At 36.4% G+C, this 144,179-nt stretch overlaps 2 protein-coding genes across 2 annotated transcripts; both read left to right on the plus strand.

Annotated features, from left to right (window-relative positions):
- The first annotated feature begins 29,497 nt into the window (after window positions 1–29,497).
- On the plus strand, window positions 29,498–35,077 carry LOC131875737 (replication protein A 70 kDa DNA-binding subunit E-like). Its single transcript, XM_059220376.1, has 5 exons — window positions 29,498–29,570; window positions 29,659–29,739; window positions 29,849–29,925; window positions 33,281–33,451; window positions 33,800–35,077. The coding sequence occupies exons 1-5, from the start codon at window positions 29,498–29,500 to the stop codon at window positions 35,075–35,077; spliced, it is 1,680 nt and encodes a 559-aa protein (XP_059076359.1).
- An 8,636-nt stretch (window positions 35,078–43,713) lies between these two features.
- LOC131067393 (uncharacterized protein At5g49945) lies at window positions 43,714–100,507 on the plus strand. The gene is made up of 4 exons (XM_058002374.2): window positions 43,714–44,708; window positions 54,736–55,047; window positions 99,541–99,747; window positions 99,867–100,507. Exons 1-4 carry the CDS (start codon window positions 43,932–43,934, stop codon window positions 100,095–100,097), a joined length of 1,527 nt encoding a protein of 508 aa, XP_057858357.2. The 5' UTR covers window positions 43,714–43,931; the 3' UTR covers window positions 100,098–100,507.
- The last annotated feature ends 43,672 nt before the right edge of the window (window positions 100,508–144,179 follow it).

Raw genomic sequence — 144,179 nt, forward strand, 5'->3', positions numbered from 1 at the left:
TAGTGCTTCGAAGGGTGCCATCTTAATCGATGATTGGTAGGAATTGTTATAGGCAAATCCAACCAATGGAAGGTATTCCTCCCATTTGTACTGTTGATCCATGCAATACATTCTCAAGAGGTCTTCTAAAACCTGGTTAACTCTTTCCGTCTGACCATCGATTTTAGGGTGATAGGTTGAGTTTATATTCAACTGAGTTCCCAAGGCTGAAAATAGAGTTTGCCAAAACTTGGATGTCATTCTGGCATCCCTATCTGAGATTATTTTATCTGGTATACCATGCAACCGAAATATCTCATGCAAGAATTTGTAAGCTATAGTATGTGCCCCATCAGATAAGTTGCCTTGTATAAAATGAGCCACCTTGGTTAGTCTATCTACCACCACTAGAATGGCATTATGCTTATTTTTGGACATAGGCAATCCCTAGATGAAGTCCATGCTGATTATCTGCCGTTTCCAGTTGGGTACTGTGTTAGGTTGCAACAAACCTGCTAGGTGTTGATGTTCAACCTTAACTCACTGGCACTCAAAACAGCTAGCCACAAACCTTGCGACGTCATTTTTCATTCCTTTCCAGAAATATAAGGGTCTAATGTCAGCAAGCAATTTAGTTACTCTTGGATGTCCAGAGTAAGGTGTTGAGTGCACTTCTTTCAACACCAATTTTCTCAACTCGGAGGACTTAGGTATATACATCCTACCTTGGTATCTTAAGAGTCCGTCTGATTCAATTTTGAAACCGTCATATCTTGGATCTTGGAAATCTATTTGTAAAGCCTCTTTTACCTGTTGGCAAAATCTATCCCCTCCTAGCAATTGTAGGACATGATTCCAGAAATCTGTGTGCATTGCAGTGATGACATTAATATGGTGTCTACGACTCAGCGCGTCTGCCACTCGGTTTTCCTTACCCTTGATGTAGTTGATCTCAAAATCATAACCTGAGATTAATTCTAACCATCGTCTCTATCGTGCGTTAAGGTTAGGTTGAGTGAAAATATATTTCAATCCTTGGTGATCCGACCGAAGCTCAAAGGGCTTGCCTAGCAAATAGTGACACCACATTTGTAGAGCATGTACTATTGTTGCGAGCTCAAGGTCATGTGGTGCATAATTTTTGAGCTTCCTGGACTCATAGGCAATTACTTGTCCTCTTTCCATCAAAACTCCACCTAATCCTTCCCTTGAAGCATCAGTTACTACTAAGTATTGGTCATCTGGATCTGGCACTTTTAGAATTGGTGTCGTGGTCAATTTTTCTTTAAGGAGTTCAAACGCCACCTGGCATTTTTCTGACCATTCAAATCTTTTGCCCTTCCTCTGCAATGATGTGATGGGGTGTGTGATGTGTGAGAAGTTCATTATGAACTTTCTGTAGTATCCTGCTAATCTCATGAAGCTTCTAACTTCATGCACATTCCTGGGAGTTGGCCATTCAGAAATGGTTTTAATCTTTGTCAGGTCCATAGCTATCCCTTTGGCTGAAATTATATGCCCTAGGTACACTGCTATCCCTTTGGCTGAAATTATATGCCCTAGGTATTGTACTTATTTTTGGAAGAAGGTACACTTGGATAATTTGGCATATAATTTATTTTTTTGCAATCATTGTACAACAAATCGCAATTGTTGCAAATGTTCTTCATTCCTTGAGTATATCAAAATGTCATCTAAGAACACCAAGACGAACTTGTCGAGGCAGTCATGGAATACACCATTCATTAAATTCATGAAAGCAGTTGGTGCATTAGTAAGTCCAAATGGCAGAACCATGAACTCATAATGTCTGTAACAAGTTCTGAAGGCAGTCTTATGGATATCTTCATCCTTTAACCTCAACCAATGGTACCCTGATCACAAATCGATCTTGGAAAAGACTGCTGCTCCACGCATTTGATCAAATAAATCATCAATGCGGGGTAGAGGATATCTATTTTAGATGGTCAATTTATTCAGCATCCTGTAATCTATGCAAAGTCAGAGAGTCCCATCTTTATTTTTAACAAAGATTACTAATGCCCCCCAAGGCGACACACTAGGTCTTATCAATCCCTTATCCAAGAATTCTTGAAGTTGGGCTTTTAACTCCATCAACTTGACCGTTGTCATCCTATAAGGAGCTTTGGATACGGGTGCTGCTTCTGGTATTAATTCGATAGAAAAATCGAATATCCTTTTCGGTGGTAAGCCAGGCAATTCCTCTGGGAATACATCCTAAAAATCTTGGAGGTAAGGATATTTCACATCAAAAGGCTCTTTTGGTTCTTCAACTTCACCAAACTCCTTTTCATGACGATTACAGTTCTCATACATCATCATATCATCCTGATATAGGACATCCTTTACATCCCTGATTTCATCCATTTTAACTGCAAATATCTGACATCCTTTCTTTTCGCTTTGTCTCATCTGCATAGCAAAGAGTTGCTGCAATCTAATTTCCCGTTGCATGCCTCGTAAGAGTGCTTTGTTGCCAAAGTCATCCTGGCATTCTACAAACTTGTCGAAGCAATTTACCCTTGCCCTATGCTGACCCAACCACTTCATTCCTAAGATGACATCATACATGCCTAGTGGTGCTACAAACAAGTCAACTTCAGTAGTGAAGTTTGGAAATTCTACTCTTGCCCCAAACAGGCATTGCTCTACCTAAGCTCTTGACTGGTTGGCGTATTCTACTGTCCATGAATTAGCCATAAAACTAGCTCTCCTAGGAAATCTACTAAGCAGTTTTGGCGAAATGAAATTTTCAGTAGCACCTGTATCAATGAGTATATTAATGGGTATACCATATAAAGTACCTGGAGTTTCTACTAGCATGAACTGGTACTCATCTTGGTGGTTATCAACCACCGCATGGATTCTTTGCTGAAAAACTACCTGTTGAGATGGCAGTGGGTTCCTCTGATGTTGCCCTCCCGATGGTTTAGTTGGGCACTAGTTGGCGTAGTGATTACCACCACAATTAAAACAACCCCCTGGCGGTCCTTTCTTTTCTAGTTTGCTACCATTCCCACCATTGTCCCTCCTCAGTTTATCATAACTCTCACCCTCTCTATGGTTGTTTTGTTGTCCTCCTTGGTGCCTTTTATTGTTTTTATTGTTGACTCCATATCTGTCTCCCTTCTTGTTGAAGTTTCGTGACGACTGTCCCCAGTTACTCTTCTTTCTACTTCTATCTTTGATGGAATCGTCCTTACAGAGATTTTGTTCTTGCCTAACAGCTTTCTCATAGGCTTCATCCATAGTAGTCGGAGCTAAAACATCTATTGAACCACCTATTCGGTTGTTTAAGCCCATAATGAACTTTCTGATTTTATACCTTTCATCTACTTGGAAGTGAGGTACATTCTTCAGGAGACGTGTAAATTTTTCCCAGTAAGCATGCACAGAAAGTTGTCCTTATTTCAAATCCTGGAAATCTGTCAATTTTTGCTCAAAGAATAATTGAGGCAGCCATCTTTGTCCGAACACCTCCACAAATTTACTCCAGGTTATGTTGTCTGATCTCAGGCCAAGTTCGGTCTTTTTGTTCTCCCACCAACCGATAGCTTATCCAGTTAGTTGGTAGGCTCCCCAAACAACCTTCATGTTTTCAGTATAATCTCTAATCTCAATGTACTTCTCCATGCTCATAAGCCAGGCTTCAGCAACATCCCCTCCTTTAGCCCCATCATACTGCGGAGGTCTTACTTTCTTCATATCTTTCGATATTACCCCCATAAGCTGCTTTCCCTTAGGGTTCTAGTTACGGTTTTGGGTTTCTTGGAACTCACTCTGAAGAGTGTGCTCCCGCTCAGTAAACTGGTCCCTAAATTGAGACTCAAACTCCATGCTGGGTGCTTTTGTATGGCCACTTACTCCCTGCTCCAAGTCTTGGAGCCTGTTTTGCGTGTTTTGAATCATTTGGATGAGTTTATCTAGTTTATCATTTGATGTTTCCAGGCCTCCAGATTCTCCCCCACCTTCCAGGTGATGAAACATGTTATAGTTCTTGTGACACCTGATATTACAAAAATGCAGTTTTAGTTTTGTCTACCATTCAACATTAAGGGTAAGGGATGAAAACATAAATAAAATAAAATAAAAAAATAATTTTAACCATCTAACCATCCACATATATATCATGAAATGTTTCTAGAAACTGTTGTCAAAAGTAAGCGGGGGAGTTAAAGTTCATTATATACAATGTAACCCTATTAGGGTTACTCTCAAAAATAGTTCGGCTTGGGTTTTTCAATATATACACAAAAGCTCTCTATCTAAGAGCTACTCTCTGATCCTGTGATCTTGCCTCTCAAAGTCGGAAAAGGGTACCAATCGGAACCTAGGTTGAGGTATGCGAACTATTTTCGGTTCCTCAGGTTCAGGATGGATGACAACGGTGTTGTACTTCATTTCTTCAGTTGCAGGCTTAACCGGTTTCGGTGCTTTGTTTGCTAGTATTTTAGTTCGTACTGCTGCCTTGCTGGCAACAGTCCAGGGTCGTCTTTCCTTGACGATTCTTTTTAGGGCATCGGGTAGGGTTTCATCATCAGATGACATGGAGCAGTACGAGTAATCAAAATTGTGATTGATTACCTTCCACAACCGAAGGTAAACCGGGTCACATGCTTGTTTTCTTTTGGTTGTGCGGAACATCCTGGACAATGCCAAGTATTTTGTTTCAGTTTCATTTCAAGTTTTTTTGTTCTTCTTGTGGTGAGCCCAAGGTTCAATGTTGAACCTGGCGCTCTGATACCATGCGTAACATGCTGAAAATTTGAAAGAAATTTAAATTCAAATAATCTAACCGTTGCAAAAATAGTCGTTAACATAAGCATAGCAAGATGGATATATATATATATATATATATATATATATATATATATATATATATATATATATATATATATATATATATATATATATATATATATATATATATATATATATATATATATATATATATATATATATATATATATATATATATATATATATATATATATATTCAAACAGGAAAATGAATAACGATAACTAAAAGATTAAGTGCATAAAAACTAAAAATTAAGCATACACGTAATATTTGAACTAATTAACTTTCATGAAATGAAAGAAAGATAGGGTTTAGAGAGTACTTTTAAACTGATGCTAAATTCTGAACTTCAAACTCTGTCATGATACTGGTGAGGAGGGAAAGTATCATTAGGGCGCTTTTCCGCCCAACCACGGACTATCTAGTCCCCCGTGCCATATCCTTCTGGACTGGCCCGACCCTTCGCAGGAAGGTAAAGGAATACGAGAACTCAATGCCATCTGAGACTTGGTGTTAGGACCTACGCACTTAGTCAGCCATACACTAAGGGTAACTCCCTACTAGTATGACGCTCTGACTAAGGTTGTATCTGGTGCTAAAGATCAGACTAGTGCATGCATTATGCAACACCACCTTGGCCAACGTTTTACACTGTAAGCACAAGTCTTCGCGTTGTCAATGATCTCACCTTTCTCGACAATAAGTCTAGGTTTAGGGAGTTCAACTGAAATAAAAAAGGGAAACTAGGACCCGATGATTCCAATTGAATAGTGTAATTAACATTGTTGGTCAATGGTTCGGGTTTAAGTAAAACTGAGTAAGCTTGATTAAGGTTTCCGCATTCTTCTAGAACATGAGATTATGCAAGTTTCCGACTCTATACTGAGGGGCCTTGTGGTTATAATTTCTTTCAATTAATTTTGCATTTTAAGGATTCAGTCTATATATCATACATATATTGGTAAGTAGTATTACACCATCATGCTTCCGTACACACACAACCTAGTATGCAAGTACTTATACATATTGTATATGTATGCAAGTAATTATATACACTACATACACCTTATTCGTTAGATGGGAAAAGAATAAAAGTACCAATGAATAAATCCCTTTCTTTCCATAATGGAAATAGAATGGATTGTTCCTATAAGAGACTGATACATTAACTCAGTATTAATATAAAAGAAGATCCATTAGTTCCGTATAAGCAACCCAGATATTTATAGTTTGCCAAAATATGTAATGGGGAAAGCAGGGTTTTGCTGTTCAAGAAGCTATAACATAGTTCCAGCAGAAGATAATGACTATAGCTCCTTAAAGTCTGCCAACTGTTCAAACCCTTGTCTAACATCGGTAGTTTAGATTCTTTTAAACCTTCACATTTTTACATCAAACTTAAGAAACCATAGAATAGGTTCTTATACACACATATTTATATATATTCTTAATGTATATACAAATATATATGCATAAGAAACTATGACCACTCCTCACCATAATGGGAATAAAATAAACAGATGCAGTCACAACTACGTAATTCCCCTTACTCTATATATGAAAATAAAAGGCAGCATGGAAGAATAATTACTTCCTAATAGATGTAAACAATACCCATTATGTTTCCTCATTAAAATTGGAGATTCATTAGGTGTCTCGTTTAATTGCATAAGGTTAACCCTCTCCTGAATTTCCAGAACATATTTATTACTGAAATATTAACAGAGTATTAACAGGAGAAATACATGTATGTACTTTCAATTTCAGACTATCGTTGGTCCCTTAGCATAATACATTACATTTCTTCATGTTGGTATCACATGTTTTAACTGAAATTACAGCTAAAATAAAACATAAAAGTGCAGAAGGGTTTCAAACCCATGTGATTGCCGTAAGAATTTTTCAGACTTTCAACATTTAACAACCACAAAGCATTTATGCAATTTCTTCTTTTCATTTTCCATAAGAGAAAATAATAGTTAGAAGAAGAGGAAAACGCAGATCTAAAGATAACATGACCTGAGATATGAAGTATCCATTTGAGAACTCCTTATAAAATATCAAATGGCAGAGTTGTGAATGAAAGCAAGCACCAAACAAACCCCTATTCCTATCGTTTTTCCTAGAAGCCAGCCGTAAAAATAATGGCTTCCTCTCTTATCGTTTTAGTTTTTATAAACCACACAGTCCCAAAACCCACGCCCTAATACCAGGCGGATTATCCAAAACCCCCAAGGAGTCATGCAGGGCATGCTTGCATTTCCCGTGACTACATTTCACTTTCATCGAAAGCCTTCCCAAAAAATGCAAAAATATCTTTCCACCTTGATATATAATGATGCGTAATGTCTTTAACCTCTTTCCTTTGTTTCCTTTCATGCCCGATAACTCCAAAATGATGGATGGCGATACAAGGTTTACCTTACATTATTCTTTTTGCTCTTATTAACTTTCCAACTAGCTCGATAAAATATTAAGGCTTGCTCATTAAATAGAAATTATGTAATGGCTTACATTGATAAGATTAAGTTTTATTTAAGTCTTATTTCTTTCAACACTATGAAAGAAAATAATGACATCTACTTAATTATTGAGTTGCCAATTAAAGTTGGCCAATAAAATAATTTATTTAATTAAAATAAAACTTGCCATGCAATTATAATTAAATTTAATAATACATGTTTATTTATATTTATATATACGCGACCTATACTTCCTACGAATATCTAACTGCGATAGTACATATATGATCAAGTATACGTGCTACCGTACCCAGGTACTCGTATACGATATATCAGTTACGTATATATACATATACATAAAAATATATATTAAAAAGTAATATTAGTCCAATCAACTTGATTAATAAATAACAAACTAATTTATTAATATTAATAATTAATAATTATTTCAGGAAGCGACAAACCTCAGATTCTATGCACTGACCTACCAGGTTAACTGACACACTGGCTAATCAAGGTCCGACAAGATCCACCTAGGTTTACCTGGCTTAGGCTAGGGTTCTCAAACGACATTGAGTTCTTCCATTCTTTGACCTCCCGGCCTGATGATACTTTCCCTCCTTTTGTAGAGGACGACGGTCTCTTGCATACACTTGGCCCACGAAAATCGATTAGATCAAATCTTGTCTAGTTCTGACAATTAATAAACTGCGATAAAAGTGAAACATGATATCACATTGCTAACTGAAATTCCTCAATTTACTAAATCAAAGTACATCAATTTTGTATAGAAAACATAATTATCATTATTCACACATGCATAATCATCTGAACAAATTCATCATTTAAAGCATAAAACTAGACACATCATACATCATACGAGTATATCAAAATGCACCAGGGTTAACATGTATCAGGATGAAAATACTGCACAAAATCACTAGGGCACAAGTGGGATGTAACAAATATATGAAACAAGTAATACTCAAGCTAGTGTAGGTCAACTGGTCAAGAGACGCTAAAGTTGTTTTGAATAACTCAATTCAACATTATTTCCTATTAATAACTAATTAAATTTCAAGTAAGAACAATCACACATTTATGTTGTTAAAATTCTAGATATAAATCACTTTCTAAAATATACAAATTGGCAACATATCCACAACCAATTAACTAGATAAATGTGACTTCATTCTACCAAATTTTAATGTTTCAACTTCAAGAATCAACACTTAAAGCAACCATTTCATTCGAAAAATAGATAGTTTAAATAAAAACAATGGAAGGCTACAACACACGGAAATGACATTTCTTAAACAACTAACAACTGTGTTTGAGGATATCAACAAAGCACAAAGTGCACTACTGATAATTCTTTTTTTTCCTATTTTAATGACAACACATTACAAATATCAACCAATCACATTGTGATCTAGTGGAAAACAATGCTCTCAATACATTAATGACTCGAATTTAAAACTTGGTCGGCATGATCCCATGTTAAGTAGATTTCATGTTAATGCAACATAATAATGAATGTGGTGGAAATTACTTTCAATAAGTTCTTGATACTAAGATTGTTATGAGGTTGATGGCTTGCCAATAATATAGAAACGTAGTATTGCATGACAAGGGTTGTAAGAAAAAGAAGCACTATATTGTAGCAAAGATTGTGAAGTGGCAAAGAAGTTGGCTCTCAAAGAATGTACTGCGAGGAAGATTTTAACGTGGCCTCTTAGTTGGAAGAGAAACATTGCAGCATAATAAAGAGTGCAAGTGATATAAAAGTTGGCTTTCAAAGGGTGTACACCGCTATGAAAAATTTGAAGTTGCTTCTCAACTAAAAGAGAAACATTGTACAATGACAAAGATTGTAAATTGGTGCAAAAGTTGACTTTCCAAGGGAAATATGCGAGGTGCCATCCTCCTCAGCTAAGAAATAAATAAAAAGGCAACAAAATATAATTATAAATATTTGAATAAACAAAATTAGGCATGAAGATGATCACTTTGCATCTATAATACAAGAACCATTTGCTACATCCAAGTGCGAGTTAGTATCCCATGGCATCAACATTAATATACACTAGTAGACCTACAAAAGAACATGCTTTTATTGATCTTATACAATAAGGACCTGAGTTTTAGAACTTGTGATAGTTGTTTACTAAAAGATCCCACATTGAAAACTAGCCTAGCCATTCCCCATATGAAAACCCAACAGGTTCATGTCCCATGTTCAAAACCCAGTAAGGTTGCAACACATGGCAAAAATTTCTCTCTTAACTCAGTTGGTTTTTGTACCATTGGATTTTGGTGAAGCCCTCAATTGAAGGCAACATGAAGAAATGACCGACTTCTCAACTAGAAAGGAATATTGTTATATACAACACTAGATCATGAACCTAAAGGTTGAGTCCATCAGCGATCTTGCATAAGTCAAGTACAAAAATGTACTAGGCTTCTCAGGTGAAGATATATATTAGTTTGTACCAATAAATTGTAATAAAGATAGTAAAGTTTTATGAGGAAGATAACTAGCTCCTAGATAATCAACAAGAAAAATTTACCTCAATTGCTTTTAAAGATTTTTAAGATTCTATTAATGGTTCTTGAACCACATATTTATCTAAAAATGACTGTTTGATATCTGCACCCTTTCTAACAAACTTAATTGCATCTTTAATAATTTGAATTTCCAACAAAAACCCACTTCAATATATACAACTTCAACTTCAAAAAATACAAATTTAAGCCAAATTTAGACTCAACGAAACTACCCATCAACAATTCAGTTCCCAGAAACCCCAAATTATTTTGAAAAGCACACAAAATATATGTCAGTATGTTTTTAATGTTAAACTTAGTTTTTAAAAAATCGAATTATTCTAAATAACACATAAGAATACAAGTTGGTGTTCTTATGATGACAGAACTAGTCAGGAAACATGCATGTGAATTAGTTCGCAGTATGAGAGAATCCAGTAAAGTAGAGGGGATGTGTGAGAATACTAGGATCACTGAGAGGGGGGGTGAATTAGTGATCAATGAAATAAACACTTTTGACAATTAAAACTTTAACACAATGATATTAACCTCTGCAACAGATCATAAGACAATATTGACAAGATTTAATAAAACAAACAAGAGATTCAAAACAAGGATTCAACCTAATGACACTAGTATTTTAGTGGAAAACCCCTAAGGGTGAAAAACCTTTATGAACAAGTCTTTTAGTAGGCCTCACTAGTAAAATTCAGAGCACCAACTCTAGGAGCACCAACCCCTTACAATTTTTTGGGAGCACCCACTCCAAGGAACACTAATCCCTTGCAAAGTTTTTGGAGCACCCACTCCAAGGAACACCAATCCCTTACAAAATAAACTTAGAGGAATACAATTCAAATGGTTACTCTATTTCAATACAAAGCAAACTGATGATATACTACATCAATTCATTGTTTTGCAATTTTCCACATTAACAGACTACTTTTCAAGATAACTCTCAAAGTCACTGTTTTGTCATGAATCTCCTCTTTTGAACAACACTGCAATCAATCCAATAGCATCTGACTGTTATAGAAAATCTTTGACACACAATTATTATCAAAACCTTCATAGTCAAACCCTCACTGTATCAAACAATGCAACAAAATCATCAATTCAATCCAACATCAACATCGCAACATTTTTTTTAGAAATTAATATCTATCTTCTACAAATTGGCTCGATTCAGTTTCCATGGCTTCCAACCACTTATGAAGTGTCACAGAGAATTCACAACAATCTCCCAAAGATCCAGCTTGGACCAACCATTTGCATCCAACTCGGTAGGTCAAAACAAGTCACATGTGGTCCCCACTAAGTCACAAAGATTATCGACAAGAGGTCCTTACTTTGCAATGTCTTGAAACTCTCTTGTCGAACTCTAATATCTCACCAAAATCCATAGTGTGTCACCAAGACAATTCCATGTCTTACCGATGTTAGCTTTTTGACATAGACTACATCTTTGGCTTTCTTCTTGGATTGTCTTACCGAATACTGCAGTCTTATCGAACTCTTAACTGATTGCCATGAATTAACATCTCGTCGAAATTAAATTTTTTGGTGAAGGATATGACTTTGATTAACAACTTAACATGTCTCATTGAACATCAAAGGTTACACCAAACTCCAATTATCGCCAAGACTAACCTTATGTTACATCGAACTGGTCTTATCGACAAAGGGATATAATGTCGACTAGCTGCTAGAAATTTCTTGTTGGACCCTTAAGTTACACCGAAATATCCTTTTTTGCCAAGATGCACCAATGTGACACCAAAATCACTTCTTGGCGTCAAGACAATAGTAAAGTCTCCTCAAAACCCTTATTGCGATGAGATGTGACTTCTGCTATGGGTTAGAAACGTCTCACCGAAAGCACATGTTACATCGAACTCCTTGATGTCACCAAGACCCATTGAATGTCTCATCGAAATCGGTAAGAGATATGACATCTGCAAACTGTTGAAGGGTCTCATCGAGCCAAGATACTATACCGAAACTCAACATCGCCATTACACTAGAAGATTCTTGTAGAACTATCAAAAACATACATGGCTATAGTATCATCGAACCTTTTGAAACATACTTTTCATGGTTGTTGTGCAGTATCACCTGGTAATATCAACCAAAAACCCATACATGGTCAAGAACACTTATTGACATCAATGACAGATATGCCAAAGCTAACAGGATGAGCCCTTTAAGCAAAGTCAAATAGGGGGGTTGAGGAATAAGAATGCTTGCAAACGACATACACTTGAACTTGTCACTACTACTACTTGTAACACCCAAGAGCTTAGTATCACTATTAATGTTATTATTCATATCATTCTAGTGCCATCTCACAATAATTTTTATATAATGTAGATTTGATAGAATTTTTTATAAGTGGAAAATGTGTTAGAAATGCTAATTGATTGTTGCAGTAGAGCCCTGTTTTTCGATGGTATGAGACATATTTAATGACGTGAGATAGGTTTGGTATTGAGATGTAAAATAACAAGTCTAATCAAAAAAAGCCTATTGACTAATAATATAATGAAAAATAGAACAATTATTAGTTTTTGCTAAGGCAAGATATTATTGCAGTCATTGAATGTTATTTTTCTATTAATTTAACCAATCACTAAATAGAATTAAATTTTTTGATAAAAAATTATAATGTTTTTGTTTAATTTTTATTTTAAATAATTTAAAAATATCATTTATTTTATTTTATTTTTATTGGTAGCAGTAAGTGCAAAATTTAACTTTTCATACCCAAAAAACATTTTATACATTCAACTCATTATTAAATAAAATGTTAGAAAATACAGGGAGGCCCGCCATTTGTACAAATGAGGCAGAGTGACAGGTATGGTGCGTAAAATGACATAAAATATTTGCTAATATACTTAGCATTTTCCATAAAGTAAGTATTGCAACGTATTTTATGATGTAAAAATGTCTCATCACTAGTATGCTAATTATTCCTCTTTATTGATTAAACAATTCTTTTGATTAGATTATCACTATTTTGTTGATTTCATTCTATTCTAATGTCATTTATGGAATTGCTTAATTATAATTGAATATTGGTGGTTTATTCATTTATTCTGATTAAACATGAGTAAAAATATTGTAATACATATGACACATGACATATACACAGCCTTTTAAGCCCATTTTGATTACGATTTATTTTATAAGATTTTTCACAAAGTTCGATAAAGCCATTCATTAAATTATTGACTTTTCAAGCTTAATTACTAATAAAAATAAATTATTGTGAAAGATAATGATAGATATTGAAGTACTATAAATGCTATACTATTAAGTAATTGGGTTTATTAAATATTTAATAAATGATATTTTATATATAAAATATTAATTTTAGCAATTAGTATAATATAAAATTTATAAATTACTCATGGATAATATATTATTAATATTAAATAATTGGGTGCTATAAAAATAACTTTTAAATGATAAAGTAATAATTAAATATTATTGAAAAAAAATTATAATTTTTTAATAACTAATATAATATGAAATTTATAAAATGAACATTAATATATTTATTAACTATTAATTTAAAATTTTCATATTATTTTAATATAAGTTTAATAAATTTGAAATATATAAAAATTACAACTTATTGGTTTATATATTGTTAACAATTTTTAAGTTAGTATAATTGATGTAATATTTTTAAATTTTTTATTAAATATAATTTTAGGTTTTTTTTTTTTTCCAAAACAAGGTGGCGATGCCACTTAATATATTTTATTATATAAAGATGATTCAAAGAGCTCCCGGAGAAAAGAACCAGTAAGAAAAATTCTGATCCTTGCTCTACAATACATAGAAAGGTTGTGAGATTTAAATCTCAAATATGCCAAGAAATACAATATCTTATAGTGTCTAGAATACCGAGTGCCATAAAACATCCCCCACTATTGAATATTTTCTGGAATGTATTGAACAAGATGCAGTCTAAACCAAAACATCACAAGAGCTGTGCACATTTACATAGCAATCCACAATCTGTCTCACTTATGAATTTATCAAACTTACAATCCAGCACACTTCTCAAATCGACATCCCTTCACAATATATAGATGCAGCAAAACCACAGGACCTTGCACTTATAATATCACACATACCAATTTATATCATTATGAAAAAGACCACTGTATAGCTATATGTAATATTATCCTATACCCATATCCTCCAAAATTTTTGCCTTAAGAATTGGATAAGAATCAAAATCACAATTCGGACCCATCATATTAAGTTCCTTGGAACTTTCCATATTTGCCAAATGATCTGCAACCCGGTTCCCTTCTCTATACACATGTGAAATGGTGAAGTTTATAAATGTATCAATTAGTGTCCATGCTTGTTCGAGTAAATATCTTATTTGCCAATTATCAATATTTCTCTTTATGCAAGCGTTGATAATAATAGCTCAATCGCCTTCAATGTGTATAGATGTGATGTTCAGTTTTTTTACTAGTAGAATACCTTCAAGTAAAGCATATGCCTCTGCAAAGTTGTTAGTACTCGGCGGAATAAAAGCAGCTTTCAAAGCTAAAACACATCCTGTGTGATCCCTTATGCATACTCCTATCCCTACATCACCTGGGTTCCCTTTAGAGGAGCCATCAAAATTTAGTTTGAAATGCATTGAATCTGGAGGACACCATTTCACTTTATTTCTATCAATTTTACTAGTTCTCACTCTCGGAAGACAAGGTGATACATGAATAGAGATGCCCTTCCAGCAGTTAATAACTTGACCATCCCAAGAAGTAAATTCCCTATTTGAATTGAATTGATTTGAAACTTGAGCATTAACCAATTCTGATACTGATTTTTCAATATAATTGAAAACTTCAGAAAGAGGAGATGTTTTCTTTCTAAAAATACGCTTATTTCTTTCCCACCAAAGTGACCATACTACTATGGATGGGATCACTTTCCAAATACATGCAAAAAGAAAGGATGAGTATAAGACTAGCCATGACTGGAACAAATCCCATACATTATCTAGAAGAGGTGTGTTAAAGGAAAGCTTATCAAGCACGAACATCCAACAATAGTGAGCAAAATCACATTGGAGGAGGAGATGATCTAACGTTTCACTGTGTTCACCACAAAGTACACAAGCAAATGGATGTGCAATATTCAATTTAACAAGTCTCTCACTGGTGAGTATTCTCTTATGTAGAGCAAGCCAAGCAAACATCCTTGCCTTGGGAAGAACACTATTATTCCAACATAAATTGTAGGCTCTTTGTGAATAGGATTGAATAGACATTTGATGAATTGCCTTATACCCTTCCTTGATAGAGTACTTTCCATTCTTCGCAGGGCACCATATCAATTTGTCCAAACCATTAGAGATAAAGATAATGCAGTTCTTGAGAATCAAAGAAAATTTTACCTTTTGACCCAGGGAGATTGGAAGTAGAGTTGGCTTCTTCCAAATGACACGATTTGAAAGCTTCTCAAGATCATCTATGTAATCATAAAGGTGTGAACCCCAATGAGCAGTAAATATAGGGATCACATCTACTAGGGACTCCTCCAGATTAAGAGGGGGGAGACCACTCCATGAATCATACCAAAATTTGACTTCTTTGCCATTATGTACTTACCATGATAAGTATCTAGTAATCACATTCCTAGAGTCCATCATGAAGTTCCAAACTTCAGATCTTGATGGAGGATCAAGGATAGTAAATATACGTGAAGGGGTAGGAGTATCTAAATACTTTGCTTACATAATTTGACACCATAAAGCATGTGGTTTTTCATACATATTCCAAACTAGCTTTCCCCCAAAGGCCTTATTCCTTTTTGAAAGATCGTGCAGACCCACCCGCCCGTAGATTTGCTTGGAGTCATTTTGTTGAGAGACACAAGCAGGATCTTTTTCTCTTTTGAAAGATTACCTTTCCAAATAAAATTCCGAATAATTTTCTCGATATGAGAGACAATAGATTTCGGGGCTTGAAGGACTGAAATGTAGTAGTTTGGAATTGTAGCCAAAACAGTTTTGACAAGAAGGATTCTGCCTGAGAGAGATAACCATCTAGCTTTCCACACAAAATTTTTTCTTTTTAATCTGTCAATCACAGAATTCCAAAAAGAAGGTTTCCTTACTCCCATAAAGAAAGGGATACCCAAGTACGATGATGGAAGAGAATCCACTGGGAAGCCCAATGTCTGGATAATGTTGTTAGACACCGTTTCAGAAGTATTGAATATGAATAGTTTAGATTTTTGTGCACTGATTTTCTGTCCAGATCCAGAAGTATATATGTCCAATATTTTCTTAATATGCCTTGCTTCTTGTATATTGGAACAACTGAATAAAAGTGTATCATCTGCAAATAAGGTGTGGGTGATAGAAATTGAGGTATTAGGGATGCATAACCCCTTTCAGAAACCCAGACTCAACTGCTTATTGACCAATCTACTAAAAGCTTCTGCCATGATAATGAATAGAAAAGGTGATAGTGGGTCACCTTGTCGAACCCCTTGGGTGGCTCGAAAAAAACCCGAAGGATTACCATTAACAATAACTGAAAAATGTGCCCTAGAGAGGCAATTTTTGATCCATTTGCACCACTTATCCGAAAAGCCAAACTTTTTAAGCACTCTCAAAAGAAAGGACCAACATACTTTATCATATGCTTTCAACATGTCTAATTTAGCTATAAAAGCAAGGGACTGTGAAGAGTTAATTGAGTGCAGAACTTCATGGGCCACAAGTGCACCTTCTGATGTTTCCCTGCCAAGAACAAAACCTCCTTGTTGAAGAGTTATTACTTTAGGTATCAAGGATTTTAACCGGAGATAGATAGCTTTTGTGAAAATCTTGTACACTGAATTACATAAGGAGATAGGCCTAAAATCTGCAAAAGATTGAGGGTTATTGGATTTGGGGATAAGAGCAAGATGGGTTAAATTGAATTTCTTGAGAATAAAAGCTTTTTGTCTTGACTCCTCCAAAGCCATTAAAAGATCAAAGCCTAAAACGTCCCAACACTTTTGAAAGAATAGTATGGTGAAACCATCAGGCCTTGGAGACTTGTCAGGAGCCATAAAAAATACCACCTCTTGTAATTCAGCAAGAGAGAAAGGTTGCATCAAATAATCATTATCACGTTATGAAATCAAACAAGGAATGGAGTCTAACAATATGTTGACACTGAACTCCTCAGAAACAAAAGGAGGGGAGGGAGCAAGAAGATTTTTATAGAAGAGTTCACCCTCTTCCCTAATTTCTTGTTCATTAGTTAATTTTTCCCCTGAAGAAGAGGCATTTATAGAAAAGATAGTAGATGTAGCTTGCTTAATCTTTGTAGAAGCCTGGAAGAATTTAGTATTTTTATCTCCTTCTTTTAGCCATAATTCCCTTGATTTTTGTCTCCAGTATTCCTCCTCTCTAGAGCACAGTTCTTCCCAGTAGCTTTGTAAATGCTTCTGCTTTAAGAAAATTTATGGATTAAATCCCAGTAGAAAAGATAAGTTCATTGACGTCCTTTAATTCCTTCTCTACCTTTGTTTTTTCTGCAAAGATATTTTTGAATACTTTCCTATTCCAAACTTTGATATTTGCTTTTACAAACTACATTTTCATATAAAGTTGAAACATTTTGTTCCCCCTGCAGAAGGGGGCACTCACCACCACTGACGAAGTAGAGCATGAAAATGTGGGTGTCAAAACCACATTCTTTCAAACTTAAAAGATCTATGATGAGAAACTTCATGTTTATCTAGACATAATTCGATAGGAAAATGGTCAAACCCGGATAACGATAGAATTTTAGAGCTGAAAGTATATTTCTGAAGGATCCATTCATATGAAGTGAAAAACCTATCCAATCTACTTGCAATTTGAAGGGAAGTTCTTCGGTTTGTCCATGTAAATTGACCATTAGAAGGTGAAATGTCAGAAAGGGCGTTATCAGACACAAAAGATCTAAAGTCTTAAATCACCTTAGGTGTTGTAGGATTGCCTCCCTGTTTCTCATTCTGAGACAAGATGGCATTAAAATCACCTCCTAAGATGATTTTCTGAACTCCCTGTTGTTGGATCTGACAAGTTATAGTATTCCAAAGAGCATGTTTCTCTTGAGGAGCTGGTGGGCCATAGATATTAAAGAGAACAAAGGATAAATCAAAATTTTCAATAAGAATAAGATGCCAATTTGTCCCTTGACTCAAAGTTTTTGCTTTGATTGTCCTGGTATTCCACGAGGTCAGAATACCACCTAAAGCCCCTACTGCACGAATATGTATGAAATCCCATAAATTCCTTTTTTTTAAAATCTTTTGAGTGGCTTCATCTGAAAGCTTTGTTTCTTATAGTAAAATGATGTTTGCTTGAGAGGAATCCAGCTACTGCTTGATCCGCCCCCTCTTGTCAGAGGCATTCAAACCTCTGACATTCCAAGATAAGATCCTCATTGCATCCGAGAAGAACAACATGTTCTTACTGGTCTTGTGTGGGGTGAAAACTTATCTACAATTGTGGTATGGATACCTGCTGCAATCTCTTCTTGGGTTTTAAGAATCTTTGGCTTCCGACCTCTTTTTTTAGGTGTTTTATATAACAGAGGAGATGAAGAAACCGTTTGAACAAGAGAGAGATGTTGAGCAAAATCAAAGTCAAGCTGTGTGGAAGGCTGAAAGGGCTGATTTGAATTATCTTCAACCACAAGGTGTTCAACATGACTAGATTCTAACAAGGATGAGGGAATGGGTGGTGAAGTATTGAGAGCAAGAGGCATAGCATCAACAACAGGGACACCCTGAATTTCTGGAAATTCCTCAAGAGCAATTTCATCTATCAAGTTCGATGCAACAAAGATAAGGATATCATGTGCCATTAATTCAATATTTGGAGAATCCGATGAGGATCCAAGAATGGGAGGACTGTGTTGAATCACATGGAAAGGTTGACAATTAAACATCAAGTTGTGAATCAGGTTGACCTTTGCATTCTGTGATATATAGAGTTCCTGGAGTTGAGTATCTGAGTTTCCCATAGAAGTTAAACTCAAAAAAGAAGAAGTGAGCTGCCTAAAGAGAGAGGAAGCAAATATTTTCTTGTACAACCAATCATCCAGGATTGAAGAGCAATGGATCTTAAAAGATACTTTCTTGTATCTCCCCCCAATTTTTTGCAGAGAACTTAAACTAGAAATAGCAATCTGATAGTGAGGAGATTTCTTCAAATTGGAGGGCTTTGTTCTTTTTTCTGCTGGAAGTAAAGCGTCAGTCATAGAGCCCAAAAAGGATTGAGAGAGAATCAGAGAGAGAGGAGAAACATCTTGAAACAACTGAGCACCTTGGAAAGTTCTTGCAATATTATCAACATTGTTTAGAGGCACCCTGGAAAGGTCTTGTAATATTATCAACATTGTTGATAATAGAGGCACCATCCAGCCTCCGGGAGCACCCATTTGCATGCTTTCCTAACTTCGATCTTGTCTTTGTTCCCCTTCCCAAAGAAAGGAGGGATTTTAATCCCGTTCCATTGATTTTTGATGCAGTTATCCTAGTTTGTAAATGTCTTGTCATGTTGGGGAATGGTCACATTCCTACTATTGGAGGTTTATGTGATGGAGGCTTCTATTTTTGCTATCAAATTCTCTACCTTCATTTCTGTTTCTTGGAAAATTCTCTCGTTCCTCTCCTTCCAAACCTCCCAAATTACTATTGTTGGGTTGCATATCCATAAATTGTGGAAGGTGCTATTCCTTTTGATAATTGGCCAACTTCTGAGCCAATCCTCTAGGTAAGGGACAAGGGCACCTGACCAACCTAGTTGTGCCATAAGCCAATACCAACATTTATGTGTGTAGTTATAGGTTGTGAATATGTGATCATTTGTTTCCTCGTCTTTTTTGCATAAGAAACTAATTGAGGGTCCTTCGTAGCCTCTAAGTTTAAATTTCTCCGCAGTTAGGACCTTCCCCTGAAATGCCACCCAGGCAAAGAATCCAGCTTTTGGGAGACATAATTTGTTCCCAACATATTGTTTTAGGGATATAGTCCTTGATATTGTTTGCCTCATCATATATGGTTTTGAAACCATCTTTGCAGTTGTATTGTCCATCCTTTGATCTCGACCATATAAGCTCATATGGCCCAGGTCTGAGTGTTATTATTCTACCCTCAAGAATTTGCAACAATTATTGGTCTTTGTTGTCCACCAAGAATGGGAGCATGTTTTTTCCATTTCCATCCCATTGTCGATTCTGGTGCCAATGTCGTATAATCCCTTACATGATTACCCCATAAAGATTTCATTTGGTCCTTTATACTGATTGTATTCATCAGATTGTCTATCGAGGGGTAACCCCCCCAGGAATCATCCCAGAACAAGGCGGTTTTACGATCGCGAATATCCTAGGATAGGTGGTTCGCTATGAGCGATCGACCTTCTTTTATAAAGTTCCAGATTCTAGATCCCTTGGGTGGGTTTGTTTCCCTAAATACTACCTCTCTTTGATTTTGTGATATGTATTTGCTCCTCAGGATTCTGGCCCATTTGGCTTCTGAGGATGTGTATATTCTCCATGCCAATTTTGCCCCTAAAGCCTTATTTTTCCATAGTAATTTTCTTATTCCCATGCCTCCATCACTCTTTTCTTGACATATCTTTTCCCATGATATCAATTTCATTTTGTTTTTATCCTCTACACCATTCCAATAGAAATCTCTAATTATTTGAGTTAGTTTCTTATAGGCCCATTTTGGAAGTGGTATACATGATACAAGGTAAATAGGCATTGTTGCTAATACTGTTTTTATGAGGGTTAATCTTCCTACCCCTGTCAGCCATAAGGCTTTCAAATATGACAACTTCTTCCTCACCCTTTCAATCAGGGGATCCCAGAATTTGTTGGTTCTGATACCTTTGTCCAGAGGCATCCCTAAATACGAGAATGGTAGATGACCTATTTTGTACCCTAGATTCGAAGTTATCCTGTATTCCTCTTGTGCCTCCATATTAAAGAAGAATATTTTAGATTTCTCCTTGTTTACCATCTCTCCAGAAGCCAGCTCATAAGATTGTAATATTTTCTTGATTTCCTTGGCTTCCTTTAGCTACCCTTTCCCCATAATCATTGTGTCATCAACAAACTGTTGACGAGTACATGGATCTACCCCTTTAGTGATCTGAATCTCCGTCAGTCTGCTAGACCTCCGTGATGCATCCAGGCTTCTACCTAAGGCTTCAGACATAATTATAAATAAGAATGGGGATAAGGGGTCACCCTGTCTGAGTCCCCTGGATACTTCAAAGAAGCCTTCCAGTTTCCCATTTAGTAAGATAGAGAACCTAGGGTTTGATATGCAGAAGTAAACCCAATTGATCCATTATTTGTTAAAGCCAAAGGCCTTCATGCAATTACAAAGAAAATGCCAATCCACTTTGTCATAAGCCTTTTTGATATCTAATTTTATCAGCATATTAGGTTGCCCTTGGAATTGACAAGAGTGGATGGCTTCCTGTACGATATTAATTCCATCCATTGAAATTGATCTATTGGGAACAAAGCCCGTTTGTTCTTCTGATATTATGGCAGATAGTAATTTTTTTAGTCTATTGGCCATGACTTTAAATAGTAGTTTATAAGTCATATTGCATAGAGAAATGGGTATGAGTTCTTCCCACTTTGAGGGATTATCCTTCTTTGGAATTAAGGCCAAAAATGTGTTATTGATCTCTTTTAGGAACTTCCCTACATTGCGGGCAGATTCCAAGGCATTAGTAACCTCATCCCCTAAGATGTGTCAGCATTTCTGAAAAAAACTAGCAGAGAAGCCATCTGGTCGAGGGGATTTGTCTCCTTGAAATTGTGCCAAAGTTGTTTTGACTTCTTCATGGGTGATTTTAGAGTTTAACATTTTATTATCACCCTCTGTTATCAGTTTGGGTATGTTATTTAATAAGATTCTACTGTTCAGGAGGTCTGAGTGTTCCCAGTTGTTGAGAATATTTTCGAAGTACTTGGTTGCATCTTTTGCAATCAGATCTTGATCCGTAATGATTTGATCCCTATCATTGGTGATTTGGGAAATCTTATGTGCTTCTCTTTTCATTTTGACATTGTTGTGAGAAAATTTGGTGTTTCTATCTCCATCTTCTAACCATGCCTCTCGAGATTTCTATTTCCAGTATATCTCTTCTCTGGCCATAATGCCTTCATATTTACATAAAAGCATTTTTTCAGCCTCTTATGTTTCAGAGGTCATCCCGTTTTGCATCACAACATTATTTATTGTCTCCAACTCTTTCTCAATTCTTGACTTCTCCTCAAAGATGTTTTTGAATTTCTTTTTGTTCCAATTTAGCAATTTATGCTTAATCTCTTTCAGCTCAAAGAAAAGACAATACATTTTAGATCCTACAAAGATACTATCCTTCCATCATTTATGTATGTTGGGGAGGGAGTCTTCATGTGTAAACCACATTGTTTCAAACTTGAAGGGACACCTAGTTTGCTTTGTTTCCCCCATAAGTTCTAAAAGCACCGGGTAATGATCAGATCTCGACCATGGTAATACTGTAGTTTTTAATTCTGTTTTGAGGTCGGTTAGATCTCCTTTGAAGAAAAATTGATCAAGTGTTTATGCAATGTTGGAGAAATCTTTTCTTCTGCTATTCCATGTGTGAAAACCTATCTTAGTCCTAATTTCTAGTAAGTTATTATTTTTTATCCAGTTTGCGAAGTCTCTTTGTGGTTGTCTAATAGTTTTTATACCACCACTTTTATCAGATGAGTACAAGATATCGTTGAAGTCACCACCTATGATGATGTGTTTTTCATCCTGAGTATTTAAGTAGTGTTCAATTTCCCACCACACTAATCTCTTTTTATCTGTTGGAATTGGGCCATATACATTAATGATAATAAACTTAAGATTTAGACTAGGGGCTCTTACTTTGCCAGCCATCCAATTTTGCATCTTGGTTTTACATGTGAATGCAGCTGCATTTTTTCTCCACATTATACCCAGTACACCCGATACCCCTGTAGACTCCACCGCTTCCATCTGCCATTGGGTGAATTTTCTACTAAAATTTTTCATATCCGTCTTACGTAGTTTTGTTTTTTGTATCGTAACTAGGTCCATAGTAGATTTAAGTATGCTTCGCTTAATCAGTCTTTGTTTGTTAAGGGCTCCCAAACCCCTAACTAGGTCCATAGTAGATTTAAGTATGCTTCGCTTAATCAGTCTTTATTTGTTAGGGGCTCCCAAACCCCTAACATTCCATGTAAGTATATTTATACCTCTACGAGGGGAAGGGGAGATTTTCCTTGCCCTAACAGTGTTGTGATTTTGGCCTGCCCCTCCGCATCCCCGTCCATCTTCCTTTTGTCTAAAAAAGACTTTTGATCTCTTTTGTTCCTCATGGATTTGCCACAGTCAAGAGTTAATTTCTCACCTCCCATCTGGAGGATACCTCTGCTTTGTGGGTTGATTGAGCTATTGTCTAATACTATGTTATTTTCCTTTTCCTGCATATTGATCAGTTCATTGATAATGAATTCTCTTTCCTCATTTGCATTCAATCCTTCCACAACAGGGGATTCCTCCAAAGTGGGAGAGGTTGTGGTTGTATCCTCTTGAGCCACCTCAATTGGGTTGGTGTTTAGTGGGGGGGTTTTGAGGGGGGTCTGAACCTATTCTATATTAGAGATGTTGACATTATCTACCCTATTTGTCAGAGTATCAATGAGTACCTCCTCTACAAATTCTTCAGCTAGTTTTCCCATTAAGTTTTCTATAACATTGTTTAGTTCTACTTGGATTCGGTCCTCATTATCATAAACCCGAGTTTCTTTGTTGTTATCGGCTCTGTCTGGACTATTACTCAAGACCGGGAAAGGAGGCGGGGTTGGGATATTATCATTCTATTGCTGACCGGTGTTTATAATGAAGCCGCCCCTATCATTATTAAATTAGATGTTTATTTTGTCTTTTGGAGCTCTATGGTTGTCACTTGTTATTTCTTGCGGCTTCTGCAGATTAGGGTTTGACCTTTTGCAGAAAGCTAAATCTTTTGCTACTGGGCCAATATACCATACCGGTTTTAAAATGTAGATACCATCTACTGTTTCTGGGATTATGTTTTTTAGGTCTTTCATGCCTCTGTTTACTTCTATTAGCAGTTTTATGTCAGATTTATCCGACCAATTTTTCTCTACGGCTATTAATTTGCCCAATTTATCCCCAATTTCTATAAGAATTCTAGCATGCATTAATTCAACAGGAACATTATGGATTTCTACCCATTTTGACACCATTTTGAATTCATATCCATTAGCATCGAATTTAGGTTGCCAATCAATGAAATTAAAATTTGCACCTTTGTAAAAAACATATTCCTCGTGCAATAGCTTGGCTTTCAAAGTTTTTTTGTAGCATTCAATGTACAAAAAATTATTTGCTAGGGTAGTGATACTTACCTGGCCGCGGAATGTTGTTTTCCACAATTCCACTATTCCGACGAGTAGTTGATTATTCCCTCCCCATTTTGCAAAGAGCCCATGCCCTCTGCAATATTTACTTAAATCCATGGCTTCCCTGGGGTTCAAAATTTTGATGAACTCCGGGTCGGGGTTTGTCACTGCTAGGGCATCCTCGCTCCTTGCAACATTCTTGCTTTTATGATGGAGTGAGCTCCCCAGCTTCGAAACCGGTATTGAATTGGCTAATTTGGGGCCATGATATGGCAATGCCCTTCCTCCATTCTTAGCGGGTCTTCTGTAACCCTCCGCTCTATAGGTATGTGGACGATATATTGTTGTGGCTTTCGAAGGGGATGTCTGGGGCCTGAAGAATTTGCTCGAAAACCCAGTGGTATGCTATTTACTTTGGTGGCGCATCTAGGGATTTGAGAGGTGATGGGGGTCACCCACATATTTGATTGTTCCAGAGAAACCCTAGCCTCCCTATTCTCTTCCCTAGCAGCTCTTTTGCCCATTACCAATTGCCACGGGTGGCTATGTGAAGATGCTTGCCTGCCGGATGGAGGCCTGCCAACCATGTCGCAGTTCCTGCCCTGGTGTGGAAGATGGTCTCCGAGGTGTGGGTGCTGATGTACAGAGCTCCTCATCATTCGCGTTTATATCCTTCCTTACTTGTCATTATGATTCAACTAAAACGTGAATTATTTTAAATCAAATACTTTATGGTGTTGTATTTAAGGACATGCCCTAGTTGATCATTTTCATGAGAGACCTAGATCCACAAGCACACGTGCACACACACACACACACACACACACACACACACACACACACACATATTGGTGATAATTGATAAATTTTATTAATATTTAAAACTAAAAGTATACAAAGAATAAACAAAAGACAAGCCCTATATATATCTACCACCCACCATAAACCTTACCCAAATCAAGTAGAAAAGCTATGAAACTCTTTCTGTAGATACCACATTTTAGCCCAAAAACAAAATAATAGACACACTAGGCCTTACAGGTCGACCCATTGGTTATATATTACTTCACTAAAATCATTACAAAATTGGGGAACCCCTCCCTAACCCATTGACACACAAAGTTTAGCTAGATTGTGGCTTCTTCCCTTTCCCTAGACCATTCACCCAATAATCATTTGGCCTAAAGCGCAAACCTTTCTCCTTCACTTGTTTTGTAGCCTCCCTAACCATGCATTGCTCCACCTTATGTTCATGAACATATTCCTTCAACGTCTCCCAACCTACTCGTGCCTCTTCTTTGCGAGCATCTCTGTCTACACCATCGTTCCAAAGAATAAAAGGCCAAAAATCAACATCATCTCCCTCCAAATAGATGCCCTCACCAAACCGACAATGGAGACCCTTTCCCGCCTCGACTTTGGCCAATATGGACGTGAGCCCATAAGTGTAATGCTTTGGCACACACACTTTCACCACCCATAATGAATCTTCTTTCAAACCCAACTCTATGCCCCAAGCAACAAACATCGATACCAAGTTGACATTAGTTCTGTAACGAAATTCACACATCATGTACTTCTCAGCAAACAACACATCTAAAATCTAGAGAAACATTGGATCATCAAACTTAAACACACCCCTCCAAGTCTCTTCTTCGAGACTCTCCTAAAGAATGCAAGTTGTTGTTTTGTGGAATGCAAAGAGAACTTTGCCTCCATTCTTCTCCCACCCACCTCCTTCTCTACACCACCACTTGTTTTGGCTATCAATAAAAAACAATAAATTTGACAAGAAAAAGTTACCTTAAATCATCCAACCGCTTCACCCATCTTGTCATCCTTAATTATACTCTTGCATGGGGGCGTACAACTCCCCTGACTCCTAAATCATACCTTAGTAATCTTTGTACAACCCTTCACCACCCACGTCTTCCAATGACACTCCCTTCCTTGAAAGAATATCAATTATTACATTCCCTTCTCACGGAATGTGTGAAATACATTTTTAAAAAAAAATTTGATAGCTCCATCTTAATGATTTGAACTACTTTATTTAATCTCTAAAAGGGGGCAACTCCTTTAGAAATGGCATTGATAATGATTTGCAAATCTCCTTCTAACTACACACAATCTATCGACATTGGTTTTTGCCATTCGAACCCCTCACAAAGCTACCCGCACCTCTGCTTCATTATTTGTACCATCAGCCGGTCTCTTTGCCCCAATCGCCACAATATCACCTTGCCAATCCTGAGCCATCCAACTAGCACCAAGGGGCCTGGGTTACCCTTTGATGCTTTGCCAAAGTTTATTTTGATCCAACCAACCTTTGATTTTTACCATTTAACCTTTTTTACCTCCTTAACATTGGACTAACTTGGATAGGATTCACATGAGATCTTATTGAGCATCTTAATTATATCATAATTTTCAGTATTAATGATTGGGTCATATTTTATAATTATCCTTAAACTAGAAAAAAAAATCGACAAATATAAATATTTGTTTATTTTAATAAATTTTCAATTTTAAAAGAATTAAGAATTCACTTTTTTCATTTTTAATGCGTTTTAATTTTATTTTTAACTTTTAATTTTGGTTTTATTTGTAACTTTTAGTGTAAGAGTTAAAATTTTTGCATTAATATTTTTAATATAGTTTAGTGTTTTTTTATTATTTTATTTCAAGTTCAACTTTCGATTATTTTTTATTTTTTAAAATTGAATTTATTTTTCAATTATTGACCAAATACTATAATTACATTCCTTGTTATATTATATAAATATTGTAATTGAAAAAATATTAAATAATATAATTATTCCTTTAATCTAATAAAATGAAACTAAATAAATGAATGATTAAGCCGATAGGCTTTTAGTGGGAGAAAACCGCCGGAAAATTGCAAGACATTCCGACAGCCGTTGGAATGTCTTGCCGACGGTGTTTTTCCTCCGATGCGTGCGTGGGGGTTGTTTTCTCCGGTGCGTGCGTGTCTTCTCCGTGCATGTGCTCTGTTTCCCAATGAATGTTGTGTTTAATGATGTCTTTAATGATTTTGTCCTCGAGGCTGTGCACGAATGTCGACGTTCTTTATGCGTGTTGGCAACCCTAAAATGTTGTTTGTTTTGTTGTTGTCGCCGATATTTCGCTCTGCAATTTACGCTCTGCAAATGTTCGCATAGATTGTTGCCTTTTGTTTGGATATTTTGCTCAGCAGTCTTCGCTCTGGCAATGTTGGCATAGATTGTTGGGCTTTGTTCGTGCTCTGCAAATGTTCGCATAGATTGTTGGGTATGGTTTGAATATCTCGTTCTGTTTTGTGACTACTTTACTGGGCTTCCTTCTCAGTTTGGCACCGTTAATGGTTTAAAGTTGCAAGGTAAGCTTCCGTTGTTTTTTAAATAGATTTTCCTTTTGTATTCCATTTTGTTTATAGCCTGTTTATTTTGTGGTTCTGTGTGTTGTGGGCAATATTTCACTCTGCAACTTTCGCTCTGGAAATGTTCGCATAGATTGTTGGGTTTTCTTCGAATATCTCATTCTGCAATTTTTGCTCTGAAAATGTTCGCATAGATTGTTGGGTTTTGTTTGAGTACTTCGCTGTGCAATTTTGGCTCTGCAAATGTTCGCATAGATTGTTGGGTTTTGTTCTCGTTCTGACTGTTTTTCCTTTTGTATTCCATTTTTTTATAGCTTGTTTATTTTGTGGTTTCGTGTGTTGTGGGCAATATTTCGCTCTGCAACTTTCGCTCTGGAAATGTTCGCATAGATTGATGGGTTTTCTTCAAATATCTCATTCTGCAATTTTCGCTCTGGAAATGTTCACATAGATTGTTGGGTTTTGTTCGAATACTTCACTGTGCAATTTTGGCTCTGCAAATGTTCGCATAGATTGTTGGGTTTTGTTCTCGCTCTGCAACTTTCGCTCTGAAAATGTTCGCATAGATTGTTGGGTTTTCTTTGAATATCCCATTCTGCAATTTTTGCTTTGAAAATGTTCGCATAGATTGTTGGGTTTTGTTTGAATACTTCGCTGTGCAATTTTGGCTCTGCAAATGTTCGCATAGATTATTGGGTTTTGTTCTCGTTCTGACTGTTTTGCTGGTTACTTGTGGTTCTCGTTGTGACTATTTTACTAGCCTTCCTTCTGAGGTTGACACCATAAATGGTTTGAAGTTGTAAGGTAAGGTTCTGGTTTTTTTAAAAATGTTTTTCTTTCGTATTCCATGTTGTTTATAGCCTATTTATTTTGTGTTTCTGTGTGCTTGCAGGGTTGCTCCTCTATTTATGTTGTTTAACTGTTTGTGGGCGTTGCTCCTTCCAGTTTGGAAGCAATTTTCAAGGTTGTTCTATGAGTTCCAAGCCGTGAAAGGTTTGAATTTGCAAGGTAGTTTTTTGTATTATTTTTTTTCTTTTTCTTTTTGTAATGCATTTTACTTATTTTTTCCTTCTGTGTGCTTGCAGAATTGTCGGTTTGTTTGTGTTCTTTAACTGTTTGTGGGCGTGGCTACTTGCACTTTGGAAGCCATTTTCAAGGCGGGTTTGTGACTTTCACACCGTGCATACTTTGAATTGGCAACGTAAGTTCCGTCGCTTACAACCGTAATATTTACTCTATTTTATTGTTGTAAGCCTTATTTCGCTCTGCAAATTTTCACATGGGTTTGTATATAGTGGTGTAGTTAGGTTTTGTTCTGGTTGTGCCTGTTTTATTCAGCTCCTTTATGAGGTTTATGCCTTGAATGGTTTGATGTGCTTGTAGGGTTGTTTGTTTGTTTATGTTATTTAACTGTTTGTGGCCATGACTATTGATATTGCACGGTAAGTTCTCATTTTATTTAGATTCTTTATGCGCCCTTGGAGCCCTAAAATCTAATTGGTTTTGTTGTTGTTGGCAATGTTTCGGTCTGCAAATATTCGCGTAAGGTTGCATATAGTTGTCAGTCGTGAATGGTTTGAATTAGGTTTTGTTGTCACTCTGGGTGAATGATTTGAATTTGCAAGGTAAGTTCTGATTTTGGTTAGATTCTTTTTTGTTTTGTTCTGCATTTTTCTATACTCTGGTTATTTCTCAGTTTGGTGTAGTTGCAAAGTTGCTACTTTGTGTCTTTTGTTGTAGGTCAAAAGGGTTTTAGTTTGGTTTTGTTATTTGCAGATATTTATTCATTTAAGTTTATTACTCTGTTTTAATCTTTTCGTGCTCGGTTATGTGCACCAATGCGGACTATTTTGTTGGGCTTGTTTCTGAGGTTGTCGGCGTTAATGGTTTTACATTGCCAGGTACTTGTCTATTTTGTTTTAAAAAAATTCAAAATTTGTAACGCATTATTTGATACCGTCCTTATTTTTGGGTATGCTGTGCTTGCAGGATTGTTACTTTTGTTATGTTATTTAAGTGTTTGTGGACGTGATTACTTTCAGCCTACATTGTCTCTGTTCACTTTGACAGGTACTTAGGTTTTGACCATTCTGTTACTAATGAAATTGTGGCTTATGTTAGAAGTCTTTTAGTTTGCTGGTTAGATCTGTAAAATCTAATTTCTTTTGCTGTTGTCAAGAATATTTTCCTATGGCCATCTCCATGCATGTGCTCTGTTTCTCAAACAATGTTGTCTTTAATGATTTTGTTCCCAAGGTTGTGCATGATTATTGATGTTCTTTTTGTGTGCAAATATTAAGAAATTGTTACAGTACCAATATATCATATACACATGTACGTATATATATATTTCTCGATACAAGACTACACTGTAGTCTGAATGTAGTCACGACCACAAACAGTTAAAAAATATAAACAAACTGTATATATATATATATATAGAACACATTGAAGTACTGATATATGTATATGTGCATACACATATGTACATATATATACATACATGTATGTGTAGGCATCTATACATGTATATCAATACACACATGTACCCATAAATATATGCATGTATGTACATATAGATATGTGAGTATGTATATGTACATAGAGTACTCTATGTTGTAGTCTGAAAGTAGTCACGTCCACAAATAGTTAAATAACATAAACAAAGTAGCAAGCCTTATGCGAAGATTTACACAGCAAAATATTATCTACAATAACCACAAACAACAACCCTTCAAGAACATCAAAGCATTCAAGTCGTGAAGCTCATAAAGGAGCCGAATCAAATAGGTTGCTGATTAGATCCCTAAAATCTAATTTCTTTTGCTCCATGCATGTGCTCTATTTCTCAAACAACACTGTCTTTAATGATTTTGTTCCCAAGGTTGTGCATGATTGTCAACGTTCTTTATGTGTGCAAAGATTAAGAAATTGTTAGAGTACCAATATATATATATATATATATATATATATATATATATATATATATATATATATATACACGTGTACGTATATATATACATGTGTATATAAGGTTTTATTAAATCTTTGTTTTAATGGCTCCATTGTAAAGTGTGTAAGATTTGTCGATACAAGACTACACTGTAGTCTGAATGTAGTCACGTCCACAAACAGTTAAAAAACATAAACAAATTGTATATATATATATATATATGCTTTTTAGAACAGATTGAAGTACTGATATATGTATATATACATACACATATGTACATATATATACATATATGCATGTGTATGCATCTATACATGTATATCAATACACATATGTACGCATATATATATATATGTGTGTGTGTATGTATGTATGTATGTATGTATGTATGTATAGACATGTGCGTATGTATATGTACATAGTGTACTCTATGTTGTAGTCTTAAAGTAGTCACGTCCACAAATAGTTGAATAACATAAACAAAGCAGCAACCCTGCAAGCACACGGAAGGAGAAAATAAACAAGCTATAAACAAAATGCAATACAAAACAAAAGTGTATTGAAAAAAAATGGAACCTTACCTTGCAACTTCAAACCATTAACGTTGTCAAGCTCACAAGGAAGGGCAGTAAAATAGTCACAACGAGAACAAAACCCAACAATCTATACGAACATTTCAAGAGCGAAAATTGCAGAGCGAAATATTTGCAAACCCCCATAAAGAACGCCCACATTCATGCACAACCTCGAGGACAAAATCATTAAAGGCATCATTAAAGACAACATCACTTGAGAAACACACCATAAAACAGTCACAACGAGAACAAAAGCTAATAACCTTTTGTGGAAATTTCTAGAGCAAAAAAAGCAGATCAAAATATTGTTGACAACAACAAAACAAATTAGATTTTAAGGTTGCAACCAACCATAGAGAATGTCGACTTTCATGCACAGCCTTTGGATGAAATCATTAAAGATACCATGGCTTTGCTAACAGAGCCCACACATAGAGATGACCATATATAGAACATTAATGTATTGTAATTGATGTCTATAATTCTGATTTTGTGACAGCTGTAAAATTGGATACTTACGTTGCATATTGAAAGTATTCATGCTCATACTTAAATATGTATCCATGTATACATATAGATATATATGTATATGTATACATCTATGTACTCTAATATGCACATATGCACATATATATATATATATATATATATATATATATATATATATATATATATATATATATATATATATATATATATATATATATATATATATATATATATATATATATATATATATATATATATCTGTGTGTGTGTGTGTGTGTGTGTGTGTGTGTGTGCAACTAAGCACTTCTCTTGCAAAGTGAAAGCTTTGTAAGTTGAGTCATTACACAGTTTACAAAACTTAATGTGTTGTCGTAATTATTACAAGTTTTTAGAGTTAGTTAATAGTAAATTCATTATGGTTGACAAAAAAAAAAGTGATCTACTTAAACATTTGCTCTATTATTCTTGTATGTTCACTTTTTGTAGTGATGCATTTCTACTCAGTCATTCAAACAGAAAACAGCCACACTAACACTATCAAATTTCAACAATGGATACGAGTTTGAAAGCAATAGAGGACATCAACATTGTAATTGAAAGAATGTTGCAAGAAAGCAACAAGTTAAAGAGTAACCTCAAAAAGATCATTGCCCACTACGAACATAAATCACCAAATCAAACAACAATCAACCTCTCTACATCTTCTAGTGTTGTAACAACCATAGATAGTATTGAAGTAGCACCTTTCCCAATAGCAAGTACTGAACAATTAGTTGATCCAATGGTTATTTTCACATTGGGAGACAAAGTATTTAAATGGAGTGATAACAACCTTGGATGGGTTGCTTGGGTTGATCCTATGTTGTTGTAATTATTCAATCTTTCAAAAGTTACATTCTTTTTTTGGTTAACATTCAAAACAGACAGAGCCATCCCATATTTTCAAAGATCTTTAATTAGATAAACTCATATTTTGTTAATATGATCTCAAATATATAAATCATTTTGTCATATTTAATGTTTTTGGAGCTTATTAGCATATGACCAATTATCGCTTTCAATGCATGTTTCAATCACATTATGATCAATTCATTATTATTTGAAACAAAAAAACAACTGTAACAATGTTACTCTATGCTCACTTAATTTTACACTGCTTGTTCATATATACCTTTGATAAGCTTACATCATGTTGTGATTGTATTCTGATATAAGAACTACAATTCATCATGCTTATAATTTACTTTTAATTCTCGAAAGGTATATATGCACAATGGCATCTTCAACAGCTACCTCTGAATCCATAGAGTAGTCCACTATTGATAATTTGGTAATCTAAATTATCAAAAGCTTTCAATATAGAAAGCTTTTATGCTCTTTTTTTGGACAGTTCATCGGTCTTTTCCATACCATCCTTTTCATTACCACATGCATACTTTTTTGATAGCATAGTACAAAAGTAGATGCATACTCTATACATAACATAGCTTGATTACATCATTTAGTAACACAAGCTTTACATTAACAAGTAAGGAAATATATGAGTTGGTTGCCATTAAAATTAAATCCTCTATATTCATATTATTTTTTGTAGGCAAAAAACCAAGAATATGTCCCTACCCCTTTTGCGATTCAATCTGTCAATGCTGGGGATGACCTTCCTTCAGCATTGCTACAAGTCTTGTCATTTCAGAAAATGCAGAACAACAAAGATGATAGTGACAGACATAAATTAGTCTTATCTGATGGCACATACATGCAGTTGGCAATCTTGCCTTCTAAATATGCTACTCTGATAGATTCAGATATTCTAAAAATAGGCACAATAGTCCAGTTATCGACCTATACATGCTGATACATATGGAACACAAGGTAGGAAATCAAATATGATTATTAAATACAATATGTTTCAACTTTTTTTAATTTCGTTTATGTTTAATTAGCAATAATTTAAGAAGAAGTCTTTTGTTTTCACAGGACTATTGTAATACTTAGTTTGGAAGTGAAACAAACTGATTGCCCGTTCTTTGGTAAACCAAAATATCTATTCAAAGAACAACAACCAGAAATTATGTCTGAGGACAGACCCTCAACATCTAAATGATCTCTTCAGTTTGCAACTGAATTGCCATCCCCACAAACAACAACTTCTGAAAATATAAGCCCTATCAAAACTTTGAATCCATACCAAAATAAATGGACTATCAAAGGGAGAGTTACTCATAAACGGCCTATTAAGGCATATAGCACAGCGACCAAAAATGGCCATGTGTTTAGCTTTGATATTGTTGATTGTGATGGTTCTGAAATTAGAATTACATGTTTTGATGAGATAGCTAAGTTACACTCTAACCGTGTGGACATAGGTTCACATTATATTATTTCAAAAGGATCTGTTAAGGAAGCAAATGCAAGGTACAACAAACTAAACAACCATTTAGAAATCACGTTGTCTGATACATCCATACTAAAACACTGCACCAACGAAGAACAACCAGATCAACAAAGTCCTCCTTTCACGCCTATTACTGAATTGTTTCATCTAACAAATAACACACTGGTTGACATAATTGGTCTTGTTCTATATGTTGGAGATATCATTCCTATACACAGGAAAGATGGCAGTCAAACACAAAAACGTTTGGTGAAAATTAATGATCTATTTGGTTCAAAAATTGACATCAACTTATGGGGTCCAATGGTAGAACAAAAGGGGCTGGAATTGAAAAATATGTTGACCAATGATAGTCTGCTTATCCTTGCTTTACTTAATGCTCGTGTTGGCTATTTCAATGGAAAGCTTATAAACATAACAGTTGAAACAACATTACATATCAACCCAAATTTTCTAGAAGTAGAGCTTCTAACATTAAGAGGAAAGGACCCTTTGCTAGCTGTACCCTTTGTTGCACATACTATCCACATAGATGGCAGATATACTAGAATGACAATTTCTTCAATCCGTGAGCAGATGAGCATCAAACTAGAAACAATTCAGACAACATTGCTAGTTGTTCTGTGCTTTGTGAACATCAATGACCAAAATTTCTATTACGCAACTTGCCCACTAATAGTCAATGGAAGGCCTTGCAAGAAAAAATGTACACAGCACGCTGATGGTTCTTGGTTCTGCTATAGATGTCAAATGAGTATGCAAGACTGTAATTATAGTTACCTCTTGCCTCTAAAGTTGCAAGATGCCACTGGTACTCTATGGGCCACTGCATTTGATGAGGGTGCAATTCACTTGCTACACAAAACTGAAAAACAACTCTATGCACTACAAAATGATGCAACAATAACAGAGACACCTTCTTTAGTGATCAAGAGACTACTATCATGTTACTATTCGTTCACAGTGTTGGTTTCTACTAAGACATATAATTCATAAACCAAGATGAAAGTGACAGTCAATAAAGTTGCTTCTGTTGACTTCAAAGCTGAGTGCCACGCATTACTTGCAGAAATTGGCTACCTAAGTACAGAGACTTAAAATTATAACACATCTTTTCTAATTATTAAACTTTGCAATTTACAATACAATTATACTATTAGCTAATTTTCATATTTAATACTTTTACATATACAAACAAGTACATTTTACAAAGACAAGGGTGCTTCTATAAATATCTATATGGACATTTCTTACATCTACCAATTATCTGTTTGAAAGTTTTTCCTCTTCACATTAGTTATTTTCAGTCATACTCATTACTTTTAAATGTGTTCACACTATGTTATTTGCAAATAAAATATACATATATGCACGTATATTGTTCTTTTTCTGGTCTTATACCTATCTGTATAACAATACAATACATAACTATATATAAGTATTCATAGTTATAGTATTTTCGATATATACATCTACTTATATATGTGCATATGTTCATATACAAAACCTTGAATTTTTAAATTATTTGTATATGTACATGTGTATATGTATACATACATATGTTTGTATTAGAATTTACTATAGTTGTGCATACCTATATTACAATCATGCTTTTAAAAACACAACACATAAAAAATTACTATACCTATACATACTTACATGACAATGCTACCTTTTGCAAAACCAACTTGCTAGCAGCACCATATTTACGCAATACAGCACTAGAAAGTCAATCTATGACTTCCATGACCCATATATTTCAAGTAAAGTTGTACATATAGGTTGAGCCAACGAGAGCAACAAAACAACAGAATAGATAATTATAGATACAAATAATCACAACAAAAGCAATTTACATACAGAACAAATCCTTTGAAATCACATAACCATATATGAAAGTTTTCCTCTTCACATTAGTTATTTTCAGTCATACTCATTACTTTCAAATGTGTTCACACTATGTTGTTTGCAAATAAAATATACACATATGCACGTATATTGTTCTTTTTCTGGTCTTATACCTATCTGTATAACAATACAATACATAACTATATATAAGTATTCATAGTTATAGTATTTTCGATATATACATGTACTTATATATGTGCATATGTTCATATACAAAACCTTGAATTTTTAAATTATTTGTATATGTACATGTGTATATGTACACATACATCTGTATGTATCAGAATTTACTATAGTTGTGCATACCTATATTACAATCATGCTTTTAAAAACACAAAACATAAAAAATTACTATACCTATACATACCTATATGACAATGCTACCTTTTGCAAAACCAACTTGCTAGCAGCAACATATTTACATAGTACAGCACTAGAAAGTCAATTTATGACTTTCCACGACCCATATATTTCAAGTAAAGTTGTACATATAAGTTGAGTGAATGAGAGCAACAAAACAATAGAACAGATAATTACAGATACAAATAATCACAACAAAAGCAATTTACATATAGAACAAATCCTCTGAAATCACATAACCATATATGAAGCAATTTTCAATTCTTATACATTCTTCATACATGCTTCGAAGTTAACTACCTTCAATTATGAAAATTCTGACATACCTCTGCTCTCTTTAAAATATTAGATATCTATCCAGCCTTGCCCTCAAGAAATTGATGCTATCAAATTGAGGAGAAGTCAGACCAATAGAACTTATTATGCAAAGAACAGAGTTGATATCTCCAAGAAACGACAACTGAATCGTCATGCACTTCATGCACCCTACAAAAACTCAAGACAGTTATTAGAAACAGTAAACAGTGATGTTGAGCAAATTAATCTCAATCAAACATTTTCTATTGCTCCTAAACTTGCTATGAAGGCTGCTTCGTTTCAAAATACGTTGTCTAATTTCTGCAAAAAGATTGATATGTTGGAGATCACACAGTCATGTTCTATTTGCAAAGAAATGTATGTGGGCATGAGTATTAAAAAACTCAATCATATAGTTGTGTGCATGAGATGTTATGGTGAAAAAGGCCTCCACCGCTTCTCATTATCAAACAATATGGACCCAGGTGAGCAACCTTCTATTTTAAAGTCTCTCTCTCAGGTAGAAGAAATGCTCATATCAAGAATTGCCCCTGTTTTACAAGTAATACATGCAAGGGGATGCCAATACAAATATTCTGGCCATAAAATAAACTTCCCACAAGATATTTCTCATATTGCAATAACATTACCTCGACATATTAACCAATTAGAAATTCTAATTGTCCGTAGAACAAATTTCTGAGGTTTAACTTATGACTGTTACGTGAATAGATTTCACGTCATGAATGCGTTGGCTTACAAAATGGAACATGATCAATACTACAAGGATGTAGTCATTGATCTAGATGCAGTGCTTCTATTGCCAGAGCAAACCACTGACATTACAGAACTACTGCATTCAGTACCCTGCAAGAAGATGTTGTTGAAGAGACCTCTACTGTGCCGGATATTGACAACGAAGAACAAATCAGGGAGAATAGTTCGTCATTTATCCCACAACTACCATCATCAATACCGGAACTTGATGCAATCAAAAATATCCTACATCTAAATAACAACATCAACAACGTTATTCCTTGGCCACAAATTAGTACATCGCCTATCAATGAGTACAATACTGAGGGCCTCCTTTCCATGGCATTCCCAACGCTTTTCCCTACTGGAATAGCTTTACCACTACAACAAAGAGCAAAGGAAGTGCATTTACATGAATATGCTTTGCACTTGATGAAATACTATGATCAAAGATTTGGGCAACATGTTCGCTTTAGATATTATATCTACAATCTCATGATGAGACATCGATCCCAGCAATCAACTTCTGTCTTCATTAAGACTAATCTACAAGATAATCTTCCACAAAATCTTTATAGCCTAAAGGAATACTTGCAAAACACACCGTCAAGTTAATTACCAAATCATATCATGCGATATGCAACCTCATTGCATGGTACACGGGCATTTTGGAGCAAGTCCCGACGTGACCTTACATCAATGATAGAACAGTTAGGTGCACCTACACTGTTCTTCACCTTAAGCTCAGGTGACACAAAATGGCCAGACTTGCATAAGTTATTGCCAAAGTCAAAGTCAGCTACTACACCTAACAACAGAAGACAATTAACTGAAAATTTAATCAATAATCCTCACATTATAGCTTTATACTTACACTTAAGATTTCAAATCTTTCATGATGAAGTCATTGTGAAAGAACTAAAAACTATTGACCACTGGTACAGATATGAATGGCAACACCGAGGCTCTGCCCATATACATGGCTTTCTTTGGTTGCCACAAGCACCAAATGTTGATAACCTTGACTAGTCAGATCATGCAAATATCCAATCAGTAAAACACTTCTTTGACCAGTACATCACAACATGGAATCCACGTCCTGAAGAGGCTTGCTTGAACAGGCAATATATGCCTGCAATTTCAGATCCATGCCTTGCAGATATAAAGATCATATCCAAATCAAATCCTTGTACTGATTACACTGAGTTACTCAATGCTATTCAACGACATACAAAGTGTTCAGAATATACCTGCTTGAGGAAAAAGAACTCAATCCTTCAATGCCGATACAAAGCTCCTTGGCCTGAACAACCCAAATCCTCACTAGTATTAGACCACAACAATAACCCATCATACAAACCAGCAAGGAACGATAGCCGCCTAAATGTACACAACCCTACAATACTCGCCATATGGAGAGCAAATGTCGACTGTCAGCCTGTCTACTCCAACAAAGCAGTTCTACAATATATTTCAAAGTACGCATAAAAAACTGAACAAAAGTCAGAAAGTTATATTCATATCTTGAAACGTATAGTTGAATCAACGAATTCAGATGATACAATCCTCTTGGCATACCAAAGGCTGCTCATGGGAATAGTTACTGATAGGGACATTAGCGCACAAGAAACTTGTCACATGCTGCTTAAACTCCCATTGATATCTTGCACATGCCAATTTGTAATACTAAATGTTGGTAAAAGAATCTTCCAATGCATAGCTAATTGTGATGAAGAATCTCAAACCTCAATATCTTATATCTCAAACTACATGAAACGACCATCGGAATTAGCAAACCTGACTCTGCTTCGTTCAGCCCAGCTATATACATACTCTGAGCACCGTCAATCATGTAAATGGATGAAAAGAAAGCTACCCACAATTGTAAATGTCTATCCACAACACAAATCATTACCTTTAGAAGATGACGACAGTTTTGAAAGTTTCTATTGGAGTGAATTGCTTCTTTACAAACCATTTCAAATTATTCCTCTACATATAGGCACCTCACCTGAAGAAATTATCATAAATTGGAAAGCTCTTCAAAGTACAGATTACATCTGATGGCATGTAAATGGTTTTAAAGAACACATTACCACAGAAAATGGTGAAGAGCTACAACCAGAAGATATTCATCAATCAACTCGGGAAGGACTGTACGAATGGGAGTTTTTGTCACAAATGGGAGCATCAAACAACTTCAACGTTGCTACCCTTCAACTACTTGGCAAACGTGATTTTGATCTACAGTTTGATTGGACTGCTTCTATACCTAATGAACCACTGCATTCAAAAGCATTTTACTTTATTTTAACAGAGAAAAGCCAAGCACCCCACAATCTTGCGAACCCGCATTTAAATCCACCTACTAACTATGAGCTTGCACAAAACCAAATGATTGCACTTGATATTATTAAAACTCATGTTGAACACAACCTGCATTCTTCACCATTACGATTAAATCATTCAAGGCACTGCAGGAACTGGAAAATCATTTCTTATTGACTACATATGCAGACAGTTAAACTCAAATACAGAACATGCACAATGCCCTTTGCTTGTACTAGCACCAACAAGTGTCTCTGCATATAATATCCAAGCAACCACAATCCATGCTGCCCTCCGTATACCCATTCAAGAATACAAACCCTTAACAAGCCATTCCCTATTAATGTTCCAAGAGCAATGCAAACACTTACATTACATTTTAATAGATGAACTGAGCTTTGTTGGCCCTCAATTACTCATTAAGATTGATAAAAGATTGCGAGAAGCTTTTCCCAGCAGACAACATGAATCATTTGCAGGTATCTCAGTCATTTTGGTTGGTGATCTTGCACAACTTCCACTAGTTATGGATAGGCCATTATATGCATCTCACTCAATGGCACACATTCAATACTATTGTCACCTTGGATATTCCATTTCGTTAACAAGGCACAAGTTCTTCACACATAAGATTCCGTGAAATATTGCTTAACATCCACAACTCAACACCATTGCAAATAGATTGGGAATCCCTCCAGTTGCGGTCAACCCATGCTTTGTCACTTGATGAAAATAATCACTTCAGCCAACAGAAGGATTTGTTTGCAACAAATGCAGCTTCAAGTGCACACAACATAAAAATGTTAACACAATTGCACTTGCCCATTGCACATGCAACAACAATCATTGCACATCAAAGAGATAAGCAGGCACATCAAGAAGAACAACTAGCATTTGAAATTCTTCTTTTTATAGACCAGGAAATTATGCTTAATGCAAATCTATGGATAGAAGTTGGCCTTGTAAATGGTGCTTTGGGCCAGATCAAACAAATTGTCTACACTCCAGGTTTGAAACCACCTGATTTGCCAAAATATGTTGTTGTTCTTTTCAAACATTATACTGGGCCTTCATGGGATCCACAAAATGCAAAACATGTCCCAATTCCACCAATTACTAGAGGAACCCAAACACAAATTCCACTAGCAATGACATGGGGCATTACAATTCACAAATCACAGGGCTTGACATTAGACTTTGCCACAGTTGACATCGGCAAAACAAAGAAACAAGGCCTGACATTCACAACCCTTTCAAGAGTAAAAGCAATTGAACATCTACGTATACAACCAGACTTCAGTTACCAAAGGTACTCCTAATTGAAAGGTGCAACATCAACAGTACTTCGAAAGGCAGAGGAAGCTCGGTTGCTGGAGCTTTCACACAACACAGAACAAGCATACCTACAGAACAAACAGAATCAGGTATGCAAATCAAATCTTCATTGTGTTTTCATGTATTGTATTTCTTCTTTTCACTGTATCATCACAAAACAATATTTCTACTTCCTAGGATCGACAACACAATGAATGACTGTAGAAGTAAAGAGCCCTTTTGCATGGACCAAGTTTGCAAGGAAAAAGGTACACACGTAACACCTACTCCCTATTCGAAAATTTCGTTCCTTTCATGTACTATTACAAGATTCTCTCTTCCACATCACTTGTTCAAAACATTTAATACTAACTAATGATGTACTGATACAAGATTCTTCACAGGCATTATACTTTAACAGGTATTACACATATAATGGTTTGTCATGCTACCAAGTTCAGTAATTTAAAGGTATGTAACAATCTTCAAATTTCCTGTCCTCTACTTTCACGTTTCTTACTTTGTTCATGTTCTCTAACTGTTCACAGTTTTCACCAATCACAAAACAATATTTCTACTTTCCAGGATCTACAACACAATGAATGACTATAGAAGTGAAGAGCCCTTTCGCATGCCCCAAGTCTCCAAGAAAAACAGTACAAACGTAACACTTACTCCCTATTCAACAATTTCGTTCCTTTCATGTACTATTACAAGATTCTGTATTCCATATCACCTGTTCGATACATTTGATATTAACTAATGATGTACTAATACAAGATTCTTCACAACGATTATTCTTTAACAGGTTTTAACAAATATAATGGTTTGTGATGCTATTTACTCACTGCAACACTATTTACAATTGGTAAGCATTATACTGAGTACTAATACAACACTCTCTCTACCATTTTACTTGTTCAATAGATTTAATATTAACTAATAATGTAAAAATGTAAGATTCTTCTTTAACTGCACCTCTTTCATTTCACAGGTTTTACAGTTTATGAACATTAACTTTCAAAAATAACAAGAACCAATACACCAAGTTCAGTAATTTGAAGGTATGTAACACTCTTCAAATTTTCTGTCCTCTACTTTCAGGTTCCTTGCTTTGTTCATGTTCTCTAACTGTTCACAGTTTTCACCACTTCCAGTTCCCAACAGACCTGTTCAATTTTACACATTTATTTGTTATTTTAGGGTATCGTGTGCCTGTAGGATTGTTACTTTGGGTATGATACTTTGATAGGTATTTAGATTTTGACCATTCTGTTGTTAATAAAATTATAGTTTAACTTATAAGTGTTTTTCGCTATGCTTCCCAACAGATTATGTCTTTAATGATGTCTTTAATGATTTTGTCCTCGAGGCTGTGCACGGATCACAACATCATTTATGCGTGTTTGCAACCTTACAATGTAATCTGTTGTGTTGTTCATGCCAATATTTCACGCTGCAATTTTCACTCTGCAAATGTTTCCATAGATTGGAGGATTTTGTTCTCGTTGTGACTCTTTTACTGGTTACGTTTGCTTCTCGTTATCACTATTTTACTTGGCTTCCTTATGAACTTAATGCCGCTAATGGTTTGAAGTTGCAAGGTAACATTCCATTTTATTTATAAAAGTTTTTGTTATGTATTACCTTTTGTTTATAAACTATTTATTTTCTCCTACCATGTGTTTGCAGGGTTCCTGCTTTGTTTCTGTTACTTAACTGTTTGTGGGTGTCACTACTTGCAGTTTGCAAGCAATTTTCAAGGCTATTCTGTCTGCTGCAAGCAGTGAAAGGTTTCAATTTGCAAGGTAGATTCTTGTACTTTTGGTTTTCAATCTATAAAGTACCTATTACTTTCTCAAGGTTTTGAATCTAACAACCAGTCCCACTTTCAGGTTCTCTTCACTGCAAAAAAAACCTTACATTGCCTCACAACAAAGAACTACTCACATGCAACATACAGGAAACTCCAATTCTGCAATTACACATTCATCAGGTATTACATTACTAAAAAATACTATCTTTCAAATTTTCAAGATTTTCAAAGTTTTTAACTTCACAAAATTTTTATATATTCCAAAACTAACATATATAAATGAAAAAATGATGCAGGTCTTTCATCATATACATCACATGCATTTCAACAAAAGGCTATATAACATGCTACTCTTACCAGCATGGGGGATGGAGGGTGGATAACAACAAGACTCTGGGTCCAACAAAAAAAATTGGTTGGAAATACTATAACCTACAAAAAAAAATACATAATTATATTCATAACATATTCTTCAAGTACATCATGTTGCATACACCAGCATGGGGGATGGTGGGTGGAAATTTTAAAATTTGGGAACAACCATTGGTTGGGATATGTACACAAATAATTAACTCCTTCACTTTAATAAAAATTTGTTATTCAGTTATTGAAGGCTTTTACACTTAACTAAACTGTATCATTCATTCATTCTCCTTAACAATCACACCTATTGACCTTCTGTTGAAGGCACTTCCCCTGCAACTGCTAGTTTTAGTGAGTTCTACCATATTGATCTCCTGCTATACATCTTGACTAAGAGTTGATTGATCTTGTCCTAGTCAAATAAACCATAAATGAAAAATAAATTCACAAAACACATTTAATTCTGTCCAACACTCCAAAGTCCAAACTACAAAATCATAGCTCCGAAGGGACCCACCTCAACTCCTTGTAGGCTTTTCGCCATTACAATCTCAAGATCATAACCAACAACAACCAGTTTGAAGTTCCCTACAACGATTCAGTGCGAACCACACAACAAAACATCTGTGTCATACATGCTATATATAACCCCAATATTTATTCGCAGGTAGTATTTTGTCAACAAAATTCACCTGTCTTTCTCATCTAATGGCGAAGCGCCGAGGACTTTTCACAGGTGGAAGCGGAGGAGTTTTCCCAGCTTTCATGGCGGCCTTGCTTCTGCGGCCTGACCCGCGGACCCTTTGGTGGTACATAGCCCTGCTGTCAGCACTGGCCTTGCTAGGCCAAGAAATTGCTCGCTCCTCCGCTTACGCCGCCGAGTTCGAAGGTTTTGAGGGCGAATCTGATGAGCTCGATGACGAAATTTCCGCTCCAGAATTCACTTCCAGAAAACCCACACCTCCCCCGATCAAGCTCACACAATCCGGGTTCGAAACCGACCGCGGTCCTCCTCAAGAAGAACAAAGCACCGACACCACCCAAAACCCTGAAGCCCCAGAAAGCATAAATCCCCCGCAGGCCGGCAAGCCTATGCCTTCTCGTTCTCCCTACGACTTCTGGGATGAGGATGAGTTCGAGGGCCTTCCTACAGACACGCAAACCCTAACTGCAAATCCTCACCCTAAGGCTGAGTCTAAACCAAGCCCTAAGGCTTCTCCTCGTCCTCCTGCGGGACCTCAGTCGTATTACATCGAGTTCTTCTGCGTAACTTTCTTGATCGCGTTCGCTGTCAATTTTTTTCTTGGGAGGCGGGAGAATGAAAAGATTGCGCTCGCCTGGGCGGCGCAGTTTGCCACGAAGGACGGGATTTTTGAGAAGAATTTTAGTCTGTTGGGCACAGGGGATGGCAATGATACACCTCTCTTACTTAAGGAGGGGCAGAATGTTTTCAAGTTCTATGCCAGCGGTCGCCGTTACTGCCAGGTAGGAAGAGTTCTGCAGAACTGTGTACTATCTATTAATTCTGAGATTTGGTTACCGGCAGGTGGTGAGAGTTATGCACTATCCTTTTAGTTTGAGATTTTGTTACTTCCAGGTAAGGGAGAGTTTAAAAACAATTATGCTTGCGGTTTCTTATAATTTTGAGGTTGTTAAGCCGCAGGTAGTGGAAATTTCGAAGAGTTAGGTGTTATATTTTAATTTTCATACTTTTTTACTAGCAGATAGGGAGAGCGTTAGAACATTATGCGCTCTTTCATATAAGATTTTTTTATTTCAGAAAGGTACAGTTTTAAAGAACACGTGCTATCTTTTAATTATGAGATTTTGCTTAAACTGTGGGTGTGTTTATGGATACTACTTTAGGTTACACTACTCCAAGGTAGAAAGAATTTGAAAGAATTATGCGAAAATCTTTTATTGTTGAGATTTGTCCTGCTTTTATGTACTTGATAAATCTTGGGTGAAAGTATATGAATCTCATTTTACGCTATGCTTCATTGCATATTACCGCAACTCAACAATTTCGGATTTGGAAACCCCACTTCGGTCAAGGCCTTAGCTTGGGTGATTATACGGATCCCATTGTAGGCCACACGTCATTTCATGGTATTGACACCCTGACTTGGTTAACATGGATCCAGAAAGCCAACTTTGGGCAAGGCTTTAGACTCAGCCTACAGAATTGACAGAAATTTGGCATATACTAGCAGTAAAAAATTTGATCTCAACGATTGATTAAATTGATCTAGATTGTCAAAAATGAATTGTCCATGCTGCAAATCCTATTTTATTTCCCTAATGGGTGTTGCAAAACAGAAATTGAGATGCTAAATGGAGTGAGGCAGCTTGCTGGATTCAAGGTTTTGTCTTTATTTTTGGGTGCTTTATGATTGAGTTAGTCTCGTATTGGTACAGCTTGATTGGGTAGGTCTTAGTTGCTTATGCACAGGGTGAGCTTCCCTAGGACTTGCTTAGTCTCAAAAATCTTGGCCTTTTTTCCTTTCTATATATGGGATGGGGCTATAAACCTTCTACAAAAAATGCGAGGTAAAGCTTGGGTCACATTGCAATGATTTGAAAACATTTGTCATTGATATTGTGCTATTTTTGAATGAATATTTACATAAGTAAAGCTTAATTTTATAGGCTAAAATCTCAATAAATCCTTTTGTCTTTCAACTGTCTACGTCCTTTAAGATCATTTCCATCGACTTTTTTGTCTTCACTCTCTCACTTGCCTATGTATTTGAATCTTGTTTAATTTCAGCTAAATATCCATAGTTATCATACTAATTATAATGGATGTCCCTTTCAGTAACACTTAAATATTTCTCATTGCCACATACATTTCTTGTAATGTCCCCTGTTAGGGCCTGCCTGTTTCCCAATATTTAAGCATACATTATTATGCCTTAAATCAGATTATTAAAACTAGGGAACAATTAGTATTCATAATATTACTATATTTAAGCTCCCAATCCTTTCCTAATTATCAACCCTAATGGAGGATGGGGAATTACTTGTTAGGGCACTAGGAAACCATTCTCTGCAAATAGGTCCAAGGGTTTCAGGAACACCCGTCCATACCACCTCTTGGACTCACCTATTTTGGGATGGAATCACTACCCTCCTAACAAAACCAACCTAGCCCCATGAGGGAAAATAAAGAATGATTGAGGATTAGGTCTTTATATGCTAATCTCTCATGCATTATGAATAACTATGTAAATAAATGAAACTAAGAATAATTGTCAAATAAGTTTGATTCTCCTATTGTTAACAAATATAAATCTTATTGGCATTATCACTGTTATACGTATATATAGGAATTAATGAAGCAGTCTATTTTATAGGCCATAAATCTGTCACTAATTCCCAGTAGAATTCAAATATAATATTCTGTAATAATCATTAAGTTTATAGAAGAGATACTGCATACCAATCTGCTGTCACAATAATGATTGCAATAATCTAGATGATCTGCCAGTAAATCAGTATTCTGTTTCTTCCATTCCTTCTACAATCCATGTCCTCTTATTCTTAAACCCCCCCCCTATCGCTGGGAGGTTGTGTCTTTTTGGGTGGACATCCCTTCTTGAAGGGTGGCATCTCTTCCTTGTGTGACCGCTGCTTAACCGCTGTCTCAATAAACTGTTTCATTAATTCAATCTAACTTTAACAACATATTCCATCTGCTCTTAACATGTTTCTTATACTTAATAAATAATATGATTACCAAGTGTGGGGATCGCTGTTACAATGAGAGGAGCGAACCATATCATATTCTCATTCCTTTGACCGGTTGTAATGATGAAGACTTTTTATGATTTGAAATTGTGAAGTCTTACAATACTGTAAGACAATTTCAATGATTGGTTTGCTGTTCACTACATATCAAATTGGGGGCATGACATTTCTATTATATGAAAAGTTTTTGCAATTCTTTTTGAAGCCTTATTTTTTGTTTAAATAAACCTTGATGGAGATCACAAGCCCAATTGAGATGATATGTGAGCTTGCACCACACTCTTTGTTATTGAGATTTCCTAAGCATGGGCTGCACACTATTGCACACTACAATCATTATACCTCAATATTATCACACAACTGCTGGAGTAACACCACAATAGAGGGAATATGAACTCTTGCTGCACTCTTCGGATTGCATCACACATCACTGTTGTATGGCTAGCCTTTGGATTTTTAAGCTTGTTAATATTAGAATAATGTATTGTTTCTTTAATGGTCATCTAGTCATCTTAGTTAGTTTAGGTAGTTTCTATTTTGGTTTCAGTTCACAATTGTTTCTTTTAGAAACATCATCTTTGTAAATCTATATAAGGAGACTTCGTCTCCATTGTTTAATACAACATTGAATATTTTAATATGGTATCAGAGCAGGTCGATGGGTTTCTTTAAGGTTTGGTTTCAATAAAAAATTGTGGTTTTCCTAAATAACTTTTAGAAGTTATTTGAGATGTTTTTTCTTTGTTTTTTTTAACAAGGAAAATCGATTTTGTTTTTTCTTGCAATTCGAGGGTTTTCCTCTGTTGTCTGTGGCTCTGTATGTTATTTGTGGCTCTGTAGCTTTTCTAGTGGAAGTTTTTTGGGTTGCGTTACTTTCCTGCAGATCATGGCGTTAAGTCTGTGATTCATTTTGGTTTTTTTGGTTTTTCTCATTGGTTTTTTTCACGTGGTTTTTTTGGGTGATGGTGGCGGATTGTTTTTGGCCTACGTGATGGATTTCAGATGGCCCATTTTTTTTCTGGTGACAATTTTCAGGCGGCAGCGGGGTTTATTTTTTGGTCGCGATTTTCTGGTGGCGGGGGGATTTTCTAACCCTGCGTCTTTTATCAACCGGATTCCTGCAGTTTTTCCTGCTCCTGACCCACGTTGGGATTTCTGGGCTGCGTTTTTTCTGTGCTGGCTGGCGATTTCTTTTTCATGACCCTGTGTTTTGTGTGTTGGGCTTCTCCAAATCTGCGAACGGATTTTAGCTTGTGCGACGATTTTTTGGCTGCAGTTTAAGTTGGTAAGGGTTTATTAATTTTTTTCCCATAAAAAAATATTTAGTGGGTTTATAATTTTGTCCCTTAAAAAATTATTTGGTGGGTTTTAATAATTTTTTTTCCACAAAAAATATTCATGGGTTTTAATATTTTTTTTGGAGGGTTTATAATTTTTGTCCATAAAAAACTATTGGGGGTTCTGTGCGATTTTTTGCCTTAAAAATCATTTTGTAAAAGGGTTTACCACTTTTCCTAAAACGAAGTTTTGTATTGTGGGTTTTGATCGATTTTTCTTTTTTCATCTAAAAAAATTGTGTTAGGTTTCGATTGATTTTTCTCCTCAAAATCATGGCTATAGGTGTTCCTATCTTAGGTTTTCTCCGTTTTTTTCCAAAAAATCGATGCTTTGTAATCTTCAGTTTTTGGGTTTGGCGATTTTTTTCTCAAAAGTCGTGGCTTCTTGCAGTCTGTTTTGGGGTGTTGTGCTCATTTGCAAAAGTTTGTTGCCGTATTTTTGACACAGTGGAGGGTTTGCTGATTTCTCCTCAAAATCATGGTTTTGGATTATGCGGCTGTTCTCAGCATCTTTGGCTGCAAGGAGGGACGACTTTGTTACCCAACGTAAGGTTGGATGATTTGTGGTGATATCCAGAAGTTTTGTAGATTCTGGGAGGATCAGTGCAAGGCTCTTGTCGCAAAGTGTTCTAAGAAGAAGGGAGCAGCCTTCTCTTTTTCTCTTAGTAGTTAGAACAATGATTGTTAAGGGAGTATTAGAATAATGTATTTTTTCTTTAATGGTCATCTAGTCATCTTAGTTAGTTTAGTTTATTTCTATTCTGGCTTCACTTCACGATTGTTTCTTTTATAAACATCGTCTTTGTAAATCTATATAAGGAGGCTTCGTCTCCATTGTTTAATACAACATCGAATATTTTAATAGTTAAAATATTTGATACATAGCTCTTTTTATAAAGTGACATCCATCCATGCAATTTCAATTGCTTCAAGTAGAGCTTCATGAGCATAGATACATATACAACTATTTTGCATGCGTCATATATGAGTACGACATTCATAAATATTAAAAACAAATATTATTATATATAACACTAATTTCGAATGCTCCTATAAGCTATAAGAGGATATTTAAATCACTTGAGAAGTAAGATAGACTCATTGGCAATTTCTACCATATTCCATAATATTTATACTTATAGATATAATTTTGTCGTCAAAATAATTACATCAAATCTCATGCTATAAAAAATGTTATTACTATTCTCTTGAATTTGGACTACCACATCATCACATCTTCAATATTCTTTTGAGAGTCGAGATGGTTGGATTGAGTACAATCTCCATCTACTCTCTTAGGAGTACTACATCATCTATATTCTTTGAAGAGTCGTAATGTCCCCATTTCCCACATGATCATTTAGGTTAGTTTCCTAGCGTATTTTTATTCTCGTTGGGCTATAATGAGAAATTATAAAGGAATAAATTAATTATTATAAAATTGTCTTAATAAATTAAACTATAAATATAACTTTATTTAATTAATTTAATTAAAGTGACAAATAAGAATAAATTAAATATTATAAAGTCACTTTATTAAATAAAGTTTCTTCTAGAAGCTTTAAGGAGGTTAAATAAGTTCTTTCTAAAAGATCCAGCTAAACCTTTAAAAAGAGATGAGAGCAAGTCATTTGGACATCCTGGTTTTGATATTTTCTATCATATAATTTTGGTGAGCTTGTTCTGCAGGTTCAACGTGTTCCAGGACGAAAACCCAATTCCATCTATTGGTGGATTTACTTTGGAATTCACATTGTGCTTCATTGATTAGTTTGAGGAGTTTATGGGTGTTTTAAAGAGTTATATTTCTGCAAGTTGGCATTGGAGGAGATGTCTTATTTATGCTGAAGAGATTCATCTACAAATTTATGAAGATTTGCAGGCAAATGTAAATTTGTGAGTTTCTTGGAGATCTATTTGAAGATTTAATGATTTTTGGATGCATGCTATAGTAACCCATACTCGCTAGTCGCTACAGTAGTTTGTATAGCTTTAGTGTCATGCTATAGTACTAGGTCAATTTCAATTTATTTTTTAGGGTTTTAGATGAAGTTTATTGTAATGTCCCTTTTGGGAAAATTATTGTATTTTGCCCTAAAACCACAATTTCGAGTATGGGTTACTATAGCAATAATAAACATTACAATAAACATCACAGTGGCTAAGCAATAATATCAAGAAATTGACGGTAAATCATAAGCAATAATATCATATATCACAATAATCATTAGTAAACATCATGATATACGTAAATATCATTCATATTGAAATCCCAAATAAGCAATAGCCATTTCGAACATCTACATTTTGAACACCTTGCCCTCAATGAACATGAACAATCTACAAAACATTTAATGTCTTTGACACCATGTAAGATTCACCTTTGATGTAGATTGAGAACTCGGTCCAAGTCCTAGGTGAGAGAAGCATGTCATGCTAGCAAGAAGCAAAAAGACAACATTACAAGAAATTGACGGTAGCTAAGCAACATTACAAGAAATTGACGGTAAATCATAAGCAATAATATCATATATCACAATAATCATTAGTAAACATCATGATATACGTAAATATCATTCATATTGAAATCCCAAATAAGCAATAGCCATTTCGAACATCTACATTTTGAACACCTTGCCCTCAATGAACATGAACAATCTACAAAACATTTAATGTCTTTGACACCATGTAAGATTCACCTTTGATGTAGATTGAGAACTCGGTCCAAGTCCTAGGTGAGAGAAGCATGTCATGCTAGCAAGAAGCAAAAAGACAACATAGGTTGCTGAATGCAAATATATCAGCTATTCCAAACAAGGGTGCTATACACACTAGCAAAATAACAAGATAGCATGATTCTACAATATTGTAGAATTGCAATATCACACCTTAGCTTAAGTGTGAGCAAGGTTAGTATTTATGGGAAATATTGTTACATGATGAGTTTAAACCAATAACAACTTCCAAATTAAGGTTTCTAAATGGAAATAACCATAGATGGCACACTCGCCGAAAACTCGGCGAGTGACAAAAACTCGCCGAGTTTTTGGACCTGGCGAGTAGTAATGACTTCTACTCGCCAGGAAAACTCGCCGAGTTTTTGGCGAGTTTTTGTCAAAAACTCGGCGAGTTTTTCTGGGTTAGCATAACAGCAAAAAAGGGCCAAAAATACATGCATTTTTTGTTTTTCTATATGGTTTTGGGTTGAGAAGGGGGAAACTCACTTGGAAGGGCCACCCTGAGAGCCCACTATGCCCTCAAGTAATCGCCGAGTTTTTTGGTCTGTCCATCAGGATTCATATATGGAATATAACATTTAAGTATAAGTGAAGTCACTTATACTTTAAGTTATATTCCATATATACTGTCAGGATGTTTGAGAGTGGTTTCGGACCTCCAGGAGTTATAATGCAAAATCTAGTTTTTGGAGGATTCTTCAATTTTCCAGACTTAGTCAAATTTCAGGATCCTTCGGCGATGCCCCTTGACCCCAACTTTGAGTTGAAAGTTTGAAACTATGAGTATGAATGATGAAATTTCAAATATGATGAAAGTTTGAAAGTAGTTTTAGCTAGAGCTGGGGAGAGGAAGTTGTATTTACTTTTGGTTTTACAAAAACTATTTACTATTTTGCTTCCAGCCATCAGCATTTCTCATGAGGATGCGATTTTGTAGACACTTTGCAATCAAATATATCTAGAATCAGCTTGTTTCTTTTGTGTTATCATTTATTGACTCATTGGATGCATCTTCTCATTAAATTTTGCAAAAAAAATGCATTTTTTATTAAAATTAAGCGTGTTTTTACGTTGCCGAGTTTTTCGCCGAGTTTTTCCGAGTTTTTCCCGAGTTTTCGCCGAGTTTTTTTCTCAGGGGCTTGGCGAGTCGAGCCGAGTCGCGAGTAGTTCAACTATGGAAATAACTATTTCCAATTGAGGAGTTCTAATTGGAAACAACCACTTGCAAGTTACCTCCTCGAGTGTTTACATTCCTAAGAAGGAGATAATACCTACCTAAGCATAAAGCTTCTTGACTAGAAGTCCATATAAGCAAAGCTTATTTTAATGCACATAGTTAACCTAGGATAATAAATAAATGCGAAAAAGAATATAAAGCACTAACTATAATGACCAACAATATTTGGATTTCAAGTGAGGTATGGGATGACATGAAAGTTTTTTTTCCTTTACTCTCTAGACATATCAGGAAGATTTTAGGAATATAGGGAAGATGCATGACTTAGGTTGGGAAAAGCCTTACAATATTGTTATTCATGAGTGGTAGAGATGTTTGGTGTTCGTATCACGACAAATGTGGCGACTTGTTCCTTTAAGATGTTCATACTCATAGAAAGAACAAATAGGTGTAGGGAAACAAAACGGCCCTTGTAATTAATTAATAGACAAATTATATGAATTGTTTGAAGATCCCAAGTACCTATGCTCACCCCTTTGTTCCCTTTGTTCCAATTCTTAGGCACTCGTGCTGTGTTGTAAATGGAGTGACTATATTTATTAAATTTTGGGCTTTCTTCTTATGTTTTAGCCAATTGTGTTTATGTGTATATTTTCACAAATGACTAATTTATCACATCCTTACGTTCGTGGCATGATAGACAAATTGTTTTACTTTTGGGTATCATCAAGTGCAGTGTTTGAGCTGTATCCCTACCAAATCCTATTTATACAAGTATTGCAGTATGTGCTTCAAGGGATATGGGGTGGCATATTTGGTAATGCTGACTACAAGAGTTATAATATATATTAATAAGCACATGTACATATTCATGCATGCATGTATGTGTGTGCACATGTGCGACGCATGCATATGCTTTTATAATTTGCATATACAGCTATATTTCTACATATTTACATATATGTACCATATAAATGTATATGTGTATGCCTGCATACATTCAAACTGATGTGTGTGCTTCAATCATAGAGTGTGATTAAGTTTTGGTAAGTCTTGGAGTTGAGTTTTCCAAATTGATTTCGTTTTATATACATCATATGAACTAAAACTATAAACAACCAGAATTAGGTCCATAGATTGTTATTTGCTATCTCCATTTTGAAGTGGTATGAATGGCCATAAAGAAACCTTTAAGTTACAGCTAAACTTCTTCATTGCTTCCATTTGTGCCCTCACGTGTCTGTTCTTCTTACTTTAGATAATCTACTAGGTCTGTCAGGTGGTTAAGACTCTTGGCCTAATTATTGTTTTTAAATGTGTTTTAGGAACCACTTAAACTTTAGATGTTTAGATATCTTGTTATGGGATTCCTCAATTTTTTTTTTTCAACTAACCAAAGATTTAAATGTTTTATACAAGATTTGGTGAACTCTCAAATAAAAGTTGCAAAAATTCTGGGCTATGTTTTTAAAGATTGATGAATCTATTTCATTATATCTGATCAAAAAACTTTCATTACATCTTTTAACAAATTATTTCAACACTGATTTTTAATGTATTTTAAGGAACCACATAATTTTACGAGTTCAGATATGTTGTTAGCATTCCTCAATTCCCAAGAGATAATTTAAAAATAATTTTTAATGAAAGCAAAAAATGTAGACATTTTTTTTTTCGAAGATTGTCAAATCTATTTTTCTTGCCATATTTGATCTAAATATTATTTTGACATATTGTTAGATTGATTTTACAAATTATTTTCAATGTTTTATTCTTAAAATTCTAAACGTGGTGGTATTATAGAAATATCTTTGTTTTGTGAAAAAATATAAAGTTATTGTTGAAATTGTACTTTTCTAAAATTTTAGTTTCTCAAGATGTGAAATGTGGTAACAATGTAAAATTATTTTAAAAATTTGTTTAAGATAATATCATTTTATACAAATATTGGCAAAAGCCTTTGAAATTCTTTTCATGATTGAATAATTTCAAATTCTTCTTGAATTTTGTTATAGTCTAAAACAGTATCTTTAATTTCTCTGATACTTGTAGCAACCATATAAAATTTGTTTAGATCCCAGCAGATTGTATATGAAGGCTTTAGAGACAATTTGTAACTATCTTTTCAATCCGTTTAAAATAACCTGTTTTTAAATTTTATAAAGAATATGTTCAAATTCTGCCATTTTTTAATTGTTGAATTACCATATTTTCAACGTTGGCAACAATCTCTAAATATTTTTTTAATTTGTTAAGTATTTATATGTTATCTACATTTTCTGGCAAAATGTTAAACAAAATATGTTGAATTTTGAGGCTAATAATTGCTAATGAATGGTGGCTATTGTTTTTGGAAAAAAGTTGTAACCAATCTCTCAAAGTTTTAAAGAAGATGCTTATAGAAGTTGAGCTTTATCTTTAATTCGAATGGTGAGTGTTAGTTTTAGAAAAAAATAAATAATTGCTAGCCGTTTCTTAACATCAGATGTTAAACTTTTGCCTGTTGGCAGGGATTGCTGGCCACCATGGAGCTGCAGAGCAGACATGATCTGATTTCAAGGATTTATAATTGTATTATTCCTTGCAAGGATGAGGTTAATATTGAGGTATATATGAATGATGATTGTATGGATCAGATTGTTTTTGCCTTGGCTAGAAAGAAGGAATCCAAGAGCATGCACAAAGAATGTAAAGATCTTCAGCAGTATGCAAATTTGCTTACACCACCTTCGAATCGGAAATGGGTAACTGATGAGCTGGTTGCTATCTCGGAGTCAAGGGAGGTTGCCTCTGACTTAATTCTAGATACTGTTCTAGATCAGGTAATACAAGCAAATGAGCTTTTGTTACATTGATAATTTGAAGCTGTAGATTTTCTTCATGTCATGATTAATATTTTATAAACATTACAAATATGAGATAACTAAATCATTTTCTGAGCTTGTGTTTTTTAACCAACTGTTTCCACTTTTTTTTTTTTTATTTGCAATCTTGTCATTGTTAGGTATTTTATGAGAATCAGAATTTCGAATTTGGGAGTTGTCTTTTGCTTTCATGTTTCTCTTTGCTATGCCAAAAGTAATAGGGCTATATGTTTACATCCACATCATTCCAATAAAGTACGAGTGATTTCTCTAGGTCTGGAACAAAGGTTACTGGTGTAAATTAATTTCCAATGAGTGGGTGTAGAGGCTTAGTACCATTCAATATTTAATTAATTAATATATTTTTTTAAATAATAAAAATTAGTCGTTATTAATTTTACTCAATTTTTACAACATAATTTCAATCATTCAATTATATTCCAATGTCAAATATAAGGGGACATTACAACCCCCATGTGTGCATGGTGGGAAGATAGATCTATAGAGTTTGGGGACCTCTTTGTTATCGAGTGAAGTCCTATTGAGTTTCAAAATCCCTTCGTATAGTTCAAGGGTGTTTTCCTATTGTTTGCCTCTCCTCTGCCAACTTGGTCCCTCCTCCCATCACATGCAATAAAAAAGTAGAAAAAAGTAATATTTGTTTTTACATGGGGACACATTCTTGGGTCTCTTCTAGGAATCTCTATACCCCACATGTTTTGGGGACACATGGATGCCTCTAAAATGTCCACTAGCTGTTGTTGGTTTGGAAACTACGTTACAAGGGAAAAGAGCAACATTGAGAGGAAGAGGGGGATCACCCTCATTGTCATTTGAGGTAAGTTTGTTATCCAATGTCATCAAATGTTCTGATTGTCAAATCCTTTTTTGCATTTTTTTGGTCTTTCTTTCAAAGCATCTAACGCTACAGATTTTTTCTTTTTTTTTTCTTTGCAGTCTTTTGTTTCACAAAAACAAGACAAGCAACAATGAGGGCTATTTAGTGAAGAGTTTGAGATGAACAAACAAACGAAAGAGGTGCAGTTCTTCTGGGCGTGGGAGTGTTGTAACCTGGGCCGATAATATCTAATTTAAGGGACAATTTAGTAATTATTAAAATAAAGTGTATTAAACACTAATATTAAAATAAATAGTGTTTTAAACACTAATATTAAAATAAAAAGTTTTCTAATAGTGAAAAGAACATAAAAAATATTTTTAAATACTTAAGGAAATTATATGTTTGAACCCATTTTGGAGCTACATAAGAGGGCGCTTGTAATTGTTTGAGCCATAGATGAAAAAATCTGCAAAAAAATGTTTTAACTCCTGATTTATTGCGGGTCATTTGTGGCAACGATTTAATCAGGAGAAAAACTCAAATAAATCTGTAGCAATGATTTGTCGGGTACTCTTTTACTGAATACTATCATGCAATTGATTACATAACCTTGCACCTCGCCATTTGCGAATCAATTTGTGTAACTGTGTACCTATCCACAACAAGTTAAAAATAGGTGTCCTCGAGGGATGTGGCATCTCTGTGGGAAGAATGTGAATCCTTTGGGTGTATGTGTGAGGAAAACTTCAGGATGGCATTTTTGCATGATATGGTATTTTCATGTGGAAGTCTCATGATTCTCGAACCATGTTCTTGAAGCCAAAGGTATGTTGTGAAGGCTGACAAAGTTCATCAATGTGAATGAGATGAGCTGAAAATTTGAAAGGCTTTGTGTGTAGATGCCATTGCCAGCCATTGAGCAAAATATTTATTTTATGGAAGATGTGAAGTAGCGGAGAACATTAATTCTACAGAAAGGAGATTCAAGGAATGCAAATCCTCTATAATATGTATTGAACTCAAATTCACTTAGAGGTTGCACTTATTTTTTGGTATATGATATGTATTCAACTCAAACTTTGATTTATATATGATGAAAATCAGTAATATGTTCTACAAATTCAGTGTATATGTGTGTTTTTCAAGAATATTTTAAGAAATATATATTTTCAAATCTTTGATAAATTTGCTGAGTTTTTGCCGATTTTTTCCTGATTTTATTTGTCAAGTCCCGAGTTTTCAAAAAATTTGGACCAAAAGAGTTATTGTTGAGTAAGAGTTTTTCATCTTACTTTGAACACCATATCTTGTTATCATTTTGTAGAGGAACTTTTCAAAATTTGTGCATGGTGTTTATTTTCATGTAGAGGACAAAAACACTTGGCATTTTGGAGATCTTGGAGGATGAATACCCTCTTGGATTTCTATCAATAGATTTGGAGATGAAAACCCATCTCCTTTAAGGTAATTCTATCTAGGAGTTGCTTGGAGCTTTTGGATATGCAAGCAAATTTTGGTGTTTTTTTTTTTAGAGGGTTTTATTGCTGAATTTTCAGCTGCTATCCTTTCCATGTTTAAATCCCGAGTGCCACTGATGTGGAGGAGTTGCTATTGTCATCTATTGCTGTTTTTAGGGTTTGGGACATAGCTGCATGATATTTGTTATCAATTGTTGATGTGCCAGCCATACAAGGAGATTCCATTGCTGATTACTACCCTGGTTCGCTGTCATAACATTGTTTTTAGCACCATAGCAGCATTTGCAGCCACGCTATTGGGAGTGCTTTCACTTGGGAGGGCAGTCTATCCTCATTTGTTGCTGTGATAGGGCCATTTCAGTGATTATCATTTGGGTGCACTAGCATTAAGGGGATAGTCAACATCATTAGGGCTTGCTGTAAATCTTCCATCTAGCCTTAATTGCTGTTTGTAGGCTTATTTTGAGGCTCTGCTCATTATTTTGGGTGAGCAATGGCCTTGTGGAGGAATTTTGGCTGCTGTTTGGCTGCTGCATAGCTTGTTTTTGATAGTTTACGGCTGCCATTTTTACTTCCAAACCTTGCTGCAACCTTTCCAACCAATCCACAGCAACCCAAGAGTCTGTATAGGGTTATTAACAGCCAAGGAGTGGTTGTACAAGTCTTGAAATCAGTCATTAATGCTTAGGTCTGCCAGTTGTACCACTGTATTAACTCTGTGAATGGAAATAAATCATTGTTAATTTCGAACCTGTGATTTATGTGCAGGATATCAGTTGATATAATTCTTCCAATTGTTACTAATCAAATAAAATAAGTTTTCAGAGGGTTACACGTTGATATTTGATTCAGATCTAAGTGTATTTGACACCCCATGGTTTCGTAATTGTTGACTACTTGCGATTAGGGTTTCAATATATTCATTCCAATGATATGAACATTTATACAACTATTCAGATCTGAGCACAATTGCTGTTATATAGGGTTTTGTATTGGCTGTTCATTATATATCAGTCATAAATCAGTTAGTATTTAGTGGTAATTTGACACCTACAAGTTTGATCTGCTGTACTTCATGCATTTGAAGTTGCATATCAGCCATTGATGGTTTAAAGGAAGTTTCTAGCTACTTGTTTCTGTTTTCAATTTGCTGTTTTCAGTTTTGGTTTGTTTTAAAAATAACAAAATTACAAAAAAACTAGAAATTCCATAAAATCAAAGGAGACATTACAATCTATACAATATTTTGTGCTTGTTGAAGAAGTTGAGACTTGGAGGGGATAGGGTTATACCAAAGGAAAGAGGAAGATCGCTAATGATAGGCCAAGCACAGGGATGTTGAACTGGCTCTCATGGGAAGAGATGATGCAATTGGCAACTCTTTTATGTCTATTCCATCCTATTTCATGGGGCACATTCCCCTTGTCACAAAAACATATTAGAAGAACAAACAACATTGGTTTGTCATATGCCTCTTTTGAAGAACATAGACTACATACAACCCTCCTTGATAGACAATATTTGAATGTAAGTTTGTTTGATGGAGATGCAACAAAATTGGATACAAACACGTTGCTTAATTATCATGGATGGTTGGATTGATATTATATATGGACCATGCTAGATTTTAGGTCAGACTGATAGCAATTAAACAAATGAACAGAATGAACACAGAGAACACAAGAATACCCTGGGAAAACTTTCCTCTTGAAGGTGAAAAACCCAGCAAATAATCTCAGATAATACTAGATCAGAATAAGTATGACTTTACAAGTTTGCTTCAACTCTTGAAGCAATATGAACTGTTGTTCATGAATCTGAGTTGTAATAGGACATCAACCAATCCTCAAACTGATTCGCACATGCTGGAATATGTCTCCAATATGCTGTGAATGAATTCGCAGTGCTGAATGTGGAATTCGCTGCTCAATGAGGTGATTCGCTGCCCTAGGAGGTAATTCGCTGATCTTGTTATGATTCGCTGATGAGGAGATATCATTTGCTGATTTGATTATGCTCCGCTGAAAGAAATAGTTCGCTGAATGCTTCAATTGTATGTCATGATGTATGAATGAACCTTGCATATATATGTGATCTTAGCCACCTAATTCATCCTAGGTCGGCTCACAAGGATAATCAATTAATAATAATATAATGACCTAAACTTGGCGCCCAATATAGGGTCAGCCCCATTGCATTTACAAGTTACAATGTTCAATATAGGGCTAGCCCTATCCACAAGCTACATCGCCCATTATAGGGCCAGACCAAATTACAAGTTATATTTAATTTTGCACATTTAATGTGACTAAGGCCGATAGACCCAATTAGTCACCCACAAGTGCTAGGTCGGCCCTAGAAGGAATCCGACCTAGCTACAAACATCAACATACCACTTTTCAATATGTAGCTGATTCCTATTTTTTAGAGTTGTTGATTGCTCGAGGAAGTGCAAGGATGTAAGTTTCCAAATTCAGATTTTGTGGGAGGTCATAGAGGAGGTTGAGGCCTCAAAAATTGTACAACTTATGATCAACTTAGCACGTGTTTGTAGATTAGTGGACTTAATGGTGGAGAGTGTTTACTATCATATTTTTTGAAATCCGTGTTGTGTTTATGTGGTAAAAAATACAAGTGGAGGGAAACAAAGCACACCCTATTGCTAAGTTACCAGTTCGGGTTTGAAGGTCTGGTTTGTGGGTTCGATCAATTTTTTTTTTGGATTGGGTTTGAGTTGGGTTCATCCATACAAAAACATATAAAAATCAGAAATATATACATATTTGTAGAATTAATTAAATTCAAATTACACCACCATATTAATAGTCAAATATTAGTTAAACTCGAATGTCATGATATATATTAAACTTAAAAGTTAAAAAATAATAATGTCAAGTGTCTACAATCAGCCATCATTGATCAAATATCATGTGTCATAAAAAATATCATCATAATCATCCACATTAGATGGTTTGTGTTGTGGTAAATTAGAAGAACAGCAAATAGTGCCATTGGCACCACCACTAGAAGTGGCACTAGCACTCAAGCTCACTAGGTGGCTCATAGTCATCATCAACATCAAGTGCAACAAAGTGGGTGGTGCAAGCATCCAAGTCCATACTCTTTGGCTTGATATTCCACTTCTTTGTCTCCCCTTATTTGTAGCCATTTTGTTTGTGTGTTTACAAGTTTGAACGCATATACACAAAGTCCTTCCCCTTTTTTGAGTATTGTCTATTACGCTTTATTTTGTGGATGGAGGTGTTTGTGCTCTAATTCCTCTCAGATGCAAATGAACTAGCAACCTATTAAGACAAAATTAGAGACATAAGAGTTACAAAATTTAAAAATCTAAATTATAAAATTAAAACATAAATAAAACTTAAAAGATAAAAGACCCCTTTTTTTTAATAAAACTTCCAATAAAGTTTTGATCATAAGAGGTTGCAAGGTGCGTGCATGTTTTGCCATGGAAGTACCACCAACCATGAGCATTGGCCATATACTTGTTTCGAAGAGCATCAAGATCCAATCATTGGAGCATGCAAAACCCACAAATTCAACCCTCATTGCATCTCATATGTCACGATCAATGAAGAGTTTGTGAAGTGCTACCTTGTACCCTTGAGCAACTTTAGGATCTCTATATGGGGCAACTTTTGTGGCAGCATAAAGGAGTTGAGAACTATATTATTTGGGACTCAGTGCAAAGGCAAGAAGATTCAATAGAGTGGTCATTTTGTTCCATCTCTCTAAAACGATTTGTTGTAGTTCTTCAAAGAATTTCTCTTTAGGATCTTGCTCTTTTGCATATATGATGACTTTCATCATCTCAATCATTGAGTTGATACTATCATATACCTCACTTAAACAAGGCCTATCCATATTGGTATAATGGTATAAACGGGTCTCAACAACTTGTTTGAAAATTAAAGTAAAAAAAAAATTAAAATTATTTTAGTAAATTGAAACATATTTATATTTTATCTTTACCTTCAATAGCTTCAATTTTGAGAATGTTCTATATATGCCTTGTGACACATGGTGGTTGGTGACAAACATTTGGATCTCTTCGGCCTCCCTATACACTTGTATGATCTAATCAATTTTGGTGCCATTTTTTTGTAGCATTAGGTCGAGGGAGAGTGGGCAGCACAAGGTTGAGGGGAGTGGACATCCCAAGGTGTCCAAGAAATGTGTGAATAACGCTCCTCAACCAATAACTAATCAACCCTATAGCTTTTGGCATTGTCAGTTATAACTTGCACAACATTTTGAGGGCCCACTTCCTCAATGGCTTGATAATGAATGTTAGCAATAAACACAACATCCTTCACCTCTTCACAATCCACTACTCTAAAAAACATTGCCTCTTTAGGGGACATTGCAATAACATTGATCAATGACTAATTTTTTGCATCTTTCCATATATCAAAAACGATGGAGACCCTTGTTTTGATCCATGAATCCTTTATGGGCTTCAAGGAGCCCTCTACAAATTTCACCTCTCTAGCCAAAAAGGTGCTATGCGCCTTTTCAAAAGTTGGACCCTTGTACCCTTTTGGAGTTTCATTAATCGATTTCACCATTTTTTCCTAATATTGTAGGTGAATGACATTGAATGCCAATACATTTGTATAGACACATATCTCTAAGTCTTGATCTACAATCTCTCTAGACCCTTTTTGAAATGCCTTTTCCAATGGTCCCTTTGATCTTTTATGTGTAGAAGCCATAGGTTGTTCTTTAGTTGTGGACAAAAATGGATGGCTCTTTGTAGGTTCAAAATAAGAAGGTGATGGAGAGGCTTTATCCCTTGAGATCCTTTCTTTAGCAAAGGATGATTTAATTGACACCTTGATGCTTGGCCTGATTTTTCTTGCTCTTCAATAAATGCCAAGACTACTTCATATAGAAGGCCTTTATCATTTGGTCTTGGTCCGCTTGGAGAAAATTTGATGCCTTGTCCAAGGATTTTACACAAATGGCCTTTCACTCGACTGTATGAGCTTGAATGTCTAGCTTTACCACTTGGAAGCTGTTGTATCATTTCAACATATTTCCGAAGGGGAGAGTTTGATTTTGTTTTGAAGCGGGGTTGGTTCTTGGAGCTAGAAATGGTTGCCATTAAAATACCTAAGACAACAAGTTAAATAAACTACACATTTGAAACAAACCAAATGGAAAAAAATCCAAAACAAAATGACAAATCGACACTTGCAAATGTGTATGAATATGACAACGACCATCTTGGAGTGTTCAATGATCAATCTTCAACTCTATTCGTGCAAATGGCAAGCAAGAAAAGTAGTTCAACAATGGAGGAAAATATTTTTGTTTTTCATTCACAATATAAAAAATGCGTTTGGTTTTGCCTTCTAGATGTTTTGTATAGCAAAATATTTTTGTTTTTCATTCACAATATAAAAAATGCGTTTGGTTTTGCCTTATTTTCTAGCATAATATTTTTGTTTTCCATTCACAATATAAAAAATGCGTTTGGTTTTGCCTTCTAGATGTTTTTTCTAGATGTTTTGTATAGCATAAATTAGGGTTGGGTGGGAGAAATTATGTTTTTGGAATTAAAACCAAATTAATAAATTAATCTCGCCAAATTTGGCGAAGGGGTGTTTCTGGGGATCGATCATGTCTTGGGTTCAACAGGATTGGACTAACATCATGTTTAGCTGGAACCTTGTTTAGGCCCATAATGGACCAGAGAATTGGACCACAAATTGGGTTTGAACCAGCTCGGTATGACCGATAACATGAGTTATGTGACTTATGTCTAAATTTAATGACAATAGAGCAAAATTGCAACTTAGACCCTAAACTAATTAAATAAGCTGAGATAGATAACCATAACCATAATTAATTGATGGAAATGAATGCGATAAGGAGTTAGCTATTTCAATGTGATTTGTTGATCTTTGTCGTTGGGTGGCTAATATGTTGTGATGGATGCAATAAAGTTTAGATATGATACCTAAATGACATGCAAACAACAAAGACATATTTGATACCAATGTATCTGAGACCAATTTGTTCTAGCAATCTAGTCCTCATGGTGCTAATAAATCTTGTAGGTGTTGAAATGAACCCGAGTCCTATATACTTTTGATAGTCAAATACATTCAAAATATAAATTGTTCTAGAGATGTAAGTTTAGTAAAAAATACAGAGTATTGACTGTTTATTATGAAAATCAGACTAATTAGATACATCCACCTAGTAAACATTGAAATCTTAGACCTTGATATTATATAAAAGGGATAGTCTCATTTTAGGTAATCGATTTTGATTTTTACTGGGGCATTAGACAACAAATATGAAATTGCAAACTCATATCTTTTGATAGCTGAGCAGCCTTAATTTGAATTTGGGTGAGTATTAGGTCGATACGATACCTTGGAAGTGGCGCCACTCTTTCATTGGCTTCCTCGTTTGTGTCTTCCTTGGCACAATGAATCTTGTTCAATTAGCTGTGAGCCTCAATGTTTGTAGCGATTCGGTCCCAAACGCTTGGGGTATTGCTTAGTTCTTATGGATATTCGCCCTCCCTTAAATTTGTGCACCATGGATGGTCTCTATGGATGGCCTCTTAGTGGTTTGTGCACTATAACATCATAGTTGCCACATCCAACTTAATCCCACTCATTGTATCTTTAGTATTGCCTTCAATCTTGCAAGATATGCTTGTTGAAATTGTTAGATATGTAATATCGAACCGTGAAGGATTTATAGGTAGGGGTATCGTCTCGTGTACAATGATTATTGAGATTTTCGTCTCACAATTAGCAGCATTATTTTATTGTAGATGATACTTATAACTTTGATGCCTTTCCATGATCGAATATACCCTATTAATACTTATTACTATCCACCATCTCAGGTTGGCCCTAGACAGTAAACAACCCTACACGTTACAAAAGTTGGCCTTGAGCAAATTTTTAATAATTACATTTATTAATAATTATTATTTATTCAATAAAAACAAAAGCACAAAGAAAGGGTGTTAATCAACACCGCTGGGCTAGCTAACCCAACCCTAAGTTAGGTTTATCACATGCCCTAAGTTAGGTTTATCACATGTGTAGTTTTTACCTTTGCGCCTATTGATCTCTAAAATTTGTTTGCCAGTTTGTGTAACTTGTGGGGCAAATGGATCATGCAAATTGATGGGCAATGGTCCATTTCCAAGATTTTGCCTTGGGAGTGGTGTTGATGTGTTTTTTAGGCACAATGAAACACAGAATAAAATACCCAAAAGTATCTTATCCTCTCTTGAGCAAAGTCCTCCCAAATGCTAAAGTATGCGATCAAGTGGAAGACTCCAAGTTTCCTAATGTCGGGTCACTTCTTGTGGATAAGCACAGTTGGTTGATGTGATTGCTGGTGATCCAAGGAGACTTACATTGAATACTTGAATGCTTGAATTGCTGGAACTTAGATTCTAACTACTTGCTAGGGGAATAAAAAGAGCAAAAGAGATAGGTTTAGGAAGACTACGCTACTCCTAAGAATGCAAGAGACAATGAACGATTGAGTGAAATTCAACTAAGCTCTGCTTCGTCATCAAAGAACAACTACACAAAGCTAGTGCGATCTTCTAAGGAGAGCCAAATGATGGTGAAATTACCACCAACATCATAGACACCATCAAGACGATGCATATCAATGAGGCAAGTAGCAATTGAAGTTAAGCTCATTGAGAGTTCCAGTTGACCACACAAGGCAAACCTACAATCAACAAGAAGCTAGTGGGATGGATATATGAATTTCATCATTAACCATTCACAATTCCTTTGGAAACAAATGAGAATCAGAAATCCTGCAACTTGTTGAAACAACACATTTCACCATATCTTCAATGAAAAGAGTACTTCCATTTACAAGTCTTAGCAACAATTTCCTTTTCTCCTACTCTATTCCAGCTGCTAACATCTAATCTATCTATTCTGCTATTAACTTCCTATTTGCTATTAACCCCCTATTAACCCTTACAAATGAGAGAGAGAGAAGCCTTTTATAGTGCTCCCTTTACAAATGAAAGGCTTGGATTGAATCCATATCAATGGCCAAGATTACACGATGAAAATCCCTAATTAGGGTTTGTTGGAACAAACTCTTCTTAGCTAATGAAATAATTACAATATTTGGACACATGTCTTCTCTTGAATATTTGACCAATAGATAGTGGGGGTAGGTACATTGGAGTTTGTGTTCGGACATGTTGATGTAGGACCTTCTGATTGATGGAATGGTGACTATTATGACACCTCAGTTCGCTTGTACTTGGTAGATCAACACAAAATGCTTGAGCAATATCTCTTGATACTTAACATTAATCACTTGCTCAATGTGGTGATGATGATGGGAATCATCGTTATGGTCGAGTCATTCCTCCATCTTTGCTTGGTTATCTTGCCTTGGGATAATTGCACGATCTCTCCTTTACACCCCTTTGACCTCTTCATGAAAGTTCTTGAATATCTCGAAATCCTTCTCGTGTAGTCACCTTCCTTGATACCCTTGTGCTTGCCGATGAAGTTTTCCCTTTGAAGTTGGTGTGGGTCTTGCAATCCTCCTTCTCTTATTCTTTCAAGGTGTTGCTTTGCAATTTGCATCATCATCCTCTCACATTTACAAAACAAAACGAATATGGTATCAAACACACATGATATATAAACTTTACACACCCTTTTAATTTGATATGATCTCTGATTTTTTTGTGTTGCAGGTCTAATAGATGCATTTATAGGGGAGGTCGCTCTTTTCCATTGGCAAAGGAAGTGAGCGAAGTAGCCATCCAACTTGCTCTTAGCAACTTTTTTATCCATTTGTCCCTTTTCATCAATTATCTTCGATGAGCGCCTTGGAAGCCTTTTCACTCCTTTCCATTGGCAAAGGAAGTGGCATCGCTCCATTCCAATGGCAAAGGAAGTCACTTCGTTCCCTCCCATTGGCAAAGAAAGTGAGCGAAGGTTCAAACCTACAGTGTCATTCCATCAATATGATCCTTTTAATGAGCAAAAGTGAGGTTCCATGCAAGGTGAAGCATTAGAAATGCTTAAGACTTTGTTCTCCATTCGTTCAAGTTCACTAAATCACCTTCAAGTATGCAAGAGAAGTCATGTCTCTCTCTTCCATTGACAATGGAAGTGGCATCGCTCCCTTCCATTGGCAAAGGAAGTGAGCGAATTTGCACATACTTAGCCAAATTTTGAGATTGCTGATAGAAAATTGAATTTATTGCTTGACAAAAGGCAGCATATGATGATCAAAGGGTGCCTTAGACTTCCTAGAAGGCAAGGGGAGGGAGTTCGCTCCTAAGAAGGAGCAAAGGAAGTGATGCCACTCCTGCCAGGGACCAAAGAAAATTTTCCCATATTTAGTCAAATTTTGTGCAACTAACCTTCCTTACCTTCTATGCCTGAATCGACATTTCATCTTAGATTTTTGTCACTTCAAAGATGATGAAAAATCAAATAATCTAAGCCATTAAAATAGTCTAACCTCATTCCAACCTAAGGAGAGAGAAATAATGTTTAAGTTCAGATCAGATTTAGAGGTTATAGTATTTTGAAATTTATAATCACCGCTCTCAGATGTATATACTAATTCTATATGATATGTTGATCACAATATCTCAATAATTTCGCTTGGATATATATTAATATAAATGCAGCATGAATATATATCGATCTGCTAAGATCTTAATATCAATATCAATGAGATGATGCTTAGATGTAATGAGAATGCAATACCGATTTGAACTATATATATAATGCCACTGATATATTTGATGAGATGATTACAAAATATGTATATATTGCTTTGTCTTTCTTAGCACTTACGTAACAAGATACTTGGATCGATCATTATATATATAATAGTGTGGAGACATGGAGACATGTCTCCCGTGGGGACATGTATCTACACAAACTACGGGAGACATGTCTCTATGCGAACATAGTTCACGTAGAGACATGTCTCATGACCGATCATTAACTAATCAATATACTAATTGATATGTATGCTGTTTAATTGATACTCATTATCGATTCATGTTATAATTAAAACCAAAGTTGATACACTTTATCGATTCATATAATAGTCAATGCAAAATCAATATTAAATATCGATACCATATTATGCTCGATACTTATTATCGAAGCATGGTATGATATCGATATTTATTATTGATGCTCACCAATGTGAATGTCGATATCCAATATCGATGCATACTATAATTAGTATCAACATTAAAATTAATGTTAACAGCATGATTAATATCAACAGTATGAACAGCATGATTAATATCAACAACATGATTAATAATTGTTATATCAAACTCAATCATGTATTGTGATAAACATAATCGTTAGCAGTATACAGAAGAAGGATAGTAATCAAATGCTCAAGGCCGATAGGCCACTTATGCATTTGATTTCATCAATAGGAATAATCCGATCAAAGCTACAATTCATTAACAAATAACCCTACCAGTGCCTAGCCACCTTGGAAAGTGCACTTCAAACAAAAGGCTAATAGCAAAAGACTCTACCACTATCCTAGAAAGCAGAAAAAAAAGTGGGGGTCCCCATTTGCAATGGGGTGATGTGTGAAAACGTCACAACAAGTGGTATAATTGAAGTTTGAAAATATGGAAAAACATTGTGTGTGTGAATTTGTCGAAGGAACAAATTTGCATTCATGATTTGTTTGGGACAAATGAGCTGTTGAAAAATACATTGGGGAATTCTAGTACATAGGGGAAATTTGAATCTTCCTTGATTCTTGGTTAAACCCCTTTTTGTCTGTGTGTAATAATCAAAGGCAACATATAGATATGCAAAATGCCTTTGATGATAGATTTTGTGGATGTTGATGCAAAAGTGAAGGTTTTCATTTGATTGATTCTTTTCGATGATCACTAATGACCCCAAGTTTGTCCTTAAATACATGATCTTGGGTGCTCAATTTGAATTGTTTTGGCATGCAAATTGATGGGAAATGGTCGCGTTTGGGGATTGTTAGCCTTGAGAGTGTTAACATTGGAGTTTGAAAAGATGGGATAAGGCTACGGGTATGGATTTGTCCAAGGACACATCTGCAAGCATGGTTTAGTAAAAGAGGGGAAAACTCGTAGAGAATGTGGACTTGTCTAGTTATATTGTTGACGTAATGGTGTTTTGGACGATAAGTCTAGGGTTATGATCAACTTATGCACAAAATAGGGAAATTGAATGTCGGGTAGTGTATTTATTGCAAGTCCAAAAGTGAGTGTAAAATGAGAGGTGGACAAATCTGTAAACATGGTTTAGTCAAGAGGGGAAGACTGTTAAGAATTTGGCCTAGTATAGGTGTATGGTTGAGGTAATGGTATTTTGAATGATAATTGTAGGGTTATGATCAACTTGTGCACAAGGTTAAAAGTGCATGTAAAATGAGAGGGTAAAAGGGGAAATTAACTTTGGTTCTCCATTAGATTATAGTCTGGTTGAAATTAGTTGTGGCAAAAGCTAGAAACATACAAATGTACATTTGCAACTACCACACCTCATTTGCTCTTGTTTGGACTTTTTGGAGGGAGGAATTCTTAAAACATTTGGAGATTAGATATGTTAACTAATTCATCTTTCTAAAGGGGATGCTTGTGGTGTAGGAGGCTCTACAATTAATGATGGTTAATGTTGGTAGTAGGTGAGTATTTTGACACACTCAACAACTTAGATAAAATACTAAGTATTCCACCTTTCTTGAAAGGCAATTACTTTGTAGAAAATAAATTGATTAACTCAAAGGTCTCTATAACTAAGCCTTGGCTATGCAAGATAACTCGGTTAGTTGTTGTAATGTTGTTTCATAAACTTGTTTTTAGTTGGAACTTAATATTGGACTAGTTATCAATAATCATCCACATTTAATAGCATTTAATCCAAACTCTTTGGTCAAATGCATAATCTACTTACTACAAAAGATATGCTATTGAATATTTTTTTACTATTTAATTCATAATACATTTAATCCAAACTCTTTGGTCAAATGTATAATCCACTTACAACACAAGATATTCTATTGAATATTTTTTTGCTGTTTAATTCATAATTTAAATCTAATCTAACCCATCTATTCTTACAAAGCCAAGAGATGACAACATGGAAAACCTACATTTTTTCAAATGCCAAATCTAGCTTCAACGAGATCTTTCTCGTCAGTGATATAGCTTCCTTGATGTCTCTTCTTTTGTATTCCATGAAAGCAATGTGGTATTGGTTGATATCCTCGATGTCAGGTCAATCCATAAAACTAAATCTGAAACTGTAACATAGGTGGATGAGACTTTGTATATCAATGAATGTTTTTTGGATGCACCCTTTTCAAACTCCTTGAAAGTGGACTTTAATGACATAAACTTGTCAAAAGAAGTGGGATTGAAGACTATGGGCTAGTACAAGTCCTAGAATATAACATCCCTTAGGTGCTTCTTCATGTTGATAGGATCATTGACTTCATTTGCTTCATTGTAGTAATGTTTGTAAGTATTGTCAACCAATGCTTGTATGTTGATAAGAGTCTCCATCACATCATAATTGGCCTCCATCAACTTTGTCAAACTACTTTCTAGCAGCTTTGACATCAGGTCAATAATTTCTGTTCAGACATTTAGCTAGTTAGTGTCTTCTTTCACCAATATCCCCTCCTTGATCAAAGTTTCAAATTTTATATTTAGACGTCATGTCAATTTGAGAGATATTTTGGGCATGTGGGGCTGCACTTCTTGCCAATCCTCTGTCAACCCTTTTGTTCTTTCTTAGCTAGCTTGAATTTGTCATGAGTGCATATGGTTTCATCAATTATCTTGCAGCCCTAGTTATATAAGTCTATCCATTGCTTGGGAGATGAGGAGATGCATTTTATTTTGTCTAAAGCAAAGGTTTCTTGTTGGGATATGACTGTTGGAGTTGGAGTTATATAATGTCTCGTTTTTTATTGAAACCATGTTGTGTGTATACCCACCAAAGATTCAAACTTTCGTTGCACTCTCGCAACAACTGCCAAAATATTTCCAAGCCCCAAAACTCTTTGGTATACTAAGAAGTTAAGGTTTTGCAAAATTATAAACTACATGAAAACTTTAAAACTTGCCCAATTTGCAAATTAGAGGGTTTTGTTGTTGCATTATCAATTCTAAAGTCTGCCACATGTTTTTTCCGTTGCTAGATATTTCTAGGCCTTTAAAGCTAATCTACAAACCAAGGAAAGGCTCATATAACTAGTGAGATCAAAGTAATATCAACATCTCATTCGAAAAGATGAAATATGAATTCAAGTGGGTTACACCCTCCCAAAATTACATATAAAGTTTCACAAATTTCTAAAACAGACTTTGGGCATGTGGATATGGATGATTTCCTGAGGAGAATGACTAGTAAGGAGAATAAGGCCCCGATTTTTATATGCATGGGTGTGAGTGGCATCATTGAAACTTATGCATTCTCGATGGTAAATGCATGCCAATTCTGAATCTGTGATAATACACGTGAAAGGCATTATCTAGGCTCTACCACATTTGACATTCTAATCAGTTTTAGTATTTTTGCAATGTCCCCTATTTATACACTGTCAACTAACAAGAGCAATATCTATATTATTACCTTCTATTGTTATTAACTGAGCATAACTAACTAATTCTTTGTAATATGTCTTATTAAAACCATTCCTAAACCCAAACCAATTTGACCCTATTCCCAAAACAGGGCTTGGCTGCCTAGGGTGCTTGACACACCTCTTCAATGTAACCCAGATTACTGGGATGCAGTCCATTCACCCTTGGGGCCTGCAGCCCAGATTTCAGGAGGAGTCCTTTCACCCTTGGGGTTTCCTATTGAGATGGTTTTAATCTGCCCCTTCCTAGCAGCACCCATCTCCCTTGGGGAATAGGAAATACAGAACTGATTATGGTTTTAGGTCAGTTTAAGACATTCATGATTATGAATTGTTTATTTATCTCGCAATCTATTTATGTATGACCCTCTTATTTGTATAATTGATTAACTCTTATTTGATGTATTAAATTAATTGGTAGTTATGTTCTTGATAAATTTATTTATTATTGTTGATGTATTTACATTTTGGTAAATCTGATTAAGAACTGCCTACCGAATCTTCAGAATGGATTATTAGTTTATCCTCGTGTATATATATTAATATAATTGTTTTTCCTATATATGCTAAAATAATATTAATATCTTCTGTAATGGTCATCTTCTATTTTTAGCAGTCATCTTAGTTATCGACTTATTTAGCTTGTTAAGTTAGCTTTTTATTATTTAGCCTTTTAAGCTATATTTAGCTTTTTAGCTTATTTGATTTCACTTTAACGACTAGTTCATCGTCTTGTAACCTCTCTATATACGTGTGTATATCGTTCAATGTAATTATCCGATTATTGAATCATTCATTCAATTTATTTTTCATGGTATCAGAGCATGGAAATTAAAAATTTTGTAAGGTTTTGTTATTAAAATTTTTCGAAGTTTTTATTGAAGAGATTTTTTTAAATTGTTTTTTTTTTTTAAAAAAAGCAGGTTCTTTTTCTCTTCTTGGGTGGATTTTTTTTTTTTTTGCAGGTTGAAAATTTTCCTAGGGTTTCTGTAATTTTCGACTAGGGTTCTGAACCTTCAGTTCAAGTCGAAATTTTATTCTGGTTGCAGATTCTTGGTGGGTTTTTCGAGACCTCAATTGAGTCGTCGTTAGATTTTTTTGGGCACATCGTTTTCCGTGCCTCAATTTTTGAGCCGTCGGATCTGCATTTTGATTTCAGATTCTTGATGGTTTTTTCGAGAGCTTCTTTGGGCTGGTCTCAGATTTTTTTGGGTGCCTCATTTTCCGTCAGAGAAACGGGACTCGCCCAGACTCGGCGAGTCCGAGTACGAGTCATGCTCGGCGAGTCCTAGGGACTCGGACTCGGACTCGTCTGAGTCTGGGGAGTAAACTCGCCAGACTCGCCGAGTTGACGAGTTTGGCTCAAAATCGGCAGACTCGGCGAGTCCTGAGCCCCAGACTCGGCTACTGGCTGGGTTAATAAAATGACAAAAAAAAAACATTTTAAAAAGTTTTTTTTAAAAGTAATAAGTTTTTTTGGAAGGGTCAGGAGCAAAATTTGACATTTTGGTCTCTCTGTCAGGATTATTTTATGGAATATAACATTTAAGTATAAGTGACATTTCCTTACATTTCCTTATATCTTTCTTCTTTCTTATACTTTAAGTTATATTTCATATATACTGTCAGGATGTTTGAGAGTGGTTTCGGGCCTCCAGGAGTTATATTGCAAAATCTAGTTTTTGGAGGATTCTTCAGTTTTCCAGACTTAGTCAAATTTCAGGATCAGGACATTCCAGACTTAGCCAAATTTCAGGGCATTTGAAGATCAGGATGACATTCCAGACTTTATCACTCACCAACTTGACCCAGCTCGGACCTTCAAGAATGATACTCACTCACCAAGCAAGACCCAATTAGCAACAAGAGCAAAACTAGGCCCTAAGGAAGACTCTCAAAGAAACCCTAATTCAGACTTGTAATAAGTTTTTTTGGCCTCGCAGGGCGCTGCCCCTCAACCTCGCCCTGTATCGCGACAGGGAGCGTGCAAGGGGTGCTGCCCCTTGACCCTACCTTGGGGGCGCTGCCCCCAAACCCCCGTCGAAAAATATGGGGGGAAATTGCGTCGATACAAGTAGAGAAAATTTAACCTCCGAGTCTGACACTGATTGGATCAACCAGGTAGATATAGAGGTTGAGATTGTAGCCATGGCAGAGGAGCGGAGAGCACGAGCACAGGCAGGAGATTCAAAGGCAGATAGTGACACGGATGTTCCTGATGTTGGTGAGCATGGCATGGTGTCACAAGGAGCAGCTATGGCAGTCGAATCATCCAGGACCTACCTTAGACGCCTTCACAGGGGGCCGGGGCCGGAGGGTGTAGGCTCCTCTGAGCCATAGACTTGTAGTTGTATTTACCTTTGGTATTTGTATGAAACATTTGATGATGATCATAAGATGACATGGATTTTTGATTCCATGAGTTTTGTAATATTGTATACATTTGACAATATTTATATATCTATGTTTGTTATTTTCTTCAGCTACAATTTGCGTTTATGCTTATGTGATTGATGTATACTTGTGTATGTAATCAAATGAGCCGAGTTTGATGATGTTATTGTGTCTTTAAGGTGTATTCAATAAAGGGTGTCTGAAACAAGTTTTAAATATTTAAAAATCTCTAAATTTCTTGAGTTTTTCACTATCTCGAGTCCAGCCGAGTCTGGAGCCGAGTTTGACGCTGAGTCCGAGTCCGAGCCGAGTCTGAGTCCCGTTTCTTTGTTTTCCGTGCCTCGAATTTTGTGCCAGCGAATTTGCCTTGGAATTTAAAAACAGTCCACGATTTTTGCTTATTCTGTGCACGTCGAGATTTTTGGTGTCTTCTGGGCGTTGTTTATGTTGTGTACATCCAACCTAGGGTTTCTGCCCCTATTTTCTTTTTGCTTTTTTTTGGAAAAAAAATCGTCTATATTTTTCTGATTTTTTACAAAAAAAATTAGAGGTATTTTTTTATTTTTTGCAAATTATTATTATTTTTGATTATTTTTAGGAAAAAATTCAGGTTTTAAGTTTGCAGAAAATTTTAATTTCTGGGTTTCTTCCAAACCTCGAAATTCGTGCATTGGGATTCGTGTCTCGAATTCCACTCCAGGGTTTCGGATTTTTGTGCAGCTGCTTCTATTCTGATTTTTGAATCAGATTCTTCTGTCTCATGCTTTCACTAGGTTGACCTCGTTCAGCGTCCATTTTCGTGATGGCATCTTTGACCAACATCATGTTGGAACACAGTCAAAAGTTCAACAGCTGCCACAACCCCTGGAAACAGTGCATGTTCACGATATCTGAATATCGTTACCTTTATCAGATTGATTTAGGCTAGACCTTGTCTTACAGGTCCCAGGGTTTTCACGATTTTTTCTTGAAAAATTGTTTGTCGGTTTTCTGATTTTTTCCGCAAAAAATCATGGGTTGGTTTTCACATTTTTTCATCAAAAATTGTTCACAAGGTTTAGAATTTTTTCTTTAAAAATTATTATCTGTCATTCGCAAAGCTTGCGTGGGATTTCTAGGTTTTCACGATTTTTTCTTAAAAAATGTTTTCTGGTTTTTACGTTTTTTCCCTCAAAAATCATCTGTAATATGCGAAGTTCTTTGGTTTTCATTAATTTTTCTCCTAAAAAATTGAGCTTTGTTGCAATCAGTTTGGGTCGCACCTGCCAGGGTGAACGTCTGCAACCGTGGTATCTTGCAGTTAGTTTTGGAGTTGGTACTCTTCTGCAAAAGGGTTTGCTGATTTTTCCTCAAAATCATGGTTTCAGACTTCTCTAATTCGCGTGTGCTAGATCTCTAATTCGCGTGTGAAGGCTACATTAGCTTGGATGGCCTTTGGTACTCTTGTTCATTTACATTCTGTAGATCCTGGGAGGGTCTCCGTAGCAGCAAATGGTCCTTGCATTTGTGCTCATAACACCTACAGTGTCTTTGTAGGGTATTGAGTACGATGACCATTAGGGAGGGTGTTAAAATAATATTAATATCTTCTATAATGGTCATCTTCTATTTTTAGCAGTCATCTTATTTGTCGACTTATTTAACTATTTAGCTTTTTAGTCGACTTATTTAGTCGACTTATTTAGCTTGTTAAGTTAGCTTTTTAGCTTATTTGATTACACTTTAACGACTAGTTCTATTTATAGAACATCGTCTTGTAACCTCTATATATACGTGTGTATATCGTTCAATGTAATTATCCGCTTATTAAATCATTCATTCAATTTATTTTTCAATATACATATATGTATCAAATTATATTACCTATTGTCTAAATTATCAACATTACCATTGCCTAAAACTCTAAGCATTAATCTGGTCTGCCACTTATATGAAATTAAGTATGACTATTTTGTGTGACTGCCCTACATATTGCAGTCTATATTAATATTATTAATATTACTACAAAATCCTGCATAAGAATATTAACAGACTTCATATATTAAGCACACATATTCAACACATCCCTATGCATACCACCAAGAACAAGGATGTTACTGCCTCTAACTTAATAATAGATCTGATCTGATCTGATCAGATCAATGGTGATTGTCAGTGATGCAACCCGACCTTCTTTATGAGCACATACTATGTATAATAATTTCTGATCCATTCCATGGTTGCCAATAATAGATATATTTCATTCTCCTCCACCTTTTTATATCTTCTCAAATGGAGGCATCCTTTATGTATGGACGTGTCTTTTATCAAGATAGCACCTCTTTTTTATCTCATAGCAATTTTCATTATTCTAACTGTGTCTCTTTATACGCTGATCGCACCCTTTCATAACCCTTCATTTAACCAAACAAATCACATTGTGTAATCCATACCAATCTCTCATTCGATAATACGATATTCATTCGTCCAGGCAATGATTATCAAATATCTCCGCACCAAGATCATTATTTCAATATGGTCATGCCCAGCATTATGAAAACCTTCGGTTTGAATAGTCCATGCTTATTTATAATATGTTCAGCCCATCATAATGTTTATCATAATATGCTTATTTCCTCACGATTTGTCCATAGTGCACACCAACATGAAATGGTAACCAATCCTTTGGCCAATGATTATATGGTGCTATCTTCTCATGAGGCTCCTGATTTATATATTACCCTCCAGAATTTTATCTTAATCACTCAAGATAGGAAACCAATAATTAATATAAACTTCCCCCTCATATTTAGTCAACCATTTGAATGATAAAAACACCTATATTTAACCATCTTTAAATCAATATAAAACAATCGCTCAGCTTGGAATAATAGTTTGTTGATTTGTTAAGGGCTTGTCTTAATGCTCCTTTAATACAATAAACTCCAGCTATAATTATTGTCCAAACATAATCCTTGTAAAATGTATTAACCTCTTTTTTATTGTTGTGTAGTAGAATCACTGCTCTCAAACATGTCTTTCGTATTAATATAATATTAATGTTTACAATATTCTATTAATTTATTTTTATTTGAATTAGAAATAAATAATTATAAATATTAATTAAATAATAATATTTAATAAATAAATTTCCAATAATCATTTGTTGGTAATTATTATATTAATTAATATTACTTTATTTAGGATGTATATTACGATCAGGGAGGAACATGACAATTTTATCTATTACAATCTCTTTTGGTTAATTTGTTTGCATAGTCTGTCATTACGGTTTTTATTTATAAAATATATTTATTTTATATTTTATATTAATTTAGTAAATAAAATATTTTAAAAAATTTATATTTGTTATTAAAATTATATATTAATATACTATTTATAAAATTATATATGATTTTATTTATAATAAATTTAAAATATGATATTACAAATATATATATCCGTACCCCTACTTGAGTAAAATTTGTTGTACTAGCATACTTGAACCTTGAAGCCAAACCTTATCTTGTACTCAAATTGACAATTTAGCCTTGTATGCTCACTTGCCAAGAGGTTAGTGTTTCCAAGGTTGTAAAGGGTTGGAATCATGAGTTCTAACAAAAAGTCTACAAGCATTACCCCCAATTGGAATTGAGAGTAAGCCAAAAGCACTTTAGGTGATTGAATGATGGTTTTGTCATCTACATCATAAGAATGCTTGAAAATGATTCAAATTGTTAGAATATGCCATAAATTCAAATCTACTCAAATCTACTCAAGAACAAACAATAAGATGACACTTAGTCAATAGATGCAATCAATGAGAATAACAATATTCAAATATATATCTAGGGATAGAAATGAAAGAAATGACTACAATGTAATTGAAGATGCACAAATCAAGGTGACAAGTTTCTTAGAGGAGAGTAGTTAATTAAAAAGGATTGACTCAATTGTAGGATGAGAAATGTAAAATGAACTCACCTAGATGAGGGGGATGTGGCACCTAACTACCATAAATCAACGGGTTGAATGAGGTAAAGGTGGCATGTGCTCTCATCAATCAAGGGAATGACATGCTTTTGTTTCCTAATTTACTCAAGGAAAAAATAATAATTAACTTAATATAGTGTGGACTAATAATTAATCATTGCAACACTCCCTTAAGTGCCATTGTTGTAATGAAGAAATGGGTCTTGGCAAGTCAAGCCATATTAAGTATCCATGCACAAGTTGGAAAACTCCAATGTACAAAGGGAGTGTATTCCTAGAAGTATAAAATGAGAAAACTCTTAGTACAAAATTCGACCTTGATTCCTAGTTGAGGCATGGAAATGACAAGAAACCACCCAATGTGATAGTGTCTTGAAATCCTTGTAAGAAAGTGCATGTGTCTCCACAAAGAATAGAGAGAAAGTCAATGCAAAATGTCACATGAATAATGTTTTTGACATGCAAGATCCAAGATTAATGTTCACTTAAGTGTGAGATTTGAATTGATGTGAATTAGGGTGTATTGAGATAGTAGCATGGCGTGGTAGAGAGAATACAAGAGGATCCACAATAGGAGATGATGCAACTCAATGGGAGATGTCATCAAATAAAAGACATGTCGTCAATGTTGTCATCAATATCAAGAATGCTAGATTCTACAAACAACTAATGTATGTCTAATAAGTAGATATCTTGATGATCAAGAGGACAAGCGTGAAGCTAGTGAAGAGAATATTCATTTGTATGTGGAGAAGTTGTGATATCTTTCAATGTAGCAGGTAGAGGTGATAGAAAATTTGGTAATTATGGAGGTGTAGGAGAAGAAGCAACAATAGAAGAGGTCTTTGTGTCATCAAGTATATAAGAATTTCATAATGAGCAAGTTTCTCTTTAGTGTCATTGTCATACAAAGGATTATTGAAATCCAAGGGAAAAAGCATGTCTGTACTGGGACCAATTGAAAATGGAGGTTTGTTGGGAGTTCCATACATTTCCCATAGTGTGGTCCAAAGAGCGTTGAGGCACACAATTTGTGATAGAGCCCATGATGTGTGGTCGCCAATAGTAAGACTGATTACTCCTAGGACATGATCATTTTGTATCTCCATGTAGATTTTTGCTAATGATTACTTAATTCAAGAATAAGTCCGTAAAAATGTTACAAGAGATGAATCCGTTGGTAGTGCTTTATGATTCGTTTTACCTAATAGTGACTTAAATAGATTACTTCCTTAGCAAATTAGGAATATTATGTGAATTACTTGTTTACAAAATGCTTGCATGTGCATTAACAACCCCCTCAAATTACTCAATTGTAACACCCTTAAAGTAACAATGATTGGCACTTTATTTTAGTGTGCTTCCAATGCAAAAGATCAAATTAATAGAGTATTAAAGAGCCTAAAAGTGGCTGAAATGCCGAAAGTAATATGTGTTTACAAAATAGGAAGAAAATAGTCTACAGTGTAGAGTTCGAAAAAGTTCTATGTTAAAAAAATAGAACACCCTATAACGAGTTTGTGATGGTTATGAGTTTTTTAAGTTCCAAAAAGCACAATTGAACAATGATTTTTTTGATAAAATTCAAATTCTGGAAAAGACAAATATCACGAGCAAAAAATAGTGACCTCATTGTGAAGAGTACCAATGGTAGGTTGGTAGCACGTGGGTGGCAAATGGTCAAGCAATGAATAGGTAGGTAGCGGTGATGAGTTGGTTGTGTTGTGGGGGTGATGGAATTGCACTGTTGATAATTGTGGTGGCAGCTATGTAGGGTGCTATAGGTGCAAACAATAGGGGTGGCAAAAGGCGATGGCGATTACTGGAGGAGCCCATGCGGAGCTCAGTGGTGGCTAGAATCCTAAGTGGCTATTGACTAAACTCAATTGGTGATGGGTTTTAAAACCCTAGTTGTAGGTGGGGCGTGGGCTCCAACCTTGATACCCTTGTGATGGTAGGGGTATAGGGTACCATGTACTTGAGTGCTTAAACAATTTTTTCTTGTTTCCTTACAAAATAAAAAACTTTAATTTGTTTTCTTTTGATTTTTATTTATTTTTTAAATAAAAAATACAAAGTAAGGATGTCCTTGAGCAAAAGAATTGTTTCTTGTGTTGGAACGTGTCCAACATCTCCCCTTGGGATTCGTGACATGGTTTAACAGTCTCCCACTGCATCTTTTGGAAAAAAACGACGAGCTCAACTCCCAACAAGTGGTATTAGAGCCGGGTTGCAGGTTGAATCCCCTTAGGCAACGTTGAGGGGGAGATTGTTGGAATGTGCCAGCATTCCCCCTCGGGATTTGTTACACGGTTTAACAACCTTCCATGAGATCCTTAATTGGAATAGGAGCGGTTTCTTGAATAGGTACATATTTTGGGAAAAACGGCCAGCTCAACTCCCTACATATTGTTTTCTCTTCCACCATTTTCAATGAATTCGTAGTTAATTCATATGTTTTTTTCCAGCTTTCAGATGTAACGGTACTGTTCATTTTGCCCAAAATTGTCTTCAAATGCATGCTGTTTGCAAAAAAAATAAATATCAAACTTGTAAGTACGTTTGTACTAGATTGACTCCGTGGTGCTTGATGGGGATGAAACCTAAGCTCACCCTAGCTAATATGACCCTTTTGAATGCAACTCTTATACTGCCATGCTTTGTACCATGCTAGATTTTGCTATAAACATAAATATACCCAAGAATAAACAATAAGATGGCATTAATTCAATATGCGATCAGTGAAAATGACAACATTCCAATATTTGTACTCAGGGTAAAGAAATGAAAGGAAATGACTATAATGTATAGGCTCTGGGATACACAATCCAAGGTGACAAATGTGTTGGCATTGTGTTGTCATTGATGTCAACACATGTAGTATCCGGTATACTACTGGTTTTCTCTCCCCCTTTGACTACAATGACAAAGGAAAAGTTCAGGAAACGTGTACTGGAAGGAAGATTCCTGGTTAGATAAGCTTTCTCCAGCTTGGGTAGATTCTTGTCTGTGAACACACAATGGTCAGTTTTGTGTCAACCCCTACTCCAGTATTTGATGGGTCAAACTTTTCCATTTGGAGTTCTACGATGGAAGTCTACCTGTTCTCTTTAGGGTATGATGTTTGGAAGTCGGTTGTAAATGGCTATTTTAGTCCTCCTAGTCCTTCTACCGATCTTGAAGGAGAAAGAAGATACGGGTGTAATGCTGAAGCAATGAAGGCTATACTCAGTGGACTCTCCGGTGATGTTTCTTCAAAAGTGGATAAGTGCAAGTCTGCAAAGAGCTTGTGGGATAGATTGAAGAAACTATATGGAAATGGACTTAGCACTGCTGAACCGGATTGTGGAAGCAAGAAGGACAATAGAACAAACACATGTGTAGATGATGAAGATAGATCAGCCAGCTGCTGTAGCAATGATGAAGAAGAAACCCATCTCTTCATGGCTCAAGAGATAGAAAATGAGATGCACACATCAAAAAGGGATAATGCAGATCAATCCAACCGACAAGATGTGTTTGGCAGTGATGGTGAAGATGAAGAAGAAGTTGAGGCTCAAGTTGATCTTGAAGGGGAGCTGGTAAGTGCCCTAGATGAGCTGAAAAATGTTAGAAATGAATTTAAGAATTACAAAAAATCAGTTCATGAAGAATGCAACCGGTTGAGAACATGCCTTGAAGAGTCAAATAGAAATATCTGCATATTGACAACTCAACTAGAAGAAGCCAAAGGAATGACTGATGAATTAAAATCAGTCTTTGATGCCAAGAAAATAAGATGTGAGGAGTTAGAGCTAGAAGTGGAGACAAAAGATAAAGAGTGTCAGAAGTTGAAAGGAGAAGTGGAGAATCTCCAGAAAGACCTTGAGAAGTGCCAAGATGAGCTTAAGGCGAGGATTCGATATGATGGCAACACTAAAGCCTTGGACAAAATGTTGAACAAGCAAAAACACTCCAAGGACACCGAAGGAGTTGGATACGATGCCGGTGAGTGCTCCACAAGCAAGGTTGTCTCCAACAAAGAAATTCAGTTTGTCTCCTCAAGTGGAGATAACAAATCTTCATAGTCAGAAATGCTCCTAGGAAGAAGGTTGACCTAATTACGACTGGTGAAGATGTGAGGATGAAGACCGGTGCTGCGAGGAGGAACAATGCCGATCCAAAAGGGAAAGGAAAGCTGAGAGAAGATGGCTTCATCAGAAATAAGAACATGAGAAAACAATCAAGAAGACCTCCTGCTGGTAGAAGACAAAGAAATGCTGCTGCACATAAAACTGAGAATAGGAGAAGGCTAAGACATATGTCTGCTGTAAATGAGCATCCCAGGACCAGCAACAAAGGAAGAAGGAATGGAGGAAACAAGCTTGCAAGATCACCACATGTTTGGCAGAATAAATTTGTAAGCCATAGAGCAGATGAATGTAAAATGAGGTCTAGGAATAGACAAAATGTTTTTCCTAGGAATAACAATTTAGTTTGTCAAAGATGTAATGGTTTTGGCCATAGAAGTCATGAATGTAGAAACAAGAATTTTCAGACATATGGCAGCCCTTCCACCTTCCCTTCCGACAAACTTGCAAGGTATAGCAACTATGGTCAACATGGAAGAGATAATAGAATGTATGAGAAACAAAGTTTTGCATGGAACAAAATCAGAAGTGTTCCTAGAATGTCAAGAAACTCTTTTGTTCCATCTGTTGGTCACAATGACATGGTATGGAGAAGAAGATCAAACCGGTTTACTAGAAGGTCCTCCAATCATTTATCTGGCATGAACACAGTATGTTTCTATAGCAATGCTTTCGGTCATGTTGCAAAAGACTGCAAATGAGAAAAGGGAGATCAAGTAGGTATGGAGGAAGAAGCAAGAGAGTAGAACCATAGACCGACACTGTGCATCCCATGCATAGGTGATATCTCCTAAGGCTTAAAGGAGATGCAAGACTCAGGGGGAGTTACATATTGATCATATCATGCACCCCTAAATTTTGAAAAAGACATATGTAAGGATAGGCTCCCACCGGTACAAGGAAGAAGATGAGATGGCAGTGTATGTGTAGTTAGTGCCTTGGCTACACATCTACATATGTGAGATGGATCATTGCTGCTAGTGTCAAATGAACAAAACAAATTGGTAGCAAAGGCTTTTGACTTAGGGAGATGGAGTCCATTGGATGAAGTGTCTCGGTGGAGATATTGGTCCAGTATAGTAAACTGGTATGTATAGTATATTATCGGTATGGATATTAACCGGTATTGAAGATTATGTGAGTCAATGTGTTCCAGGATTATGATCAGTGCAGTGACTTCGGTGGCTTGGTTTGAGGAAATCATGCTTTGGGCAATATTGGAGAAGCATTGTGTGACAATGTGTTGGCCCGGTAGTTGATCTTATATGCATGCATCATTTTCATTTAATCGGTTTGATAGTTGACATGATGGTGATGTGGTTTGGCATTGTGGTCATGTAAGATCATGTCATAAGTTGTGATGGATATCATGGAGTTGGAAGATCATCAATGGATCACATATACTCAGCTCTACCGGTACGAGTTGCAGATTGGAGCCCTCGTTTAGGATCAGACAGGCAAAGAAGTCCCAAGATCTATGGTTAAGGGGGAGTTCACAACTTCACATCCCTTGATTTTTGAACCATATGCTTGACAAAGAGGGAGAGTTACCTGCACGGGAGAATATACAATTGGTATCAGTGTTTGTGTCAGAAAATTGGTGTCAAAATACTGCCTGCATACCTAAGGGGGAGATGATACAGTTTGACTGACAGCTAAGTCAAATTCACTGACACACATTTCATAATGATATCATAGGTATCAGTTCGATATGAGATTGGTATATACACTTGGTAGTAGAGCAATTAGTATCAGTTGGTGTCTGGGCCCTCTATCTCAAGTGTTGTTGGTTGAGAGGATGCAAAGTGAAATGGTCAAAGGGGGAGAAGCAACCGGTAGAAGTCTCCTTTGTCATTGTTGTCAAAGGGGGAGAGAAAACCAGTAGTATACGAGATACCACATGTGTTGACATCAATGCTAAAGGGGGAGATTGTTGGCATTGTGTTATCATTGATGTCAACCAGTATAGCAGGTTACCGATACATCTTGTCACTGGTAAGAAGAGGATGTCAACCGACATTGTGGTCATTGGAGTCACCGGTATACAAGTTAGTGTTGGAGAGAAGAAACCGGTACCTGGTACATAAGTTGGTGTTAACCGGTGAGTAGACATCGGAGACAGTTGGCATTATGGTATGTAACAACCGGTAAGTGAAGTGTTGGTTGTGTGTTGTTGCCAACTGGTAAGCATGTGACCGGTAAGAAAGGAAGCTTGAGAAAATGGAGAAAGTGCAGGCAACAGGTAAGAAGTTGGATGTCATACAACATGACTCCCACCGGATGAAGATGTTATCACTGGATGTAGATATGATTGACAGAGTGTGGGCTGCTGCAAGTTAGTAAGATATGTCTGCTCAATTTCAGTAAAGTCAGGTTTAGTGCATTGGTCCATCTACTCCCACCGGTAAGTGGTAATACTTAGTTTATCCCACTACATGCAGGGAATGCATCGTGAGTCTCCAGTATGTGAAATCAGAGATGTGCACCAGATCAACAAGTGAAGGTATGATAAGCTATCGGTACAGAAAAGGAAGAGTGAGTTGTGATGAGTTTGCCACTTTGGCAAACCGGTTGAGATGAGGTCCAGGCAAATGAAGGAGAAGGAAGGTTTGGCATTTGTAGACATGGACTCACTCCGAGATGCTGATGTCAATCGAAATGTAGATGTAGATTGATGCATGGCAGGTGAAGTTTGATGGCATGGTGTCATCAAGGTTATTACCGGTATACATGCATATGCATTATCAACCGGTAAGTAGGACAATCGATGAGCTAGCAAAGAGGCAAAGCGAAAAGCTCCTATCATATGGACGTGTATAGTGACTCACTCTGGATACATGTTGTGGATTGGCAAGTGTGGTGACCGGGCAAATGTGATCCAACTGACATAACAGAGAAAAGCATGGCATGAAGGTTGACCAATTAGTGTATGACCGACAAGGTAAGATGAATCGGTAGGTATACACCGGTTGTGTGTTGTGGTCGGTGACCATGCCTGAACCGACACAATGAGTTGAGGTGGATGCCGACAAAGAAGACACATGGACTCCAGGTGTCAAACATGCAGTGGTCGGTGAAGAGTGAGTTGATTAGGTAGTTGCTGACTGAGTCTGCACTAAATGCAATTTGTGAAAATCACGGATGAGTTGTAGAGGTTTGCGGCTCGATGTAGACTGAAAGGCACACATTTATGATGCAACAATTGATGCAGGATATCGAGGTGCAGATCGGATTTGGTGAAGGGAATTGTGAGATTATTTATGGTGATTGACCAAAAAGCAAGGCCGACAAACAGGTTGCAAGTTGCCAAATTTAGGAATCGTGTACTGGAAGGAAGAAAAATGGCAGTGTTGCGTGATTTGTTGCAAGCTGTCCATCTTTGATACAAGATTTGATTGGATTTGGTACGCCTCGTGATCGATGAAGAAACCCTAGCGCGCCAAGTTTGAATGTCCATCTTAGCAGGAATGCTCAAATATAAATATGTTGACCAAAGACCTTAGTTGATTGATGCTGCCAGATGCTGCAGGCCGAATAGAGGAGAAGAAGAGCGTGCCAGTGATTCAGTCGAAGTGTAATCTGTAGAAGATCATAGTGATTGAGTGTTGGAGAGGCATAACTGGTAAAAAGGGTTTAATAAAGGTTTAATCGGTGAGGTCGAAGTAACCAGTAAGCGGCTAAAGATTGTAGCAGTCAAGTGAACCGGTAGTGTTAGAACCGGTAAGAAGACAACAGAGAGGGAAGCAATGCAGTGTGAGTGTCAGAGAAGATCCGACAAGGTAAAAGCAGAACAAAAGGGGAATCAGACAAAGATGACTGAGAACCGATAACCAGGTGCATGGTTTGACAGTTCATTCAACCGGCAGAGTCTGAACCGGTAAGGAAGCTACAGTGAGCAAAAGAGAGTAGAGAGAGAGAGAGTCAGAAGAGATCAAACAAGGCAGATACAGAGTAGAGGAAGAGTCAGAGAAGATGAGCAGAGAACCGGTAGAAAACAGAGTAGAGGTGAACCGACAGAGATATTTGTGAGAGTTACAAAACTTATTTGTAACAAGGATATTACCATTGTATTGATTTGATAACACTCATTGTAGATCACTGAGTTGGTACTCGGTGCAGGGGTTGGTGCTCCTTTGGGTTGGTGCCCATAAACAGTTAGGGGTTGGTGCTCCTTGGGTTGGTGCCCTAAACTTTGTATTCAATTTTATTTGTGAGGTTGGATTGGAGCAGTAGACTTCAACAACATTTGTCATTGAGGTTTTTCCCATATTGGGTTTTCCTCGCATATCCGATGTCGTGTGATGTATCTTTGTGTTTGCTTGCATAATGTTCTCTTCCTTTATCTCACCAGTATGTCTTCTTGGTCTTTGATATGTTAACCGATATTCACATTTAGGATTAAAAGGGTTAAGATTGGAAACCATTGATTCACCCCCCCTCGCAGTGGCATCTTGTGTTCTACAAAATGTCTTGGAGCAGCTAATTAAAACTAAGTTGCCGGTTCGGATTTTGGTTCGCAAATTTGTTCTTTTTTTTGGGGGTGGGTTCGGGTTCGTCTGTACAAAAACATATAGAAATAAAAAATAAAAATATATACATATGCAGCAACAAATAAATAGCAAAATACACCACCAGATATATTAATATTGTAGACTTTTAGTCCAAATGGCAAATAACATAGCAAAATGCCAAAATACACCATTATATCAATGTTTATGTTAAAAAATAATAATGTCAACATTACTAATCAGCCATCACTGATCAAATATCATCAAAAGTCATCAAACATATCATCATCATCATCCTCCTATGGCAAATTAGAAGCACAAACAGTGCCGCTGGCAGTGGTACTAGCAATCTTAGCCTTGGGAGCAACCTCATGATCACTGAGTAGCTCATCATCATCATCATCATCATCATCATCATCATCATCATCATCAACTCCAAGTGCATTAAGGCGGGCAATTGAATCATCCAATTCTACATGCTCTGGTTTAACATCCCAATGCTTTGCCTCCCCTTGTTTGTAGGTATTGTCTTTGTGTGTTAGGAGCCTCAAGTTTGAATGCACATAGACCAAGTCTTCCGCCTTCTTGGAATGTAGTCTATTACGTTTTATTGAGTGGATGGAGGAGTATGTGCTCCAATTACTCTTGGATGATGATGAACTAGCAACCTATCAAGATTTTCAATTTTGAAATCAGAGTTGAGAGTTATCAGTTATGATTCTATGAATCATTGAATACAAATTTTAAGAATGAAGAAATTAGAAATTAGAACCTTAAGAGTTGAGAGCTTACTTGTGACAAAACTTTGATGGCAATGGGTTGTAGGCTCTGGTATATTTCTCCATGGAAGTACCACCATTTATGAGCATCAACGCTTGCCTCGTCTTCAAGAGCCTCAATACTGCAATCATTCGTGCTCGCGAAACTCATGACTTCAGCCCTCATCGCAGCCCGTAATGAATCTGGAAAGAGTCTACGAAGGGCTGCCTTGTACCCAATGGCAACTTCATGATCTCTATATGGGGCAACTCTAGTGCTACTCTTATTGAGGACCTCCCGACTATAGTATTTGGGGTTCAATGCAAAGGCAAGGAGATGCAAAGGGGTAGTCATTTTGTTCCATCTCTCCACCATGATTTTTTGTATTTCCTTGAAGAATTTTTCTTCAGGATCTTGCTCTTTCTCATTTATGATTGTTTTCATATCCTTGATCATGGAGTCAATGCCATCATATACCTCACCCAAGCAAGGCCTATCCATGTTAGTGTATCGGAATGCTCAATATGGACTCAGTAAATCTCAGGAGGTACTCAACAAGATCCCACCAAGAGTCATCTAGTATCACTGCCTTAATGGCAGCTCCCCTTGTACCACTAGATTGCCTCCATATGCTCCAATTAGCATCGGTTACCATTCTAGACGATGCCTCTTTAACCTTCACAAGACGTAAAACAGGGCTCGGCAACCTTTTTCAAAATCAAAAACATTGAAAGTTTACTAAATAGTAAATACTAAACTAAAGTCTAAAACATATTTAAATTTTATATAATTTAACTTACCTTCAAGAGCTCCAATCTCGAGAATTGTCTAAATATGGCTTGTGACATATGGTGATTCGTGATGAACATTTGGATCTCTTGGGCATCACCATACATTTTTTTGATCCACTCAATTTTATTGCCAAGTTTTTGCAGCATTAGGTTGAGTGAGTGGACATCACAAGGTGTCGAAAAAATGTGTTTATAGCGCTCCTCAACCAATAGCCCGACAACCCTACAATTTTTTGCAGTCTGTTATCACCTGAACAACATTTTGAGGGCCAACTTGCTCAATGGCTTGGAAAAGAATGTTTACAATGAATGGACCGTCCTTCACTTGCCCTTCACAATCCACTTCTCTCAAAAACATTGCACCTCTGGTGGACACTGCAAGAACATTGACCAAAGGGTGATTTCTTGCATCTTGCCATCCATCTAAAACTATGGACACACCTGTTTCAATCCATGAATCCCTAATAGGCTTCAAGGAATTCTCTACATTTTTCACCTCTTTGTCCAATAAAGTGGTGTGCACCTCATAACCTGGGACCTTGAACCCCCTTGGAGCCTCATTAATTGATCTCACCATTTTTTGCCAATACGGTGAGTGAACAACATTAAATGCCAATCCATTTGCATAGATGCATCTACCTATGTCTTCCTCGGCAATGTCTCTAGCCTCATTCTGAAATATATTTTAGTACAATAGAGTTTACAAGCAAGGTTTTAGGTGCAGGCTGCCTTGGAACTTTTGGCTTGCTTGGACAAAAGTTGATGCCTCTTTGAGGGATAAAGCACAAATGTGCTTTCACTCTACTATAAGAGCTTTTATATTCCTCTTTGCAATGGCTGCAAATCTGATGCAAGAGGGAGGATTCACATCAACACAATAGATTGATTTTTGTAACCCTTTAACCATATCAACGTACTAGGACATAATTTGCCACTTGAGAAGAGTCTTTAATAACTTTCACTAGAGACATAATTAAGCCAATTGCTTCAGTGAGATTTAAGAAAGCCTAAATTCAAACATTTCCTCCATGTTATAGCCAAATCCAATGGTTAAAACAAAAGTTATGATACTTTTTCCCAAAACTGCGAACCCTAGGTAGGGTTCCAAGCAACCTGCACCAAATTGCTTATAACTTTTGAAAGACAATGAAATTGAACCAAAACACCTTTAGATTAAATTAGAATCATTTTTTAAACTTTTCCAATTGGTTTGAGGGATTTTATTGTACCAACAATTTCCATACCACAAATTTTGTAGACTGTCATCTTCACCAAAAACTATCAAATTGGACAGCCTTCACCAAAATCGCATATCTTACACAAAACTCAATAAAATTTAATGAGACAAATGTTGGTGTTGGAAATAAGCCACACTCGGACCGACGATGGACTGGTCCAAGAGGGGCCTGTAGCTCAGTGGTAGAGCACTCTAGCAGCATATGGAAGGTCTTAGGTTTGAGTCCTAGCTGGTCCATGTCTCAACATGGTATCAGAGCAAGGTCCAGGCTAGGAGCCCCAAGCACACAAGAGGTGTGGCTTAAGGGGGGGTGTTGGTGTTGGAAATAAGTCACACCCGGACTTACGATGGACTGGTCCAAGAGGGGCCAGTTGCTCAGTGGTAGAGCACTCCAACAGCGTATGGAAGGTCCTAGGTTCGAGTCCTAGCTGGTCCATGTCTCAACAATAAAAAAGATTTGGAAACTAGAAACAAATATCTTTCCATCCACATATTATAGTCCTCAATATGAGACCATTAAAGGGTCATAAAATAGCACGTTTCGGACTGTAAATTCTGAAAACTTAAAAAAACAATGTAAGGATGCTACAAAAATAAATTCTCTTTATTCCATCCTTCTCCAACCTTCTCCAACCTTCAACAACTCCTGGAATTCGTGTTGGAGGCCATATTTATGCCTTTTCCAACCAACAATGATCAATTACAACTGACTTTTAAATGACTTGACCCTTCACCTTCCACATGCAACCAAAAATGCAAAATTGCATGACAACATGACAACTTTTTACAATATTTTCCATATAACCCACAAATGACCTCTTAAGACTCAAACTCAATACAAATAAGTCCAAAATGGTCTAAAATACCTTATTACATTATCAAAACACAATGCTAAAGCAAAATTTACAAAATTGCCTCATGGAGGCATAAAGTCCATCAGGTGCTCCTGCAACATACTCCCGACCAAATGAAATCTCTAAGTCCTCTTGGAGTGAATGAAGTAACAGGTCTCCATCTTCAAATTCTTCTCCTTGATGCCTTCTATGGTCTGCCCTTTTACCTTGGATTTCATCTTGAACTTTGGTTTGCCCTTGTTTACAATCTCGACAAGAACTATGTGTACTCCTTCCTTACTCTTTCTCCTTTTTGGTGTAGATATGATCTCTTCACCTTTGGTCCTCACTTTTCCCATCTGTTTCTCTTCCTTCAACCTTGCCTCCTTGTTAGGATCACAAACCTCTAAAGTGCAAAAAACTGAAAATCCATTCCTTGAAAAGTAATGAAGAAAACATCATACCATCATACCTTTGAGATCAATTTTTACCCTCCAAAATCAAGTCATCCTTGATCTTAACCAAATCATCTTTTGTCACGAATTCAATATCATCTTCCATTGAAATCAGATCAAGCTTCATACTTGCTATTTCAACATCTTCATGGTTTGTCATGGCTGCTTCCTTCATGGGTTTCTCTTCCTCTACCATCATCTTAGTTTGCTTGGCTTGTCCAACTCTAACCTTGCTATTCCATTCTTTCTCAATCGCTGCATATAAATCTTCTTCTTCATCATTGATTGTTGTCCTTGCTTGTTTTCTTCTTTGAACAATCTTCTTAATGGGCCATAATACTTTTTTATTTATTGTCAAGTGCCAACTTTGTTGCTGCATCTCAATTCTTTTGTCCAATTCTTCTATGTCTTTTCTCATTTGCTCCATAGCTTGCCTTATTTCTCTTATCTCTAACTCAAACTCTTTTTGCCTCATCATTTCCTCTTTCCTCTTTCCTCTTTTCTCTTCGTCTCTTTTTCTTCGTCTCTTCTTTTTCTTATCCTCTTGTGAACTCTCACTTTGGAAGAACCTCCTCAAAAAATCCATTTCTTCAAGCAAGTCCTTTTAACCTTGCTTCCACTTTGTCTTTGCCTCACCTAGGTCTCATCTTCTCTCTACCTAGTCTTTTGGCAACCAGGTTCTCTTCTCAACCTGCACAAACACAAACACACAAACACAAAACACTCTCTTTGCCCAGACCTTTTGAGCTCTGATACCAATTGATGCAAGAGGGAGGATTCACATCGACTCAATAGATTGATTTTTGAAACCCTTTAACCATATCAACGTACTAGGACAAAATCTGCCACTTGAGAACAATCCTTGATAACTTTCACTAGAGACATAATTAAGCAAATCGTATCGGTGAGATTTAAGAAAGCCTAAATACAAACATTTCCTCCCAGTTATTAGCCAAATCCATCGGTTAAAACAAAGTTATGATACTTTTTCCCAAAACTGCTAACACTAGGTAGGGTTCCAAGCAACCTGTACCAAATTACTTATAACTTTTGAAAGACTTAATGAAATTGAACCAAAACACCTTTAGATTAAATTAGAATCATTTGTTAAACTCTTCCTATTGGTTTGAGGAATTTTATTGTACCAACAATTTCCATACCACAAATTTTTTAGATTGTTATTTTCACCAAAAACTGTCAAACTGGACAGCCTTCACCAAAATCGCCATATCTTACACACAACTCAATAAAATTTAATGAGTCAAAAAGATTTGGAAACTAGAAACAAATACCTTTCCGTCCATATATTATAGTCCTCAATATGAGACCATTAAAGGGCCGTAAAATAGCATGTTTCAGACTGCAAATTTTGAAAACTTAAAAAAAACAATGTAAGGATGCTACAAAAATAATTTTTTTCTTTATTCCATCCTTCTCCAACCTTCAAAAACTTTCAACAATTCATGAAATTCGTGTTGGAGGCCATATTTATGCTTTCAACAATTCATGAAATTCGTGTTGGAGGCCATATTTATGCCTTTCAAATGATCAATTACAACTGTCTTTTAAATGACTTGACCCTTCACCTTCCACATACAACAAAAAAATGCAAAATTGCATGACAACATGACAACTTTTTACAATATTTTCCATATAACCCACAAATGACCTCCTAATCATTACAAATAAGTCCAAAATGGTCTAAAATACCTCATTACATTATCAAAACACAATGCTAAAGCAAAATTTACAAAATTGCCTCATGGAGGCATAAAGTCCACTAGGTGCTCTTGCACCAAAATCCAAAGGAAGCCTCCTCCACCTGGTAGTTGCTGAACCATTTTCACATATTTCCATAGTGGAGAGCCTGACTCTGTTCAGAACCAGGAGTTCCCAGTGCTAGAAGCACTTGCCATCCTATGAATGTTGAATCTATAAACATTAAACAACATACAAAGCCACAAACCAAAATGAAAAAAATAAAATAAAAGTAAATCAGTAGTATATTCAATCCTTTTTAAGTTCAATAACTTTTAAAATTAGTAACCTTCAGTTTGCAATCTGGAAGAAAACAATAAGGAAAACAGTATCAACCCAACTAAACGAGAGAATGCACAAGATTTTACGTGGAAACCCAGGATGGAAAAAACCATGGTGAGAAATGCTGTTAGGGTCTACTGTCCTAATCTAGCGTCACAGTTAAAACTTCACTTACAATGTTTAAGGGCACCAATCCTAAGGAGTCACCAAATCCCTTTTCTAAGAGCACCACTCTTCCTGATCTTAGCACCCATTCAAACAGTACCAATTTTAGGAAATATATACATCACAATTCTTTTCAATAAGCATTACACTTCATATCATTGGAAGTCTATTAAAAATAACTATTGCAAACTGAATACCTCCAATCTTCAGATATTCTATTCAGTTTTACACTTCACAACATTAGCAATTTGTAACCAAACCTTTACCAACTGAGCACTGTCAGCAATATTCAGAAATCAGCGCTTTGCTTCATATACAGGTTACACAGCACTTCCATTAGATTTACATAAAATGTCTCTGTTCAGCGATCCTAGTTCATCACTCCATCAAGCTTGCATTTTGTGTCAGACTTAATACAACTTAACAATAATTTTCATACACTCACCTCCCTCTATTACAGAGATATTTTTCTGCATAAATACATTCTCATCAGATGATATATCGCCGTTGTATCAATCTTTTTCAATGCTTTCCCTCATACATATATAACACCTTTTCCAATCGGCAATTATCTGGTAAAACGTTTATCGGTTACGACTATCTATAAGATATTTATGGATTAGTTATAACTCCACACACAAGAAAGAGATCCACACTTTTGATAGTCTGGGTCTGAAAAACTTAATATAATGCAAAGCAAAACACACTTCATTCGATAGAAAGCATTCTTTATAACCGATGGAACCATCCATCAAATGATACCTTGTTCCCAATTAATCTCGTTATGTTTTCTACAGAAGGGTTGTAGTCACTACAAATATATGACCTCGTGAATTATTTTTGCTTACGATAGATAGTCTTTGATGAATCAAATGAACAAGCAAGAAGTCACCATCGCTGTTTCCAGAAAACATAAGTGTTTATGCAAGATTAGTCTTCTATGTCAGAAACAATACATGACCAAGATATGTGTGCTGCTGTATTTTAATGAACAGAGATAAACTACAACACAAATGGGTATATCATTCTCTGCAAGTCGCAATGCAAACAACCATGTTTCTTGATGCGAACAAATTTGAAGAGACAATACTGTCACTGCAAAAATAATGTGAATCACAACCCAGAAACAAACAATCATTGATTCCTGAAAACACAGAATCTTCAGATACGATTATTACAATGACTGTCTATTCTTGTAAGTAATAGACATGTCAAAAATAAGATCACTGTGTTCCAGAAATTTGTATTAGATCACTTTGTTACAAAAATTGTTGATCGTTGAAACAACGGGAACAACTATATGGATGTGTACGGGTATGAATCTCTGAATTTGACATCAATGACAAAACACCAAAATATGCTAACAGGTTGTTAGATCAATCAGTCAATTGACTTGACCCTACTTTCATTTTGAAACTTAAAGAATTAACCCTAGTTATAAGCTACCAATGTGGCTATTACATAAGGAGGTGGACTATCAATATATAACATTATGATTGACCCACTTAAATGTAGCCCACCATTTATGATAACCCATTTAAGATCATATTCCAATTAAGGATTTTGTGAGACCCTATTGGCACTATTTTCTTTAGTGTCCATATTTATGTTGGATTTACATCCTTGATGGTCTATGTCATCTTGGTATATATTGCAATTCCGGAGCCAAACAATTCATTGTCAGTCTCCATAATTGTGGTATCCAGTTTAGGTCTACATTGTGCTTGTTTACACATGCCAATTGTGAAGATTAGTTTCTTTTGGTCCTAGTGATCCATCTTTGTCCAATCATCATCTAAACGTGCCTCGGTGTTGTATTTGTCCTAATGGTTGATAATCTCCAGGTCTAGCTGCATTTAGTAGGCTCTCTACATCATGCAACTATTATCTTTAATGTTTGTGGGTGGTGTATTTATTTGCCTATGATTCCTTACCTTGATGCCATGTGTCCTCTTGTGTTTGGATTTGTTTATTTATGGTTTGCATTTAATGTACATTTTAAATGTCCTACGTTCTGTGTTTTTATTTGTTCTGCCTGTTAGCCTTATTCAGTATAGTGATGACACTATATAGTGTGTGTTGACTTTAGTGCTCAATGCAATGGCATCTACATGGCAGCCACATACGTATGGCAGGACCTTCTTCATCCAACACAACTGCAACATGCCTTTCCCCCATGTTTTTTATGCTTTCATACAGATTTATAGACCAAGAATCGTAATGCTTTTGCTTTCACACAGATTTATAGACTAAGAATCGTAATGCTTTGCTCTAGCCATTTATTTCTGCTAACTCAGGGCTCGATGTTTCATAAACGCATACACGCCATTGTTGAAATATTTTCAGCTAGTGGGTATGTACAATTGATACACAATGGTATAGGGAATTGGCAAGACTGATGCTTGCAGTGTACTGTTAAAATAATATTAATAGCTATTCTATAATGGTCATCTTCTATTTTTAGCAGTCATCTTAGTTGTTGATCTTTTTAGCTATTTAGCTTTCTAGTCGACTTATTTAGCTTGTTTAGTTAGCTTTTTATTATTTAGCTTTTAAAGCTATATTTAGCTTTTTAAAGCTTTTTAGCTTATTTGATTTCACTTTAACTACTAGTTTTTGTTTTAGAACGTCATCTTGTAATCTCTATATATACGTCTGTATATCGATGAATAGATTATCCGATTATTTTGTTCAATCAATTTTTCATGGTATCAGAGTGGGTCGATTGGATTCTTTAAAGTTTGGCAAATTTTTTGATAAAATTTGTGCCCTCCTTCCTGAATACTTTTCCAGAATTTTTTTTCGATTTTTTTTAAATGAAAAAAATCTTTGGAGTTTTTGGTTCGGCAGCAGTTGGTGTTTAGTGTTTTTCGCGCCTGTTTGAAGAGGTTATTTTTGCAGATCAGGGTTTTAGTCAGATTCTGGATTTTTTTGTGTTCGTGGTTTTTCGCAGGTCTGAAGGTTGTGGTTTTCGTTCTTTTTCAGTGTGTTTTGGCGCCGCATTGGATTCTGAGCCGCAATTTTTCCTGCAATCGTTTTCTGTTCTGCAAATTCGTGGGGTTTCATTGCAGACTTGTGGTAGGACCTGCGTGATTTTTTTTTGGTCGGTTTTTGGAAAATCGCGATTTATTTAGCGGCAGTGGTGAAGGTTTTCAGACCCGATTTTTTTTGACCGCGATTTTTGTCCGTTTCACGCGATTTTTCGCGACCACCTGCAGATATTTTTCACGATTTTGGGCGCTGCGACTACCCATTTTGGTGGCGTTTTTTTTTCGGATTTTGCAGGGCGTTTTTTTCGGATTTTCCAGGGTTCATCGTTTTTTCCGACGACGACGTTATGCGGATTTTTTAATTTTTCGTGACTTCCGCGATTTTTTCGTGATTCCACGTTTTTGGGTCTGCAGATTTCTGTCTTCAAACGATTTTTGCGATTTTTTTTGTTTTCAGCACGGCGCCTAGGGTTTCACCCTCATACCTCCCGTGATTTTTGGTTTGTACTTCGTGGGCTTATTCCAGAAATTCGGCTAGGGTTTCTACCGGCGGCTAGTTTTTTTTTCATACGCCTGTGTCATCAAATGCTGTGTTCTAAGCTTGTTTTAGCATTGTCTTTTGTTGTTGCCTGCGCAATAACTTTTGGCTATCAATCTTTTGGCTTGGGGGTGCTTCATGGTTCTGGTTTGATGTATCTGGCCATGAATTTCTTGATAAATGAATGTATAGATGCTTGCATGTATATGTTAGATGATTTGTCATTGATGTCACTCAGCATTTTATGTTGAATTGCAAAATACACAACTTGCAGCTTTGCCTACTGTATCGTTAATCATTCTCTGAAATGGATTGATCACAAACAGTGCATACATAGAATATGATGCACGATTTAATAACATCTGTTGACACCCTTAAATCGGGTTGATGATGAAAGCATAAACACATACAATAATATCAGGTTTGATAAGAACTCCATTTGCAGTCCTCTCAGGAATAAGAGGCTAGTCTAAGCAGTTTATATTCTGGAACAGGAAACTACTGTGCTGATTGTGAATATTAGTGAAGGTACCTGTGTTTTCAGGACATTGTTAGAACTTAGAACAGAACAAATGTGAAGGAACATGCAACAGTAATAATAATATTCTTATCCTTGATCTGTTCTGTTTGAATGTTGTATTTGTATCAAAACATGGAGACCATTGCATCCTTTTGGGTATACACATTGTCTGATTTGTTTCCAGATCAAAAATGTTTTGCATATCAATTGATTTATATAAGAACATACATCAGAAGATTCAGTTTGTTTTCAGTTGAAGATTACATTAGGAAACCAATGAATTATCCTCCTTATCGTTGATTATTAATTAAGGGGTGGTTATTAGTTATAGGCAGTTCAAAGTTCAAACTACCTTACAACTGAACACTCGATAGAGGTTTCTATTTAAGAAACGTAAAGAGCATTTGAAACTTGAAAAAATGGTCCAAAAACACATGAAGGATTAGGAAGTACCTCTGAGCAATGTTTGCTGTATTATATCAGCATTGATGTGTGAGGTCTTCGTGTTTCATGTGGAAGAAATACATCATTTGATTGCAGTAAGCATTCAAACAAAAGAAAGTGCAGTAAATGTTTTGTATATTGGAAGAAAGCAAGCCTGTGATATGTTGATGGCAGAATGACTAAGAGAGAAATCCTGAATAACAATGGAGTATGTTTCCAGACAATGATAGATAAAGTTTGTTGTCTTTTCCAGGTACGATTATAACAGTACAGTATTGAATCTTTCTAAGTTGTGAACAGGTTTCAGAATTCAGTTTAAAAGCTTTTAATGAGTTTTTCAAAAGATTTAATTGAATAAGGGTTTAAGTTTTATTTACGACTGATTCACTCCCCTTCTCAGTAGTAATTCTTTGTTCTGCAGTATACTGCGGCATCAACAAGCTACATATCTTGGTTTCTTTTGTTGGAGGTATTCTTGCCAAAGTACAATCCATGTTGGGATGTGATACTTATTTGCCCTCATTTTTGCTGTTGTTGGCCTTTATTGATATGTTGACAGGTGTGCCAGGGGCTTGGTGTGTGCCTTTGGGGACTTTGTCCCTTGATCAATCTATCTTAGATGTGCTTGGACTACCAATATTTCTATAGGGCAACAAGAGCATAAGGTTTGAATGGATCAAATGCATTTGCAGATTTGCACCCATGAGGCCTAATTTCTGATTCTGATTTACTTTATGCAACTTTTAGTGGCCGTCTCCCCTGCCCCACGGACTTCAATGCATGACATGGCCGAGTTCCTATGCCATGAAGCTACTAGTATGCTGTAGGGCTATACATACACGATTTTAATATTCACAAAGGGTTGGTGTGTTGTGCTATTTCTTGCACAGAAGTGCTACTGTAAATTCTAGGGGCTCAAGTAATGAAACGTAAGATTTTATGAAGGCATGAAAATGTCTGTGCAAGTTTTTGTACTGTTTGTCATATGCAAGAATCAGTAATGTTGATTGGTGTCTCCAATGTCAGCTATAAGTTTATAGGAAATGGAATGCCATTATGTTTCTCATGTTACATTTGCTGGTAGGTTTGCTGCATGGCCTGGTTTGCTTGTCATGGCTATAAAATGTTTCAAGAACTGGAACAAGTCTTTCCTTCATGCTTTTAATTTCTTTCAGTTTGACAAGTAAACATGTCATGATTTGAAAGGTTTCTAATCTTTGTGGCTTGTATATGGTGCATCCCTGAGGCTATTGCAGCCTATGCAGGTCTTTTTTTTTCAATATAGGAGGTGAAGGAGCAAATGTAATCATCTCTTGTTCTCAGATAGTTTAGTTGCGTAGTTTTAGAGATAGTTTAGTTGTGTAGTTTTTGCCATGCTCTTATGATCTAGGGTAGCAACTTGTGTCTAATCTTATGCAAACTAAAACTGATAAAATTGATAAGACAATCGCGAAGGCATGTTTCCATCTTGCATGTGTATGTCCATTTAAGGGGATAAAATTGTAGAGGTACAGCAATGATATTATCTTTTGCTGTATGTATGGATGCTCTTTTTTTTCTTTAAAAGGAGGTCATGAATAAACGTGCATAAAGACTTAGTGACAACCATGGGAGTCTCTTATTGCAGGGCAGGGTTTTTGGAAGATCAGCTCAAGTTGAGCTATAATTCTTTAGTTGTTCTCTGTAAACCTCAGTGAATGCCCTTCTTGGCCTAGTAAAGCCTAAAGTAGGAGTGACTTGCCCTCACTCATGCATTATTCATTGCACTTTCTGACCATGAATCCAATTGCTCTCGTTGACATTCCCTGGAGATGCATGTCTGAGAGCTAACAAAAGGTTAGAGAATCAACCCACTACATTTAACAATGTGGCCACATTATTCTAGAATTGTATCTTTATCACTTATGACCCCACTACCCAAGTTTAAGTAGTAATGATACTGTGGATTTTATTAATATCATCCTTTCAAAACCTACAATTCCATAACATAGAAATGTGGTAAAATGGAGGGACAAGTTTTAAAATGAATCTGGGTTTGCTAGTATCTAGATTTAGCGTTGCTGATTGTTGGAAGTACAATGGAAATGAAATGGCATGATTACATGGGTTTTTGCTGGTCTCAGGGGCACATAGTAGAACAAATTCCTATTAATGAGGTGAGTTGAGAATTAGAAAATTATATATCATCATTCTGTATATTCTCGATTGCATTCATGTTCAAATAGGATAATCTCTAATATTTACAAGCTTTAGAACTGTCTTCCATAATCTTTTTGGGTGATTCCCTCCTGCATATTTTCCTTTGATGCCATTAAAATTGCCTGGACACCTGGTCTGTTATTTCAATTTGTGGAGGCACGAAAATTCCTTTCGAGGATGTTTTTAATTTAGATGCAAGTGCTATTTAATTTTGAAGTACTGAACTTTTATGGTAAGGTTTCTTGCAGTTGCAATGTTAGTTGTCTTATTTATTCTAGAAAATTATTTCGCCTCAAATACTGGTGTATGTTTTCTGGACATCAAGATAATCCGAACCAATTTTGTATTGAGAGAATTCCTGAATACTGAAAAAGATGCATTAGGAAGTTAAATCTGTTTTTGCACAAGTTGAACTGTGTTTGCTTGGAAACAAATCATGAAGTTTCAAAGAGTATAAAATAATCCTGTCTGTTTTATTTATCACAGGTTTTTGGTGAAAAAGCATTTGAAAAGTATGGAAAAGGTTTTGTTTCATTATATTTTACAGACCAATACCCATTGAGTTCACACAGAAAGATGCTTACGTTCAAGTTCACACTACCATCAGCTAGCAAAATGGCTGATATGACACGTTTGATTGCAATTGTACCATATTATATTGACCTGGTTGGGCGTTACAAGCTCAGTACTCAGGTGATATAAGAAATTTCAAATTTTCTTCCTTAAGCAACTTTGGTTCAAATTTATTATCTGATGTTGGCTTTTTTTATGTTAGAACTTAGAATTTAAATTGTCATACTTGTTTATTGCAGACTCGTAACAAGGCAGAAGCTGCAAGAACTAAAGTGGCTAAGGAATTGTACAAAGAACAACAGATTGCTAGACAAGAAGCAATTCAGAGGAAGAAAGAAGAAAGAAAGAAGGCTATGGAAGAGACTGAAGCTCAGTTAAGTGCTGAAGCAATCCGGAAGAGAGAAGAAAAGGACCGTCAGCGTCAGATGAAGAAGTCAATGCCCAGAATGAGAATGACACGTGTGCATTAGTTTTTTCCCCTTTAAACCAGCAAATGTTACTGCTACAAATGATTAAAATGTTTCATGTCAGTGAGCGTCGCTATCACTGTTGTTTTTCTATGACAGTCACTGTGTTGCCTGGTGAATGACTATCATGTGCATTTTAATAGTACCAGTCTCAGAGGACATGCTGGTCGGCAGAGGGTGCCTAGCAGTCTTGTTTAAGTTGACTTTCAACTAGATTTTGGTTTAACCTCATTTGAAATTGCTATTTGAATGACATTCGACTATCAAAGCTCCACTTTCATAGGTAAAATATCATCACTTTGCTGAAGTCAGTTTGTTGGCTAAATGCTTGTTTTGTACAACATTTTAGCTTATTGTGTAATTTAGTTGGTGTTATATTTGGAAAAAAGTGAGCTAACCTTTTAACTCTGTTACTAGTAGTCTCGGCTAATGTCCTCTGTTCCATGATGCAAGCTCTGCTCTCAATGATATCGAAAAAAAAGTGGCAGTAATCTTGACGATGAGATGCAGTTTTATTCATTCAACAGTTGAAAGTACGTCTAAGATACATCCAAAACTCTCATATAATTTCAAGTGGGGTAATATCCCATCTTTGCTCATAAACTTTTTCTTAAGAAGTCTAGTTAAAATTTTGTAATGCCTGTACAGAGCATTATAGAATCCTTATCTGTATAGTCAAAGTATTCATACATCTCAAACACATTTTGGGTAGTTTATTAGATGGCCATCTAATAAACTACATGCAGGATGTGGATGTCTCGTCAAGGAATAGATTGCAGATTTAAATAATATATAGCATAGAATACAGTAATAAGGATGCTATTTTACTAAATAATTTTAAATAAGTGTAATGGGACCGGTGTAAGTGTCGAGGATTGTGGTTTGGGCATCTAGCCATCTAAGACGTTTTTTCATCTGCCTATAGACAAATTTCAAGCCTAGCATCCATCAATGTTTAATCTCTTTGCAGACATTTTCTGACAGTCATAGTAAAGGGTACGAGCCGGTTTTTTCCTGTGAGTAACTCTCATTTCATGGCAGCTTAGTTTAATATGTGCACCGTATGCCCTCTAAGAAAGCTATTTTAGAAGGGTTGCTTAATTGTGGTTATGAATGAGCGTAAGCATTGGATTTACATGACAGAAAGTCAGACTATATAATATAATATTAATCTTTAAAAACATTTTAATATATTTTGATTGCTGAATTTGTCAAAAAAAGGTATGTGTAGGTAAAATAATGTTGAATTTAGAGCTGTGATGTGGTTTGGTAACTGGTAAGTTACATTAAAGGAGCACCTGCTATTTGAATAATTCCATTTTATATGACAATTGCAAATAATAATGAACTTATTGTATGGGAATTTTGCGTTGTTTCAAAAACATGATTGTGGTGTTATTAAATTCACTGAAGTTCGACATTTTATTCCTTTAGGCATCTTTGATAATGGTTGTATTATAATAGTAGGTTTGTACACCAGATGTTTCAAGTGGTTTTGAGAGCAGGATATCAATGGTTAAGGTCTTTTGGTATTTATCAGTATTTCGTGACAGTTAAACTACTTCAACCCATTTACATGGTGTTGGACGCCTTAATGTAAGCAGCATCATATCTCTTAAGCATCCCATCTGTAATTGTGTTATTTGACATGTCATCCATGCGACTAATGCCATGATTTGATGGTCTTTTCAGGCTGATTATGATTTTGGTCTAAAACTGAGCATGGGTCATTAAACACCACACATTTCGGAATTTGGAAAATTAATGATCGGGAATCCAAATTCTAACATTTAAGAGGGCAACGCCTTCAATAATTTGCATTCTCGGTTGGGGGCAAACTTCATGTAATAGTAAAAATAGCATATCGATGCATCTTTCTATCATGTTTTGGGCTTGCTTTAATTTAGGTGTCTTAAAACGAACTTAGAGGTGGCCTCTTATTTAGGGATTGTGACCTTATTCTTTCCCTCTATTTTAGTGATTGTCCCCCTTTTTTTTTAAATATTTTTTTTTCTTATTGAGTTAAAGTTTGGAAGGACATACATGACCTAATCGTAGTTGATTTGAATAACTTCCAAAAGTTGAGCTATCACACATGTATGTGTTTGGTGCATTTAAAGACTTCCATTCATCAATTTGAAGTCGTTTATAGAAATTATCAAAATGAAAACAATTATATTAAAGAATATAAATTACAGAATTACACAAGTACGCATCATCTCAGGTCCATACATGTGTGTCCTTGATGCTTGATCCAAAATTGTTCAATTAAGAATAACACGACTTACAATTCAATTTTTTTTGAAAGCTATTTTTAAATAGTCTATTTTTGTCAAATTTTATACCAAAAGATTGACGAGTGTGAATCATAGTAGGCCTTTTTTCTTTGTCATTTCAGTCTTGATTTGCAATCTAGATCAATACAATAGTTTAAGGTTCGCACTTTTGAAGATGAACTTTGCATTTGTGTAAGTGAATTGCTCTTAAATATAACTAGTTACTAGATTTTCAGTCATTGTCAAATTAAATTTAATAGAGTTTGAATGGATGTGGCAACTTTAGTTTCACTTTCACATTCATAGAATCCAATTAAAATATTGCATTTAAATTCAATTAATGTTCACATCTAAGTTTGAGCTCATTGTTTTAAAAATTTGTTTATTATTGTAATTTATTTATTCAATAGAATTTATGTAAAAATATAACTTTTTTTTCTTATTATAATAATGTTTTTCTTAGAGAAAGGGAAGACAAAGAAATTACCAAATAATAACACTCAGCTACCTTAGTTTATAAAAGACATCAAATATATAGATATATAATTGTAGAGGCAAAAAGTGACACTGATTTGCTTTTTCTTTAAGTCAAGTTTGTGTAAAAATATGCTTTTTTATTATTATTATAGGAAAGCAAGATGAAACTATCAAATAATTACACAACATTAATATATTGAAGACATTATACACGTGTAATTGGAGAGGAGAAAAGTGAAACTATCAGTGTCTTTCCTTCATGTATCATGTTAATTTGTATAGGTGAATTTAATGTATAGTTTTGACATACATTTTGTTGTTTTGGTATGTTCTTTAACCCCAAGTTTGAACCTCATTTTAATAAGCAATTGTTTTGGCTAGAATATACACAACCAATTTACATCAGCTCACTCATTTAGATCAAATCATTCACATTTCTATTCCTTAGATTGAATCACATACACATCATGACATCCTCTTTTCTGTAAGTTCAAAATTTGCATACTAATTTAAGCACTTGAGATTTGATTGTTATCTATTGGTAGAAGTGCCAAAAAGAACCAAATTATGCATCTAATAATACCACATTGGTCTCTTTTGTTTGGTTTCCTTACTTCAAGTAATTCCAATAACCATTAAAGGAAGCCTCAAGTTTATTATTATTTATATCTTTTGTATTTTCATCAACACTTCTTGAACAAGATCTTTATTGTAATGTCCTAGGCCAAAACAATAACACAACTTTAATTTATAATCTTCCCAAAATACATTAATTGATTAACAAAACTAGTAGGCCCTATTGTTTTGATTAGATAAGTACAAGAAGGGCTTGAACCCATAACAGAGTAGCCATCAAGACAAAAGGAGTGAATCTCATGAGTAGTGAGATTGAGGAAGAAAAGTGTTTTGAGACCGGAGCAAGTAACTAGTGGATTATAAGGGACCCACCACTAAACAATTGAATTCTCTTTCACAACACCAAAAAGAGTGAGGGGAGAAGGAGAAGGAGAAGGACTCTTCCACCTATGAATTTCAATCCAAGCAATACTATCATCCAAGGTCTCGTTATAATGGGAAACAAGAGGTGACCCTCCCATAGGGGGATCAACAATAGCAAAAGGGGGAATAAAATTACATGGGCGAAAGACAACCAATGACCACAAGAGAAGACAAAAGTTGTGAGGAAGCACCCGAAGCAAGCTAAGTCAGATACGGAGCAGGAGGAAGCACATTAAGGGATGAACATGAAGTAGGAGAAACCACACTAGGGGTTTTAGGCACGACAAAGCCACATCCTTAGCAAAAAACTCATCAGACCGGGAAGAGCAAGCCTCAAAAGAAGAAGGATCAAGTGGTCTTCCTTAACATTCTTCCCTAAGTAGTAGTTCCTTTTTGATGCAAGAGAGAGCAGTTTGAAACCAAGTGACCAGTAGTAAAGCCTTATTGTTAATAAGATTTTAGACAATTCATATTTAACTTACTATTTATACACCAACAATTTCATTACACTATGATCAACTATGGCAACATAATGCCCAATTTTCTTATTATAGTGAACAACAAATGCATATGTAAGTCCTATTACAATAATGCTTGTATTACATTCAAATGATTCTACAACATCAACTATTCATACCAACAACAATGGAAAATGAAATAAATACAATATGGTTGAATTTTGCATTCAAGGAAGCTCCAATGTGAACTTCGTATGAGATTGCCCTTTCAAATCACTATGTTTTCTTCTTAGAATTCCCATGCTCAAAAAGAAATGGTCTAAATAGATTTTAAAGGTTGGTTAGCATTCAATATTTTATATCCTCCACAAATAGAACAAGATAAACACCATGTACACCTCTAATTTCAAATTTGAATAATAATCATGGACAAGAAAGGTTCCATTTTTAAAGCAATGACACCAAAAATGGACTAGTAGAAACAATATGACATTGAAGTTAGTAGTGGAACAAAAAATAGGTAGAAATATCAAGGATTGGGAGTTGACCATATCACAAGAGTCAAACAATAGGATGAGACATTGAGGTTCAAGAATCAAGAATTATGGTAAGGAAAAGTCCAAAATTTTGATAGGAAGAAGGGAAGAGTAGAGTTGGAATAAAAAATATAGTCATGAAGGGAAAACTCACAATAGACAAAAAATAGGGAAGACATTAGTACAAACCTAATATATACAAACTTATATTAATTGAGATGAGGACATGGAAAGTTCATTTGCTTAAAAATTTTTGTCCTCAAACAATTGCAAGATTGGATCTTCCAATATTTGTGGGCCTTCCCATGTTTTATCCTCCACCAAAAGATATTTCCATTGAATTAGGTACTCCTTGGAGCTTCTATTTCCAAGAAGGAAAAATGGAGCAAAAGCGTAGGTTGGAAGGGCAGAGGAAGGGTATATATATATAGGCCACAAGGGGCCCATAGTGCCCGTAGATGGATTTTGATGAAACAACGTCTGTGTTGGGGCAAAAATAGGGTTCAAGGGCTACAAAACGTTTGCGCCTGTGAAATGGTGCATGCACGACCATTTTAGCATCTACGCCTTGGAAAACAATGTCTCCGCTTGGGAGACCTGAATGGGTAGCTAGGCTAAGGGACGAGAAAAAAAGGAAAGCAAGGGGATGCCCCAACTAGATTGGGAGGGGAAAATGAATAGAAAAGGGATGACTTGCGTGGTTTGATGGATGAAGGAGATTCTAGTGTCTATTGAGTCGCGTGAGCATTAATCACCAACTATGCAACTGTGGAAGAGACTACAGTTTACGGAGCAGATGACCCTGATCGTGCTCGGGTTAGATTATGTGCATTAGTGGCCGTGTGTGTGATTGCACAATGCGGTGATGAACGCGTTGCTGGAGAGGTGGCCTAGTGATACCTTCTCATTTTACCTGCCCACTATAGTGGCATCCATCACTCTAGATGATGTTTGGAGGATACCGCGATTGCCTATCTGAGGTGTCATCGCTGAGTACAAGATAGAAGACCGGGAGCACTACCTATGAATGACCTTCTAGAAAGACAATCTCCCTATGGACCACACCTAGATGCAGGTAGAGCCAGCTATGGAGAGAAGATGCCAGATTCCTAGATTTGTACTATATCTAGCAGGTTTGATTAACGAACGATTGATACCTGATCTTAACGGACATGGATTCTCCATTGGATGGTCACGATGCCTCTGCAAGATGATGATTGTGGGTACACAATATGATTGGGGTTATGTGATTCTCGGGTAGTTGTACCGTGATATTTACATGTGTGTATATCGCGGGTATAAGAGCCTAAGGACAGGGGTTACTTTGCTACATATCTGGGCATTTGATCATATTTTTGTTTGTCGGCAAATAGGAGTTAGGGATCGACACTGATAATACCCATACATTGACATATATGGTGACCTTTTGCACTATATTTGAGTTGGAGCTTTGGGTTTTTGGCGGCGGTGCATCGATGAGATGCAGGAGTTCACATGGAGGCCGTATAGGACCTGTGAGGCGCGGGAGGACGCCTTCTATCTATATTTCACACAGACATAGTGTTGGTTGATGGGAAGGACAATACACATTATCAATTAGTATCTACCTCACCGAGTCATGTGATAGTTCGATATCTAGCAGGATATTGTTGGTGAGGAGCAGGCACATCTGCAAGTTACCCACGAGAAAAGTACCTAGGGGGAGGCCATAGCCCCCGAGCACCCACGTAGCAGTTATACTGCGTTGACTCCGATTCCATGGGATCCTCGAGTAGATGTTATTGATGCCAAGATGACAGGTGCCTACAGTGCATGGTGGGAGCACCATAGGCCACTCAGATTGAGCATCCCTAGAGTGTTGGAGGAGGATGAGGCAGCACCAACAGTTGATTGGGTGATTGGGGGGGATGGAGCGGATGGAGATATACCCGATGGCCTATGCATCCATCACAAGGGAGGCTAGGGGATAGAGGGCATGACAGGTGCCGAGGAGGTGGGGATAGGGTAGGAAAGACCAAGGGCGAGGACAAGTACAAGTCCATCAACATGTATAGGCATAAGTAGGATAAATATAACCACATGTACCAACACAAGCACAAATCACACAAGAGATGTATGATCATATAGTGGCAAAAAGGGATTAGCTATGCTTGGAGAGAGATACTGAGTGAACTCGGGCTACCTGGAAGCCTGGAGGTAGAGGTAGGTAGGGAGAGGACTTGAGCCACATCAAACCAAGATTCTTATAGGATGTAGAGTGAGGCCTTGCATGAGGCCTTACAGGTTGTCGGGGCAGGAGAGCTAGTGGCTGAGATGGAGGCTATGAGTGGAGAGCTAGATGGTTTGAGAGTACAGTTATCCTTAGCCTAGGTTGGTTTCACCCGATTGCAAGGGGAGAGGGATTTATCATGGCAGACCTTGGTAGCAATAGGCCTTGGCTAGATAGTGATAGAGGCCATGGATGCATGGCGGGAAATCGAGTGTCGTGCAGTACTATCAAAGTCTTTATGAGGGTGTAGTACCAGTTGATCAATGAGCCCCCTCGTATGCTGAGATGATAGTCTTGTCAAATGAGATCGAAGGCATCTGGTGGGTCTATTTCTATGAGACCATAAGGAGCACTATCTGTAAGGCAAGAAGGGGTGAGTGGAGGACATGGAGGGACAACACCATCCGAGGGTGGCAGTACTAGCTAGTAGGGCCTTTTATGTGGATGCAATCATTTTGTGACCCTATAGGGATTTTATTGTACCATGATTTGACACATTATCATTTTTGATATATGAGATGGAAACAATTTTTTATGGTGATTCATTTATTGATTATGTATATTATGGAAATTGATTATGGACGTGGATGATAATTTTATGATTATGTTATTGGCCATTTGGTGGAATTGATTATGTGTTGCATTGATGTTTTGTCATTGATGCCAACACTAGCTGTTTGGATGCTTTACCGACACCCTTATGGTCCTGGTAGGTTGGGTAGTTTCTGGTTGGTTTGGATCCGGTATGATCCGGTACGGTTTGGTTATGGAATTGGCTTATTCATGATACTCATGTTCATATTCAGTAAGTTGGTTTTGGTCTGGTGATCAAATGCTATCCTGTTTTCTTACAAGCTTGGCTTCTGGTTTCGGCGAGGGTTTCATTGGCAGAGCTTTTGATGAATTGCATAAGTGGTGTTGGTGCAGCTTCTGGTGGAGATTTAGGATGCTGATGGTGATCATGTTTGAGACTTGGTGGATGGAGATCATTGCTGTAGCATATGGACCTATATTAGGTCCAGATTGATCTAGGTTATGGATCAACTTTAATGTAACGTGTGGATTGGAACTCTCAACGTGTTTCCAATATGTCTTATGTGCTGGATATTATTTGTTTGGTCTAAGGCCGACATGTTTTGTAATTATGTAATCGGTTTATTGTCTGGTGGCCAACCTAATTGTTTATGGTCGAGGGTTTGTATATATAGATGTAAGATCTCATTGTAGATTATCATGGTTATGGGAAATAGATGTAATGTGTGAATAATATAATATCATTCAGGCAGAGGATTTGGTCGATCATTGGAGATCAAATTGGGTTTATGTAAGAGGATTTAGTCCTCTAGTATTGAGCTTAACCGAAACTGTACTCAGGCATAGGAGATGGTATCTTTTGCAGTTCAACATTTCTCCGGATTGTAGTCTGGATTTATATGTAGTCAGTGAGACTCCTTTTGTGATGAGAAGTGCGATCTAGGCTGTTGGCCTTTCCTGCAAGTGCAGTCCCCTCAATTGTAATACACATACTTACTGCATAAGTATTTTTTGATCGTGGGTAGGCTTCCCACCGTGGTTTTTCCCTTTACCGAGTTTTCACGTATAAATCTTGGTGTCATGTGGATGGTATTTATTCTGTAATTATTGTTTATGCTAAATTTGTTTAACTCCTATTCCAATATTAATATTTTGGGTTCTGATATTAATGTTTTAATTGCTAGTGGTTTCGGTAATCTGTGACAACTGATTCACCCTCCCCCTCTCAATTGTCTTCCGATTATTTGAACTGTCTAACAATTGGTATCAGAGCTTTGGTCCTCTCTGTAGAAAGCTTAACCGCTTGAGGAAGATCCTATGGTGACTAAGAGTTCAAGTTTATCGCATTCTTTTGGAGCTATCTTTCAGAGAGATATTCCTAGGCTTGATGGAACAAATTACACAGTATGGAAGATTCAGATGGAGACTCATCTGAGATGTCTTGGCAAGGAGATTTGGGAGATCACAAAAAATGGTGTCACACCTTATAATCCGACATCTGGCAATCCTCCTCCGACAAACCTGGTTAAGGAGCTTGAGAATGATTGTAGAGCAAGAGAAGCCCTCTTATGTACACTTTCTGATCAACAAATAATGGGATTAACCGACAAATCATTTGGAAAGGCTATATGGGATAAGTTGGAGAATCTTAATGAAGGTGACCCTACCTTGAAGATTGCTAAACTTGATGGTTATCGGATGAGATATGAAAACCTGAAGATGAAAGGATTACTGCATTCATGGAAAGGGTAAATGAGATTGTTATTGGAATTCAATGTTGTGGAGCTCTGAGCGAAGATGAAATTGTTTCCAAAGTCTTGAGAGGCCTACCACCGACTAACAAAATAAAGGCTACTGCTATTAATGAGTTGAGAACAATGGCTAATACATCTATCAATAGAGATACCTTGGTTGGGAAACTATCTATTTTTGAGCTTGAAGAATTTGGACCTTCTGGAGCTGTGAAGATTGAACCTTCTTTTCATGCATCTACATCTGCAACCGGTAAGCAAGATTGGAAAGCTTTATATGCAAAGGAATTGGAAGATATGAAGAGAGAAGATGATGAGTTTGAGCAACTTGAAGCACTGTTTGCTAGAAGAGTACCTAAAGGACCAGTAGGAAGTAAGTATGAAGGAAAAACATATTTTTAATGTTTTGCATGTAATAAGATTGGTCATTTTGCATCTAGATGTCCTAAAAGGAATTCAAGATTGGAAGAAAGAGTTAAAATATATTTTAAGCCTAACCCTGGATATCAGAACAAGTATAAGTACAGGAAAAACAGAGATAGATCATGCTACATAGCGGATGATAAAGGCATTACTAATTCTGATGATGAACAGACAAAAGACTTTGCTAGTGGTTCAGACAATGGGAAGGAATGGGTGTTCTTGGCTATCAAGGAAGATGATCCGACACTGGAAGAGAATGTACTTGAAGAGAAGGCACTTGCTGCTAAAATTGAAGACAATGATGAATGGGTAATTGACAATGGTTGTTCACATCATATGACTGGAGATAATGGGAAGTTTCTATCTTTGCAAGAATTTGATGGCAATTTGGTTAGATTTGGAGATGACAAAGCATGTATGATCAAAGGAAAAGGAACTATATCATTGGATGGTAAGAACAATACTGACAATGTTTATTATGTTGAAGGTTTAAGGCACAATCTTTGAGTGTAGGACAATTGGTGGATAAGGGATTTCAATTACAGTTCAAGGATGAAAAATGCAAAATCATTAACAGATCGGGTTTGGAGATTAAAACCTGTACACAAATAAAAGGTAATATATTTCATTTGAATTCCGATGAGAAGACACGTTTAATTACACAGGTTGATGAGAGTTGTCTATGACATAAAAGGTTGTGTCATGTGAATTTTGAATGCATTGTAAAGATCAGTTCAACTAAGGCAGTTAGGGATATACTTAAGATTATGTAGCCCTATAATCCGGTATGTAAAGAATGTCAAATGGGTAAACAAGTCAAAACCTCTTTTAGGAGTATACAAGATAAATCTAATGATGTTCTTGGTCTTATTCATACTGATTTGTGTGGCCCTGCTAGAGTTAAAAGTTTTCAAGGCGATAGATATTTCATGCTAATCATTGATGGTTATTCTAGAATGATGTGGGTTACTTTTCTAAAAGAAAAATCTGAGGCATTTGAAAAGTTTAAAATATTTAAGGCTAAAGTGGAAACTGAGACATGATTGAAGATTAAATGTTTGAGGTCAGATCATGGTGGAGAATTCACATCTGGTGAGTTTAATAACTTTTGTGAGAAACATGGTATAAGAAGACAATTTTATGCTCCCCGGATACCTCAACAAAATGGAGTTGTGGAAAGGAAAAACAAAACTATCTTGGATGCTGCTAGAACAATGATGATGGAAGCTAGTCTGCCTCATATCTACTGGAGAGAAGTAGTGAGAACATCGGTTTATACATGCAACATAGTACATATGAAAGGAGAAACCGGTAAGACACCTTATGAATTATGGTTTGGCAATACACCTAGAATTAAGTATTTCAGAATATTTGGTAGTAAATGTAATATTAGGAGAGATGATATCATTGGCAAATTTGATCCTAGATCTGATGAAGGCATATTTCTTGGTTATTCTAATGAAAGCAAGGCATATAGATGTTATAACAAGAGATTGTAGACAATTGTGGAGAGTGCTAATGTCAAAGTGGATGAGTTGAATAGAGGTCAAATCAGAGTTTATGAGAAGGAACCAACAGTGGAAATGATTATATCTGAACTGGTAGCACCTTTACCGGAACAAAATGTTGAACCAGTTACTTTGGCAGCATCAGAAAATTCTACAGTAACTGAAGAACCGGGAAGAGGAACAGAGAGTTAGAGGACTCCTAGGTATTTGAGATTGAATCATTCAGAAGATCAGATCATTGGGGATAAGAACAATGGATTAATGACAATGAGAAGATTGGCAACTAATGAGGTATGTTTTATTTCACAAGTTGAATTGGTATCAATAATTGAGGCATGTAAAGATGAATATTGGTTGAAAGCTATGGAAGAAGAATTAGACCAGATTGAGAGAAATAACACATGGACTTTGGTTCCACGACCTAAAAATAAGAATATTATTGGAACTAAATGGGGTTTTAGGAATAAATTGAATGAGGATGGTCAAGTTATAAGGAATAAAGCTAGATTGGTTTGTAAAGGATATTCTCAGAAGGAAGGAATTGATTATGGAGAGACTTTTGCACCTGTAGCTAGGATTGAAGCTGTAAGATTATTTCTTGCCTATGCTGCTTATAAAAACTACAAGGCTTATTAGATGGATGTTAAATGTGCATTTTTGAATGGGGATCTTGATGAGGAAGTTTATATTGAGCAACCTGATGGTTTCTCACTATCAGATGATACAAACATGGTTTGTAGGTTAAGGAAAACTTTATATGGATTGAAACAAGCACCTAGAGCTTGGTATGCAAGGTTGGATAAATATCTTTTGAAGCTTGGTTTTACTAAGGGTAGGGATGACAATAATTTATATTACAAAATCATTGATGATGATATACTGATTATTGAAGTATTTGTTGATGATATTATTTTTGGAGGTGAAGATATGTTATGCATAGAATTTTCTAAGAATATGGAGAAAGAGTTTGAGATGTCTATGATTGGAGAGATGAAAATTTTCTTAGGTTTGCAAATTACTCAGACTGACAAAGGTATTTTCATCTATCAAACTAAGTATGCTAAGGAATTGTTGAAGAAATTTGGTATGGGAGATTCTAAACTGGTAAGTACTCCTATGGTTACAAGTGAGAGATTGACAAGGAAAGATGTTTCTGCATCGATAAATCCTACAAGATACAAATCTATGATTGGAGGTCTGCTTTATTTGACTTAGACTAGGCCTGACATAATGAATGCTGTTTGTATTGTTTCAATATTTCAGAGTGATCCTAGTGAGAATCATGAGAGCAGTGAAAAGGATTTTTAGATACGTACAAGGTACATCGAAATATGGTTTGTGTATGACTTTACTTTATGTGCATATACAGATGCTGATTGGGCTGGAGATGTTGATGACCAGAAAAGTACTTTCGGTGGAGCTTTCTTTCTTGGAAAGAAGTTGGTTTCATGGATCAGCAAGAAACAGTCATGTAATTCTTTATCTATTACTGAAGCTGAGTATGTTGTTGCTACTACTAACTGTACACAAGTTTTATGGATGAAGAAAATGTTGAAGGATATAAAGGTGGATTGTAATGCACCGATAATTATTCACTGTGATAACTCTGTTGCTATTCATATATCAAAGAATCCAATATTTCATTCTAAGACAAAGCACATATCTATCAAGTATAACTTTTTGAAGGAAAATGTGGAAGCAAAAGTTAGACTGGTTTATGTGAACACTAAAGAGTAGATTGCAGATATTTTCACTAAACCTTTGCCTAAGGAATCATTTGAGTACCTGAGAGATAGATTGAAAGTTTCTGCCCCTCCGGTAGAGACTTGATTGATGCGGTTCAACATCAGTCCAGTATGAACTATCAGAGATGCTATTCATTCTGGCACTGATGTGGGGATGCTACTGCTCAGGGGGAGTAGTCAGCTTTGTGATTCAGTGGTTTATGTTTTTTCTTTGATATTTTTGTCAGATTTCTGGCATTGATGTCAAAGGGGGAGAGATATTGATGTGAAAAAGAAAACTTAAGGAGTTGTATACATTAGGGGGAGAGATATACGTATAATTCAGAGCTTTACAAATATATCATTCACAAGGGAATTTTGGTCTTTATTTCAGAGCTGTATGTGGGAGATTGTTGGTTGTCTTCCATTGGGGGAGATTTGTTTGGCATTTCTTGGTGCTTAGATGTTTTTTCACATCTAGTGTTGCCATCAATGCCACAAGGGGATATTGTTGGCCATTTGGTGGAATTGATTATGTATTGAATTCATGTTTTGTCATTGATGCCAACACTAGTTGTTTGGATGCTTTATCGACACCCTTCTGGTCCTGGTAGGTTGAGTAGTTTCTGGTTGGTTTAGATCCAACATGATTCGGTACGGTTTGGTTATGGAATTGGCTTATTCATGATACTCATGTTCATAATTTGTAAGTTTATTTTGGTCCGGTTATCAGATGCTATCCTGTTTTCTGAGAAGCTTGGCTTCTGGTTCCGGTGAGGGTTTCACCGACAGAGCTTTTGATGAAGATCTTTGATGAATTGCATGTGTTGTTGGTGCAACTTCTGGTGGAGTTGCAGGATGCTGATGGTGATCATGTTTGAGGCTTGGCGGATGGAGATCATTGTTGTAGCATATGGACCTATATTGGGTCCCGATTGATCTAGGTTATGGATCGACTTTAATGTAACATGTGGATTGGACCTCTCGATGTGTTTCCGGGATGTCTTATGTGTTGGATATTATTTGTTTGGTCTAAGGCCGACATGTTTTGTAATTATGTAATCGGTTTATTGTCTGGTGGCCGACCTAATTGTTTATGGTCGACGATTTGTATATATAGATGTAAGATCTCATTGTAGATTATCATGGTTATGGGAAAGAGATTTAATGTGCGAATAATGTAATATCTTTCAGGCAGAGGATTTGGTCGATCATTGGAGATCGAATTGGGTTTATGTAAGAGGATTTAGTCCTCCGGTATTGAGCTTAACCAAAACTGTACTCAGGCATAGGAGACACTATCTTTTGTAGTTCAACATTTCTCCAGATTGTAGTCTAGATTTCTATGTAGTTAGTGAGACTCCTTTTGTGATGAGTAGTGCGCTCTAGGCTGTTGGCTTTCCTGCAAGTGCAAGCCCCTCAATTGTAATACACATACTTATTGCAGAAGTATTATCTGACCATGGGTAGGCTTCCCACTGTGGTGTTTTCCTTTATCGGGTTTCCATGTATAAATCTTGGTGTCATGTGGATAGTATTTCTTATGTGATTATTGTTTATGCTTAATTGGTTTAACTACTATTCCGGTAATAATTTTTTGGGTTCCGGTATTAAAGTTTTAATTGCTAATGGTTCCGGTAATCTGTGACAACTGATTCACCCCACTCCCCTCTCAGTTGTCTTCTGATTATTTGAACTGTCTAGCATATGCTATGATGATTCTTACAATGTTCCTAATGTGTGTGTAGTCAGAATGGATGTATGGATATTTATTACTATATGATGTGTATGATGTTTATATTGATTGGGTATGAAGGATGGACATAACATGTGTTTGATGCATGTGATTTTATAGTTATCTATGATGATTTATGGATGATGATATTACCATGATGGATATCTGGATCTATATAGGAGATATGGATGGATATGCTTATGATGTATTGCAATGTTTATGATAGGCATATGAAAAAGGGATGATTTTTTACAAATGCAATGCAGTTAATGAAAATGAGTATGATTGAATGTACATGAAATGCCTAAAATGAATGAATCCTAAAAATGAAAACGAAGGAATACTAATAGTGTAAATAAAATCTAAACAATCAAAGTGAATGAATCCTAATAATTAAAATGAAATCTAAACAATGCAATGAAAAATGAAAATGAATGTAATGCCATGGAAAAAACGAATGCAATGTGAGGTGAAAAGGTAAGTGTTTATTTTTTTATGTGTGAACCATAATACAAAAAAATAGGAAGACATAGCAAGGGGGGTGAATAAATAGGACTCTCAGGAATATGAGGGTTGATTAGTGGGGGGAATGGGTTTATTGTTTGTATTATATGGAGAGAATTCACAGGTTTTATATTAAAACGGATTATTGACATCAATGACTATAAGAATCAGGATGTTATGAATATCTGATGAGTGGACTAGACTCACAAACAATAGGTTATCCCAATACATGCAATTTCATAGATAACCATGATGGAATATATGAGGTATAAGAGTGTGATGGCATCCTTGTGCACAAAAATCCTTTATGGGGACTTGATTGGTACATGCAAAGGGATGGTTGTCCCAACTATACCTACATATTAACAGTTAATGCTAGACTTGTTGGATCACACATAAAAATCCATCAAACACATCATACCATAAAAACTATGCCCCAATTTACACCAACCAAGAGATACCAAGATACAAGATGATCAAGGTAGCCATGAATAGGGATAGTCCTGGGACACAAAATAAAATCAAAATGAAAAGATCATAGATGCAAACGACATGTGTGACCAACAAATATCTCTTTCCAAGAGTAGGACATGAATTTGGATAGGCTGCTAGGCATGGGAAGGATGAATGTCGATGGGCATGATGGGGGATAAACTGATGGCAGACAAAAGATAGGTTGACTAGGAGATTTTCTAGTGGGATGATCTCTTCTCGGATTTGGTTAACACGTTGTCGATAGGTGTTTGGTTTATGTGCAAGTCAAGATAAACTTAGATGGATGGGAAGCTCAATGTAATGGGGATAAGCTTAATATGATGTCTATAAGATTAGTGTGATGGGGACAAGCTCAGTGTGAATGGGTGGATTCATATTCACAATGGTTAGATTAGCTCATCATCTCATTTCGAAAGAGGTGGCGACGTTAGCAAAGTGATGTGTGATGGAAGTGCTTGACTAGGGTAAAGAATGCCATCTTAAATGGGTAGGACTAGAATGAAATGCAATGTAATGAAGTTGCGATGGAAGGTGTGATGGATGGATGTAAATGGATGGAAACAAATGGATGGAAATGGAATGAAGGGATGGGTGAGAATGTGATAATAGTTTGAATATATAGTGGATTTGACTTATTTACGTTGGTGCCTGAAAAAATAGGTTTTCACCAAGGTACGTGCCCATAGTGCTACGAAGTGGTTTTCATTAATGGACGATATGATTTTTCTTTATTTTTTTGCATATATTTTTTGTATTTTTTATGCTTTTTATATATATATTTTTTATTTTTGAGATTCCTTGAAGACTAGGTGTAGACACCTAAAATTGTCCTGTCTAATTAAATAAATATTTTTATTTATGTAATTATTTTATCCTAAGTCTTTTATTAATTAAATAAATTCTTATTTATTTAATTAATTCATTAATCCTCTTCTAAGCCTTTTCTCATTTAAATAAATAATTTTATTTATTTAGATTATTCTTTTCCTAAATTAAATAAATATCTTATTTATTTAATTAATCTTACTTCCTCTATTAATTAAATAAATCTTTTTTTATTTAATTAATTCATTAGTTTTTATTACCCATGACACATGTCATTAATCTCTTAATTCTTTTCTTACCTACCCCTTTTTCATTTAATTATTTCCTCTACCTACCCTTTAATCCTAGCAAACCATTTATCTTTACACCTCTCAATCTTATCCTTTCATTTCTTATAGTGTCTTCTATATAAGAGGATACTCTCCTTCATTATCAACACTAATCGTCTAATTATCTAATGACAGACTCAAGCCTTCTTGCAATCAAGCTATCAACCACATTTTCGTTCTTTGTTGAGCTCTTGTGCATATATAAAATCTTAGAGCAAATATATCAAATAAGATCAATGGAGATAGGAAGAAATGGAGATCGAAACCATACTAGACATGTGAATGGTATTTATTTTCTTTGTTTGCATGGTCTTAGGTATCTTCATTTGTGTATGATGGATTACTTTCATTGTTAGGCTAGGATTTTGTGGTTGATCCTTGTTAGTATTTCAATATTGTTGTTTTCACTATCCATTTTCACCGTATACATTTTGGCTCGCCTGGTGGGACTCTTGTCCCTTTTATTTTGACATCTTGTTTGCAGATTTTGTATTTTTAAAAGTTGCAAGTTTAGAATTGCGACGATTCTACATTTTTTTCCGTCTGCGTTTTGTTTCCATGTCTGCAATTGCTAATTCTGCATTTTTGATTTTCTGTTGTTTTTGTAGATCTGCCATCCTAAAGTTGCATCTGCATAGCATCTTATCACATTTTTCTTTTCTTTTCGCATTTGTGTTGTGTATTGTTGCATTTTTTTTGCAAGGTTTTTTCTCAGTTTGCAGTTTCAGGTCTCTGGAATCGCGTCTATGAGCTGTGTTGTTGTGTTTGTGTTCAGATCTTGTGTCTGTGTAGGTTTCTGTCGCGTATGTGTTTTGCTGTCTGTTTTGCAGGTCTCAGATATGGAAATTGCATCTCTGCTTCATCTGTCTGCGTCTGTGTCTGGTATAGGTGCGTCTGTGTTTTCAGTTTTCCATTTTTGCTTTCATTTAGGGTTTTCAAATTTGGTTTTTAGGGTTAACCTCTTTTGATCCGACTAACGAAGTGGTGCAACTATTTAAAAAGGAGAAAAATGTCTCATCGAATGCCCCTATTTCACAGTCTTTTCAATCTAAAATTTTACCTAACTTGTGTGCTTGCAGGAGGGGTATTATTTCACAACTACTAACAAGTTTGGTGCAGGACCTTTGGCAAAGATTTAATTTTGAAATTGTTTGCTTTGTCTTCTTTAGTCTAGTAAAACACTTCAATTGGTGCTCTAAAATTAAAAAGTGTCTTATGTCTCTTGAGAAATAGGCTCTTTGTGTTTTACCTTTTAGATGACCTGCCTCCTGAGTAGCCCATAAGGCCAAGTGAGAGAGAACGACCCAAGTGGTAACAGGATAAAGCTAAGTTCTTCCAAGCCATTATAAATTAAAATATTTGTGATGAAAGTTGCAAGCAACGGGTGTCACATGCAATGTTATGACTCCCCATAAACCCTACAAAGTGCAACCTCTATAGGTTGGGAGGCCTTCCATTTAATAGAGCGTAACACACTGTTGATTATAGTCACCCGAATGGATGCCCTTACTAGACACCATTTTATGTTAGAAGCCAAAAACCTTCTAGTTGTTGGTGCAAGAGGTCGGACCTCTGAAGCGGCTCACATTCTTATGGTTCTTAGTAGAGATACAAAGTTCGCCATGGGGATTTTTCGTGGGGACTGGTGCTTGGCTGCCCCGGAGAAGTGAGTGCTGAGGGTGGAGCCAGTGGGGTCAAGTATCTAAGTATTTGCTCTGAATTGCATAGTTGGGGTAACCCCCCAAGTGAGATTCAACAACTATTGTCCCGACCAGCCCTAGGATTTGTGCTTGCATGATCAAAACACTGAAACATTTTCAACCAAAACAAAGTAACATTGTGTCTACCATGTTTTCAAGTGTATGAAAAAACATTTCACATTTGGAAACATTTTTGATCCTTTGGATAAAAAACTTTCAAACATTGAGTCTTCATTGTTATTGTGTCCTCTTGCCACAAAAAGAGTCAAAACATTGAGATTTGGTCACATTAAACAACTTCAAAATTGGACAGAATTGAACAAATTATCGAAAAACGCGTCTGTTAAAACCACACCTGTGTCGGGAAAATGCGTCTGTGCAGTACATAATTGTGTATGTGTCCTACAATAGATCATCATCTAAAAATTGTCACATTTTCAGAAACTATGTCTCTATCAATTAAAACCACGTCTGTGTTGAGAAATCATTGCAAAGTAGAATTGTGTCTTTGACTTTCAAAATAAAATTGTCATTATCACCAGAAAACCTCGTTCGAGTCTACTGGAACTGTGTCTGTGATCATAATTCACATCTAGGTTGGTTAAAACTGCGTCTGCATTCACAATTGGGAGATTACTGAAAACCCTTGAGAACAAAAGGGACTTAAGTTTTCAAATTCAAAGAGATTCTAAGGCTGCTTCCTAGAGGGCTTCATTTTTCTGTCAACCTGTCTTGGTCACACATACTCAATCATTTTCCTTCATTTGCATTGCCTTCATACATATCTTCTAAATTTGAGTCAAAAGGTTACTTTGCTTGTCCTCATCAAATTTTGCAAACACACTACAACACAACACTAGGTGATTCCTGTATCAAGATCTATGATCTTAGGGTCTCATTTGGTCTTCTTGAGTCAAGGTCAACTTACCTCATCAAGCAATCCATCATCTCTTTGGAAGCCACACCTTTCTCTCACACATACATACTTTGATCTTACACTCTTGGACATTTCAAATTTACCCTAAATTCATCTACACTTCATACACCTCTTGGTCTTCCATAGTCTTTGCATCTTCATCTTACCTCTCATTTTTGGTCAAGACTTTAGTCTATGGTTGAAACACATTCACAAAGGTCTAGAAGAGAAGTTGAAGAAGCTTTAAGGTCTTTAAACATGAGTATCTATGAGTTTGATGGAGATGAATTTTACAATCCATTTGACAACCACAGTAATATACCAGACAATGACAACAACAATGGAAATGATAATGACAATGACAATGTATCCGTGGATTCTACAGAAGTTGAGGAAACTATCATGGATACCCATTTTAATAAATTAGTTCAAGAAATAATGAAAAGAGATAGACAATATTTCCTATGAACTTGGGTGAACCCACAATAGTGGGTTACACTTTTTTGCCAACTTTGACACTGCAATATTCATTTTCAGAAAAAACTTCAGATTTAGACACCTATTACTTCTAAACCGTAAGGAATTTGTAGATGCCATGAACTAGTGATTTGTGTCATTTTGTATGTAGATTTTAAAAATATTTTTTTGATAATTTTTGGAATCAATTTTCTTCCATTTTTCTATCTCCCTCGAAAACTAGTTTTTTTCAAAAAAACAACATTTTAAAGAGTCATACTCACTCTGTATAGCATAGCTTTTTTTATATAATATATATGTACATGATTCTTTCGAATTCGGTTTTTGTAACATCCATATCTAGTGTTTGCAATTGGTTTTCTAACATTATCTTCAATATTTCATATTTTATTAAGATTTGAAGTCGATTTAACTGTAATTTTGACACCTGTCCATTTGATATTACATAACTTGTTGTATATGTAATGAAAATCAATTTATTTATTTTTTGGTCGGAAAGAAGACTTAAATACCTAGTGCGTAAATATTTTTCAAAATTTTTTGGGTGACGTTTACTATTTTTCCATAAGCATTGAACAAAGAAGTTCATGTTTGGTGAAAACCCTACATTCATAAGAAATAAAATAAAAATATATTAATGAAATTAAATATATTAAAAATTATACTATTTGGAAAGCTTATAATAAGGGCTAAATACTTAAAAAACAAAAAAACTTCTAAATGAATTCATTTGACCCCCCAAAAGATAATGTAAAATTGGTTTTTTATCAGCATTTGATAGATGCAAAGGAGACTCCATTGCAATTATGATTTTGAAGTATAGAGGTTCTATCCAAGAAATTTTGATCTAAGAGCCTTTGATCTAACTCTCTTCAATTTATTACTTCAAATGGGACCTCTTAAAGCTTAAATCATTATATTTTCTAAAAAATGTATGATTTCAGCAAAAATTAGGATGTACGAAAAAGTGGGAACTAACATTGTGAGTTCACCCTACAAGTCATGGCACAAAGTGGAACGAGACTACCCCGTGATTTTGATATGTCACAAATTTTGGAGGATGATACAAACCAAATAAATCAAGTTAACACAAGACAAAGGAGGCCTAATAATGGTGGTAAGAAAGAGCGTCTCGTGCTTGAATCACCTTCCTCCCCATTTCAAAAACCTGAGATTCCAAATACATATGCTCATTCTCATGCTAGTTATGATCGAACCTCTAATGAGCAACGTCGCAGTTGTCCTTTCCCATGGAGAATAACTACCACCATGCATGACCATTATGATACCCAAGATCGTACCGATACATACAATTACACTCAAGCGAATATTCAAAATCATGACACGAGGAAACCCCGTGTCAGATTTGGGGGCAATACTCAAGATCACTCTTATGATACCTCCTATCCTTATGGTCATGACATGTATCGACCTAGACCTAGTGCTCCTCATTACAACACCATACCAAGTGGTCCATATACAAGCTATAACTATGTCCCTTCTGTTGATGTGTAGCTAGGTCGGATCCCTTCTAGGGCCGACTAGTATATAAAATGCTAAGTGGCTAAATCCTATTTTATGCTAAGCAATCAACTTATAGGGAAGGCAAACTTGTTGGGCGAACTCTTCCTAGGATGGGCGAACTATCATTTTGGGCTTTCGAACCTGCTATGCACTACTAAATTCTTGTTCATATTGAGCGACCTCTCTCCAAGACAAGCAAGCTCCAATATATGATCAACAATTTGCATTCTAGGTGGTGACATCAAGTATGATGATCGATGTATATCAGATAAGTTATTGTGTGCCCTAAGAAGGGTTAAGATTGTAATATGCTATTGTGCTTATCCTAATCTGATCTGAGACATTCTTGTTGGGTTTTTCACCCCCAAGAGGGAGGTTTTCCCAGGGTATCATTGTGTTATGTGTGTTGCATTTGTTATTTTATGTTTACTATTATTAGTCTGATCCTAAAATTAACATGGTATCAAAGCTTGGTTCAAATTGTTTGGATCAGATTGATAGTAGTTTGTTTCACCTCTCCTTCTACACACAAGATGTTGGTGAGAATGCCAACCATAAAGGCTTATTTGATGACGCACATGATGCCCAAAAATCATGGTGGAGGGAAATAATGTCATCTTTCCCGATGCAATATTAATATCACCTTGGCTAGTTATCTTTGTTTCCATACTGGATAACCTCGTGTGCAGACCTCAGTGATTCTGCTACACCATATAAAATGATGACTTCATCAACCACAAAGAGTAATCAAGACTTGTAAGGTCTCCACTTGAATACATGGCCGGGAAAATCAATAAAGAGATAAGTAGTCCTTTAATGTTCATGTATTGCATATGTAGTCATTAAAAATGTGTGTTATTTACATTAGCACCAGATAAGTTGCATTTGAATGTACTTACCATGAGAAACTTGCCCCTTACTTGCAAGATATTTCATCATAGGATGTTTCTCTTCAGGTTATAGGTTTTTGGAATTCTATTTGCAATCAAGAGATTGACATTCAAGAGGAATATGAAGGGGATTTTTGTGAAGCAATAAGCGCTCTTGCTTATGCTGTACAGATGGTCTTTGAGATAAAGAAAGGACATACCAAGAAGCATTCAAGGGAGAAATAAATTGAAGCTTACAGTCATAGAACTGAGATGATGGCTGGAAGCGTTTCTTAAAGGAAGGACGATTTTGAGGCATCCTGTGAGAAAGCATCACAGGATGAAGTCTAGAGATAAATTGCTGCCATAAAGTCGAGTTGGTGATACATAACTAGAGGTAACCTTGGAAAAGGAGGTCAAAAGATTGATTTCAGCTTTAGAGGAAGCATGACATTTCAACTTTAGAGGGAGATTGACATTTCATTTTTAGAGGGAGCCTGACATTTTAGCTTCAGAGGGAGCTTGACATTTCAGCTTTAGAGAGCTACATTGTCATGAAGATTTGGTTAAAACATTGCTAATGAGTTCTTCTCTATGAGGGAGAAGTTGGAGGTGCAATCCCTTGTTAATTCATTCTTCTCTGCGAGAGAAGTTTCAGGTGAAAGCCCTTGTTTTGCCCTCTGCGAGTAGGCATGGTGGTAATGCACTCTTCTCTCGGAGAAGTTTGATGTGAAATCCCTCGTTCCACCCTCTGCGAGTAGGAATAGTGGATGTCATGGAAGAAATTCCATGATGTAGCACTTGTGTTTATCCACCCTATGTGAGTAGGTATGGTGGACCCACCCTCTGCGAGTAGGCATGGTGGATGTCATTCCATGACTTAACACTTGTGTTTGTTCACCCTCTGGGAGTAGTTATGGTGTACATCATGATTCCATCCATGGGAGTAGAGATGGTGGTTATGTTCATATGTAAATCCATTCATGGGAGCAGCCATGATGAACCCACTCTCTAGGAGTAGCCATGGTGGTTGTGTTCATTTGCATTTTTCATGGGAGAAGCCATGATGGTTGTCACCATGTGACTTGGTTATTTAGAAGGAATCCTCTCTAGCTAAGAGGGAGTGTTAATGTGTAGCTAGGTTGAATCCCTTCTAAGGCCGACCTAGTACATAAAATGCTAAGTGGCTTGTTGGCCTTAGGATTTTGGCATCTTACTTTGTATAAATGTGTAAATCCTATTTGGGTCAGGGCCTATTTGGGAGATGGGTGTAACTTGTATTACATGTAACATGTATAAATGATATAGGTCAAGTCCTCTACTATTGTAACTTGGTGCCAAAACTATACAAGGCCGACCAAGGGTATTTAAATGGATCATTCCCTATATATGTAAGATCAATTGACAATCACATCATCATCAAGCAATCTATCTATCATTCATTTGTGTGAATCATCTCTGCATCAACGAATAACTAAAGGGCAACAACTTGAGGTTAAATTATCATCATAGAGAAGTGAATTGAATTCCCAGTCAACGAACATGTCTTAGGTCTAGTGAAATCAACTTCTAGGTAAAGCGAACTTGCTGGGTGAACCCTTCCTTATTGGGAAAACTCTTCCTAGGCTGGGCAAACTATCATTCTGAGTTGTTGAACCTGCTATGCACTACTAAATTCTTGTTCATATTGAGCGACCTCTCTCCAAGACAAGCGAATTCCAATATATGATCAACAATCTGCATTCTGGGTGGTGACATCAAGTCTGATAAGATCTATATATCATATAAGTTATTGTGTACCCTAAGAAGGGTTAAGATTGTAATCTACTACTGTGTTTATTCTAATCTAATATGAGACATTCTTGCTGGGTTTTTCAGCTCCAAGAGGGAGGTTTTCCCAGGGTATCACCGTGTTATGTGTGTTGCATTTGTTATTTTATGTTTACTATTATCAATCCGATCCTAAAATTAACACCTCCATATGAACACATCTATGATCAATACCATCCATATATGCATTATATCCCTCCTCCTTCACCCGATGGTTCAGGCATGGGAATAGCTCAAAGAGAAAAGAAACCACCCAAGAATGACTTGTAACAACAGATTAAGGATTTACAAAAGAAAATGGTGGACATGAATACACCAAAGCAACAATACACAATGAAAGATATACGTCCTTACCCATTTGATAGAAGCATTCCAATGCCTTCATTCCCTCCATATTTTGTGACACCAAAATTTGATAAGTACAAAGGCAAAGGGGATCCTAAGGCTCACATAAGATAATTTTTCATAGATTGCATTGAGGTAGTAGGAGAAGAAACATACTTGATGAGATTGTTTCCACAAAGCTTAGGTGAACAAGAAATGGAATGGTTCTCCCAACTTCCACTTGGAATTAAGTCATGGAGTGATGTAGCAGAGGGTTTCATACAACACTTTTCATGTAACATTGAAATAGATGTGTCAGTGGCTACTTTGTGCAATACAAGGTAGAAAAATGGGGAATCCTTCTCTTCATTCTTATAGTGATGGAGAGGTCTTGCTAGTCGATGCTCTTGTGATATCCAGTAAAAAAAAAGGTATAAATGTTCACTCAAAACGTCAACAAGGATATTGAATATGAGCTAAGAAAAGCTTGTTTGTCTACCTTCAAAGAGGTCATTGAGAAAGGAATGGCGACAAAGAAAGTCCTTATTGAACAAGGTGTCATTAAGATATTCAAAGAAAATAAGGAGGAATAAAATGGGAAAGACAAACCCCACTTTTGGAACAAGAATAAGAACACAGTCAAAGATAGGGTAGTAGATGCAAATGCTGTGAAACCAAAGATAACTTTCCTCGATGCAAGCTCATCCAATACGAATGATCAAGTGAACAATCAAAGGTAATCAAAACCTCGAAGGAAATACTTTCCATTGGGAGAACTGATTGAAACAACATTCAAGAAGTCAGTGGAAAACACATTAATAACACTACTAGATGATCCACCATATGAGCCAAAGGTAAAACCAAATTGGTGGAATGATGATGAATATTGTGAGTATCACAAGAGTAAAGGGCATTTAACTAGCAATTGTCACAGATTGAAGAATATCATACATGATCTCATTGATAGAGGTGACATAGAGGTTGATGGTCATACCTCCAATGAAGAGAATGCGATATTCAAGGAGCCATTTCCTAAACATGACAAGGGAAAAGCTAAAACTACGGATAATCAAGCCAATTATACCAAGATGCCCTATGACTATGATTCTACTATTAATCACATTTCAATGGATAATCATGTTTCTATCATCATCATAAAGGAGAAAACTCCTGAAGGCCCTACCCAAAGGAGTAAAGTTGTTTTAAAAGGCATTGGACTATGTTTCTCATCTTCCAAAGATAAAATCTCTAAATGTAATGTCACAACACGTCGAGGTAAAGTCACCTTGCAAGGCGTTCCATCCAAGCCCACAACCTCTTCATCCACAAAGAATGAGTATGATCTTGTATATCAGTTAGGGAAGACACCCACTCTCATCTCTATCCTTGAGCTTTTATGCATATCCCCTACACATAAATACATCCTTGATAATACTTTGAGAGAGACTTTTGTACCCATTGATCTGAACATGGACCAGTTTCAAGCCATGGTGGGATACCTTTCTATTCCGCATAGCCTTACATTCACAGAAGCCGATGACGCATTTGTAACCCAGCCTTATAATGCACCTTTAAATATTGAAGCCTTTATCTATAAAAACCAAATAAAATGAGTATTGATAGATGGAGGAGTAGGTTTGAATATTTGTACATTGAATACTATTAAACAATTGGGATATTCATAAAAGGTTGTGAATTGTATACATGCTATCACCATAAAAGCATATGATGACGAAGAGCACTCATCCAAGGGCACAATTACCTTACCTCTTAGAGTTGGGCTAGTTACGAAGGATGTGGTATGTCAAGTCCTTGATTTAGAGCTCACATACAATATACTATTGGGACACCCATGGATTCATGAAATGAGAGTTGTTACTTCTACATATCATCAATGTATTAAGTTCCCACACAATGGAGTTTAAGTGACCATTAATGGTGATCCGAATCCGTTCATATATTGCAACAACCCGTGATCAAAATTGGAAACAATAATACCAATCTGCAGACAAGCAACCCCATCATCCGCATATGTTGACCCTGAATCATTAAAACCTTCCACATCAAAACAACATGAACTTAAAGGGAAATATAAGGACAAAGGCATGGGCGAGTACACTCTAAATCAAACTATGTACCTAAGACAAGTAATGGATTCTCCAAAAGAATATGGATGACCACATCCTTCTAAAAAGGTATATATCATTACACTAAAATGGGATCCTACTATATTCGAAAAGTGGGGTGAGATGGAAGAAGAGGACTTATATAAAATGCTTTATAAAGAACTCGAAGAGGATACACAAGATCACATCAAGATACCATGTGAAAAGTATGGCAAAGGATTCAAGAATTTGCAAAAATTCAGATACGATGGTAAGAGCCCCCTTGGCTTATGAAAAGAAGGTAGCACTCAACCTTTGCAACCATAATTGACGTTTAAAAATCAACGCTCCAAAGGACTTGGTTTCATACCTTTTAGGTTAGGTACTTACAAATCTAAAGAAGCATTGCAAATCATAGTCTGTAATGATCAACAAGAGAAACACTATTCCATTAATTCCAATGAGTGGGAATGGGGTTCAGACAAATCATCTAGTGATTATGAGCTCACCGAAACATTCAGAGAACTAGGTGAACCTACAGAGTAAGAAGATTTCAATAGAAAATTTAGGGTTGGTCAAACTACTTCAGAGTCTACAGCTCAAAAAGAGGATAATAAAGGAAAAACTCCCGAGGATCCCAAACAGTCTCCGTTTCTAGGTTCTAGGTTGAAATCACGAAGAGTGAGGACTCTCGTTGCTGAATGCCCTTCTAGTGATGTCAATTTGGATTTGTTTACAATTGAGACAGATGAAGAGAGTGCTAGAAACGACCTCAACAATTACCTTGATATACCTGAAGACAATTGTGTCTTTACCCTTACTCCCACTGACTTTGAAAACATTGATGGCCTTCCCCTCATTCACCCACAACTCATTGATTGGGACCACAAAGGACCTTTATGACTAGACACATTTCAGAATGACGATGCTTTCAAAGAGTACTTGGGAATACAAGATTATCTTCCACTTGGGGACCATAAAGCGGGGTACACTATAGAACTCAATAGTGTGGCATACTTCGGTGATGGTCTTGGGCCTTCTAGTCACAAAAATATAAAAAATAAAAAACAAATCATGGGTCTTATGGTGAAAACCACACTGTGGCGCTATCTGACTCTAAAAAAGTAAAAAGAAAGGATGCATCTGAGGGTGAAAACCTCTCTAAGGCACCTGAAGATGGAAGGCTCGACATCCTCTTGACGAAATCATATGAGGATAAATCATTCATGTTGGTGGAGGAAACTATCAAAACAAACATTGGCACATAAGAGATTTTGCACAACACATTCTTAGCACAATCCCTAACAGAAAAAGAAAGGTCGAAGTTCATAAGTTTCTTCACAAAATGACAAATCAATTTTGCATGGTCATATGTGGATATGCCTGGACTAGACCCTGATCTAGTAATGCACCATTTGAGAGTTACACCAGGAGCAAATCTAGTGAAGCAAAAAATAAGGAAAATGCATCCACAAGTAGCACTATTAGTAAAGGTAGAACTTGAGAAACTATTCGATGTTGGATTCATAAGACCAATTGATTACCCTGAGTGGATTTCTAATTTAGTACCCGTCAACAAGCCAAATCGTAGCATCAAAATATGTACAGATTTCTGAGAAATAAATAAAGCCTGTCCTAAAGACGACTTTCTACTGCCAAATATTGACTTGCTAGTGGATCTCACAGCTGGTCATGCAATGTTATCATTGATGGATGGATTTTTTGGCTACAACTAGATAAAAATCACACATATTTCTTCATTGATGGATCTACTACAGAAAGAGACCCGCTATGAGTTCTTGGTGGATAACCTTTTGGTTCCCTCGTATGAGATCACTCCTGTCGAGATGATATGTGTCATTGGTCCCGATTCCCCTTGGTACGGTGCCATTTTTACATATCTTCACAACAATACCCTTCCCCTGACCTATCCAACAATCAGCGTTGTACTTTCATCCGCGAATCTTCTCGCTATGTCATTTTAGTTGATACCCTTTTTTGGGCAAAACTGAGGGTTCAAATATGAGCAATGTTTATCTTATGTTTCACTTGAATGTCGGTTTCTTCAGTTTCTTCCTAACTGTGTCAATCCAGGATCCGTAGACTTGTGAAGGATATTGTGGTTGTTTACCTAAGGGACGCAAATTCTGAATTAAGTGGGGATGAATGCAAATTTAATTCAAATGGAAAGTCACACTCTCCACAAATCAACCACACACTCTAATGAAATTAAAACATACTTACTACTCTAAGAATTAAATTACAACACACTTTTTAATCTAAGGCTCTATTTGAGACACACTTTGTAAATAGACAAACTCCTCCTTTTAACCTAATGCACAACCAATTATATTATCAATAACCTTATTAAGAAAAGATGCAATTAAACTTCGAGTTGTGCAGTCAAAGTTATATTCAATAGAATAAACTAATCTTTATGATTTATTTCATACAAAATACTTAATATTGTTCTGGTGACAAGGTCTGTTAATTTGGCGACAAGATAATAACAATGTTGTGCTAGCGATAGGACAAAGACTTTCTTTTGGGAATCAATCAACAGAATGCTAAATCTTTATTCAGATCTTGATCATTTCCACACGTAGCAATTGTTGAAGTGCTCCTGAATAGTTCCAATTACCAAACCAGTTTATGAATGAGAATCATAAATTAATAAATCATAGAATAAAATAAATAAAAATTATAATTATATAATCATACCACACTTACAGATCTATTGAATGCATTCGATACACAATCCACAAGAAAGTAAAACAATAAACCAATCGATGACCAGAGGGAGTGGGCCCTTTCCCCAACAACCAGCGATGAGTGAAAGAATTCTAATATGGCACAAAACTTGTATTGTTTCCAACAGATTTTTATTTAGAACATAAAGTAATAGATGTTTACTACATAACTTAGTCTATATATATAGACTAGATTATCAACGGGAATAGTAACAATTATCCAAGTTTAGTCCCTCATGGTTCACAACCGTGAGGGGCAAAATAACAATAGTTTGTTCCCTTTAACAAAATAACAGCGTAAATGCAAACCACTAATTTAAAGTCTTTACAACTGATTTAAAACAGAATAACAAAACAAAACATGATGCCAAAAACTGGTTCCCCTGTAGATCTACAAATACATCCAAGCTTCCCATTACGCACTTTTGCAACCAAGAGACCCTTGCTCACATAAGCACCCGAATTAGTACTTATTATTAGGTTAAATGCCAAAGAATTTGCATTTCTTCCAGTCATGTTTATTATCAATTTTTTCATAATAACTATAATAAATCATAGGACAGTTGGTAAAAGTGGGTAATAAAATAGTCGCAAATTCAAATGAAATTATAGGACACATTCTTCACCCATCACCCTTTACCGTTGAGGTCTAGATGACACTCTTCTTATATGTTTAGAGAGTGATGAAGCTCAAATAGAGTTACGAGAGGTTCATGAAGGTATATGTGGTGCCCACTCTAGTGGTCCGACCTTAGTCAAGAAGCTTATCAAGATTGGATACTACTGGCCCACTATGGAAAAAAGATTCATATCAGTTTGTCAAGAAATGTAAGCAATGTTAGATTCATGGAGACATCATTCATGCGCCATCTCAAGAACTTCAACTGATCGCGACTTCTTGGCCCTTTTGTCAGTGGGGACTCGATCTCATAGGAAAGATTCACCCTCCTTCCAATGGCCATAAATTCATTATCACTGCTATAGAATATTTCACAAAATGGATTGAAGTCATTCCTCTCACCCAAGTCACTGGAAAAACAGATTGCCACATTCATTCTTAACTATATTATCTGTCGCTATGGTGTTCCTCTTTCCATTATCACATATAATGGATGTCCATTCAAGAACTAGGATGTTTGTGAACTTTGTGATCGTTTCTATATTAACCACCGCTTCTCCAATCCATACTACCCCCAAGGTAATGGTCAAGCTGAGGCGTCTAACAAAACCATTCTCAGAATCCTCAAAAAGACAATCAATGATGTTGGCCGAAATTGGCACATCTAGCTTAACCCCGCACTTTGGGCTTATCACACAAGTGTTCGCACACCTACATGAGCTACCCCTTACTCACTTGTCTATGGTGTCGAAGCTATCTTGCCTATAGAGGTCGAGTTACCATCCTTATGAGTCTCTTTGTGCGATATAATCAGTGACAAATACTACAGGGTCTCCCGCTTACAAGAACTAGAACTATTGTACAAGCGATGACAAATTGCTTTTAATCATCTTGTCTTATCAATAGAGAATGAGTCACAGCTACAATCATAAGGTAAAGCCTCACACATTTGAAGTGGGTGACTTAGTATTAAGAGAGAATCATTAGAATCAACATGACCGAGAAAAGAAAGGAAAGTTTGAGCTCAATTGGCTTGGTCCTTACATCATCACAATAGTCTATGGATTAGGTGCATATCAGCTCTCAACACTAGATGGAGAACCTTTGGAAGATCCTATCAACAACATGCACCTTCGCAAGTTTTATACATAGCTCTTTAGAATATCCTAATTCAAAAATACAAAAAAATACAAAAATATCAAAAAAATACAAAAAATAAATAAAAATAATAAAAAAAATTGTTACTTGGTGAAAACCTGGCAAACAGGCACCTTGTGACACAAAAAAATTAAAAAATCTAAAAAAGTAAAGAGAAATAAATCTGTCCAATGGTTAAAACTAGTTCGATGGCACCCTGGGCAAGTACCATGGTGAAAATTGGGTTATTGGTGCCATGTGTAGAGACATTGCTCCTCCCTCCTTCAAGATTCAATCCCTTTTCCACTTCACTTTGTACACGCTCACAACCTATCCTTCCATAATAAACTTACCCATCCCATCATGGCTTGTTATTTATCTACCTAAGATTGGTTAGCCATTCATAATAAACAACTCTTTTCTATTGGAGTTGAGAAAATACAACACCACAGGAGCCCAAATGATCTCTGCAAGCTGAAAAACCCATTACAAGGAGAAGCAAGGAAGCAAATACAGAAAAACAAATACACAGAGAATATGCTAAAAAAAAGAGCTCAATATTCACAAAAATATGTAATGTGATTCTTACAATGAAAAGAAAGAACTCAACCTTTAATAGGTCAAGAAACCCTAAAAGGGAAAACCTAGGTTTGTACATGTAAAGCGGAAAATCACGGTCGAACCCTAGTTGTTCTCCCCTCTTCCGACTCTGAGGAGAGAGAAGGGAGGTTCGCTAGGATTCGATGGGTTTTCACTTAGGGGAGAGACTTTACATTCAAAAGAGGGGTTGAAACTCATAAGATTCAATCCTACACAATGTAAGATTGGATGCTAAATGAATTTCAAGGGTTAGGAAAGCAAGGCTACCCTCTTTTGTAAAGAATGTGCATAGAAGAATTAAGCTAAGCATGCATAGAAAGTCATAAAGATTCGCTTATAAACTGATTTTAGGTTATAGGATGAAGCTGCGGACCTGGAATTAGCAGTAAAATGTCGATACGGCGCTGTCCTGCAAATTTGAGCAAAAGTTGTCGGGACGATGGCGCCCGGCGCCATGGTCCTCCGAAAAATCCGTCAAACGAAGGGGGATCGGTTCGTCTCTGCACAAGGATTCCAGATCTTCAATCTCAGCCGCGTACCTGCAACCTACACACAGAAAAGCGAAGACGATTAGGGGGTTAGGGATTAGGGGTTTGCCTTTAGGTCAAACCCCGGTTTTGGAATTAACCAAGAAATGAGCAAGAGCTGTAAATGTAAATGACTGTAATGTAAACAAGTACTAATACCTTGTTCTAAGGATGTTGGTATCCTTATGTGCGAAGGTTTAGATGTTGTATGTCGTAGTATGTAGTATGTTGTAGGTAGCATGTAGTAAGTGATCTCCTCTTCAATGGTTGAATCCTTGTCTTGAATGCAACACTTAGCCTTGAATGGAGACTTAGAAGGAATGCTTGAATGCTTGAATGCTTGAATGTTTGAATCTTGCTTTTTGCCTTTTTTCCATCTCTCCAAATGAGAGAGGAAAATGTAGTTTATATACTTGTCAATTAGGGCTGATAGACTGATTTTCCCGACCTTAGGCCGACCAGGGAAGTATATTTCCAAATTGCAATAAAAAAGACCCGATATCACTTAGGAAACCGGGCCCAAAATAGGACCCAGGGACCAAGGCACTGGGCGCCATGGTCCTGGAGGACCAGGGCGCTGGGCGCCCTGGTCCTGAGGGACCAGGGCGCTGGGCGCTCTGGTCCCACCTCCGGGACAGCGGGGTGCAAGGAGGTTCAGGCCAATGGTGCTTGAAAAATGCAGTTTTTGGTGTCGTGAGCAAGTTTTGGGGTCTCCATTTAGGTTGCGTGTTGCGTCGCCATCGTGAAGACCAAAATGCAGTCGAAATTGCAAGTGTCGCAATTTTAGGACGCTACATTTAGCCCCCACTTTAGCGGGAGTATGTATGCTCATACTTCCGGTAAAGTACAAGGAAACAACATTGAAAGACTTTCACCACGTCAAGGAGGCAAGACACACCAAGCCCCCAGTGGACTAAGGATCTTACGACTTCGATTGACAAAGTAAAAGGGAAGATCACGAGGAAGAACCATGACTGTCAGTAGTAAGGTTCCCTCACTATGAGTCATGTAAGAGAAATACCGAAAATTTTCAAGGCAAAGCTAAGTTCGCCAAGAAATTTTCAAGTATCATGAAGGGATAGTCAGGGTGTATGCCCCCTACGTTAAAGCGATCACACGCGCCTCAACGGGGGTGATTGTTTTAACGTAGTGATACACATAAGAAATGAGAAAGGAAAGGAGCACGTTATCGCAAAGATTTAGCCCCCAAGTGTGAGATAAACCCAAGGATAATAGACACAAAACACAAAACACGAGGTGACTTCGCTTTCCTCGGGGTCAGTATGCTGTATGATAAGTCATGTATATATCATATGTATGTATGCATAATTGTTCTTCATTCCCCAATCAAGGAAGGTCACCTAGAAGAAGGGAACACATGTGTCTTTTGAGTCAACATGAGAGAGACCAAAGAGATCTCAATGCTTTGCATCGTCCTCAAGTAGACAACACTAAGGACGACAAATAGAAGAATGAGAATAACATATAGAAGAAGTAACAAAAGAGAGGGGGAGAGAATCTGCTATGCTAATGTAACTAGTCTAGCACGTCATCTACCCCCCGATCTTGCTGATCAATGTTTCGGGAAGGCAGGGAACACGCTAGAGGAGGAACATCCAACACAGTAGATGGAGCTATCACAAGGTCCAAACAAGGGCTATGTTCATGTTCCAAGCCACGTTGTTCTTGTCTAGGAGCTAGGATAAGTGCTTTAGAAAATTCATTAGATAGATGGTTATCAACATCAACAAGTTCATATTCACTATCAGAAGCAAGAGGAGTAACATTTTCATCATGAATAACATTTTCATCTATATCATCATCAAGATTTATAAAAATAGGATCTTTAACTCGCACAGGATCAAGACCATCATGCATCTTATGTTTAGGAGATTTAGGCTCAATATCCGGCTGAGGCGAAAATGGAATAATGCTTGTTGAAGGTGTTTTTGGAGATTGTAAATTTTGAGAAGCGGCTGCTTGAGCCCTAAGACGACGTTTTCGTCGGCGTTCGCGTGCAGAACGATTACGTCTAGTCTTAGTAGGAAGTGTAGAAGATAGAGGAGGAGGAATGTTCTCATCCTTATCATTTGGGTGTTTAGGTTGTGGTCTCTTAGGCTGGATAATAGGAGAAGAAGAAGGTCTCTTTTCTCTATAAAAGGCAGGAGGAGGAACTGCTTCATATAAAGGAGGAATTTTTGGTTTAGGGAGAAGACCAAGTCCATCATGACGAGGAGGTATAGATCTACTCTTAGAAGATTTATCAGGCATAGACATAGTCACATCCATGGGGACGGGTTGGGAATCTTCTTGAGGAAAGACATTAGTTTTATCTTTCAAAGGAAGAATTTCCTTCTCAAGAATGATAGGAATGTCAAGTTTAGGTGTTCTAGGTTCACTTAAAGATAGGATCATATCTGTTTTCCACTTTTGATAAGATTTGAAAAGATGATCACTTCGCGGGGGAAGAGATTGGAATTGTTTAGGCCAAAAGTAATCAATAGGAACACTAGAGGTTCTTTCAGCTGGTTTAAAGAGACTATGATTGACAGTAACAACTTCACCATTATGGGGAAATTTCAAACACTTATGTATAGGAGAAGCAATAGCCTTCATGGAAGATAGCCAAGGATAGCCAAGCTTCACACGAAATTGTTCGGAAGAAGGAATAATAGAAAAGTTCACATCAAGAGATTTATTATGGACCTCAATAGGCAATGTAATAGAACCAATTGCAGGAGAAGAAAATGCATCAAATAGTTTCACAATCACATCTGTTTTGTCATAGATCACTTGATTCAATTGCAAAGTAAAAAGAAATTCTTCAGTAATAACATTAATCATGCACGAAGGATCAATAAGCACTCCACGGCAAGGTGTATTTTTGACTTTTGCAACTATGTATAAAGGACCATCAGGTGCTCTAATGGTTTCACTAGAATCAAATGTGATGGAAGGTTCTTTAGGGATTTCTTGCTGCTCTACAAAGTTAATCACATTCGGAGTCATAGACACAAGACCATCAGATGAAAGAGAGGAATCATTAGCCTCAATTGCATTAGAGGTATGAGAAGGCAATGGATTAGTGAAAATCTGAAGATTTTGGTTAGGAGGAGCTACAGATGTGTTGCCTTTATCATTCACTCTAGAAACAAAAATAGTATTATTATCAATCAAATCCTGAATTTTACCCTTTAAAGAAAAACATTTTTCAGTATCATGACCAGGCTGACGATGAAAATGACAAAAAGCTTTGTGATCAAAATAAGGTGAAGTAATCTTTGCAGGATCAATTTGTCGTACAGGAGGAAGAGTAAGCACATTTTGTCCCAATAACTTATTCATAATATCATGCAATGATTCATTCAAAGGAGTATACTTTCTTTCTTTCCTGAAAAATTTAGAAATAGGAGGCACACCTGATGCTGCATTCACATTGTTGTTGATGATGTTTTCATTGAATTTGATGGAATCTCTGTTCGGTTTAATCTTCCCAAATGGTTGTTGACTGCTATCACCCTTATCACTCGGAGCCATAGGATGTGATTGTTCCATTTGACTCACAGTCAGTTGATAATTGTGAAGAGTGGCACACAACTGTTGGAAAGAAGTAAACTCAGAAAACAGAAGTTTGTCTCGAATATCTTTTTGTAAATTAGAAATAAAGATTCTTTGAATATCATTATCAGGTACTGGAAAAGAAATTTGAGCATACAAATGCTTATATCTACCAATAAAATCAGTCACTTTTTCTTTAACACCTTGTTTACAATGCATTAAATCAATCAAAGTAACTTTAGGACTTATATTGTTTTGAAATTGTTGAATGAAAGCATTTGCAAGTTGTTCGAAAGAAGTAATAGAATAAGAAGGCAACGAGCAATACCATTGTAAGGCTTTGTCTCTTAATGTTCTAGTGAACAGTTTTGCAAGCAACCTTTGGTCATAAGCAAAATCGGTACATATTGTTTGAAAAGTCTTAACATGTGTTAGAGGATCTCCTTTACCATTATAAAGCTCCAAATGCGGAATTTCAACATGTTTAGGGGGAATAGCTCGAACAATATCAAGAGAAAGTGGGCTCGCAACGTCAAATGTGGGCACACTAAACTTAGATTGATTCATAGAGGCAATTTGTTGCTGTAAAGAAGAGACAGTTTGTGCAAGATTGTTAATGGTCGCTTCAGTCGAAGAATTCATATTGGATGTGTTAGATTGAGATGGAGGTGTGATGTTATTGAAAGAAGGTAAAGAGTAAGGTGGTGGGACCCTATGATAGTCAACCATAGGGGATGATTGGATAGGAGGAACACTACAAGGAGGAATGGAATGGTTAAATGAATTGCCCCCTTGCGTCATGTTCATTTGTGAAGATGTAATAGGAACATTCATTGAAGGAATGTACGAAGAAGTTGGATTGAATGAAGGAAGAGGATTAATTGAAGAAGAGGGAGGATTGCCCCCATGACTAGTGATCACAGGAGGAATGTCTTGTATAGAGGTAGCCATGATGTTTGATGTAAAGGTAGGTATACTAGCAATAGTAGTTGTCAAAGGAATAGAATGATTGACTTGTGTAGGAGGTTGTGTATAACCTAAAGATTCAGCACAACTCTTCATAGGCATCATATTCGAATCCAAAATATGTGTGATACCACGTAAAACATCAATTCCATTCTTATCACTTTGAAGCATGCGTTTTAGACCCTCAATTAAAGGAAGAGCTTGACTATCGGGATACTCATGAGACATCCATTGGTGAAAATCGTCAAATTGGTTATCCAATTTGGAAAGTTGTTCAACGGAAACTTCATGGGGAGCTTCTTCATCATTAGGAGGATTAGAGGAATTACCCATATCCTCGTTAAAAAGGCTACTCAAATTAGGTTCCATCTCCTTGGTAGTTAAACCTCGGAAGGACTTAATTCTACGGCTTCGTCTAACGGGAATAGTGTAAGTAGGGCTTACTGTTGTAAAACTCATGCACTAGAGAGAGAGAAAAGATTTTGATCTTAGAGGTAGCAATTTTCAGTAAAACCAGCCAATCTTCCAGATTTAAGCTGTTAAATACAATCACAACAGTCTCCCGAAATTTCGGAAAAAATGTCCGGGACCGTGGCGCTCGGAGTGCAACACGGTCCTTGCAACTTTTTTCGAAATTTGCAGGGATGAAAGGTATGATGATTTTATTGCAGAATCCAAAGTTACAGCTGATTTGGAGATGTTTTGATCAGTGAAATTGTCGGACAAAGGTTGAATCAAGAGGGTTTCAAAAATTAGGGTTTTGACTTTTAACCACTTAATTTTCAAAATTAAAGTACAGACATGAATTGATAATTTGTAATAGAAAAGCAGATCTGAAGCAAGCATTAACAATTAAACATTTCGCAAGTTTAATGTTCAAAAAGAAAATTTAGGGTTTTTATGCAATCACCTCTAAAATTTTGCAAAAGATCAAACATGGAAATGTAATCAACTTTTCAGATCTAAGCATGAAAAATCAGAAAGGATGTTCACGTCAGGTTCACCAAAATGTAAAGCGGAAAATCGCGGTCGAACCCTAGTTGTTCTCCCCTCTTCCGACTCCGAGGAGAGAGAAGGGAGGTTCGCTAGGATTCGATGGGTTTTCACTTAGGGGAGAGACTTTACATTCAAAAGAGGGGTTGAAACTCATAAGATTCAATCCTACACAATGTAAGATTGGATGCTAAATGAATTTCAAGGGTTAGGAAAGCAAGGCTACCCTCTTTTGTAAAGAATGTGCATAGAAGAATTAAGCTAAGCATGCATAGAAAGTCATAAAGATTCGCTTATAAACTGAGTTTAGGTTATAGGATGAAGCTGCGGACCTGGAATTAGCAGTAAAATGTCGATACGGCGCTATCCTGCAAATTTGAGCAAAAGTTGTCAGGACGATGGCGCCCGACGCCACGGTCCTCCGAAAAATCTGTCAAACGAAGGGGGATCGGTTCGTCTCTGCACAAGGATTCCAGATCTTCAATCTCAGCCGCGTACCTGCAACCTACACACAGAAAAGCGAAGACGATTGGGGGATTAGGGATTAGGGGTTTGCCTTTAGGTCAAACCCTGGTTTTGGAATTAACCAAGAAATGAGCAAGAGCTGTAAATGTAAATGACTGTAATGTAAACAAGTACTAATACCTTGTTCTAAGGATGTTGGTATCCTTATGTGCGAAGGTTTAGATGTTGTATGTTGTAGTATGTAGTATGTTGTAGGTAGCATGTAGTAAGTGATCTCCTCTTCAATGGTTGAATCCTTGTCTTGAATGCAACACTTAGCCTTGAATGGAGACTTAGAAGGAATGCTTGAATGCTTGAATGTTTGAATCTTGCTTTTTGCCTTTTTTCCATCTCTCCAAATGAGAGAGGAAAATGTAGTTTATATACTTGTCAATTAGGGCCGATAGACTGATTTTCCCGACCTTAGGCCGACCAGGGAAGTATATTTCCAAATTGCAATAAAAAAGACCCGATATCACTTAGGAAACCGGGCCCAAAATAGGACCCAGGGCCCAGGGCGCCCTGGTCCTGAGGGACCAGGGCGCTGGGCGCTCTGGTCCCACCTCCGGGACAGCGGGGTGCAAGGAGGTTCAGGCCAATGGTGCTTGAAAAATGCAGTTTTTGGTGTCGTGAGCAAGTTTTGGGGTCTCCATTCAGGTTGCGTGTTGCGTCGCCATCGTGAAGACCAAAATGCAGTCGAAATTGCAAGTGTCGCAATTTTAGGACGCTACAGTACATAATAATTAATTAAAATAATTAATTATATGCACCTAAAGTTAGCTTAAGTGTAAAAGAGATAAAGAGAACTTAAATAATTAAACAAATAATGTTTAATTAATCAAGTAAATACCCGAATACTCTAACACCCCCCCTTAAGCTAGATTTAGGGAGAAGCTAAAACCTAGAACAACTAATGAAAGCAATAAAGATGGGTCCCGACAACAAGGCCTGATCAGGTACCCAAATACAATGAAATCTCTATGAATTGGAGAAATAGAGAAAACCATATGGGAACAAACTCTACTCCAAAAAGAGATGAAAAGAACACCACTGAAGCATGAAGAACCTGCAAACTCTGTCGAAGAATAACTGCTGATCTGAATAACCTCCACTGAAATAGAACATGACCAGGAAGAGAATACTGTAATCTGCATGAGTGCCCTCAAATGACACTACTCGAATTAGATGGCAAACAAGGCAAACACTGAAATCGAAGATACAGATGGCTTGAGAAACCAAAGCTTGAAGAGCTGATCAATTGAACCACGGAAGTATTAGAACCAACAGGATAAACCTCCCCATAATGTGGAAGAGGGAGAGGGACAGGTACACTGAAAAGAACAGCCAACAAGAACTACATGACGAAGAACCAGGAACATCAAAGGTGCTGAGAAAAGTACAGGGTGTCGTGGAAGGAACACTCACTTGACACACAACATGAGGTGAATGTCATGGAAGGAACATCAACCCCCTCATGGCACTTTATCAATAGTGCATGTACAACAAGGCACAAGATGTGCAAGATCCCAAGTAAACAATGCATGATGGCACTTTATCTCAATGCGTTTGCATAAATACAAGCTACAATGCTAAGAATACTGGAAATAGAAACGTGAACCAAAATAGAGACATCCTACTCAGAGAAGAGATCCCAGGACCTGAAACAACCACGATATCCTCTAGAGTGCTGAAAAACAAAAAAAATGAATAAAATATGCATGGAGAAAAATCTGGAAATAAAACTCAGATGGCTGGAAAGTACACAGCACACGCTTTCCAAAAATATAAAATTTTCGAAAAACGGAGTTCGGATGCTCATTCTATGGCTACCGGAGTGCAAAAACTAGACCTCACTTTGACTGGAAAAAAAACACAGTCAAACAACAAAATTGGAAAAAAATACCAACACCATGAGGTCGGGCTCGGAACCAGCTTTCCCACGCCTATTCGTTTTCGAAAAAATGACTCCGTATGCCCAAGATAGAGCCAAAAAACCAAACCCCCCCTTGAAAAAGGCAAAAAGGAGAGTCTGGTGGCTGGGCGGTGGTCCGGTGGCTAGTGGGTGGCGCCCCGGTGGCAGTGCGGTGGTCAGCTGAAAAAAGAGGTGGTTCCGGGCGGTGGAGGTTGGAGGTGAGTGGAGGCCGGGGTGACGGGAAGTTTCCGGCGGGCGGCAGTAGGGGCCGCTGAGAAGCGACGGCTGGCAAGGAAGTGGCGCCGACGGAGTGGGCCAGGGTGGTGGCGAAGCTGGGAGCAGCCGGCGGTGGGTAGGCCGAGGAGTGGCGGCCGCTGGAGAACAAGGCCGCCGGTGGCCGAAGACCGGTGGGGGCCAGGGGCCGACAAGTGGTCGGAGCACAGTGAGTTAGGCCGCATAGATGGCGAGGACCATACCATCGCTTGTCATACCTGCAACAAGGCAGGGGCTCCACGGTACCCTGCGTACCGTGGGGACCCCCAAAAAAACCTTTTTCCCAAAAAAAATTTCTTAAAAAAAACAAAACCCTTTTTTTTTTTTTTGCTTTTTTTGAAAGAATTTTTTTTAATTAAAAAACAAAAATTCAGGCTGCATGCCGTAAAAAGGAAAAAAAAAAAATTTTGAAATTTTTTCTCGAACTGCGTGCCAGGGCCGTACGGCCTGGGTTTGGAGAAAAAATGCTCCCAGAGGCTCAGGAACCAAAATAGGTCAAATTTTATATGACCATAGGGGTTTTTGAGCCTTCTAAGCATGATGGTGAGGTTCGTTTAGGCCCAAAGTGCTCAGAAAAAAGGTCAAACCCTAGGTACATAAAACATTCCTGAAACCCCAGATCTGCTTCCAAAGCAAAAATTCTCAAAACAAGAACAGGTAGCTGCAGATCTGAAGCTCTGATACCATATTGGAGTTGAGAAAATACAACACCACAGGAGCCCAAATGATCTCTGCAAGCTGAAAAACCTGTTACAAGGAGAAGCAAGGAAGCAAATACAGAAAAACAAATACACAGAGAATATGCTAAAAAAGAGAGAGCTCAATATTCACAAAAATATGTAATGTGATTCTTACAATGAAAAGAAAGAACTCAACCTTTAATAGGTCAAGAAACCCTAAAAGGGAATACCTAGGTTTGCACATAATAATTAATTAAAATAATTAATTATATGCACCTAAAGTTAGCTTAAGTGTAAAAGAGATAAAGGGAACTTAAATAATTAAACAAATAATGTTTAATTAATCAAGTAAATACCCGAAAATATATCATTTTCACCCTTTCCTTCCATAATAAATTAGGTCCAATCTATAACTGGGGCAAAATCCTAAGTCTAGTGAGGGAAGTGGTACCCTGAGCATCGCATGTTTTGAGGAGCATCATCATTTAATTCCTCCTCCTTTTCGTGCACAATATGCAATAAAAGAAGTCATTTGCAGCGCCAATTTGCAATAAAGTTATGCTCTTCTTCACAATAAAGTATCAGTTTCATGGATTCAGTTAGTTTCAGATGAGTCACAGGCAATGGTGGGATTTCAACAAATCAAATCTTTCAGCAGACTTTGGCAACAACATGGTTTTTCAGCATTATATGTCCTTTATCAGGATAACAACATTGTGACCAAATCAAACATGTTAACATATGTGGCAAGAAACACAAATAACTTGAGGATTTTATTGTGTATTGGCGTCATGTCTTGATTTTCTTTTGATTTTATCTTTTTGGTGACATGTCTTTTAGCTTTTCCAGGATGTCTTTGACTAGAGATCATATCTCTAGGATGTCTTTGACTAGAAAGGCAAGGATGGGATATGTTCACCTATTATTTTGTTGTCTATAGATTGTCTCTTAGTAATGCTATGACTTGTCCAAGGATATGAGAACACTGTGAGTCTAGTGTGAACTAGGGCATTCCTTGTTTGTGATTGTCTGATCTCCATGGAAATGGGTACAATGACTTTATGGGATGAACCTATAACTCGATTGTCATAACCTATTTTCCATAATAAATCTCAATGATGATAAAGCATAAGAAGCTCTTTCTTTTCCATATCTTCTGCCTTATATTCCCCTTTCTTGATTGACCTCCACTATCCTTCTTGAGTCCCTGTAGCCCTTTATCACATGATTGAGTATAATGACACACCAAAATATATGTATTTCATGTAGAATTCACCTACATCATTACATGTTAGCACATAATACATATGCATATAAATATCACAATCGCATCACATCCTGCACACACCACTAATTGGCATATCATATATACATTTACATTCTCATTATGTAAATAATCATAACATGTTAATAATCATACATCCATTTACATTTAGTACATTCACATTTTCATTATAAAAACATAAAATAAAATAAAAGTATTGCATATCATCGTGTACATATTTGTATCTATAATATCATCATAAACATCATAACATCATCATAAACACATAGGTACACATGCATATAGCTGCCACTATGAATGAGTCATAATACAATGATGTCAATATATCATAAGGCTACAAAATCACATGAAGGTGTCTACATCATCATACAAAAACTAATACAAAATGGGATCCAATGGAGCTTTGATGAAGACCCTTCCTTGGAGCTAGCTAGCCTCAAAGGAATCTGAGTTATCGAAGTCCCTGCTCCATGATTGCCTCCTCTATCTCCTCCTCTTGGTGGTGCGGGTGAACCCATAACGCCGCCACTAGATGCCTATCATTTTTCTCTCCCCCCTATGGTAGTCATCCAGGAATCTCTCATGAAGCTCCTAGCCCTCAACTCTAGAGGAACAACTGCATAGTATAGATCCCTCCAATAGGCTATCTCCTTCCCTACTCGTAGGACATATGCATATCCATCCCCCGTGTCCTTAGTTGCTCTCTTTCCTACCCTCAATTCCTCCTCAGCCTAACTATACATCTAGATGGTTTGATCCCTCTCCCTCTGCATCTCTGCTAACTATCACCTCAATCATGTCATGTCTCTCTCGAGATCCTCGATCTCATTGTCATGTCTTGCTGCAATCTCTCACAGCACTAGCAACTCATCCTCCTCCTCATACCCACCTTGAGCACCCTCCCCCTCCCTCTCTTGTCCCTATACCTATACCTTTCCACCCACCTGTAGCATTTGTACTCCTCTACCCCTCGGTGGTCTTGGTGGTCTCCCTACCTATGGATTCTATCTCTCCTCGGTCCTCTCTTCGACATACCTCTCTCCAACATCCCTCTGTCCACCCCTGCCCCTCACCACCCTCCTCGCTACTCCTCTCCTCCACCTCCTATGTCTCCCTCCACCTTTTTCATCATCATCCTCATCATCATCATCCTTTGCTTCCATAGGCTCATTTGGATCTGTCAACCTGGGTAATGGATGTGCTGCAAAATAAGCATCATACTCTGCATAGGTACCTCCATCAACAACATCCCTCAGTAGATCCCAAGGCATCATAATCATGTGCTCAAATTGTGTCACTGCAACATCATAAGACAAAATCGGCTCCCAGTGAGCTTGCTCCTGCACTGTCTGTGCACTCTTCTGATCCCCAAGGCATCCTCTGCTGCCACCCAAACTGTCTGCATATCTTATCAATCAGATGCTTGTCAAGTATATAATGTGTCCATCCAATCAGATACCTTCTTGTGAAAACATAGGGAAGCTTTGTGGCATCCTCCTACCAGTCCTCACAATCCAGATAGGGTCTCCATATGACACTATCTATGTCATCTATAACCTGTCTCCAATATTCCAACTTCCCAATCTGTGGTTGGGAAGTGATCATACTGTACAAGTGTGCATAGGACTATCTGTGTCCTCTCTCTTTGAAGCACACTGATCTCGTCACTGCAATGTGCTCATATGACCATACC

This window comes from Cryptomeria japonica, chromosome 5 (assembly GCF_030272615.1).
Source record: "Cryptomeria japonica chromosome 5, Sugi_1.0, whole genome shotgun sequence".
NCBI classification, from domain to species: domain Eukaryota; kingdom Viridiplantae; phylum Streptophyta; class Pinopsida; order Cupressales; family Cupressaceae; genus Cryptomeria; species Cryptomeria japonica.

Excerpts from the sequence above, each read along its gene's own strand:
- LOC131067393 (XM_058002374.2), top strand. The coding sequence starts at position 43,932 with ATGGCGAAGCGCCGAGGACTTTTCACAGGTGGAAGCGGAGGAGTTTTC. Across the intron at positions 55,048-99,540 it reads TAGATACTGTTCTAGATCAG|GTTTTTGGTGAAAAAGCATT; the intron begins GTAATACAAGCA and ends TATTTATCACAG. Across the intron at positions 99,748-99,866 it reads GTTACAAGCTCAGTACTCAG|ACTCGTAACAAGGCAGAAGC; the intron begins GTGATATAAGAA and ends TGTTTATTGCAG.
- LOC131875737 (XM_059220376.1), top strand. The coding sequence starts at position 29,498 with ATGTGCACCAATGCGGACTATTTTGTTGGGCTTGTTTCTGAGGTTGTC. Across the intron at positions 29,926-33,280 it reads TTAATGATTTTGTTCCCAAG|GCAAAAAACCAAGAATATGT; the intron begins GTTGTGCATGAT and ends TATTTTTTGTAG. Across the intron at positions 33,452-33,799 it reads ATGGCACATACATGCAGTTG|TTTGCAACTGAATTGCCATC; the intron begins GCAATCTTGCCT and ends TGATCTCTTCAG.